This window comes from Kogia breviceps, chromosome 4 (genome assembly GCF_026419965.1).
Source record: "Kogia breviceps isolate mKogBre1 chromosome 4, mKogBre1 haplotype 1, whole genome shotgun sequence".
In the NCBI taxonomy this organism is placed as follows: Eukaryota; Metazoa; Chordata; class Mammalia; order Artiodactyla; family Physeteridae; genus Kogia; species Kogia breviceps.
Window position 1 is genome coordinate 41,376,883 of NC_081313.1, and position 144,179 is coordinate 41,521,061.

General features: G+C 43.0%; 2 protein-coding genes and 2 pseudogenes across 2 annotated transcripts; 3 read left to right on the forward strand and 1 right to left on the reverse strand.

Annotated features, from left to right (window-relative positions):
• Positions 1–23,256: 23,256 nt before the first annotated feature.
• SNX18 (sorting nexin 18) lies at positions 23,257–94,911 on the forward strand. The gene is given in 4 exon segments (XM_067030972.1): positions 23,257–25,033; positions 58,114–58,156; positions 94,068–94,381; positions 94,384–94,911. Coding segments are annotated over 4 exon segments (2,190 nt in total). The 5' UTR covers positions 23,257–23,406; the 3' UTR covers positions 94,590–94,911.
• On the reverse strand, positions 64,702–64,832 carry LOC131756533 (U4 spliceosomal RNA; annotated as a pseudogene).
• On the forward strand, positions 92,864–93,462 carry LOC131756084 (elongation factor 1-alpha 1 pseudogene; annotated as a pseudogene).
• Positions 94,912–111,561: 16,650 nt separating the features above from the next.
• Positions 111,562–114,562, forward strand: LOC136793995 (uncharacterized). Its single transcript, XM_067030973.1, has 3 exons — positions 111,562–112,084; positions 112,290–112,373; positions 114,289–114,562. Exons 1-3 carry the CDS (start codon positions 111,609–111,611, stop codon positions 114,413–114,415), a joined length of 687 nt encoding a protein of 228 aa, XP_066887074.1. The 5' UTR covers positions 111,562–111,608; the 3' UTR covers positions 114,416–114,562.
• The last annotated feature ends 29,617 nt before the right edge of the window (positions 114,563–144,179 follow it).

The following is a 144,179-nucleotide window of genomic DNA, read 5'->3' on the forward strand; positions in this document are numbered from 1 at the left end:
TCTGCTATTTTGGGGGATCCAGTCCGGCTAGCTAGCATGGCTTCCACCACTGTTGTCTCCTGAAGTTTGCTGCCTCCTTTCAATCAGCTGTGCTTGTTTTCAATTATGTCCTTTTGCATACTCTGCTGGTTTTGAAAGCAGCGTGCACAGTTGCATGGTTGCTGATCTTGGCATCAAGAAAGCTGGGTTTAGGTCCAAGCTCTACCATTCACCAAACAAGAGACCAACAAGCCCATCAGGCAATTCAAAGTTGGGCTAACATAGTACCTTCCCTTTGTTTACTGAAGTACACTTCAAGATCATCATTTTGCAAGTCACACTTCTGCTCCTCCCAAAACGTGTTCCTCTGCCTCCTGCATTCTTGATCGCACGTAGGGACACCACCTACCTGTCCAGATTCTTGTCCTCCATGCCTCTGCCTCAGGCTTGCCAGCTTTACCTTCTAAGTAGTATTGTTCTTATCATCCTCTACTCACTCTCCTCCCAGACATTGTTCATCTTTATCATGTTCCACCTGGAATCATTCAATAGTTCCCTCAGGAGCTTCTAGCATCAGGCTCACCACCCTTCAGTGGAACCGTCTTACTGCCTGGTCTTTTCATTTCCCTCATTTCAACTACCTCTCATCCTCGTCCAGCCCAGTCTCCTTACAGCATGTTTTTTCCTTAAGTCCTTCTACACCTCACATTGTATTATTATTACTTACTTCTTGTGTTTCTCAGCTCCCACCATGGTGTTTTACATCTTTGGGTCTTTGATGTTCTTCCTACCTGGAATGCCAATCCTCTCTATGACTAAGCCCTACTCCTTTAAAAACTCAGGTCTGGGGCTTCCCTGGTGGCGCAGTGGTTGAGAATCCGCCTGCCGATGCAGGGGACACGGGTTCGTGCCCCAGTCCGGGAAGATCCCACATGCCGCGGAGCGGCTAGGCCCGTGAGCCATGGCTGCTGAGCCTGCGCGTCTGGAGCCTGTGCTCCGCAACGGGAGAGGCCACAACAGTGAGAGGCCCGCCTACCACAAAAAAAATAAAATAAAATAAAAAATAAAAACTCAGGTCTGGTAATAGCCAATGATGCAATACAAGAAAAGGAAATTAGGAGTATAAAATTGAAAATGATATTATACTCCAGGAAAACCCAAAACAATCCATAGAAAAATTAATATAAGTAATAAGAGAATTCAGTAAGGTAGTCTGATCAAAATAGTACCTAGAAACATCCATCAAATAGGGAACGGAATGTTTCAGTACATTATGGTACGTCCATATAGTGTGATGTTATGGTATAGTAAAAGAGAATGAGGACACTCTCCATATCCTGACATGAAAATATGTCTAAGATATGTTGTTTAAAAACGTTGCTTTACAATGTACATAATAGGCCACCTTTGTGTAAAGGAGGAGGAGGGATAAATATATTTGTGTAAGGAAACTCTTGAATGATAACAAGAAATTATAAAAGATTTTGCTTTTGAACAGGGATAGTGGAGAGGGTTGGAAGTAGAGAGGACAGTATATGGGCAAGACTTTCCACTGTATATTTTATGTTGTTGAGTTTTGAATTAGATGAGTTATTCAAAAGACTTAAAACAAAAACAAAATAAAAACCAAAACCTCAAGCAGCACCTCTGTTCCTTTATGTCTCCTCCATATGAGAGGAAGTCCAGTGTGGTGGCTAGGAGCAGAGGCGTGGCATCCCGCAAACCTGGATTTAATACCATGCCTCCACTTACCAGCTTTTTGACCTTAGCAAAGTCATGTATTCTCTGAGTCTCAATTTTCTCCTTTATATTGAGAATAACAACCCTTTTAGATGAATATTAAGTGCGATAATGTTCGTAATGTAATTTACACAATGCTTTATACAAAATCAGCACTTGACATTTTATACGTACATATTTACATATACCTACATATGTGTTTATGTATATTCATGTATACACACACACACACACACACACACACACACACACACAGTTGACCCTTGAATAACATGGGGGTTAGGGGCGCTGAAACCCCATGCAGTCATAAATCCAAGTACTGCTATCTCTGCCTCAAAAACAAAAGAATTGATAAATGTCTCACCCAGGGGCAGAAAGTTGAAACAGTTTGCATAGAGTCAGGACTCAAACCCTAGTTCCGTTGATTCCAGATGCTGTGATCTCTAACTGAAAACAAACTTGTCCCCATACTTCAGTTAGAGATCTGTAAAATGGCCATAAAAAACAAACTTATGGTGACCAAAGAGGGAAGGGGGTGGTGGAGGGGTAAATTAGGAGTTTGGTATTAGTGGACAAAAACTACTATGTCATGGAGGCTAAACAATACACTACTTAATAACAAAGTGATCACTGAAGAAATCAAAGACGAAATAAAAAAATATTTAGAAACAAATGACAATGGAGACACGACGACCCAAAACCTATGGGATGCAGCAAAAGCAGTTCTAAGAGGGAAGTTTATAGCAATACAATCATACCTTAAGAAACATCTCGAATAAACAACCTAACTTTGCACCTAAAGCAATTAGAGAAAGAAGAACAAAAAACCCCCAAATTTAGCAGAAGGAAAGAAATCATAAAGATCAGATCAGAAATAAATGAAAAAGAAATGAAGGAAATGATAGCAAAGATCAATAAAACTAAAAGCTGGTTCTTTGAGAAGATAAACAAAATTGATAAACCATTAGCCAGACTCATCAAGAAAAAAAGGGAGAAGACTCAAATCAATAGAATTAGAAATGAAAAAGGAGATGTAACAACTGACTCTGCAGAAATACAAAAGATTATGAGAGATTACTACAAGCAACTCTATGCCAATAAAATGGACAACCTGGAAGAAATGGACAAATTCTTAGAAATGCGCAATCTGCTGAGACTGAACCAGGAAGAAATAGAAAATATGAACAAGCACTGATATTGAAACTGTGATTAAAAATCTTCCAACAAACAAAAGCCCAGGACCAGATGGCTTCACAGGCAAATTCTATCAAACATTTAGAGAAGAGCTAACAGCTATCCTTCTCAAACTCTTCCAAAACATAGCAGAGGGAGGAATACTCCCAAACTCGTTCTATGAGGCCACCATCACCCTGATACCAAAACCAGACAAAGACGTCACAAAGAAAGAAAACTACAGGCCAATATCACTGATGAACATAGATGCAAAAATCCTCAACAAAATACTAGCAAACAGAATCCAACAGCACATTAAAAATATCATACACCATGATCAAATGTGGTTTATTCCAGGAATGCAAGGATTCTTCAATATATGCAAATCAATCCACGTGATACACCATATCAACAAACTGAAGAAAAACCATATGATCATCTCAATAGATGCAGAGAAAGCTTTTGACAAAATTCAACACCCATTTATGATAAAAACCCTGCAGAAAGTAGGCATAGAGGGAACTTTCCTCAACATAATAAAGGCCATATATGACAAACCCACAGCCAGCATTGTTCTCAATGGTGAAAAACTGAAACCATTTCCACTAAGATCAGGAATAAGACAAGGTTGCCCACTCTCACCACTCTTATTCAACATAGTTTTGGAAGTTCTAGCCACAGCAATCAGAGAAAAAAAAGAAATAAAAGGAATCCAAATCGGAAAAGAAGAAGTAAAGCTGTCACTGTTTGCAGATGACATGATACTATATACAGAGAATCCTAAGGATGCTACCAGAAAACTACTAGAGCTAAACAATGAATTTGGTAAAGTAGCAGGATACAAAATTAATGCACAGAAATCTCTGGCATTCTTATACACTAATGATGAAAAATCTGAGAATGAAATTAAGAAAACACTCCCATTTACCATGGCAACAAAAAGAATAAAATATCTAGGAATAAACCTACCTAAGGAGACAAAAGACTTGTATGCAGAAAACTATAAGACATTGATGAAAGAAATTTAAATGATACAAATAGGTGGAGAAATATACCATATTGTTGGATTGGAAGAATCAACATTGTGAAAATGACTCTAGTACCCAAAGCAATCTACAGATTCAATGTAATCCCTATCAAGCTACCAGTGGCATTTTTTACAGAACTAGAACAAAAAATTTCACAATTTGTATGGAAACACAAAAGACCCCGAATAGCCAAAGCAATCTTGAGAACGAAAGACGGAGCTGGAGGAATCAGGCTCCCTGACTTCAGACTATACTACAAGGCTACAGTAATCAAGACAGTATGGTACTGGCACAAAAACAGAAATATAGATCAATGGAACAGGATAGAAAGCCCAGAGATAAACCCACATACATATGGTCACCTTATCTTTGATAAAGGAGGGAAGGATATACAGTGGAGAAAAGACAGCCTCTTCAATAAGTGGTGCTGGGAAAACTGGACAGCTAGATGTAAAAGTATGAAATTAGAACACTCCCTAACACCACACACAAAAATAAACTCAAAATGGGTTAAAGACCTAAATGTAAGGCCAGACACTATCAAACTCTTAGAGGAAAACATAGGCAGAACACTCTATGACATAAACCACAGCAAGATCCTTTTTGACCCATCTCCTAGAGAAATGGAAATAAAAACAAAAATAAACAAATGGGACCTAATGAAACTTAAAAGCTTTTGTACAGCAAAGGATACCATAAACAAGACCAAAAGACAACCCTCAGAATGGGAGAAAATATTTGCAAATGAAGCCACTGACAAAGGATTAATCTCCAAAATTTATAAGGAACTCATGCAGCTCAATACCAAAAAAACAACCCAATCCAAAAATGGGCAGAAGAACTAAATAGACATTTCTCCAAAGAAGATATACAGATTGCCAACAAACACATGAAAGAATGCTCAACATCATTAATCATTAGAGAAATGCAAATCAAACCTACAATGAGATATCATCTCACACCGGTCAGATTGGCCATCATCAAAAATTCTAGAAACAATAAATGCTGGAGAGGGTGTGGAGAAAAGAGAACCCTCTTGCACTGCTGGTGGGAATGTAAATTGATATAGCCACTATGGAGAACAGTATGGAGGTTCCTTAAAAAACTACGAATAGAACTACCATTCGACCCAGCAATCCCACTACTGGGCATATACCCTGAGAAAACCATAATTCAAAAAGAGTCATGTACCACAATGTTCATTGCAGCTCTATTTACGATAGCAAGGACATGGAAGCAACCTAAGTGTCCATCAACAGATGAATGGATAAAGAAGATGTGGCACATATATACAATGGAATATTACTCAGCCATAAAAAGAAATGAAACTGAGTTATTTGTAATGAGGTGGATAGACCTGGAGTCTGTCATACAGAGTGAAGTAAGTCAGAAGGAGGAAAACAAATACCGTATGCTAACACATACATATGGACTCTAAGAAAAAAAAATGTCATGAAGAGATTAGTGGTAGGATGGGAAAAAAAGAGAGACCTACTAGAGCATGGACTTGAGGATATGGCGAGGGGGAAGGGTAAGCTGTGACGAAGTGAGAGAGTGGCAGGGACATATATACACTACCAAATGTAAATTAGATAGCTAGTGGGAAGCTGCCGCATAGCACAGGTAGATCAGCTCTGTGCTTTGTGACCACCTAGAGGGGTGGGATAGGGAGAGTGGAAGAGAGGGTGACACAAGAGGGAAGAGATATGGGAACATATGTATATGTATAACTGATTCACTTTGTTGTAAAGGAGAAACTAACACACTATTGTAAAACAGTTATACTCCAATAAAGATGTTAAAAAAAAATTTTAAAAAACTACTATGTCTAAAATAGATAAACAACAAGGTCCTATTGTATAATACAGGGAACTATATTCAACGTCCTATAATAAACCATAATGGAAAAGAATATGAAAAAATATATATATAACTAAATCACTTTGCTGTACATTAGAAACTATCACAACATTGTAAATTAACTATACTTCAATATAAAATTTAAAAAATAAAGATTTTTAAAATGAAAATACAGCTACTATATTTATTGGAAAAAAATCCATGTATAAATGGACCCTTGCAGTTAAAACCTGTGCTATTTAAGAGTCAACTGTATACATACACACACACACACACACACACACACACGGATACAGATATAAATACATACCTGTATGTTCCAGGAGAAGTATAGTTCATGCTACAGCTTTGCTTCACAGGGCTCAGATGTTCTTTCTCCCTCCAGGATTCAGACAGGTAAGAAGTAACTTAGACTTTCGAAACAGGTGCTGCAAACTGGAAGCCAATAGAGCAAATGTTGCCCTGGAAACATGTTATCAGACTCACATAGTGTTTTCAGAGTCAGGACATTTTACATACAAATCAGGGTTTCTGGCTTCTTAGAAAAATTAAGGTATATGGCAATACAGGGCCCATATTCCGGCTTGTCCCCAGGGGACAGTGCTGAGTGTCAATGTCCCCTTTAGATGGGGCGAACTCTCCTCATTTCACCACAGGCCCCCAACTTCCTACCACTCACCACCCCCCCCCATCCCCACCAGTCCCATTTATGTTACTTCTCTTTCCCACATGGGCATTTGAATTGATGACTTCTTACTTAAAATGTTATTTTTCTCTCATATTTAAGCATCTATCTTTCACATTTAAATAATAGGTCTGCTCTGAACCCACCTCACAAAAATCAGATTACTGGATTAGCACATAGTTTTACCCTTAGATTGTATTGTAAATGGCAATGCTCTCCTAGAATGCTATATTAAGTTCTCAGGGTGATGAATGTTCTGTCTGTTGCATGCATATTCATTTCCCTTCCAACTCATTTCCTTGACTTAGAGACATTTGTTAGTGTGTTTTGATAGGTGTCTTGGTGGAGTTATTAAGATATTGTGAAAACCGATCCTGAATAAATTTTCACTTAAGTTTTGTTTGGCAGTTTCTTCTTTTAGGTTTGCTTGTTGGTTTACTTCTCTGAATTTTAGATTCTCCTGCAATTTCTGACCTCCAGGCAAAGGTGGATGAATGCAGTTTTGAAATGGTAATGAGATAAAGGCTTCATCAGAATTAATAGGCGAGAGAGAAGGACACTGCTGCTCCAGGGAGAGCCACCCTCGTCTGAGGAAATCAAGGGCTTCTCTCAACAGGATGCGTTTTTTTCTTTTTTCTGTTCCTCTTCTCTTCTTGATCTCGTATAGTCTAACTTTAGAAATGACTTTTTTCTTTTATGAGCTAAAGGATGAAAATGCAAGACTCTTCCTACTTCCATATCCAAGAACTGAAGGTCACCGTATTTATCCCAAACATCTTTGATTCTTCTCCCAACGTTGGCTAATGTCCACTTTGTAACATGCTTATATTTCCTATAGCTGCTACATATTTGTTGGCTTCCAACACGAACTACTTCAGTATCTCCTGTATTCCTGCCATTAGGATAGCCACAGAGAATATAGGTGTGAACCAAGGATAATGTCAATCTGTAAGAACCATCACCTCAAACTCTTGGAATTTTCACTCTGAAATCCATGTAAAGGGGGCAGATTGGTAACAAATCCACAACACAATGGGACAGATGCCATGAAACAGATATGAACAGAATGCTGTGAGGACACAAGGGAAGGAATAAATTATTCTGCCAGGTTTGCCAAGAGAAGCTTCTTGGGGGAAGGTTAACAGGATTTCAAAGTGTGACTAACAGTTTTGCCAAACAGAATAAGAGAGGTGGGTACTCCAGGCAGAGGAAAGAGCCCGTGAAAAAGTCCCAAGTCTTGACAGGCACATAGCCTGTTGAAGAAATAGTGGGAAAGCTAGTATGGCTAAAGTGGAAAGTAAATAATACCAGGGCATTTGCAACAGTCCATTATTGTAAGAAATGAGCCTAAACTCAGGTGGTGGTAGAATGGATGGAGGAGAGGGGCTAACCTCAGGATACAGGTGAGAGAGGAAGGAGCAACAGACGTTAAGGGTAACTGAAGTTTCCATCTTGGGAGTATCTCTGTACTCTAACACCATTACCAGAGGAGGAAAACCCAGGAGGAGGCAGGTCTGGGGTCAGCCAGCAGGATTTGGATCCCGTGACCCCGTTGAATGACCTCTGTGGCTAAATCCAAATGGATATTCTTCATTTTCGTTTGCCAGTGTAACTTATTCCCTCTTTTCTGTGAATTTTTTTCTATTTCCTAAGACATCACTCTCCTAAATTTCCTCTTACCTATCTGATCCCTCCTTCTCAGGCATGCAGAAGAAAAGGGGTGTTTGAAGGAGTTTATCTGTGGTTAGCTACAGTTCCTATCTCTTGTCTACACTCTCTCACTATGGTAATTTCCCATTTCACAGCTCCTCAATTACTACCTATAAATCACCTAACTGGTGACTTCTAACTCCAAGTCTGCATCCTTCATCTCTCTCTGGGTTCCAGACCTTTCGGTGCAACTGCCTACTGAACATTTCCACCTGGGTGTCCTGTAGGCACCTCAAACTCAGTGTCTGAAACTACACTCTCATCTTCCCAAGCCAAACCTGCTCTCATGTATGTCTCATCTCAACAAATGACCCCTCTATCCACTTGGTTACCCAGGCTCCTCTCAATTCTAAGTTCCACTGGACCATGTCCGTCTTGGTTACCACTAACACAGTGAGTGGCCCACACATAGCAGACATATATTGGTATAACAGATGAAGGAGGCAGATTGGCTCCTTAGGTTTCTGAGTTCTGTCAATCCTCCTGGAATAAAAGTCATTTTCTACCCTCTTCCCAACCCACTTTGGTCTGAATTAATCAAAGCAAGCACCATTTGCTTCAGAAAGACTTCCCTAACCACAACCCCACATCCCTCCAAGATCTGCTAAATTCCATAATTTCCTGCATACATCCTAACCATAGCTCATAGCATATGAACATAGCATGGCTTCCATGCCAAGTTCATCCACCAGCTCCCTGAAGGATGAAGCAGGTATCTTCTTTATATCCTAGTGCCTACTTGCTTGATGGAAGGAAGCAAAGAAGGAAAGACAAACTGACAGGAATTCTGTGAGAGACATCCAAAACGTATTTTAAAATGAGTGTGGGGCTTGGAAGAAGTCTGTGACAGACAGAGATGTGAATTATCTATGGTGATGCCACTGGGGTGATTGCTTTTGCCCTGGAAGATGTGTGAGGGATGAACTCTCCTATGTCTATAGGAGCTGAGATGGAAGTTGGTCTCTGGTATAAGGTACCAAAGAGTAACAAGGACTCATAAGAACGTCCTTATCTAAAGGGGAAAAGCTAATAATTGCTATGTGGAAGTGCTGGCCCAGTGTAGTCAGATCTTCTGATTTTTTTCCCAAAGAGGTCAGAAATCTGTATTTTTGGATGAATGAAAAATCTCCTACATTTTAAATGTTGGTCAAACTAAACATTAGGCCAGATTCAGGCCTTGGCTTGACAAACTGTGACCTCTGGTACAAAACATTGAGGAATGTTGACTTCTAAACTATCAAACTGTATATCTATTGACAATGAAACAGAGGCCACAATTCGAAAGGGGACAGTAAAAGAGCAAATGAGGAAATGTATCTATAAGAACACCCTCATCAATCAATAGCTGAGTTAACTTAGGAAACACATGTTTAAGAAAGTGGAAATTTTATAAAGGGAGGCATCAGGTAAAGAATATTGAATCAGGTTCTTGATTTGATTTTAGAGTAGGAATCAGCTGTGTGTGAAAGGAGCCCAGTACTAAAAAACAAGGGCTTTGTCCAATACTGGCAGACAGTTTTTTAGGTCCTTGTGGTATATTCTCAGCTATAAATACCACTGCAGAAGAAGCAAACATCATAGAAGCCAAATATGAAAATGTGTCTAAGTCGATGAGCTCTCTGCACACTTCAGGGATGAAATGCACAATTTGGGAAATTGATTTTAATTAGGAATTGGACTGGATTTTGTTCAAGATGGCAGAGTAGAAGGAGGTGCTTTCACTCCCTCTTGTGAGAACACCAGAATCACAACTAACTGCTGAACAATCATCAACAGGAAGACACTGGAACTCACCAATAAAGATACCCCACATCCAAAGACAAAGGACAATGAGACAGTAGGAGGGGCACAATCACAATAAAATCAAATCCCATAACTGCTGGGTGGGTGACTCACAAACTGGAGAACACTTATACCACAGAAGTCCACCCACTGGAATGAAGGTTCTGAGCCCCATGTCAGGCTTCCAAACCTGGGGGTCCGGCAATGGGAGGAGGAATTCCTAGAGAATCAGACTTCGAAGGCTAGTGGGATTTGATTGCAGGACTTCGACAGGACTGGAGGAAATAGAGACTCCACTCTTGGAGGGCAACACAAAGTAGTGTGTGCATTGGGACCCAGGGGAAGGAGCAGGACCCCATAGAGACAGAACCAGACCTACCTGCTAGTGTTGGAGGGTCTCCCGCAGAGGCGGGGGTGGCTCTGTCTCACTGTGAGGACAAGGACGCTGGCAGCAGAAGTTCTGGGAAGTACTCCTTGGCATGAGCCCTCCCAGAGTCTGCCATTAGCACCACCAAAGAGCCCGGGTAGGCTCCAGTGTTGGGTCACCTCAGGCCAAACAACCAACAGGGAGGGGACCCAGTCCCACCCATCAGCAGACAAGCAGATTAAAGTTTTAGTGAGCTCTGCCCACCAGAACAACAGCCAGCTTTACCCCCCACCAGTCCCTCCCATCAGGAAACTTCCATAAGCCTCTTAGATAGCCTCATCCACCAGAGGGCAGACAGCAGAAGCAAAAAGAATTACAATCCTGCAGCCTGTGGAAGAAAAACCACATTCACAGAAAGACAGACAAGATGAAAAGGTAGAGGGCTATGTACCAGATGAAGGAACAAGATAAAAACCCCAGAAAAACAACTAAATGAAGTGGAGATAGGCAACCTTCCAGAAAAAGAATTCGGAATAATGATAGTGAAGATGATCCAGGACCTTGGGAAATGAATGGAGGCAAAGATTGAGAAGACACAAGAAATGTTTAACAAAGACCTAGAAGAATTAAAGAACAAACAGAGATGAACAATACAATAACTGAAATGAAAAATACACTAGAAGGAATCAATGGCAGGATAACTGAGGCAGAAGAATGGATAAGTGATCTGGAAGACAGAATGGTGGAATTCACTGCTGTGGAACAGAATAAAGAAAAAAGAATGAAAAGAAATGAAGACAGCCTAAGAGACCTCTGGGACAACATTAAATGCAACAACATTCGCATTATAGGGGTCTCAGAGGGAGAAGAGAGAGAGAAAGGACCCGAGAAAATATTTGAAGAGATTATAGTCAAAAACTTCCCTAACATGGGAAAGGAAATAGCCACCCAAATCCACGAAGCACAGGGAGTCCCATACAGGATAAACCCAAGGAGAAACACGCCGGGACACATAGTAAAAATTGACAAAAATTAAAGACAAAGAAAAATTATTGAAAGCAGCAAGGGAAAAATGACAAATAACATACAAGGGAACTCCCATAAGGTTAACAGCTGATTTCTCAGCAGAAACTGTACAAGCCAGAAGGGAGTGGCATGATATACTTAAAGTGATGAAAGGGAAGAAACTACAACCAAAATTACTCTACCCTGCAAGGATCTCATTCAGATTCAATGGAGAAATCAAAAGTTTTACAGACAAGCAGAAGCTAAGAGGATTCAGTACCACCAAACCAGGTCGACAACAAATGCTAAAGGAACTTCTGTAAGTGGGAAACACAAGAGAAGAAAAGGACCTACAAAAACAAACCTAAAACAATTAAGAAAATGATAATAGGAACATACATACTGATAATTACCTTAAACATGAATGGATTAAATGCTCCAACCAAAATACACAGGCTTGCTGAATGGATACAAAAAACAAGACCCATATATATGCTGTCTACAAGAGACCCACTTCAGACCTAGGGACACATACAGACTGAAAGTGAGGGGATGGAAGAAGATATTCCATGCAAATGGAAATGAAAAGAAAGCTGGAGTAGCAATACTCATATCAGATGAAATAGAATTTAAAATAAAGAATGTTATAAGAGACAAGGAAGGACACTATGTAATGATCAAGGGATAAATCCAAGAAGATATAACAATTATAAATATATATGCACCCAACATAGGAGCACCTCAATACATAAGGCAAATGCTAACATCTATAAAAGAAGAAATTGACAGTAACACAATAATAGTGGGGGATTTTAACACCTCACTTACACCAACAGACAGATCATCCAAACAGAAAATTAATAAGGAAACACAAGCTTTAAATGATACAATAGACCAGACAGATTTAATTGATATTTACAGGATATTCCATCCAAAAACAGCAGATTACACTTTCTTCTCAAGTGCACATGGAACATTCTCCAGGATAAATCACATCTTGGGTCACAAATCAAGCCTCAGTAAATTTAAGAAAATTGAAATCATATCAAGCATCTTTTCTGACCACAACGCTATGAGATTAGAAATCAACTACAGGGAAAGAAACGTAAAAAGCACAAACACATGGAGGCTAAATAATACGTTACTAAATAACCAAGAGATCACGGAAGAAATCAAAGAGGAAATCAAAAAATACCTAGAGACACATGACAATGAAAACACGACAATCCAAAACCTATGGGATGTGGCAAAAGCAGTTCTAAGAGGAAGGTTTATAGCTATACAAGCCTACTTCAAGAAACAAGAAAAATCTCAAATAAACAATCTAACCTTACATCTAAAGGAACTAGAGAAAGAAGAACAAACAAACCCCAAAGTTAGCAGAAGGAAAGAAATCATAAAGATCAGAGCAGAAATAAGTGAAATAGAAACAAAAAACAATGGCAAAGATCAATAAATCTAAAAGCTGGTTCGTTGGGCTTCCCTGGTGGCGCAGTGGTTGAAAATCCACCTGCCGGTGCAGGGAACATGGGTTCATGTCCCGGTCCGGGAAGATCCCACATGCCGTGGAGCGGCTGGGCCCGTGAGCCATGGCCGCTGAGCCTGCGCATCTGGAGCCTGTGCTCCGCAACGGGAGAGGCCACAACAGTGAGAGGCCTGCGTACTGCAAAAAAAAAAAAAAAAAAAAGCTGGTTCTTTGAGAAGATAAACAAAATTGATAAACCATTAGCCAGACTCATCAAGAAAAAGAGGGAGAGCACTCAAATCAATAAAATTAGAAATGAAAAAGGAGAAGTTACAACAGACACTGCAGAAATACAAAGCATCCTAAGAGACTACTACAAGCAACTCTATGCCAATAAAATGGACAACCTGGAAAAAATGGACAAATTCTTAGAAAGGTATAACCTTCCAAGACTGAACCAGGAAGAAATAGAAAATATGAACAGACCAATCACAAGTAATGAAATTGAAACTGTGATTAAAAATCTTCCAACAAACAAAAGCCCAGGACCAGATGGCCTCACAGGTGAATTCTAGCAAACATTTAGAGAAGAGTTAACACCCATCCTTCTCAAACTCTTCCAAAAAATTGCAGAGGAAGGAACACTCCCAAACTCATTCTATGAGGCCACCATCACAGATACAAAAACCAGAAAAAGATACTACAAAAAACGAAAATTACAGACCAAGATCACTGATGAATACAGATGCAAAAATCCTCAACAAAATACTAGCAAACAGAATCCAACAACACATTAAAAGGATCATACACCATGATCAGGTGGGATTTATCCCAGGGATGCAAGGATTCTTCAATATATGTAAATCAATCAATGTGATACACCATATTAACAAACTGAATAAAAACCATATGATCATCTCAATAGATGCAGAAAAAGCTTTTGACAAAATTCAACACCAATTTATGATAAAAACTCTCCAGAAAGTGGGTATAGAGGGATCCTACCTCAACATAATAAAGGCCATATATGACAAACCCACAGCAAACATCATTCTCAATGGTGAAAAACTGAAAGCATTTCCTCTAAGATCAGGAACAAGACAAGGATGTCCACTCTCACCACTATTATCCAACATAGCTTTGGAAGTCCTAGACACAGCAATCAGAGAAGAAAAGGAAAAAAAAAAAGGAATACAAATTGGAAAAGAAGAAGCAAAACTGTCACTGTTTGCAGATGACATGATATTATACATAGAGAATCCTAAAGATGCCACCAGAAAACTACTATAGCTAATCAATGAATTTGCTAAAGTTGTAGGATACAAAATTAATGCACAAAAATTTCTTGCATTCCTATACACTAATAATGAAAAATCTGAAAGAGAAATTCAGGAAACACTCCCATTTACCATTGGAACAAAAAGAATAAAATACCTAGGAATAAACCTACCTAGGGAGACAAAAGACCTGTATGCAGAAAACTATAAGACACCGATGAAAGAAATTAAATATGATACCAACAGATGGAGAGATATACCATGTTCTTGGATTGGAAGAATCAATATTGTGAAAATGACTATACTACCCAAAGCAATCTACAGCTTCAATGCAATCCCTATCAAATTGCCAATGGCATTTTTTATGGAACTAGAACAAAAAATCTTAAAATTTATATGGAGACACAAAAGACCCCATATAGCCAAAGCAATCTTTTTTTTTTTTTTAAAACATCTTTATTGGAGTATAATTGCTTTACAATGGTGTGTTAGTTTCTGCTTTACAACAAAGTGAATCAGTTATACATATACATATGTTCCCATATCTCTTCCCTCTTGCATCTCCCTCCCTCCCACCCTCCCTATCCCACCCCTCTAGGTGGTCACAAACCACCTAGCTGATCTCCCTGTGCCAAAGCAGTCTTGAGGGGAAAAAAACTGAGCTGGAGGAATCAGACTCCCTGACTTCAGACTATACTACAAAGCTACAGTCATCAAGACAACATGGTACTGGCACAAAAACAGAAACATAGATCAATGGAACAAGATAGAAAGCCCAGAGATAAACCCACGCACCTATGGTCAACTAATCTATGACAAAGGAGGCAAAGATATACAATGGAGAAAAGACTGTCTCTTCAATAAGTGGTGCTGGGAAAACTGGACAGCTACATGTAAAAGAATGAAATTAGAACACTCCCTAACACCATACACAAAAATAAACTCAAAATGAGTTAGAGACCTAAATGTAAGACTGGACACTATAAAACTCTCAGAGGAAAACTTAGGAAGGACACTCTTTGACATAAATCACAGCAAGATCTTTTTTGATCCATCTCCTTGAATAATGGAAATAAAAACAAAAATAAACAAATGGGACCTAATGAAACTTCAAAGTTTTAACACAACAAAGAAAACCATAAACAAGATGAAAAGACAACCCTCAGAATGGGAGAAAATATTTGCAAATGAATCAATGGAACAAAGATTAATCTCCAAAATATATAAACAGCTCATAAAGCTCAATATTAAAAAAACAAACAACCCAATCCAAAAATGGGCAGAAGATCTAAATAGACATTTCTCCAAAGAAGACATACAGATGGCCAAGAAGCACATAAAAAGCTGCTCAGCATCACTAATTATTAGAGAAATGCAAATCAAAACCATAATGAGGTATCACCTCACACAAGTTAGAATGGGCATCATCAGAAAATCTACAGACAACAAATGCTGGAGAGGGTGTGGAGAAAAGGGAACCGTCTTGCACTGTTGCTGGGAATGTAAACTGATACAGGCACTATGGAGAACAGTATGGAGGTTCCTTAAAAAACGAAAAATAGAATTACCATATGACCCAGCAATCCCACTACTGGGCATATACCCAGAGAAAACCATAATTCAAAAAGACACATGCACCCCAATGTTCATTGCAGCACTATTTACAATAGCCAGGTCATGGAAGCAACCTAAATGCCCATTGACAGACGAATGGATAAAGAAGATGTGGTATACATATACAATGGAATATTACTCAGCCATAAAAAGGAATGAAATTAGGTCATTTGTAGAGACATGGATGGATCTAAAGACTGTCATACAGAGTGAAGTAAGTCAGAAAGAGAAAAATAAATATCGTATATTAACACATATATGTGGTATTTAGAAAAGTGGTACAGATGAACCAGTTTGCAGGGCAGAAATAGAGACACAAATGTAGAGAACAAACGTATGGACACCAAGGGGGGAAAGCGGTGGGGGTGGTGGTGTTGGTGTGATGAATTGGGAGATTGGGATTGACAGATATACACTGATGTGTATATAATGGATGACTAATAACAACCTGCTGTATACAAAAATAAATAAAATTAAATTAAAAAATTTTTTTAAAAATTGGACTATGTTTTAAATTATATTAAAATTACTTTTACACTTTGAGCATTATAAAATACTACACAAACTCAGTACTTCATTAAATACTATTGTAAACCCATGAAGTGAGTTATTTTTATTTCCATTTTGCAGACTAAGAAACTAGTGTTCAGAAAGCTTCATTCATTCATTCATTCATTCATTTGACAAATATTTATTTGATTTAATATGCTGGGCATACAGTGGTGAACAAAGCAAACAAAAATCCCTGCCCTCATGGAGCTACTAGTCCTGGTGAAACCAGGTAGACACAGAGACATAGTAAATAGCCTTCCTTTCAGACACAAAGCTGCCCTTGAACCCAGGCCTCCTATTAAATCTCAGCTACAAAACTTCTAGCAAGTGGTCACTATTCTTTCATAACAGCAGTTTTGAGGAGCCAGCAGGGGGCAGACCTGCACCCCAGACAGTGGAAATTCTCAAGACAACTGAGTAGCCGCTGGCCCTCTCCCCAGCCTCGTGACCTCAGCAGAGAACCCTCTCTGCTGTCTGTGACACTGCTCTGTCCATGGAAGAGCTGCTGTGAAAATACAGCAGCAAATAAGATTTTAAAAGATGGAAGTGCTTGTAAAATCCTATGTATATATATTTGTGTAATTCTTGATACAGTAAACAAAGAGCTTTCAAGTAAATTGTAAATATGGTGCTATTTATAATAGTATACAAATAGCCAAATATAAATTAGCCAACTGTGAAATTTCCAGCAATCTCAGAAAATATGGAGTGGTGTTCCGGGTGGTTGAGTTAGCTCTAAGGTTGTTGCTTTAAAGAGAAGTATCATTTAGCTGTCCTTAGAAATATTTAGTTATAGCTGGCAGCCGAGGGGCTGAGGCAAATAGAGCCAGACACAGCAAGAGCTACTGAGAAGAGCTGACCTCCAGGGAGATAATAAGTGGGCATTCCCTCATTCATGCACAGAACAAATATTTGTGGGTTTCCTGCCATGTCTGTTTTGTTCATTGCTGTATTCTCACTCCCCCAGGCTTGCTGCCCTGAAAAAGGTTTACATTCTAATAGGGAGAGACAGTGAATATATCGATGTGTTTATATTAGGTAGTAAGTGCTATGAAGGAAAGTGGCACTGGATGTTGGAAGGAGATGGGGAAAAGGGAGATGGTATTTATTAGAGTAATTAAAGCCCGCTGCCTCAGTAAACAAACCATGTAATCTCACTGGCTTATCCAACAAAGGCTTTTTCTCCCACAAAATCCAACTGGGGTTGGTGACTCAGGGGCCCAGGCTCCCTCCATCTTACTTCCGGGTTCTCCAAGGCAGGAGAAGAAAGGAGGGATGGAGGAGCCACAGTGACTCTGAATGAAGTGAAGGTGCAGCATGGTGGATCTCTAGGGGAAGAGGAATCCAGAAAGAGAAAACAGCAAAGACAGCAAAGCTGGACAACGTGGAAAATCAACAACTCTTCTTAGATCCATAAAAGAAGTGAGGTCACAGGACAAACCCCCCCAAAACTGGAGAGACCCACAGGAGAATATAGAGAATCACAACTTACAAGAGGAGAAACCTCCACAGGAACCAGTTCCAGGGGAGGAAAACCTGAACTGTAATTCAGGAATTGCTGGAGGCTTAGTGTGGACAACTCCGAGAGTTACAAACTCCAGGGAGACCCAGTCGTCAAGGGGTCCCACACTTGTGTGCGTTTTACCTCATTTAAAACCTGCGTTTTACCAGGTTCTCACAGTGAATACTGGAGAAATATTCTGGCAGGGAAAAAGGAACCATTTTGAAATATGCCAGAGTATTCTGTTCTTCTTAACAAGGCCCACCCTCGGGAGAAACTATTTAACCAGAGCCTAACCTGCTTGGGGTTTAACAGAGCCCAGCTGACCTAGGGGAAGGGAACTGGCTCAACTCCAGCCGCCTCTAGCCATCCAGTCCCACCTAAGAGAAGAACATGTGAAGTTCACAATCCAGAGGCACAAGCTCATTAAACCTAATCATAGACCTAATCATAGCCTATATTAAAGCTTCCCAGCCTCCTACACCTTACCATCTATTGCTAAAGGCCTAATTACAGCAGTTCCTTTTACCCAGTACATCATGCCTGGCTATCAAGAAAATATTACAAGGCATACTGAAAGGCAAAAAACATAGTTGGAAGAGAGAAAGAGCAAGCAACAGAACCAGATTCATATATGGCCAGGATGCTGGAATGATCAGATCAGGAATTTAAAACAACTATGATTAATATGCTAAGGGCTGTAATGGATAAAGGAGACAACATGCAAGTACTGACGGGCAGTGTAGGCAGAGAGGAGGAAATTCTAAGAAAGAACCAAACGAAATGCTAGAGATCAAAAACACTGTAAGAGAAATGAAGAATGCCAGGCATGGTGCCCACACACCTATAAATTCATCAGAATGAATTTATAGTAGATTGCACGTGACTGAGGAAAGGGTGGGTGGGCACCAGCTTATAGGAGATGTAGCTCTTCATGCCCTTGAACTTGGTCTGCTTGGTGGGGTCATCTATGGTACACTGGAAAAAGGGCTTTTCCTTCCACTTATGGCTGTAGAGCCCCAGTACCACACAGCTTGTCCCTGTCCTTCCCCCTCTTATGACTGCTTTGCAGCATCATATACTGGAAGTCCTAGCTAAGGCAATGAAGAATAGGGTATAAAAGTTATACAGATTGGGAAGGAAGAAATAAAACTGTCTTTGTTTGCAGATGATATAATTGTTTATGCAGAAAATCCAGAAGAGTCAACAACAACTCCTTCCCGAAATTCATAATACATTATAGCAAGGTTGCAGGATGCAAGGTTAATATACAAAAGCCAACTGTTTTCCAGAAGCAATGAACAAGTGGAACTGAAATTAAAAACACAACACCACTTACATTAGCACCCCCCAAAATGAAATACTTAGGCATAAATCTAACAAAATATGTATAAGATCTACATTAGGAAACAACAAAACTGAGGAAAGAAATTAAAGAACAACTACACAAATAGAGAGATATTCCATGTTCATGAATAGGAATACTCAATATTGTTAAGATGTCAATTCTTCCCAACTTGATCTATAGATTCAATGCACTTCCAATCAAAATCCCAGCAAGTTGTTTTATAGATATCGACAAACTGATTCTCAAGTTTATACAGAGAGGTAAAAAACAAGAATAGTCAACACAATATTGACGAAGAAGAACAAAGTTAGAGGACTGACAGTACTCAACTTCAAGCGCTACTCTAAAGCTGCAGTAATCAAGACAGTGTGGTATTGGTGAAAAAGAGACAGATAAATCAATGGAACAGAATAGAGAGCCCAGTAACAGACTCATAAATAGAGTCACCTGATCTTTGACAAAAGAGCAAAGATAGGTTTTTCAACAAATGGTGCTGGAACAACTGGACATCCACATGAAAAAAAAATGAATCTAGTCACAGACTCTACACCCTTCACAAAAATTAACTCAAAATGGATCAGAGACCTAAAGGTAAAAAGGCAAAACTATAAAACTCCTAGAAGATAACATAGGAGAAAAACCTAGATGACCTTGGGTATGCAATGACTTTTTGGATATAACTTCAAAGGCACTATCCATGAAAGAAATAATTGGTAAGCTGGACTTCATTAAAATAAAAAACTTCTGCTCTGTGAAAGATGATATCAAGAGAATGAGAAGACAAGCCACAGACTGGGAGCAATATTTGCAAAGGACACATTTGATAAAGGACTCTTACCCCAAATATACAAAAAAGTTCTTAAAAATCAAAAATAAGAAAACAAACAACCCAATTTAAAAATGGGTCAAAGACCTTAATAGACGCCTCACTGAAGAAGATACACAGATGGCAAATAAGCACATGAAAAGATGTTCTACATCATATGTCATCAGGGAAATGCAAATTAAAACAACAGTGACATACCACTACACACTTATTAGAATGGCCCAAGTCTGGAACACTGACAACACCAAATGATGGTGAGGATGTGGAACAAGAGGGGCTCACATTCATTGCTGGTGGGGGTGCAAAGTTGTGCAGTCACCGCAGAAGACCACAGGCATTTTCTTACAAAACTAAAAATACTCTTACTATACAATCCAGTAATCGTGCTGCTTGATATTCACCCAAAGGAGTGGCTAACTTATAGCCACACAAAAACCCACACAGGGATGTTTACAGCAGCTTTATTCATAATCGGCAAAACTTGGAAGCAACCAAGATGTCCTTCAGTAGGTAAGTGGATAAACTGTGGCATACCCAGGCAATGAAATATTATTCAGCGCTAGAAAGAAGTGAGCTATCAGGCCATGAAAAGACATGGAGGAGTCTTAAATGCCTACTACTGAATGAAAGAAGCCAATATGAAAAGGCTACATAGTATGCTTCCAACTACATGACATTCTGGAAAAGGCAAAACTTTGGAGATAGAAAAGATATCAGTGTTTGCCAGGGGTTAGGAGGGAGGGAGGGAGGGATTAATAGAGGAGTTTTAGGGCAGTGAAACTATTCTGTATGATAATATAATGGTAGATACATGTCATTATACATTCGTCCAAACCCATAGAATGTACAACAGTGAGTGAATCCTAACATAAGCTGTGGACTTCAGGTGATAATGATGTGTCCATGGGGAGGCTGTGTTTGTGGAGCATATGAAAAATCTCTGTACTTTCTCCTCAGTTTTCTATGAACCTAACACTGCTCTAAAAAAAAAACCAAAGTCTACTAAAAAAAGAAGAAAAAAAAAATGAAAGGCATGCTTGGCTTGTCCCAGAAATAGCAAAGAAACCACTGTGGTTTCTCTCTAGCGGAAGAGAGGGATGGAAAGAGAGGCAGGGGACTGGCCACCTCTCAGGCCAAGGGAAGAAGTGTGAAAATGCAGTTGTTTGGAGCCATTTAGTGTCCCCTAATGACTTGTCTTTATAAAAGCGTAATGAAATAGAAATAGTTGATGGCTATACTGATGATTCTGTAAATTGAATTATGAATAATATGCTCCATTTTCTAGAGAAATCTTTTAAAAATGTTATTACTGTATCTATTTCCCTGAGTGAACAGTTTTAAGTTTCTAATACTGGAGTATATTTTCTAGGTATCCAAGACCCTTAAGTGGTAGGGTCTTTCCTGCCATTAGGGTGCCACAGGGCCAGGTACCATGTCCCTGTTCTTCATAAACCCCAAGCATTTGCTCATGCAGTGGTGCTGCAAACAACCTCCGAATCCCAACGGTTCCTCAACCACTGCTCTACAGAGCAGCCCAACCTGTCTGTAAATGCCATACTCTCAAACTCCTGGAAGTTTCACACCCAAAATAGATTTTCAGTCTCCCTCTCTATTTGAAAGCCTGAAGCGTTGCAAGTTTCCTGCTACTTTAACTCTTTAACCTAAGGAGTAACTACCAGATAAATAGTAAGAATGAAACTAAATGTATTTATCTTAAATATTCTAGATTAGCTTCTCAGAAGTTTACTAAGTAAAATAAATTGTATTCTAGATGTTTCATAAATGTTGACTTCATGTTTCTGACCACATAAATTGTTGATGCCGAAATTCAACGACTTCTGTTACTTACTGTGAGAATTGTCCTAACCCAGAATTTTCAGCTATAAATGGTGTAATTCAGAAATTGCTTACTGCATTGAATTAAGGTTTTGCATTAGGGATAAACACTTATGGGAGTGATTCTGGTATACTGGGTTGGTGGTTTTGTGCAGAATGCTTAGAATACCACAGCTCTTACGATAATTGTATACTCTTCTGGCTTGTTTCCCAGATTTGCTTGAAAAGGGTCAGAGGACAGGATGAAACTAATGACATATGAATGCTAACACCCAATCAGAGGTGTCTTCAAAAGAATAATTAGGCTAGACAATAAGAGGGGATTCTGAGAAGAAAAAGCTTTAGGCAAACTATACACTGAAGGAAAAGAAGATGTGAAACAAGGCAACTCTAGGAGACTGGAGTTGATTAATATTTCAGGAAGTGATTTTTAATCTATGTATCTTAAAAATAATATAAATATAGTGAGACAGAGATGAATGGAGAGGGATGGTCACTGATCTCAGACTAGGAGCAGGGGTGTGAACACTGGTACCCTTCCTGGGGCAAATACCCCAAGATCGTAATTTAGGATGCCCATTATCTTTATGAAGGAGGACAGAGGTTTGCTTTCCAAAATAACAATAACAGCAGCAACAGCAGCAGCAAACACTTAAACTGTGCTTACCACGAATAATGCTAGTCATATATTAAGCTCTGTTTCATTTTCCTCATACATAAATAGGGATTACATGATTATCAAATCCCCACAGCAAACCTAGGAGTCCAGTAAGTAACTTGCTCAAGGTCTTACAGGTAGGTATTATCAGGAGGCCGACTGAACCCAGCAGCCTGGCGCGGAAGCTTAAGGTCTCATTCATGTGTCTTAGGGAGGGGGAAGGGACACATGCACACTTCTTTTAGTGTAAACTCTCCAGTGCCTCCTTCCCCACACCACCCCTAGCCTCTTAATTGGTCAAACACAGCGCCTTTCCTTACTTTGCTCTTGTCATTCTCCTTTTTTTGACCAAAAGCCTCCAGTGGGGAGAAGATGAAAGGGAGCTTCTCCGTCCGTCTACAGTCCCGACACAGGCATCCTGTCTCTCTTCTTAGCGCAACGCTAATATTCATTGAAAATGCTTTAACAGACGCATGGGTTAAGTCATTGTAGGAGTATTCAGTGAGCGCTCAGAGTGAGAACGCTTATCAGCAATGCAGACATTTACTTACTTTCTAGGATACGTTTTTTAACTTAAAAGCCTAAAAAAGTCTCAGACAATTCACTTCTGAATAGAAACCTTCACCCGCAGCTCTCACCCCTGAGCCTCACTGCGCGTCACTGGCCACAAGGCGGCAGTGGCAGCTACGGAGTCGGACCCGGGGGCGGGCGCGGCGGCTCGGCCATCGCTTGCTCTCGCCTGGCGCGCGGCTCTCGGCCGTGGATTAGCGTAGCTGGGGACGTGGGAGGCCGCGGGCCCCGCCCCCAACCGGCCGCGGCGGCCGCCCAGCGCGGCAGTCGGCGCTACGAGCCGAGCGGCGCGGAGGGCGCGGAGGGCGCGGCCGGCGGGCAGGGGCGCAGGAGTGTGCGCCGCCTTCGGGGCTCCTCTCCGCGCGCCAGGGCGCGGGCACCAGGCTCGGGGCGCCAGGAGTCGGGGGCAGCCCTCCGGGGCGCCGGGACCATGGCGCTGCGCGCCCGGGCGCTGTACGACTTCAGGTCGGAGAACCCGGGCGAGATCTCGCTGCGGGAGCACGAGGTGCTGAGCCTGTGCAGCGAGCAGGACATCGAGGGCTGGCTCGAGGGGATCAACAGCCGCGGGGACCGCGGCCTCTTCCCGGCCTCGTACGTGCAGGTGATCCGAGCCCCCGAGCCCGGCCCGGCGGGCGACGGCGGCCCGGGCGCGCCGGCCCGCTACGCCAACGTGCCACCCGGCGGTTTCGAGCCCTTGCCCGCCGCGCCGCCCGCCTCCTTCAAGCCGCCGCCCGACGCCTTCCAGCCGCTGCTGCAACCGCAGCAGGCGCCGCCGCCGAGCACCTTCCAGCCGCCGGGCGCCGGCTTCTCGTATGGCGGGGGTGCCCTGCAGCCGTCGCCGCAGCAGCTCTACGGCGGCGGCTACCAGGCCAGCCAGGGCAGCGACGATGACTGGGACGACGAGTGGGACGACAGCTCCACGGTGGCTGACGAGCCGGGCGTTCTGGGCAGCGGCGCGTACCCGGACCTCGACGGCTCGTCGTCGGCGGGGGGCGTCGGCGCTGCGGGCCGCTACCGCCTGTCCACGCGCTCCGACTTGTCGCTGGGCTCCCGCGGCGGCTCGGCGCCCCCGCAGCACCACCCGTCGGGGGCCAAGAGCTCGGCCACCGTGAGCCGCAACCTCAACCGCTTCTCCACCTTCGTCAAGTCGGGCGGGGAGGCCTTCGTGCTGGGCGAGGCGTCGGGCTTCGTGAAGGACGGGGACAAGCTGTGCGTGGTGCTGGGGCCCTACGGCCCCGAGTGGCAGGAGAACCCCTACCCCTTCCAGTGCACCATCGACGACCCCACCAAGCAGACCAAGTTCAAAGGCATGAAGAGCTACATTTCCTACAAGCTGGTGCCCACGCACACGCAGGTGCCAGTGCACCGGCGCTACAAGCACTTCGACTGGCTGTATGCGCGCCTGGCCGAGAAGTTCCCCGTCATCTCGGTGCCCCACCTGCCCGAGAAGCAGGCCACCGGCCGCTTCGAGGAGGACTTCATCTCCAAGCGCAGGAAGGGCCTGATCTGGTGGATGAACCACATGGCCAGCCACCCGGTGCTGGCTCAGTGTGATGTCTTCCAGCACTTCCTGACCTGCCCCAGCAGCACCGACGAGAAGGCCTGGAAACAGGGCAAGAGGAAGGCCGAGAAGGATGAGATGGTGGGCGCCAACTTCTTCCTGACCCTGAGCACACCCCCCGCCGCCGCCCTCGACCTGCAGGAGGTGGAGAGCAAGATCGACGGCTTCAAGTGCTTCACCAAGAAGATGGACGACAGCGCGCTGCAGCTCAACCACACGGCCAATGAATTCGCGCGCAAGCAGGTGACGGGCTTCAAGAAGGAGTATCAGAAGGTGGGCCAGTCCTTCCGCGGCCTCAGCCAGGCCTTTGAGCTGGACCAGCAGGCCTTCTCGGCCGGCCTGAACCAGGCCATCGCCTTCACCGGAGATGCCTACGACGCCATCGGCGAGCTCTTCGCCGAGCAGCCCAGGCAGGACCTGGACCCCGTCATGGACCTGTTAGCGCTGTATCAGGGGCACCTGGCCAACTTCCCCGACATCATCCACGTTCAGAAAGGTAAAGCCTGGCCTTTAGAGCAGGTGGTGTGGAATGTGTTGTTCAGGCTGAAAGGGTGACTTTGACAGAACTACCATCGTCTGTTTCAGGTTAATATCCCACAAGTTGGGAATGCAGCAGGGATGTGGACAGCCAAGCGGTGCCTTGAGCATAGGGCGGATTGTGGGCCGGTAGCTCCCTCCTTAAAATATTTGCAGACAGGGCGCCGGTACTCTTCAGAGGACTTTCTGAGAGTACTTATGATGACAGTGTTGTCATTTTAGAGTTTGAATAGTTGGGTAATGAGCTTCCGGGATCTGTAGTCTTGTGTCTAGGGTAGAATTAGAAGGGGACCCAAACCATGTTAGGCATACATTTGGACACTGGCAGTGTCACTTAGTCGTGGGTTTCCGGAAGTGCGGAAATAAGGGGGGGAGAATGGATATTTGCGAATAAAGGTAAGTTCTGCTTTCCCCCTGCACACCACTCAGTCACTGCGTTGGTAGACATTAGGGTCAGTTCTCTGAGGTACTAGCTGGGGCAGCTTAGGAATTTCCTGCACAGGCTTCTTGCTTGCAATCTTTGTAAAATGAGGTAGAAGACTCACTCTAATTTCAGGAAGTTTTAAGAAAATTAATCTCTTTAGGTTCGGTCATTTTGAGTTTGGAGTCTATTAACAGACTGAAATTAAGAATATTATTTAGGAAAATGTTGCAGGGAAGCTATGTAGAATGTATAGAATCTCTGAGTATTGTGTCTGAGAGCAGTGTTTCTGGTATCCCAGTGAGTTAGCTGCCTAGCTGCCTGTCAGAGCTTGTTTTGTTAGTAGTGGTTAGAGTCCCTAACTATTGTTAAAGCACTGAAGTTTGCAGATTGTTTTTTTACAATCTGCAATAAATAAATTAGTAATTCCTGTCTTAACGTTGGTCACTGACTTCTGATAGCATGCCTCGAGTGAGGGAGAACGGGGAGGGGGTGGAGTTAGGGAGGCAGCCTTGCCTGTGTCTTCTGTTCAGTGTGGAGAGGGAAGAGGGGGGTCACCTAGCTCCCTTCCTGAGGTGGTGGAAAACTTGGGCCACCAGGTCTGGCCTTCAGTAAGAGATGCTCGCTGCTCTAACGTGTGGGCCAGTCCCTTTATGAACAGCCCTGATCTTTGACCTGTTCTTCTGGTATTGAACTAAAACTTGCCTCTCTTGATTCTCTTTCCGTTCCCTGGAACCACACAAAATAAGTCTATTCCTCACCAACTGCCAGCCCTTCAGACCTTAGGGGACAGCAGCTTCCTTCTCCTCTGCTGCAGTCCTTCCCCTTCCAAGTACGTGACAGTCTTCTAACTTACCAAAGGGGGGTTCCTTCAGACACGTTGATCTTGGCGTTGCCCCTGATAAAATGCACCCCAAACGTCTGCAGTACTAGTTTTAGAGAACTGTAACTTTCTTGGCAGTTTACATTTTGTAAGTGCAGTGTAAGGTTGAATTAGCTATTTGAGCAGCCATATCGCTTTTGACCTGCATTGAACCTGCATCTACATTCCTTATGCTTTTTTGCATAAATTGCTGTGAATCCTTGAGGTTTTGGATGGTGCTGGTGCAACTGGCTCTTTGAGCCTTTCATGCAGGACCTTAACATTTAAATTCCATTGTGTTACATCAGTGCTGGCCGCCTTTTTTAACTGTTTCTTTAAGTTTGTACAAATTGTTGGTAAATAGTTGAAAGGGTGGAGCCAGGACGGACTCCTGCAGCCACACACGGGTGACTGGCTACTACAGGGATCCATCCATCCGTTCACTGGTTTTACTGTCATCAGACCACACAGTCTTGTCAGGTTCTCTGCCGTTGAAATTATTTATTAGAAAAGGTGTGATGTTTGCTCTAAGGTCTTTTTTGACTTTATATGTAGCCTGTTAAACCATGTACATAGTTTATTTTTTTAACCCTAGAACTAAAATTGTTCATTGCTGGGATTTGAGAGACTTCCTTCATTAAAACCGGTACCATTTTTACGTTGTTTAAACAATTCAAGGGCACTAGACATAATCTTTAGGAACTTCGGAAAGAACACCAGTTGATATTCAACGTAGTTTGTTTCTGGTGTAGCCTTGGTGTGTGTAAGGTACAAGGAACCTGTGTCCCCAGATGACGTGTCTTTAGGATGTCCTGCCATTTAAAGCTGTAGTGTGCAGTACATGAGGCTAAAAGCATTTGTTTACAGCCAGCATTTATCAAGGATGCTGGTGCTGGCCATTTTTAGGAATGCAGATGAGCTTTAGTCAGGCTAAAGCTTTTTGAACAAGTTCTGGATGTTCACGTGGTTGTATAGAGCGGCTCAAACACCTCCCCCCCCACACACCCCCTGTACACAGTTGCTGTTGGAATGAATCGTTCTTAGTCTGAGCACTTGGGGATTTTGTTTGCAAGTTGATTTTTCCTCCAAGGCCTCGAAGTGTAATCATATCAGAGGCCTTACTGTGACTTTTGAGAGGAGAGCCAAAAAAAAAAAAAGCGAAAATCTTTGTAGTGTATACAATCTTTTGTTGTAAGTGTTTTGTCCAAAGTTTATATTTCAACTTGGGAGAAATTTAAAAATTCAAGATAGCTATTTCAAGTCTTAAGTCTTCATTGTTTACAGTAAGAGGAAAGCAGTTTCACCACTTTTACAATTTTACATGTTCTCATCATATATTAAGAGACCCACATTCAGTTGAGTCAGAAAATGATTAGAAAGTGTTTTTCAATTACTAAAGCAGTTAAGGGGAGTCAGTTCGTTTTTCCCCCCTTAATTCTGGGGTAAAGGACAGGAACATTAGGCTCCTCTGAGCCTCCTTATCCAGGAGACTGCTGCCATCAGCCAGCTTTCCTAGCGTTCTGAACCTGTGCTGTTCCATGCTGGGTCTGCAAGCCACGTGGGACTATTTAAGTTAGTTAAAGTACAGTTCCTTAGTCACACTAGCTATATTCCAAGTGTTTTATAGCTAGCGGCTCCCATATTGGACAACAGAGGTGAGGAATATTTCCGTCCCCGCTGCAGGTTCTAATTGGAGAGTGCAGGGCTGGACCGTTGGCCATAGTTTAACTGTCAGTCCTGTCATAAGTTTCCCCGGCAAATTGATGATCTTTTCACATACTTTCCAGATAGTTTGCTTTTTTCTTGGTCATCGCCTGGCATCTCCTCTCCATATAGGCTTAGGCGATAAAAAGTGGGAGGGGAAACAGGTTCTGCTAGATCCCTCTCTACAGAACTTCCCAGGCACTCAACCAGTGAGTAATAGTTCTGCAGTGTGAGGACGTCCACCTGCTTTGCAGCCTACCTTCACGTCCCATTAAGAAAATGCAACTGGTCTCAGGATGGACATCTGAGGCTGGTGAGGAACCAGCTCCAGAAAGAGGGTGGAAAACTGAAATACTCTCAAATATGGAGGACTGGGATTTTCTGACTCTACTTAGTACTGAAACCATCGCTTAAACTTAATAATGGTTTTAGTATAAGTACTTTCTGCAAAAGTGAAGAGAGCCTTGTGTTTCCTTCAGCGAAAAGGGAATGGTTAGAATTCTGATTTTTTTGGTCAACTGATGAAGTCTTAGATAAACAGACCTCTTTCAGTTAATGGAGTTGAGTGTGGGAAGAAGGCGGTTTGCTGTAGTTTGAGGTACACTGGGTGGAATTCAGAACCTGTTTGAATTTTCTTCATATTTTGCTTTGTCTTCACAGGAGTCCCTTAAATTCATTGTTCATGGGTAGTTCATTGATCGCTGACTAACTAGTCTACACAGGTCTGTCAGTGAGCTTTGTAACCCTGTGGTCTTGTTTGTCTTTTCTTGAAATGGTAGCCTTTTATCCTTTCCCTCTTTATCGCCCCTGCCTGCAGTATGCCTTTATGATGCCGACCTTGCTGAGTTTGGGGTGGTACATAGAATATATTTTACTATCAGTTTTCTAGCGTATTCAGTTCTGTTTCCAAAGATTCGATTAACCTCTACTATTTAATGAAGCTTAATCTGAATGGCAGCGAGTTGTGGTTTAAAAGCTTTAGGCTTATCTCTTGGGGAATGTTGCGAAAGGGAAAGGGCTGTATGTAACGTTAGATGATGAGAAATGTTGGTTTCATCTTTGTTTATGAATCTGGACTAGATAGCCAGAGGGAGTCACTTGAAGGGAAATTGTATTCCGGAGAAAAGGTATAAAATCATGGAAAAGTGATTGGTTGGTAAAATGTAGACTTCCTGTGTGAAGCGAGGATGCAGAAGTAGATAAGTAAACAAGGCAGTCCTGTTTTCTGTACTTGTAAATTAAACATGCAGGCAGGGTCTACTTCACTGCCCTCTGTAAACGTTCCAGATGGAGCCTTCTTTTGAACAGAAAACAGCCCCGGGACCTCAGGAATGGTACACCAGTAGTGGGCCTATCAGTCTTGTGGGGTAGAATTTCACCATTGTGCTTCCTTTCAGCACAGGGAGGGTCGGTCTTATGTCCCTCAGACATTAATTAAAGATAGCCGGAGTCCCGGCAGAGCACGCGAGGTGAGGCTGGGCCACCGCGAGCCCTTCCCTCTCTGCTCCCCTTTCTCCTGTAGCTAAAAATAGCCCTGAGAGGGTGGTGCCAGGAATACGGAGAAAAGGTCTAATACGCGGGCTGTTTACAAGCTCATCCTTATTTTGAAACCTCGGCTAGAAACCGAGGTCATTCATGTTTTTTGCTTTAGCCCCGTCTTAACTGCACCCATTTCTCCTCTCCCCTCCTTCCATCCCCAGCCATTTTTTAAGGAAACGTCAGTTCCAGGCCTTAATCTTTGGCCCAGCTGTATTTTCTTAGTGAAGACGAGGTTACCTTTGGGGCTTTTGTTATAGGTGACCGAATTCCTTGGTTAAAACACCAGCATGACTGGCCACCGACAGTCTTGGTCACGATCTAGGTGGGGATACTGCTCACATCACCGTGTCGTTGGTTTCTCTGGCTTCTTTTTTGAGGCCGGAAGCCCTCGTGAGAATCACACCGGGAAGCCCAGTCTGTTAGGCCGGTCACCGCAGAGCCCAAGGAGGCGGGGACCCACACTTCCACTCACGGTCTTCTGAGGACTCTTGGGCTCAGCTGGACTTTGCTCTTTATTCAGAAGTATCCTCCTCACAGGCTCCTGTCGGGTCATCTTCGGATTTCCAAAGACTGTATGGAACCCAAACAACCGATACAAACATGACACTTTTCTTATGCTACATTCCCTCTTTTCAGGCTGAAGTCTGCTGTATTGTCTCTCAGAGTGTTTTAAAACCAAAGTGTAATATCAAGTTAGATTCGATTTGCCATCAATTTATGATGATCATACACACACACACACACACACACACACACACACACACCACAATAATGCTTAGCTCTGTTTAGAGAGACTGCACCCGGAAGACCTGTACTGTCTGTCATCCCGCGTTTACAGAGCACAGACTCGATTCGTGTCTGCAGGAGGGACAGACAGGACTCTGATCCTCATGAAGTTTGTTTGTTTGTTTGTTTTAAATTTTATTTCTTGGCCGTGCCAAGGGGCATGCGGGAGCTTAGTTCCCTGACCATGGACCGAACCCGTGTCCCCTGCAGTGGAAGCGCAGAGTCTTAACCACTGGACCACCAGGAAGTCCCCTCATGGAGTTTTTTGACTAGTGGCAGGGAAGCTGTGTGCCAGGTTGCTGAGAGCCCCCGGGGCTACACAGAGGAGACGGGGCTGGCCCAGGTCTGAGAGGGAGCTGAGTCGGCTCTAGAGCCCCACAGGCAGAGTCTCACCACTGTGGGCCAGCCTGGCATCTGGGCGACCAGTGTGTGATGTGAGGGGAGCTTTGGGCAAACTGTTCTAACCTCTGTAAGCCTTGTTTTCGCATTGACAAAGTGGGAACACTTCCTCATAAGGTCATCGTGAGGATCAAATGTTATGGTTCTTAGTAGCTGCTCACTTAAACGCTTGATTTTTGCGAAGTGAAACAGTACCTTTAAAATGGGAGGTACTGTCCCTTAAAAGGCAATTCCAGGGATCTTATCATCCCTCCTGGTGGCCTTTTACCACCAGAATTGCAGGCCAAAGTATGAAAGGGCAAGGGGGCATCGGTATAGCAATTGAGCATTGTATTTTAACTCAGCTGTCCTGTATTGCACACCAGAAGAAATGGTAACAGAGGAATAAACGTCAGTGTTAGTGGGGTCACCAGTTTGCTGTCGCCAGTCCCTCTCCTCCTCCAAATTACTTGTGGCCTTGCACAAAGCACTGGCATTTCTGAGCTTCAGTTCCCCCATCAGTAAATGTGAGGTTCATGACTTCCTAGGTATCATTTTGTCGGTTGACTTGAATAGGCTCGTTCCTGCATTGAAAATAAAATACTCCTAAGTATACGATGAACATTTCGACTTTGTTTCAGGCTAGTTTCAGTAGCGTTCTCTTTGCTTACGTGACTGTGTAATCTAGGAGTGTGAAAATCCTTTATCAGTTGACGTGAAAGAAGAGTCATGCATGTTTAGTTTGGATCAGCAAACATGCATTCAGGGCTTGTCCTGCTAGGTGCTGCGGAGGTGAAAGTGATGACTACCTGGCCTCTTGCCTGCGGGCGAGGGCTCCCAGGTGTTCCGAAGCTGAGGCGAGCTGGGTGCTCTGGAGCAGCTTCCCTCCGACCCCAATGAGGTTGTAATTAATAGGGCCACCAAAGAGAGAAGGTGTGACGGGCTTTTTCCCTCCTACAAACTGTACTTTGCTTTGAGTTCTAGTACTGTCTCCTGTCCGGAAGTAGAACCAGTCTTGCATTGTTGCTCTTGGATTTGTAGCTTGGTTAAACTTCAGCGTGGACGAGTTTTATAGTCCACGTCATTTCTGCTCCTTTTCTTAGAACTTTACATCTCTTACTGTGATGTGACTTTTCTCTCCTGATAAAGAAATTTTATATGTTATTTAGCAGGTAGGGAGACAGTGCTTACAGAGGGGAGCTTAACATCATTCGATTTATTCATGGGATCCTCTGAAAGATAAACCTGATTTTATTCAACAGATATTTAAGTGCCCATCATAGATCAGGCACTATAAAGATGCTAGGGTTGCATCAGTAGTCAAAACAAAGATCACCGCCCTTGTGGCGTTTACATTCTAGCAGGGTGGAGCCACAAGGGAAAACACACAGTAAGTAATTGTAATGTACGTCAAAGGATGATATGTGTTAGGGGAAAAAATTAAAGTGGAACGGTTCAAGTGGGGAAGGGGAGGCAGGAGGCAGAATGAAAAGGGTGGTCGTTGAGGCCTCCCTGAGAAGGTGAGATTTCAGCTGAGGCCTGGAGGAGGTGAGGGAGTTAGCCAAGCAGGTATGGGGCAGAGCTTCTCAGGCAGAAGATACAGCTAGAGCAAAGGCGTTGGCATGGGTGTGTGCTGGCCAGGCAGGAGGAGGCCCAGGTACTTGGAGCTAAGAGGGTCTGAGTAGGAGATGAGGTCCCAGAAGGTTCGGCTTATAGGGCTTTAGAGGTCATTGTCAGGATTTGGAGTAAAAGCTCAAGTGAGAAGGGAGCCATTGCAGGTTTTGAGCGAAGGAATGATGTACATATAGACCTTGGAAGGGACCTAGTCCAGTCGGTGTGTTGTGAATAGAATGGGGAGGGGGGAGGGGGTCAAAGGTAGGAGCGGGGAGCCAATAATCTTAATAATTCAGGTGAGAGATGATGAGACAGTGAGGAGGGATCCCACTCTAGGTATGATTTGGAGATAGAATCTGCAGGTTTTCCTAAGGGAGCGGATGTGGCACCTGAGAGGAAGAGGAGTCATCAAGGGTGACTCTGGGTTTTGGCTTCACCAACACGAAGGATGGAGTTTCCGTCAGCTGAGGTGAGGAAGGCTGTGAGTGGCACGGGGGTGGGCACGGGCCATCAGGACCTGAGTGTAACGCTTTGAGACCGACAGGCTCCTGCGTTCTGTCCACATCTCCGCCACCCAACACATGCGCAGTCAGGCCTCAGGTCGAGTGCTCTTCTTGGAGTATCCCAGCCCTTTTCCAAGTCCCCATCGCTGATGGAATGCTGACTGGTGTGCCAGAGACTATACATTGCTTGGTTAGTATGTGGGGATCAGAGTTTTTACGTTCCTCTAGTATGAGGTTCCACCATTTTGTGCATGCATAGTAGATATTTAATGAATGCTTGTTGAATTCATGAAGTAGGCACTCCCGTAAGTATTTTTTGGTTGATTCTGAAATAGATTTCTTCTGTGATTCATAGAATGTTTTTGTTTTTCAAATGATATGATGATGGATAACAGGGTTTAAATGTGTACAGGAAATAAAGATAGGATCTGGATATGGTTTATGGGTGAAGTCATTAACATGTGAGCGATTTAAAAGTCTTAGACTTAAGTGTCTATGAAATGACTTTCTAAAATTCATCGGGGCGGCGGGGAGGAAGTTTGAAAATGCTTTATGTGCCAGAAAAATTAATATTATGTACCTCAGGTTTCACTTTGTATTGATTCCTGGTGTTTAAACTTGTATATCGTACACTTCTTTCCTCTTCAGTAAGCTTTCATGATAATACTTTTACTGGGGTCCCTTTTGCTTCATTCAAAGCATATGATCCAGAGTGAGTGCATTCACCTTGCTGAGTGACTTGGATACCCAAAGCATTGAGCGTAGGTGTTGAACAGGAGGTGCTTGCCCTCAGGGAAGATGTAGTTCCATGAGGGAGGGGAGGATGTGTGTGCAGAAAATTGAAATCGGAGGTAGATCTGACTTAGTGCCTGTATAATAAGAGTGTGTGGGAGTCCAGAGGATGGAGAGTTGCTGTCGTTTGTGTTAGAGATTTGGGTGGTAGCACTTGTTTTCCCTTTGAAAGATAATTGTATTTTGACTTTTGGAGGAACATTGATGGAAGGTGCGTGGCTGATCTTGGGAATGCTTTAGGATAGCTTTTTGTTGTTGTTGGTACGCGGGCCCCCCACTGCTGTGGCCCCTCCCGTTGCGAGCACGGGCTCCGGACGCGCAGGCTCAGCGGCCATGGCTCACGGGCCCAGCCGCTCCGCGCGGCATGTGGGATCCTCCCGGACCGGGGCACGAACCCGTGTCCCCTGCATCGGCAGGCGGACTCTCAACCACTGCGCCACCAGGGAAGCCCCGCTTTAGCATAGCTTTGATAAGCATATGAAAGCTGATATGCTGTAAGCCCAGGGCTCAGGTCGGTGAGGGAGGCTGACAGGGTGAGTTAGCTGTCACTGTACAGCGTGACTCATGCAGTCGTGGGCACGTGCCATGGTGTGAAGTAGGACAGAGGAGGCATGATTAACTACGCGGAGTGAACGGGAGAGTTCAGGGGTGGCTTCTCCCCGTCTCAGTCTAAGAAGAGTTTTGCAAAGCAGTTGGAAATTTGCCTGGAGGCAGAGCAGGGAAGGGCGTTCTGGGCGGAGGGAACCATATGTCCAAGAATCAGGGATTAAATTCTGGTGCCTGGAACAGTCAGCCTTGGAGTGGTTGCAGCTGTATGTGGGCCCCACCCTGGATCTGTTGAATCTGAATGTCAGGAATGTGTGGCCTAGACATTGATGTCCTTAAGAAAGGTCCTCACGTGATTTTGATGTGCTGCTGGAGGTGATGGGGAGAGCATCATGGAAGATCTGACAAGGGTATTGATGTGGTCGGGCCTGCCCTTTAGATGCGCAGGTCCTGGAGACAGGTGTGAAGGGTGGCTCAGGGTGGGGCAAGATGGGGAGTTCTTGCAGTGATTCAGGCAAGACTTGGTGCAATCCTAAACTGAGGCAGTGTCTGTGGGAGTGGGGAGGAGGAGACAGAAGGGGCTGTTTGCCAACAGGAGTGGGGCAAGGGACAGGAAGGAGTGTAAAATGACCTGCACACTAGGGCCTGTGGAGCCACCAGTGGAGATGCTTGGAGATGGAGCAGGGGCCTGCAGACTGTAGCCTGCAAGTCCAACCCACCCGGGTGCCTGTTTGTTTATAGCACTTGAGCGAAGGATGCTTTTTACATTTTTTAAAGGTTCCATTTTTAATGGTTAAATAGGCCTCAATTTTGCCTTGTCTTGCAAAGCATCAAATGTTTACTATCTGACCCTTAAAGAACATGTTTGCTGACCCTTGACTTGGAGGTCCAGCAGGTTAGGGAGCTGGTGTATGTGTAGCTATGGCCACCAGTTTCGACTGCTATGTGAGCAGCAGTATTGCGCGCAGTCACATCCATTGTGTCTAATTCTGTTCAGGAGTGGGTATAGCAGCAGGGTGGTAGTGAGCCTGGACGCACAACTACGTGGGGCTGAGTTCCCACCAGCAGCTCCTCTCAGCCTCAGTCTCTTTGGGTGGACCACGGAATAACCACTTTCTATGGCAAATGTCTTTAAACATTAACTATTAGCTACTGTATTCGTTTGCCAGGACTTCTGAAACAAGTTACCACAAACCGGGTGGCTTAAAAAAAGTAGAGATTTATTCTCTCACACACAGTTCTGGAGTCTAGAAGTCCAAGATAAAGGTGTCGGCAGGGCCACACCCCCTCCAAAGGCTCTCGGGGAGGCTCCTTCCAGCTTCTGGTGGTGGTTGCCGGCACTCCTTGCTGTTCTTGGCTCCAGTCTGCCTCCGTCTTCACCTGGCGTTCCCCCTGTGTGTCCCTTGGTCTCCTTTTCTTTTAAGGATGCTGACTAATCACGTTGGATTTAGGGCTCATCCTAACGCGGTACAACCTCACCTAAACTAATTACATGTGCAAAGACCCTGTTTCCAAATAAGGTCACAGTCACAGTTTCCAGGTGGATGTGAATTTTGTTGTGGGGGGGAGATACTACTGAACCCAGCACAGCTGTTAACTCCCCCACTAGGGTACCTGTGGGAGCTCGGGGGTGTAAAGTGATTTCCAGGATCACACAGCTAATAAGGAGACAGCGTTTGAGTTCACTTTTTGCCTTGACCCGAGTCAGTACTCTTTATGCTACAGTAAGTAGTACGTCTGCTAGAAAAATGAGTTTTATCCTGTAGGCAGTCAACAGCCACTAAAGGTTGGAAACTGAAGAGTGACAATCGGAATTGTGATAAAAGTAGGGAACATGCTTTGGGGGCTTTCTGTGTGCCAGGCATGATGCTTCACGTTTTATATGCATTATATCCATTTAAACCTCATGGGAGATTTTGAGGTATATTCTCTCTTGATCCCCACTTGGCAGACAGAAAGTGAGCCACAGAAACCTAACTGTGAGCTCTTGCAGGCATCCCTCACCGAGTGCAGCCTGGTCCCCACGAAGCTGCCCCTGTGGGCTGAGTACAGGCAGGCAGAGGCTTATTAGTAGACCAGGCTCGAAGCGGGCTTTGAAGTTTTCTGTTTGGGTGACAGAAAGTAGTGATGCCAGGAATAGAAATAGGCAGGTTAAGAAAAGGAGAAGGATTAGAGGGAAAGAGAAGGAATGGGGCTGAAGGGAGTCTTAGAAATCCTATTTTCTGGGCTTTTAAAATTATACTTAGTTATATTGACATCTGTGATTTTCACAAAAGCCCAACCTATTGCCTGCAGTGAGACATCTTTAAAAACTAGTAAATGTCAACATGGGTAATCTATAAGTTTTCATGTTTTTTGAGTTGTATTTCATGTCTATCTTAAAATGATATATTTCTAGCTGCTTTGTTTTGGCTTCAGCTGGTTATTTACGACTAGTTCAGGAAGTCCAGATGCGGCCAGAGTAAAGACTCAGAGCCAGTGGAAACCTGGTCCCTGCCAGTGTCAGGAAGCAGGAAAACCCCAGGGTCAAGAGTGTTCCTAAGTTTACAACAGCTGATTTAGAAATGGTCTCCAAAGCTTAGTGATTATAAAGCCATGTGAAGTTCCAGTCATAAGGGCCGCAGCAGATGGCACTAAGGAAAGCGATTAATGCTGGGCTGCCTGCTCACCACTAGTACCACCGTAGCTTAAATAGCAGTTGGTTAACACCGGGGTTTACAATTACAGTTCTAAAGTTAAAAACTAGGCATCATTTGAGAAGAATACTTGAAAGAAAGATTTTTTGAAAATACTACTCTAACTGCAGTACGAACTGCAGCCCTCTCAGAAGCAGTCATGGCAATCAAGGATCCTGGCTTTGGGCGGGTAGCTCGCATCTCCCCGGTTTCCATTCTAAGGGGCCGGTGCCACCTCCCTCTCTTCCTGCACCATATAGAGAGGCCTGTCTGTTTAGCAGCTTCTATTAGATTTATTTTAGCTTGGGCCTCCCTTTATCTTCCTGGAAAAAAAGAAACTAAGGTTTACCTTTGGTTAAAGGTAGTTTCCAAAGTTCACTTTTCTCTGAGGTACAGGTATGTTTTGTTGTATGTCAAAGGTCGTTTCAATTCATAGTGCTGGCAGCTTGCGAACATATCTAATCCCGCTTTATTTGTACAGACCAATATTCATGCATGTATATCAGGAAACAAGAGAATTAGGAAATTAGGAACTATGAACAATGGATCTCAGACATCAGTTGTAGTCTCTGAATTTAAACCATTATGTGGATTATTCCGTTTTACAACATCAGTTGTTTTTTCAAGTTTTATTGTATGTTCATGATTATCAAGGATATTCTTTCTACCTTATTTTATTATGATTTTGTGGGTATAAAATCTTTAAGAAAAATAATGATACATGCTTTTCCTACGCTCAGATTTTAAAGTCTTGATCTATATTTGCTTGGCCATAGGCAAATCAACATTTTCACCATTGTATCCAGACGCTGCTGAAATAAAGACACTGTTTTACAGAATTCTCTTGAATCTATTACCCTAGTATCTTTATCACAGATTTAATATTCAATATCAGCTGAAACATAAGAATGTTTATTATATGTAAAATTTCCTAGCGATGAACAGCCTATTTTACCAAATGAGCCACAAGAGATATAATCATGTGATTTCCCTCTTCATTTGTGGAACAAGGTGAGCTGTGTGAATGTGTGTACAGAGTGAGTAAAAGTAATCAAGTGTTTTAAGATGCGGTACACTCAAGTGAATGCTTTCATTCATACTAAATGTCATTCTGCCCTTATACTTCTGGTGATTGCTGAATGAAGCTGTAAGGACTGCTTAATTAGGATATAATAGGGCTTTTACCTAGAACAAACGACTTCTTCTTGTACCTTCAGGACCAAACCAAGCTTAGAGGCTTGAGTTCTTTAAATGATTAATTTTTTCATTGTAAAGCAGCCAGGTTTTTGTTGTTATTGCTTTTTGCAATTTATTATCCTTGTCCGGAGACCCTCTTCCCTCCTTTTAAAATGACTCAATAGTTCTCTTTGTGAATTGAAAGTGAATTTTAAATTAATTGTGTATCTTTGCATTTTGATAGTTCTTGGCTCTAAGGACACTTATCCCTTCAAAAAATTGCTGTCACTGACTTGAGTTCAGTAGTACTATTCATGCCCTCCAGAGTTTATTAATGTGGTCCAAATCTGGAGCCCACTTAGTAGGATGTGATTCAGGAATAGAATTTTGAGGGCCTGGAGGCAGGTCAGGGGTTGCTTATCCCTGAGATGAGGCTTCTTGAGGGCTTGGCGTGGCGTGCTGTGTACCGGGGCTGGTCCATGGCATGGGGCTTTGAGATCTCAGGGAGGAGGCATCCCCCGTCCGGCAGGTACAGGGAACTGCTTGGGCTGGGAAGTCGGGCAGCCCAGGTTCATGTGCAGCTGACACCTCATAAAGTTGCTTACCTTGTCTAAGTTTCCTGGCCACCTCTGAGAGAAGAAAAGGAGACCCCGCGAGGTGCAGACCACAGCTTTTGCATAGAGCAGGTGCTCACGTGGACTGTTTTGCCTGGATGGACAGCCGTTCTGTCTCTGTTACGTGATGTCAGCCTTTGTTTTTTGAGCCGTTTTACTAAAAAAAAAAAAAATCAAAAAGTAAATATTGGAGCAGAGAGGGGAAGGAGGAATCAACAAGTGGGTGGGTGGAGACCAAAAGGAGGAAGGAAAGGGGAGGGGAAAGAGTTAATGGGAAGTTAGCAGGGACCCAGAGGGGTGGGTACCAGTGGTGAGAGGATAAGAGCAAAGTAGGCCACGTTGACCAAATTAGCATTCTCTTTCAACATTTTACGCATACGAGGGAATGAAGAAAAACAGGTCTAGTCCAGTCTTGGGCAACTTCTGCGCAGCTGACCCTGTGCCCTTCAGCCTGTCTTCTGTTCTGTCCCTCACACCAAGGTCTGGGTTTTCTGGGGCAGGGCCCTGGGAAGACAGAAAATCTAGTTGATGTTTCTGGCACATTCATGATTTCAAAACTAAATAAAATGCTTGCTTTTTTTTTTTTTTAAGGGAGAAAATGTAGCCTTTGGATCCCTGTTGCTTAGTGACTGGGCCTTTTGTATAATTGGTCTGTGGAGGGACAAAAGCATACTGAGAATAAGAGATTTGGTTGAAGAAAGGAAGGCAAAGTTCAGGTGCAGGAACTGGTGGGTTGGGAGCATTTGGAGCAGCCAGCAAGCCCTGGGGGGCCCGAGGGAGGTGGAGGAGAGGCCTCAACCAGGGAAACTGAAAGGAAGCTGGACAACTTCTTCAGCTGAATTTAGGGCCTCCCTGGTTAAAACGCCTGAGGCACTGCAGTGGTTTTTTTTTTTTTTGCCCCCATCTAGTTTTGCTGGGTCAGAAGTTGCCAGGAAAGTGCATTCTCTCTGCAAATCAGAAGCAAAGGATACAGCAGAGTTTAATGTAGTGTGACTGTATTTGCTAATGTGCTTTAGTTCAGCTGGTAGTGGGTTCTTAAAATGTGCTAATTGACTAGATGACACCAGAGCTTCACTGCGCTCATTTTAGAAAAACCAAAATGGCAATAAAATGCTTCCTAAACAGTTTTACTGATGTACTTGGTTTAATGGCATGCTGTGTAAATAACACGATGCTTTTGAAAATGGTGCTGGGACTTCCCTGGTGGTGCAGTGGTGGTTAAGAATCCGCCTGCCAATGCAGGGGAGGCGGGTTCGAGCCCTGGCCCGGGAAGATCCCACATGCCGCGGAGCAACTAAGCCCGTGCACCACAACTACTGAGCCTGTGCTCTAGAGCCCCCGAGCCATAACTGCTGAAGCCTGTGCGCCTAAAGCCCACGCTCCACAACAAGAGAGGCCACTGCAATGAGAAGCCCACACACCACAATGAAGAGTAGCGCCCACTCGCTGCAACTAGAGAAAGCCTGTACGCAGCAACGAAGACCCAACACAGCCAATAAATAAATAAATTTTTTTAAAAAAAAAGAAAGAAAAAATGGTGCTGACTTCCTGGATTGTAATTAATCTATAAGATGAGTTTGTTTGAGTTTGAGCCCTTTAAGGTTATAATATTAATGAACTTTGTCATATGATTGATTTCTTTATGTTTTTATGTTCACCACAAACGTGTAATATTCCTCTGAAATTGAGTGCATGCGGATTATGAAGCAGGATGCTCGTTCCAACCTGAGCATGCTTTAAAATTGTGCTCACATTGTAAGATACCAAGCAGATGGTAGGTGAGGGCTGGGAGTGAATTTAGGACATGAGTTCTGCTGGGTTTGGTGATGGTGAAGCAGGCAAAGTACCTTTCTCTGAGACTGGGCAATTGTGATAAGTATAAAGATGAACCTGTTAGGAATTTTGCATGTACAGAGTCAGCTAAGAATGCCAAAGGAGTCTGGGAGATTTTGTAAATAGCAGGTCTTAAAGCAAAGTTGAAATACTGGTTTAGTTTTCCTTTTACCACTCCAAACGTGGAAAAGGAAGGACCCTTTACAACAGAGTGGAGCAGAGGCCCTGCCTGGTATGTTAAGTGGGAAGTGGCAGGGCTGGCAGGCAGGTAGGAAGGGTGGGTTCTTGGCCAGGAATTAGCTGTGGGACTTTGGACAAGTCACTTAGCCTCTTGTTAGAGAGACTGAGAAAACTGTACCAAAAACTCATCGAAAGTCCTTATGGTGCATTTAAAAAAAAAATCTGGGACCCAGCTCTGCCCTTCTCACTGAGGAATCAGCTCTCCCAGCTTCCCCAGTGGGTGCCTTGCCAGGACGGAGTGATGGATGAGAAGGAAATCTCAGGGTTCCTGCTCCACTCTTTGGAATAAAGGCTTAGGGTGATCAGTTCCTGGGTGAACCTTCTGTCCTGTGGAGAAATTGAAATAATTTGTCCAGCTGATTTAATAATTAGATAGAGTGCTCAGCTGAAGGTTCCCTCTCAGCCTGTAAGCCTTTTTAGGAGGGGCTGTCTCTGTGTTCCTTTCTGCCACCCTCTGAGGAAGAAACACCTGAAATGTGTCCAGCTCAGCCTGGTGTCCTGAACGGGAGCTGGGTTGCTTTTGCCTGTTTGGGAGCACGGTCATGGGTGTGGTGGAAATATATTGCCCCACTTTCGTTAATACTTTTTCCTGCACTTCAAATACACTTTAAGAGTTTATTTTCAGTTGTGTAACTTGGGGAGGCTGCACCATTTTTCATTTGTTACCTTCTTGTTATTTTGTCTTGTTATTGTTTTTTTTTTTTAAATGAAAAATACTGCTCTGTGTTGTCAGCCCCTTCTTATTTAATGTCAGAAATTAATACTTTCCTCCACCATTTTCTTTTCATAGTAAAATCTTATTTTGCCCATATATTATTCCATATAATGTCTGTCTTTTAGCCCGAGAGATAGTTTTACAGTTATGTACTTAGGTTCCCATTCTAAAATGTGTTTCCCTCTGATCTCTCCTATTTTTAATTTTCTTTCATTTTTTTTAACATCTTTATTGGAGTATAATTGCTTTACAATGGTTTGTTAGTTTCTACTATATAACAGAGTGAATCAGCTATACATATACATATATCCCCATATCTCCTCCCTCTTGCGTCTCCCTCCCACCCTCCCTATCCTACCCCTCTAGGTGGTCCCAGAGCACCGAGCTGATCTCCCTGTGCTGTGTGGCTCCTTCTCACTAGCTATGTGTTTGACATTAATTTTCTTTCATTTTAAAACCACTGCCCTACCCGTGAGTGTTATGGGGTCCTCTGTTTAATACAACAGCAGCTACTTTTCACCTTAGGCTTTATTTTATCATTTCTCTCTCTTAATTATTTGATTTTCCTTTTCTGTTACAAAAGCAAGATAGCAATGTGATGTTTATGAGAGGAGAGGCCTGGCAGGGGATAGATACCTTCTAAATTAGCCACATAAAAAGTACAGGTTTTGAAAACCCTTGCCTGTTTTTTTATTGATTGCATGATAAAAATGTGTGTTCCCTTTGTTCTTTAGATTCTGGGCCATGGTTTTAGCTTTTATTTACACTCCTCTTGGGTTTGGTAAAAAATGCAGTACGGCTGAGAGAATACTTAAAAATATGCTGTAATGCTTTGTTACAACTCTACAGCTGGTTACAATTGTACCTCTGCAGTTGCTTCTTAAGCTACAAATTAATTTTTTAAGCTATCCGAGAAGTAGCAAGTCTGTAGTGATCTAACTCTGCTCCAGTAGTTTTCTTTCTCCAACTCTCACTCCTTAGAAGCTAAACCTGATTGAAAATGTGGCTATCTCTGCCTTCCTTGTGATACTTAATATTTTAAGTATGAAAATATGTGAAGCGTAGAAGTGTGTACAGATAATTCCCAGTTTGAGAATCAGCAAACTGCGAGAATATGCCATTTGTGACAAAACCCAAGTGCTAGTTCTATTACTTAAACTATTTTTCTTACATCTAACCAATGTTTGTAATATAATTTCTATTGGAAAAGTATGTACCCACTTTGATCTTGAGAGAACCCAGAATTTAGAAATGCAGTGGGTAGAAGAGGGGTAAGAGGGAAGCTTCAGGGAAACTCCAGAAAGTACTGGATTGGCCAAAAAGTTCATTTCAGTTTTTCCTTAAGATGTTCCAGAAAACCCGAGTGAACTTTTTGCCCAACCCATTAGTTCTGTTTGTTAATCCCCAAGTGTTTAAACACCCATGCTATTTGTGCAGATGGATAGCTTGAGCTGTTTAAAGGATGCCACTTTTTTTTTCCTATTCACTCTCAGTAAACCAGTTAATTAACTTCCATAATTAGCTTACTGAATGACTTGACTTTATCTTTCTCATAAGAAAGCGAACATACCCTTAGTGTTTGTTAAAATGTATAGGAGGAACTAACCAGAGGATTGTAAGATGAATATTTAAAAGCAAAATGATTTTCTTCTAAAGGAAATAATTTTTTAAACTTTGAATAATATTTTACAAAAGGTAACTTTCTTTTTGGGGGGTTTGGTGTTGAGGGTCCTTGGGGTTGTCATCCTGAACTTTAACAGCCAGCTGCCTAGAGAAGAACTGGACTGCTGTCTCAACTCAGGAACTCTTACAGTTTTTCAAAAAGTCTATTGCTGGTACTTCCCCGGTGGTGCAGTGGTTAAGAATCCACCTGCCAATGCAGGGCACACGGGTTCGAGCCCTGGTCCAGGAAGATCCCACATGCCATGGAGCAACTAAGCCCGTGCGCCACAACTACTGAGCCTGCACTCTAGAGACCGCGAGCCACAGCTACTGAAGCCTGCGCGCCTAGAGCCCGTGCTTGGCAACCAGAGAAGCCACCGCAATGAGAAGTCCACACACCACAATGAAGAGTAGCCCCTACTCACCACAACTAGAGAAGGCCCCGGCGCAGCAACAAAGACCCAGTGCAGCCCCTGCCCCCCCAAAAGTATACTGCTATCAACCTGTATCAGCCTGTTTTAGTGTTAATCATTTTTCTTCTGAAGGTGGATCTGGGGGAAAATCAGTTTAGCTACATTTTAGTTAAAAGAGGTTGTTGCTGTTGTTTTAAAACTTACTCTAAATTGGTGGTTCCTGTTTTGTGGAGACATGATCTTCCTTGATTACACCTAGAACTCACTCTTCTGCCAGAGTTTGTACATTCATAGAATGCTGTTTGATACATATGCTGCCTTGTATAGATTTTCAGTGGTTTCAGGCATGTAAACATAGTCCCTAAAATAGGAAGTATGTCTCTTTTTACAAAACATCTTATATCTCCTCCTAGTTCCTTGCTACTTGCAATCCTGATGCACTATGCTCATGGATTTGAATTGCATTAAGTGCTTTAAACCAAAATTCCAAGTGAAATTGGCCTTTGGGTGCTTACTCTCCTGTTTTTTTTTCTGTCCTTCCTAGTTTGCAAAATAAAGTAATTTTTTGCTGGGATGTCCAACTGCACTAGAGCAAACAAAGGCAAAGCCCATCCAAGGGTTGTATGTTACTATTTTTGGTGGTAGTTCTTAATTTATATAATTTTCCAGTAGGATCTAAGTTGGGGTGGGGGGGCGGCAGGGGAAGAGAGGCCCCCCTCTCCCATGTAAATCTGAGCTTACATTTTCAAAATAATGAAGTATGTGCTGCTTTTTTGATTTTGTGGCATCCTGATCATATGCTACAGAGATAAGAAAGTCAGACATCTTATAAATATTAAAAGGCTTTGCAGGTACAATTAGTGAATTGAATGAGGTTCGTAAGATTCCAGAGGGAAATTTTCAAAACCTATATGGTTTATTTTACATACTCACAAGGTCTTCTGACTTGCACGTCAGAATAAAAGTCCGGGACCTGCAAGGAAGGTGGGAAAGGAGAAGGGCAGTGCGGGAGCCCCAGCTTTGGGGCAGGGGGTGGGGAGGCCTGGGGTCAAGGGGAGGAGAGGGGATAGCTGATCCTCAGTGGCCCAGCCCTTATCCCCTGCACCCTGCTCACCAGCGCCCACCTTGCTTTTTTGCCTCTTCAGGATCCAGTTTCTTTTCTGAATATTTGTAGTGTTTGCTTTGAAGTCATTGTGCACTCAGATCCCATCTCCTCCGCCTCTTACTGGGTTACCGCTGACTTTGAGGCTCAAAGAGGTTGGGTGGCTTTCTCAGTTCCCTTGTCGTAAAATAGCAGGAATGTCTGTTGCAAAGGAGCGGCAGGGTTAGAGTTGGTACACGGAAAGTGCCTTGCCTATATTGTGACTATTTTCGGCCTCTACCATTTACTGTTATCTACGCCTGTTCCCTGCCTCTCCCCCCTCCTCCCCGCTTTGTCCTCAGCACTGCCTGGCACGTAGCCGGCCCTCCGAACATTTTCCCTTGTGACATGATCACGTTTTCTTGGAGAAAGCCATATCCAGCTCCTGTGCAGAATTCTGTGCATTGTAATCCTGTCTCACTTCATGTCATGGTTGTGTGCCTGTCCTCAGTGTGCTTTGCGAGGTGATTTCCTCGAGAGCTTCCGGAGGGTGGGGACTTGAACGTTTCTTTTGAGTCCCCCGTGCGCCAGCTCTGTGCACTACACGTTAGACCCTCCATAAATGTTGGTAAACAAGCTGAGATTCTAGCCCCAGAGCCCAACTGTTTGGGGCTCTGTGTTATTTAGTAAATAAATTTATAGCTGGGAGAAAAGTGAGTCTTAAATTCTCGGCTCCTTTAGTATGTATACTCAAAGTTTAAAGGTGTCAAATGCCAAAAGGTCTTCAGACCTTACAGAGATTTAATACTTGTACTGTGTCCAGGAGTTTTGAAAATGTATGCCTATGTGATTCAAGTTGTGAAAACTTCAGTCTTGTTCATTTGTAAGTCGGTTTTATGGATGCACGTCTGCAGTCTGCAGTTCTGTGTAACAGAATGTCATTTCTGAGAGTATGGCGATCTCATCTGGAGTCTGACAAGCTGCAGTTTCGTTGACATTGGCACAGCTCAGGGCCAGGTTTCCGAGCTCCTCTGTGCTGGACTCTAGTAACTAGAACAAGTAATACCTGCAGCGTATTCGCAGGACAGGCCACAACTGCTGCACAGCTGCCCCGGGGGTCTGCGGGGGCAGGGCACCGGCGCCTGTCCTCTGTGTTCACACGGCGGGCCCGGCACCTCAGCCCCGAATCACATGAACAGTCAGATTTCCTGAGACTTGGCTCTCTTGACTTCTTGTTCTTGCTCTCAACCATTTGAAACATAAATTTCATATTCTCAGCCATCTTTTTGAAATAGTTTTCTTTTCTTTTTTAGTTTTCTGTCTCATGCTTTCCTGGTCTCTTCAACTTCAATTTTTACATGTAAACTGCTACAGGACACTTGTACAAATATAATGAACATAAGTTTGCTACAAAAAATTATTTTCCCTCTCTGAGGGGGAGCGCTCTTTCTCTATTTAGTATGAGACCACAAGCAGGCAGGTTTCACTGCCTTCCGAGTCCCGTCTGCTATGGGGAAAATGTTATTTAACAGGGTTGTATTTTCAGGGCGATGGCTTCTTAGGGGAATGGGTCAGGGGTCTTCCTGTAGCTCTCCTAACACGAACGGCATCTCCACTGTGCGGTCACAGGGGAAGCAGGATATTCTCTCGGCTCCAAGGCTCTCCTGCTTTTCAGGTAAAGATCTTCTTTAGAATAAATAAATAAAAATATACATACATACATAGCTATAACATTTGTTGTTGGTGGGTTTTAATTTCTCGGGTCTTTGAGCTGTGCCAAAAAAAAAAAAAAAAAAGGATGCTGGTTAACTTCTAAGTGTTGTACTTAATACTAGGTTTACTCTATATTATTTTGTAGATTTGAAGAAATTTAGATATAGGGCTTTTCCCCTGTATATTTCACCATCAGCTAAGACTGAACATTTCCACAGCAAAGTTGCTCAGCTTCCCCACTGCCTTCTGAACAGGCTACCTTCCTCCCCTGTAGCATCACCGTATCTGCAGACCACCAAGCCAGGTGTCCTCCTAGACATTTCTCTCTTTCATCATGGTTTAGTAGAATGGGTGCCACGTGGAGTCAGGTATTCTGGATTCTTGAGCTGGCTGTGCTCAAGTGATCTGAGCTTTATCATTTTTTCAAACTCATGTCTTAATTTTTCCTACCCCCTAAGCATCCTCAGCCTTCTGTGTTTTCATATGACCCTGCTTCTAGGGGAGGGTCTGCCCTCATATGGCACCTGCCACAGAGACCGTCCTCTTCCCTCCTCCTTGCACACAACTTCTGGTGACATTTTTTGACTGGAGGCTATGACACCCTCTGGCTTCATTCCCAGATCATCACTAGGGCAGACTCAAAACTCACTGATCTTTACAGCTCCTAAAGAAAAGGAGGCGAGGGATTTCCCTGGCGGTCCAGTGGTTAGGACTCTGTGCTTCCACTGCAGGGAGCACGGGTTTGATCGCTGGTTGGAGAACTAAGATCCCGCATGCCACATGGCCAAAAAAAAAGGAAAGAAAAAGAGGCAGATTTTTACTTCACAGGGCCATTATGCTGCAGGTATGGGTCTCCTGATAGAATGTGGAGTCAGAACCAGGCATGCATGCAGTATACTCCACTTTATAAATGTCTCTCTTAATATATGTGTATATAATGGTGTCACACCTTTTAAGAATGTTAAAACTGCAGAGTTGCTTAGTTTGTCTTTTTAGGGACAATTCCTTGCAGTTTGTTATCTGTCGTTTATAGTATCTCTGCCTGCAAGAGATGAAACATGCTATAGCTACTAGGTCAATGGCAAAAGCTGGTTTTGATAAGTGAAGTTGCAGCAATGGAGGTGTTTTCAGAAACTTTACCAGATTTCTTCTTTTTTAATAAGTGATTATAGTCAACCGTTTAAATGCCAAAGGACTTTAAAATAGTTCAGGCAAGTATTTATAACGCCCAGCATTCTGTTTACTATGTAGCTGTACCACTGGGATACATATATATTTTTAATTAATTTTTATTTTAACTACAGGAGCTCTTACCAAAGTAAAGGAGAGTAGGCGACACGTGGAAGAAGGGAAGATGGAGGTCCAAAAGGCTGATGGCATTCAGGATCGCTGTAACACTATTTCTTTTGCCACTTTGGCAGAAATTCACCACTTCCATCAAATTCGAGTAAGAGACTTTAAATCACAGATGCAGCATTTCTTACAACAACAAATAATATTTTTCCAAAAAGTGACGCAGAAGTTGGAAGAGGCTCTTCACAAATATGATAGTGTTTAATGACTGGAGGTTGGATTATGGACTTTTTTTCAGTTCAAGGATAATTTCTACAGCAGAATAATAACTGCTATCAAAGAGCTATTGCCAACTGTCAGCAGTGGTACAAGGATGGTTTTGTGTTCAACTGAAACTCGGCTGAATATATAATTATGTAGGAAAGAAGCAGTTAATATGGTTATATAATAGAAACAGTACCACACATTGTAACTAAATTATACTATGTATGCCTACACTACCATTGTAACTTTTGGAATAATGATTATACTATTTGCCTTATTGCTTTTTGAAGTATGGGTATTTTAGTGCATACTTTGTAGACCTCAAAACCCATGAAGGGTCTCAAAGAAGCTGGCTGGATAAAAGCCTGCTGTGGATGCCTTTTTACTCTCACAGATTGGGATTACCTAAATTCAACTTATTCTCTGTTTACAAACTCCAACTAGAGCAGCTATGCGACTTTGTGCCTTTAGACTCTTGGTTTTTTCATTTCTCCACCCCCCACCCCCTTTTTAAAGTAACCACAACTTTTCTGACTGAAAGAGTGAAAGGCCAGTGCACATAATGACAAACTGCTGGGAACCTCCTGTTGATGCTGGGGGCAGGGTGGGAGGGTCAGCTGTCATCAGTTTGCCCAGCAAGTTTTGTCTTCTGATACATGCTGGTGAGCACAGTGGAGGGACACGCATGCCCATCTTTGGATGTGGTGTCTGTTAGGGAAGAAAACGGTGCCACTCTGTTCCCTTAGATGCTACAGTAGCATAGCCTCTTCACTCAAGTGTCCTGGAAACTTGGTGTGGAGATTTCGTCGAACATGTCTTACAACCCAGAGGAGGAGTCTAATCAATTGGAGACACGAGCACAGAATCAGTGACAACACACACTCGGTTTTAATTCTTAGGAGGGTTTTCTTTTCTTTTCTTTTTTTTTAGCTTGAAGATTTTCTTTTAACATTCAGTGTGATTTTTGTTTTGTTTTGTTTTGTTACTGGATCTACACTGTTAACTGATGGAGACTCCACTGTGATTCACTCGTTTACTTAATCAAAAACTTTTCAGGGATGTCTATAAAATTCAGTGTTATACGTGATGAAAAGTAGTGTTGGTTGATCTAAGGAGGGACCAGAAATAATTTCTACTATTCCAAATGCTGGCGGAAAAAAGTATTTGTTTTTGTTTCTGTTTTTAAGTATTGATAAGCCCCCAGAACATTTAACCTTAAAAATTACTTTATATTCTTTTATTATTATAAGGGAAATACAATGGCTGATAAATACCAAAACGATTCAAAAGCAGCTTAATTTAAAAAGCACAAAGAGATTCTGGTTAGAAATGCCAGAATCTCAATGTTCTTATAGTTGCTGAGCTCAATAATGTGATTCTTGAGTTTACAGATTTAAAAACTGTCACTGAAAGGTTAAAGTATTTACTGTTTTTAATGAAATCAAACTTACGCTGCCTCAGAAATCCCTGGGTATTAAAATGGTTAACATAGAAGTAAAGAGGTCAGTTTGAAATGCTTGTGAGTCACATTGATTAAAGAAAAGGGTCAATTTGCAGATAGTCATACAAAGAGAAGGTTATTGAAATGATTATTCAACAGCAAATTTACTCTTAAAAGTAATCTCACATGGGTTGAATTTTTAAGATCAGAGTATCATAATTTTGATCAAAATTTTATACCTTAGGGAACTTCGAGCCAGATTTAACATCATGTGGCTTTGTCTCTACTACCAACATGTGGAACTGTAACCAAATATATTGTTCTTTAAAAAATAACTTTCTCTTGTTGATTGCAAAATACAGTTCTATAAACAAAACCCATATATATATATATATATATATATGTGTGTGTATATATATATATATGTGTGTGTGTGTATATATATATATATGTGTGTATATATATATATATATATATATAAATGTTAATTTTATTGCAGAAGTTTGGAGATTATAATGATAGCATTTAATTTAAGTTTGAGTTTGTATTGGACAAATAAGCACTATGCTTTCCAAATGATTGGAAAATCAGTTTTACTTGCCTCCTTTTTTGGCAGTGGTTTGATTTTTTTTGTTTGTTTAAGTAAAAAAAATCACTAAACTTTGCAATGGTAGCACTGAAATTATCTGAGGCGTCTTGTATGATTGTGCTTTGGCCAGGGCGGACATAGCTTAAATTATAAAAACTGAAGATTAAAGAGAAAGGAAGTATAAGTTCATGCTGCCTATTTAGAAGAGAACTTTCATTCTTCATAACTATATAACATTATAATGCCACTGATTCATAAGGGGTTTAAATTAATTCTGTGGGGTAGGACACCGGAATTATTAGTGTTCATTTTCATCTAAGATCTTTATATCTCTAACGTTCTTGGTCCTATTGAAACATTTCAGTATACAAAAATACTGCAATGTTAATACCCAAGAGAAAAGCCATCGTAATGTGTATGCTGGTCATTATGATCAGTGTGGTACAGTTTTTAAAAATAAACTATCATGTCCTTCATGCCATTATTTGTCTTTATTTCTATAATTTATACTTCAGATATATGATATATTTAGAACAGGAAGGCATGCACTTGAGCTTGGCTGTGCTATTTTAACTAGAGACAGAGTCGTTCATATGCTGTAAGTATAATGCAGCGAGCGAGACTGGTTCTACAGCCATGCATTGGAACCCTGTTTCTCTTCTAGGCTTTTGTATCTGAAGGTACAGTTTAAATCTGGAATAAGGGAACACATTTGAAAATGAAACGGAAAGTCAGTGCTCCTTGGCTTGAATAGTCATAATTGGGATTTTCTTAGGCTTCACTGATACAGTTGTCTTAGATTTATTCATAACAATACAGCAGATTCTTAAATGCCGATTTTTAATTGTCTTGAATTTTGCTGCTGTTCTCATCATTAAGGACTTGAAAAAATGTTTTAGTCTCTCAAGTCAAGCGTGTAAAGTTTATTGTATAAACTTTTAAATGTCATTCTTTCCTAAGTTCATTTTTTCTATTCATTTACTAAGCCATTTTTTCCATTTATGCTTTTATTTCCTCAGAATCGAATACCATCTCTGATACTTTTAAATCCATAATCCAGTTTTCTCATTTCCAACCTTACTTTGGCTAACAGAATAAGTGAAACAGGATACTATTTATTTACAGGCTAAAAATGTTGAATATTGTTTTTTTCCTTCAAAATGTTATGATTAGTGCAGATCAGCCATGTTTATCTTTTAAAAATAAACAAAGGTTGCTTTATTTCTCAGCTTCAATGGAATATTATAATTATTTTTTCTCCAGTAGTCAAGGAGGCATTTATTTAATGTGAAAGACTTATACAGAAACATAGAAGAGTGAGTTCACTGTCTTAAGCTTCCACCTGCAGTTGCCATATAAATTGTTCATGAAATTATGTAGTAAATTTGATTAATTTAAATCCATAAGCCATTTGGGTGGTCCTACTGCGTATCTGCTTATGTTAGTAACTTCAGTAACTATTAAGCTTATAGCAATAAATTGTGAGTGAGATGTTTTGGAATAATAGCTGTTGTGAGCCCCGCACCTGATGCAGAGTAGGTACTTAAGGAAAGCACTTCACACGCTATCTCTGTTGGAAACTGACGCTGTTGGCCGCCAGCTCAAACCAGCCTGATCCAAAATGTAAAGGGTCACGGGTGGGTACCAGAACCTGGCGAACCCCACACGGGGCCAAAAGTCCCATCTTTTGGGACTAAGAACTAAGAACAAGAACTAAGCTTGCCCTCTACGTGGGGCTTTTTAATTTGTCAATTTCTTTTCTTTATGGGTCTATTTTATTCTTTTCCTGTGGCTAGGCTTTCTCAGCACCTTCTAATATATCTAAAATGGCCAAGCCATCTCGCAGTTCATAAGTTTCTTGGGCCAGTGGTGGACACCTGACCCAAGCTGGACAAATCAGCTGTGGCCTGGGATTAGGGGGTGGGGCATGAGAAGGAGAGGTTCCCTTAGAGGGTGTTTGAGGGAAGAAAGGAAACCACAGGAGCTAATGTCAAGTCAGAGGTTTAATTCCACTTGGTCAGGGTCAGAATCAGCCATGACAAGTTCCCCTTGGTCACAGGTAGAAGCAACCAACAATTCTCCACGTGGTAGGCTCTGGTGAGTCTGAGGTGGGTGGTGTAGACTTCTAGGCAGAGTACAGAAGGGCGCTATGCTGGGGGTCTGGGGGCAGGAACATGGAAAAACCCAGCTGAGGATTCACTTCTATCCCAGGCCTCTGAATTGGTGGGCAGTTAATCTAGGATTGGATCATAGCTAAAGCCTTTCTAGGGGTCATCAGTTCCTCCTACTTGGTCCTGACCCTAGGATGTCCCAATCCCATCATTCCTGTGGCAGAGATGGAGCTTCCAAAAGTGGCTTGTTTTATTAAAGGCAGTTCAACTTCCTTGGGTGAAAAGAGGCTTAGAAACACACAAGGTGTGTGTATGGTATTCCTTTGCTGTGGGTCCCATCAGCCTATCTGGAAATGATTTCTAAGTTTGAAATGGTCAGATGCATCAGATCTTATTTTTCTAGTGGTTTAAATTTTCAGTCACTCGAGGAAATGGCTTTCAGGACTTAACTAACTGCTGAGTTGCTGGACTTCTCTGTGAACGTAGTGTGGAAGCTGACCCAGCATATCAGTGAGAAAGGCAACACATTGGAGCCAGGGGTCATATTCTAGCTTGTCTACTCTCTGAATGACCTCAGGCAACTCACCAACCCATCTCTGAGCCTCAGTTTTCTCAGTTGTATGATAGACCTACTTAGATTTTATTAGAGAGTATTAGATTAACTAGTATGTACAGTCCGTAACTCTTTGGCAGTACTCCCTCTCTGAATAACCATAGGAAGTGATAAAAATTCCAGAAGTAGGTACTTAATAAATGATAGCAATGTGTTCCCAGAGGTTGTGTGATCTTGAGCTAGTCACTTAATCTCTCTGAGCCAGTTTTCTATCCATAGTGGGATAGAGTATCCGCTTCTCAGAAATACTGCAAGAATTGAATGACATATGAAATGCCCTGAGCCCAATGCATGGCAAGAGTAAGAATAATAAAGATCCCCTGTGATTACGTGAGAAGGGATGAGATGAAGGGTTTAAATAATAAGAACTTCACATCAGCTGTAAGGAATCCACACTCTGGTCCCTGTCAGGTGGGAGGTCCCACTGTCAGCCACGGTGTTCTCACCTTGGCACCTGTCTTGGCCAGCTCTCCCCATCCAGCCCGGCCTCAGGTCCAAACCCCCCTGCTGGTTCCAGAACCCTGGCACAGCATCCTTGCATATTCTGACTAGAAGCCTAATTCACTGCTGCTCAAGACTCTCCAAGTTTCTCCTGCTGGGGTGGGCAGGGGCTCAGCTCTCCAGAGACCAGCCCTTTTCCATAAGGCTCCCCACTGGCTCTTAAAAGAGTTTAAATACCAGTATGTTCAGGAAGTTGTTCTCTACCAGAATATCTGAAGACAGCTTGGAATTCTGTTTTTGCTTACCAAATTAATAATGATTTTATTGATGTCTGCTGTCCTGTATTTGAACAAAAATACCTACTGGGAAAGCGAAACCTGTAATCCTGGGAAAAAAGGCAGTTTTCTTAACATGTGGTGCTTTTTAATAGCTCCTATTCTAGAATCCATGGGAAGAAAATTTGACTTTTTAGGTACCTATGCTGACAGGTGATCCCATGATAAATTGCACAGTTATCTGAAGGATTAAAAACTGTAGGTGTCAATCATCTAAAAAAAAACCAAAGATCTTCAGATACCAATATAGAATTTTCCCAAGAAAAATTACATGACAAAAAGAAAAGGGCAGAACAATATTTTATATGCTACCCTTTGAATAAAAGAAATCAATTATGTGTGCTTATATATGCCTGGATTATTTCTAAAAGTAGAGACAAACAATTAGTAACAAGGTAACGTTTGCTTTGGGTTCTGGGAACTGGGCAGCAGGGGGATAGGGGTGGGAGGGAGATTTTTATTTACATGTAAGCCTTTGTATATGTTTGAATTTGAATGATTGAATGTATTTTTTGTTTTAAAAATAAAAATAAGGATAAATTTTAAAATTGACAGAGGGACTAGCCAAAAAAAAAAAGCTATACAAAGGAGGATAGAGCCATAGCTCTGTGCCAACGTCTCTGAGACCCAGAAGCAGGTTGTCCAAACGTATAAGGAACAATCTCGTGTGAACAGTGGACTCACAGTAGTGAGCAAATCAGTCTTCATTGTGTTATTCCTTGTTGAAATCCAGCAGCATTATTAGGAAGCGTACTGTTACCAGAATGGGTAAAGTAGACTGTCGAGAAATGTATGACCAAACCATCGTCTTGTCTTCTGTGGTACAGGTTACTCTTTTGTCTTCCTCCCTGCCCTGTGAAACCTTCCACAATGCTCTGATCCCTGTGTCCGGTCCCTTCTCTGCACCCCTGTCACTTCTGTGATGACATTTAGCAACTAAGTACGCATGGATCCTGGGCTGAGATGGATTTCTTTTTCCTACCACTTAGATTTCAAGTGTGTATTCTGCTCTAGGTATGGTACTGTAACTGGCCATCACGTACATTATTTTATCTACAGAACTCACTTACAAAACCGTTTTACAAACAAGGAAACTGAGGCTTCCAGACATTCCGTGATGGTCGCAACAGCCAGAAAGAGGCAGAGTTGGTATTTGAACCCAGGTCAACTGACCCCACAGCTGGGGTTACTCCTATTTGAGAACAGAGGCACAAGTGCTTGAGTCGAGGAGGAGGTGGCGGTGGTATTCCCCCTGTCCTCACCACCCCGGGACCCGGCCGTGATCGAGGCCTAGGCAGTAAGTGCAAGAGGACTGTGCTTGGAGAACAGAGGACCTCTGGGACTCACCAGGTTTGTGAATCACACTAAATTGCATCTTATGAAAGAAAGGAAATGCCAAAACTCTGCGTTCGCACCACCAGCGCAAGCAGTGGGCCTTCTTGTGAGGCCTGTTTTCCACAAAGACAGACCTGTGTTCTGGTTCCAGGAGAACAGAGGTGTCGGCCGCAGGAGGACCGGCTCTGCTCATCCGCGGGCCTGCTTCCGCGCAGCCCGCCCAGTTCGAATCAGCACCTGGGCAGCAGGACCCACGGTCGCACGTCACTCCCTACCCAGCCCTTTGTGATCAGCCATCGTTTTGACTGTCATATCCGCATATGCCAGGTTGCTGCTGTGTGTTCTCCCTAAACACAACTGGTAGAGTTTGAAAGGCACAAGCTGAGCTCCAGGAATCAAGAGGAAAGCTGGACTCCGAGTGGGTGGCCAAGGGGGTCTCACAGGTCAAGACCAGGAACTCACCATCATGGAAGCTGTTGGGAGTCTGAAGCCCTAAATAAGATGACAAAGTCACCAGTTGCCATGCTGCTTCTTTCATTCCTTCCGTACGAAAACTTGGAATGGAACCAGACCCCATGCCTTCTGACCAGCACATCCTCTCGCCTTTACTCTGTGGGAAACCAAATCATCATCAAAAGGTTGCTGTGAAAAAGGTAGTTACCCCAACATCAACACACCTTTGAGTCACTTACCTTTGAAAACTTGATGAAGCCATTGCTACTGTAGAGATGTCCTGGATGCCTGTTCATTTGTTTGAACCAATATTTACTGAATGCCTATTTTCCAGGCATTGTTCTAGGTACTGGGAATACAGCAGTTAATAAAAAACCAACCCAAATCCCTGCCCTCATGAATTTACATTCTAGTGGGGGAGACATAATAATCAAATGTGTGAGTGAAATATAGGATATTTAGATCATTATAAGTGGCATGGAGAAAAGTAAAGTGGGGTTGGGAATGAGTAGTGAGAGGTGGGAGAATTTGTTATTTTAAATACGGGGGGGTCAGGACAGGCCTCCCAACCTGAAGTAAAGACCTGAAGGACTTGAGAGTGAGCCCTGTGGATACGCGGAGGAAGAACATTCCAGAGCATCAAGAGCAAATGCAAAGGCCCCAAGGCCAGAGCACAGCCAGCTGTTTGAAGCACAGCAGGAAGGCAGTATGGGATGGGAGTGAGGAGTCAGGGGTAGGGGTAGAGGTGGGGCAGGGCTGAGTAGGGGGAGAAGAAGCCCAGAGGTGGGACTCCAGGTCATAGAAAGCTACAGGCTGTTGGAAGGACTTCGGCTTTTACTCTGAGTAAGATGGAAGCCAATGAAGGGTTTGAGGGGACAAGAGCATGATCCGCCTCATGTTTTGACAGGTTAACTTAGCTGCTCGCTGGGGCCAGCAAAGGCAGAAGCAGAGAGGCCAGTTAGGAGGCTTTGTGATAATCCAGACACAGGGGGGGCCACAGTAAAATGGAGGCAGCGGAGGCTGAGGACAGTTGGGTTGAGTCCCCTGACCAGGGCGCCACATCCCCCATATGGAGCTTAGCAAGCCCAGGAACAGTGCCTTCCTTGTTTCCTGTGCCCCCATATGGCTGATGACCACCCCTTCTGATTAGACAACTGCTTACTCTATAATTTCACCAACTGTCTTGCTCTGATTTCAGGGCCGTTCATTCTCCTTAGCATGGCTCTTCTATTAAGCATTGATTTTGTAACTCAGCTCTCGGAGAACACTCTTATTTAAGTCCCTAGGGGCCCCTCCATCACTGTCCCCAGGTATATGAGCCTGACTAGAGGTCTGACACAGAAAATTGACTTCCATGGTTCTGGGTGCATGCATCTGTGTTAGAGCAGTAGATAGGCTATCCTGGTCACGGCCTGAGAATCTTGTCTCTCTCTTGGTACCGTGATGTCTGCCTGGGCACCCTGGTGGCTACCTCTGACCAGTGCTGGTGTCTCCAACATAGGGGTTGAGGAGCCAGCGCTTGCCTCTCCATCCACCCTGGGGACCTCCTAACTGCCCGGTCAGGATGCTGTCACGTGATATTTGCAAACTGAACTGACAGACTTTAAGAGACTGTTCACAATTCTTTTGGATTCCTTCCCACTATGCAACCGTGTGCAAACACTAGATGCATTGCTCTTCATGGTTGGGCCTGCACCGTGCTCTGTGCTCTGCCCGCTGGGTGCCCAGGGTGCCCCTGCAGTACCACCGTCTGTCCTTGGTGAGCCTTTTTTACTGAAGCTTCCTTTGGCTCCCATTTGCTTCTTTGTCTTTTGTTTTTTTTTTTTTTTTTTTTTTTTTTTTTTTTTTTTTTTTTGCGGTATGCGGGCCTCTCACTGCTGTGGTCTCTCCCGTTGCGGAGCACAGGCTCCGGACGCACAGGCTCAGCAGCCATGGCTCACGGGCTTAGTTGCTCCGCGGCATGTGGGATCTTCCCGGACCAGGGCACGAACCCGTGTCTCCTGCATCGGCAGGCGGATTCTCAACCACTGCGCCACCAGGGAAGCCCTTGTTTTTGTTTTTTACCATGGTTTGTCTTTCAATAAGTATCTGTAAATGAGTTGATAAAACTTTAAGGGATTCCTGTCTCAGTCTCTCCTACTTTCATTTATGGTATTTTTTGACCCTGGTTTTACATTAGCATCACTTGAGGAACTTTAAAAAGTGTTAAGATGCCTGGACCCCACTCTAGACCAAATGAATCAGAATCTAGAGAGTGGGGTACAGGCTTCAGCCTGTTTTAAAAGCTCCCCAGATGATTTTGATGCACAACTTGGCTTGCTTTCTTCCAGTCAACATAAACAGGGCCTGGCACCGGCAGGCTGTTGCAGCTTCTCATTCACCAAGGCACTCAAAGTTTCCCTCTACATGAGGTCTTACAGAGTCATAACCAGGGAAGGGATTGAAAGAAGAAAACGTTCATTATATAAATTCAAATCTCTGTTCCAGTCCCAGAACACATGCTCTGTCCTGAACTTTGAATGAATACGTAATTTTATTTCATTGTATTTTGTATGTGTTAAAAGGAACGATCTGTTAAATATAAATGATTAAAATATACCACAAAGTGGTTTTCCTTCTTTAATGCATCAGGGCTTTAAAGAACCAAAAGTGGCTCCAGCCTCCCTGGGGCCCTGGGGCCGAAGGACTTCGGCCTGGAGGGGAGAGTACAGGGCAGGAACTTCCCAGGACCAGGTCTTCCTTTTCTGGCCCTGAGACTCTGATACCTTCATTCTCTCCTGAAAGGAAGATGTTATGATTCTATTATGAAGGTGGGGAAACTGAGGTTCAGAGAATGTAAAAAAGCTAATTATGTAAAAGTCCTTGTGTAGGGTTTTAAAGTTTTCTGTTTTTTTCAGATACTACCCCACCCACATTGGACATCATACCACCTAGCCTTGGGTAAGCTGTTTCCTCCCCTGGGACGGCCTTCCAAGTCTTCCTTCTCTGGCTGAATCCCGCTCCTCCTCTGAGACTGGGTTCAGGCATTTCCTCCTGGAAGCTGTCCTGTCCTCCCTTCCCACCCTGACTTCCCGCATGAGAAGCTCCCTGTGCGAGGTACCCATGCTTTCCTCTGCTTTGCCATGTCTTGCACTTGGTATACTTCTCTTGCTTCTTCCTTCTCTAGTCAGTGAGCTTCTTTTCTCTATATTTTCCAATGTTTAGCACAGTGCTTGGCATATTTATAGGTTGATGGTGAGAAGGAAATAAGACTGGGTGACCCCAAAGTACTATAATCTCAGTGTTGTGTTCTATTTGCTATGCATTTATAATTTATTGACTGGAATCTCTTTGCTATATTTTCCCTCCCTTCTATTTTAAATTGATTGGCAAGCCCTCACGAAAGCAGAAAGAGAGGTTATCTCCCACAGCTCTGTCTTTGATGAAAGCCTAAAATCTTCAACATCCGTGGTAATGATGCAATATTTTGTCAGGCTTTTATTAATGGGTGTTTAGGTTGTTTACAATTTTGGGGGGGGTAGTCACAAATGATGTGGCAGTGAGCTGCTTTAGTCATTGCATTAGTTTCCTATTGTTGCTGTGACAAATTATCACAAACTTGGTGGCTTGAAACATAAATATATTACCTTATAGTTGTGGAGATCAGAAACCCAAAACAGATTTCATTGAGCTAAAATTAAGGTATCAGCAGGGCTGCATTTTTCTAGGGAGACTCTAGGGGAGAATCCTTTTTCTTGCCTTTTCCAGCTTCTAAAAGTTGCTTTGTTCCTTGGCTCCTGGCTCCCTTCCATCTTCAAAACCAGCAAATGTTGACTGAGTCTTTCCCACACCAGCATAGAATCACTCCTACACTGTCTCTGCATCCACATTTAAATGACCTTTGGGATTTCATTGGGCCCGTCTGGTATCATCCAGGAAAATCTTTTTTTTTTTTTTTTTTTGCGGTACGCGGGCCTCTCACTGTTGTGGCCTCTCCCGTTGCAGAGCACAGGCCCAGCGGCCATGGCTCACGGGCCCAGCCGCTCCGCGGCACGTGGGATCTTCCCGGACCGGGGCACGAACCCATGTCCCCTGCATCGGCAGGCGGACTCTCAACCACTGCGCCACCAGGGAAGCCCCAGGAGCATCTTATATTAAGGTCAGCTGATTAGCAACATTCATTCCATGTGCAGCCTTTATCACTTCCTGCCATGAACATGAGATATTCACAGGTACTCAGGTTCTGGGGATTAAATTTTAGGCATCTTTGGGTGACCATTGTTTACCTTACTACAGCTACATATCTTTGAACATTTGTATGAATGTCTTTATGGAGTAAATTAACTAGAAATGAACTTGCAGGGCTGGGGGGAGCAGGGTAGGGGGAGAATGCACAAAAAATTTTAATTGCCCTCTTAAATGTTTAGATTTCCCCTGGCACGCCCCTATTTCCCTCACCCTAACCAGTACTGAATTTTTTTTGGGGGGGGGGCTGTGTGCCATGTGGCTTGTGGGATCTTAGTTCCCTGACCAGGGATTGAACCTGGGCTCTTCGTAGTGAAAGCCTGGAGTCCTAACCACTGGACTGCCAGGGAATTCCCAAGGCCTGACTATTTCAATGTTTTAAATATTTTCAAATCCTACTGTTAAAAATCAATTAGTACTCCAGAATTTGAAAACTGAGCAAATCTGGCATGTGCATTGATTGACATTAAGAAGCTGATGGGGAGTTGCCTGGTGGCGCAGTGGTTAAGAATCCACCTGCCAATGCAGGGGACATGGGTTCGAGCCCTGGTCTGGGAAGATCCCACATACCAAGGAGCAACTAAGCCCATGCGCCACAACTACTGAGCCTGTGCTCTAGAGCCCACGAGCCACAACTACTGAGCCCGTATGCCACAACTACTGAAGCCCGCACACCTAGAGCCTGTGCTCTGCAACAAGAGAAGCCACTGCAGTGAGAAGCCTGTGTACTGCAGTGAACAGTAGCCCCTGCTCGCTGCAGCTAGAGAAAGCCTGTGCGCAGCAATGAAGACCCAGCACAGCCAAATAATTTTTAAAAAAATTTTTAATGAAAAGAAGCTGATGGGATACAAAAGCGTTTGTGATCCAAAAGTTGATTGAGTGTGCATTTCAAAGGACTAATGCAAGTGTTTTTCATCTACTTCATCTTTGAAGCTGTGTTTTGCTTAGGTTAATATTTAAATAATTTTGCATTCTCTAAGTACCATCAATTAATGAGTAAAGATGTAGCACAGAATCAATGGGAAGGGAAATACCCTATGATGGACATTTTCTTGCTAGCAATTCATAAAATAGGATCTGAAGCCATTGCTTTATTAATTTATTAATTAGTCCATTAGTATTTAATATACTCTTAATGCATGCCAGGTACTACCTGACTTCCAAGAATTTCCAAAACAGTAAAAAGGATAAGACACAGTGCCAGTACATGGTAGGCGATTTGAGAATTGACTCTACTTGTGTAAAATTCATCCACTGCAATTTATATGATTTAACATTATAATAGATCACCTTTATTTTTGGAAAACTTTACGATTTTTACCTAAATAGTTAGATATTCGGGCAATATATCAATATAACATGCAGTTGCCAAATCCTTGGTTTCTTAAAAATTTGTTTTCTCAAAAAATAATCTAAAAAAATTGATTTTCTGATATAAGCCGGTCACAAAAAGACAAATTCCACTTATAGGAGGTACCTAGAGTAGTCAGATTCATAGAGACAGAAAGTAGAATGGTGGTTGCTGGGCTGGGGAGAGGGGGAAATGGGGAGTTGTTGTTTAATGGTTATAGAGTTGCAGTTTTGCTGAATGAATAGAGTTCTGGAGAACTTTTGTAGGACAAGGGGAAGGTACTAAATACTACTAAACTGTACACTCAAAAATTACTGAGACAGGGCTTCCCTTGTGGCGCAGTGGTTGGGGGTCCGCCTGCCGATGCAGGGGACGCGGGTTCGTGCCCCGGTCCGGGAAGATCCCACGTGCCGCGGAGCGGCTGGGCCCGTGAGCCATGGCCGCTGAGCCTGCGCGTCCGGAGCCTGTGCTCCGCAATGGGAGAGGCCACAACAGTGAGAGGCCCGCATACCGCAAAAAAAAAAAAAAAATAAAATAAATAAAATAAAAATTACTGAGACAGTAAATTTTATGTTATGTGTATTTTACCACAACTTAAAAAAATCGAAAAAATGGTTATCTACTAAGCAGTCATAGGAGAAAATTACTGCAAACATTTATTGAGTGCCAACTCTATTGGGCACTTCCATGCATCACCTTGTTTAATCCCCCCAACAACCCTCTGTGGTAGGTATTAATTGATCTATTTCGTAGATGAAAAGACTAAGTAACTTGCCCAAAGTCATACAAACTGGGATTTGAACCAGATTTATCTTTCTCCTGCGCCCTCATGCCCAATAATTAAAGATGCGTGAGTAAGATGAAAGTGTTTTGCTCTGTGAACACCATCCCAAATATTCTCTAAGGTAGACATGCCCATATTAAAAGTGACACAAGGACACAATTACTTAACTGGAATATAAAATTCCTAGAAACATTCACTGGCTTCCCCAGCTGAGGTTTATCTTTCTAAACAATTAGGATTTTAATTCCCTTCCTTTCTTCCCTCCCTCCTTCCCTCTTTTCATTCTTTTTTTGTTTCAATATTAGAGTAATGTCTACATCACGGTCACACAGAGCAGTACGCCTATGTTGAGGTAACTTATCATTAAAGTTGCCCCTGCCCGTACCATTCTTTCATTCAGAGAGAGCTGGAAAGATCTGTAAGGGACAAAGGGCTCGCCCTGCCCATTCCTCCTCTAATGTGGGCCCTGGATGACATCACATAAAAAGTCATTTCCTGCTTGCTCCTTATCTCTAATGCTGACTAAATTATTAGCCTTACTTCCTTTACTTGTGTGTAATGGAATTTAGGAATAAAAGTAAAATCACTTCCTATTGGAGTTTATACTGAGGTCCCTTAAAGTTCATGTACTTGGACGCTTTTTTGTCTCTGGGGACCATGAGATTGTTTGATATAGAAAGAGAACAAGCCATTAAACATGTCATGCTGAAATTCAGTGAGAATCATGGATTATTTACTCATGTTCTAGTGAATGTCTTTCAGACCCACAAACTTGCTGAAGATTGGGAAGGAGTAAAACCTGACTCATACAGCCATGGAGGTTTTAAAATTAATTTAAAAGGATGGCTGTCGTTATAAGCTAAAGCACCCCATGTGGCTTTGAGACAGGCTGGGACCTGGGCCCCTTTGCTGCAGGGCTGCAATACTTGCACATGGACACACCTCTCCGCGGGCAACAAAATACGAAGAAACTGTATGGGACTAAAAATAACTGCATGCATGTGCAGTTAGGGCAAATTCTGGACAAAAGATGCAAAAGACCAAAAAACCCAACTGCCACTTTTGAAGAGCCTGGAGTGAAAACAGGGTGCTGGGAGCAAAAGCAGGGTACTGAGCATGCCCCCTGTACTCAACACCACCAGAGGGGTGGGCAAAACACCTAAGTGACCCCTCCGGCCCGACCCCTGGACACACCTCTACCCTCACCCCATGTAAGAAGCAAGCTCCTCCTCTCTCAGGGAATGAGCAAGCAAGGGAAACTTGTTTGTTCTTGTTCCTCCCTGCTGCAGCAGGGGCCCCGGTAAAGCCTTGCCTGAATTTCTTGCCTGGCCTCTAGTTAATTTCTATTGATTGCAGTAGGCCAAGAACCCTGGTCGGTATCAGCTCTTTGATGGTGTCCTATGCAGCGTGGGGCAATGAAAAGAGCTCTGGACTTATGTTCTCATTTTGGCAAGAGAATCTGGAGCTGCCTATCCCAAAGGGAGGCTGTGGCACCGAGTGACAAATCTCTGTGAAAGTGTAAACCATCAAGCATATTCCTTCAGGGTCCCTGTCCCATAAGGAGGGATAGTGGTGCCCGAATTTGTGCTCTTCATTAGGAGACCAGGCTGGTTATTCAGTAGCCACTACCAAGAGGGTGGCCTCTAAGAAGTTTACATTTAATCAGTTATAAATGTCCATATTTAGATGGCTCTATGATCAAGAGTCAAACTAGTAAATCAACCTTCACTGAAAACCGATCATCTCCTTTACCGCCTTTGATTATCAGAAATTTTCCCTTTGTCCCCCAAAACTTATTCATTCATTGTCAAATGCTGAAATAGGGTGCTTTTAATGCAACAAATAGTGACATTTGTTGGATAGAATTAATGGCCTTGAGAATGAAAATACTCAGGGTCTTCTGACTCTGGACTTTTAAATAGACCTTGTGTGTCTGTATTTTTCCCCTTATCAACAGGAAGCAGATATACAAAGGACAGAACCTGATACAAGGCAACAAGTTAAAATTTATATATTTTTTTTCATCAGACCATGATTATTTGGGGAAGCTTAACATCCAGCTTGGATTTTTCTGAAATGAGGCTTTTGTTTTTCTGATGATAAAATTAATACCTGATAAGTATAAGTATTATAAAGACAATCGCTCCCATTTATTAAGCAGTTTTTCTTTATGGACGAAGCTCCCTAAGTGCTTGGCAACGATGAGCTCATTCCATCCTGAAGGCCCTGTGGCGTCGGCACTAATATTACTCCATTTACTGGCAAAGGTGCTCAGGCACCATGAGTGAGGAAACTGGCCAGGGGGATTTAAATCCAGGTCATCTAACTCCAGAACCTGTGTTCTTAATGATAATAGAGTCTCTGGTGTTTCTTTCTGGCTTGTCTTCTAAAAATATTATAAAGGCAGAAAAATTTTGCGTTAGATTTAAATATTCTTTATACCATTTGAGTAGAATGTAGTGGTCATGAGAAAGGGAGAGATAAGGAAAGGGACCATCTCCTCTCCCCTGCCTTTTCAAAAAATATTTATTTATTTATTTATTTTTGGCTGTGTCAGGTCTTAGTTGTGGCACGTGGGATCTTTCGTTGCGGTGCGTGGGCTCCTCTCTAGTTGTGGCGTGTGGGCTCCTCTCTAGTTGTGGCACGTGGGCCTAGTTGCCCCGCGGCATGTGGGATCCTAGTTCCCCGACCAGGGATTGAACTCATGTCTCCTGCATTGGAAGGCAGATTCTTAACCCCTGGACCCCCAGGGAAGTCCCTCCCCTGCCTTTTGGAGGCATGATCTCAGGCTAGGACTCCACCTGATGCTCCCCCTTTGCGATCCATGTCGAGGTAGCTCTAGCCCTGGCGGGGCTGGTTTGACCTTTTAGGAGACCCCTTGAGAGCCCACTCCTACAGTTTCCCCCATGATTTTGTACGGGTCTGATTCTTTATATTTCCCTTTCTGTTTGAAATAGCTTGAATAATTTCTGTTTTCTGCAGCTGAACCCTGGACTTATGTGACATATCATATGCATATATAATTTTAATAATTGAAAGCAGATACAGGTTTACAAATTGCTTTTTTCAACTTAATGTTTTCTCATAACTTTAAACAAATTTTACAATTAAGTGTTTACTAGTTGTATGATATTCCTTCATATAAATGTAGGATCATTTATCTTCTATTCCTATATTAATGGACATTTAGATTCAATTAGCAATAATCGCGCCTCGGATAAACCTCATTGGCTACGATACTGCCACTGCGCAAAGCTGGACATTTAGATTCTTTTCAGATTTTTACCCTTATAAATGAGTACTTTTTTGGACATAGTGCATTAGTTTTCTATTGCTGGTGTAACAGATTGCTATAGCCCTGATGGCTTAACACAACACAAACTTACCTTGACGTTTGGGAAGACAGAAGTCCAAAATGACCCTCACTGGGCTGAATTCTAGGAGTTGGCAGGACTGCATTCATGCTGGAGGTTCTAGGGGAGGATCTATTTCCTTGCCTTTTCCAGCTTCTTGAGGCTGCCCGCATTCCTTGGCTCCTGGACCCTTCCATCTTCAAAGAAAACAATGGCTGGTTGAACCCTTCTTACACTGCATAACTCTGACACTGACTCTCCTGTCCCCTTCTTTCACTTATAAGACCCTAGTGATTACACTGGGTCTACCTAGGTAATCGATGATAATCTCTCTGCCTCAAAGTCATCTGATCAGCAACCTCAGTTCCACCTGCAGCCTGACTCCTCCCTGCCATGCAACATAACATATTCACAGGTTCTAGGAATTAGGATGTGCGGGGACCATTACTGCCTACCACACGCAGTAATTCTGCTGTGAGGAGTCCATCCAGCAGAAAGAAGCAGAGATGCAGATAAAGGAAAATTTTAAAGCTTCTGACATGTCGAATATAATTGTACCAACTTATATGCCATTTACAAATTAAAAATTACCCATCTCACTCTCACCACAGTATTGCTAGCATGGAGTATTACTGTTCCTCAATGTCTTTCCAACATCAGAGATTAATAAATACAACACCCGCATGTGATAGAAAATTCAAACGGTACCAAAGAGTACACAGTGCAAAGTAAGTCTCCTGCTTACCTGTATCCTCCAGAGGCAACCACTGATGCCAGTTTTTTATATATCATTGTAGAGATATTCTATACATTTATAAGCACATGTGTAGATGTGTCCCTCCTTTTTACATGAATGGTAGTATACTATGCACGTTCTTCTGATCTCCTCATAGGTTTTTGAAATAGGATTGGTGTGGGTAAATCAATACACTGTCTCTGATCTAGAAGTTCTATATGTTCTAAAATAGCCACAATTAAGATTTATTTTATTTTAGTGAATGATGGACCATACAGAGACCCTCTCGTTTTTTACTTACAAGCATGAGTGCATTAGGATTTCATTTTTTGTAGGTGCAAAGGCATATTGAAAGAAGTTCAATCTCTGAAGAGATATGCAACTCCATCATTAGATCTTAATGTTGTGTTTACACTATGAAAATGGATGGTGTGTTCTGTAATAAGAAAACAGTAGCTGTTTCAAGCTCAGAGAAACTTATAGTGTAATGTGTCAAAATGTGAAATAAAGCAGATTTTTCTACTATGAATTCATAATTTTATAAAGAATTATACTGTCACCACATCTAATAATCTCTTTCTGAAATTCTCTGTAGCATTCCCCAACTGTGGTTTGCAAGATAACAGTTGTAATGGAAAAAAAAATCTATTATCAAAGAAATTCAACCCAGCTTCCTTATATTCAAATAATAATCAGTTATAAAACAAAGAGAAAAAATATAGCATTCACAATAGTAGCAAAAATTGAACACATAGGAAAAAACATTAAACACATAAAAATAAGCTATGAAGTTTTATGAAACTATTAAAGAGGGTGAATAAATGGAGAGATAGAATTTTTTTTAAAGTATAGACTTAAAATAATACAACTTTCCTCTGGTCTCTACATTTAATATAAACACAATCAAAACTCCAGTAAATTTTTGAAGAAAATTATTAAAATGATGCTAAACTTTATCTAGTAATTAAAGTGTGCTATCCTAGAGAAGAAGAGTACAAAAGAAATTTCTTCATCTTCCAGATATTGAGCCTTATTATAAAGTTACACTAATTATAATAGTATGATACAGAGACAGAACTAAACAGATCAATGGAACAGAGTGTGAAGTCTAGAAATGGATTTTAATTTTAAAGGAAACATGTAGATGCAAAAGAAGGTCCTCAAATCATTGCAGAAAAGATATCATTATTCATAAATAAATTGGGACCAATTTGCTTCCTGTTTGAAAAGAAAACAAATTATAATCCTTACAAAATTATAAATCCTTACGATCAGATTTATTTACAAAACATAAACCATAAACATTTAAGATGAACATTTACTGGAATGTTGTTATACTCTTCGGAAAAGAAATAATTTTGCTTCTCTAGTTTTCTTCTCCAGGATTTGACAAAACATTCCATTCCACCCCACACTTTTTCTTTAGATTTGTCAAACTTGTGCAAGTGCAGTCAAATTTTGCAGACTTGGGAACAAAGGTGACTTAGCCTTATTTAAACAGAAGCATAGATTTTGTGTGTGTGTGTGTGTGTGTGTGTGTGTGTGTGTGTGTGTGTGTGTGTGTGTATGGTGTGCTTTGGTCCTCAGGAATTGTGTGTGAGGACAAAGGTCACTGGGAAATCAACTAGAGTGAGATTTTTCTGGCCCAGGAAAGGTTGGGGAAGGGTAGAGTGTGAAGGATCCTGTCGGAGCTGTATGTACAGTGAAGGCCAATCAGAGGGAGACCTGAAACAGGCAGAGAGTATCATATAAAGTTTGAAGTAGGCAGGTTTAGGGCTTTCCCCAGCCCTAAACTGCCTTGGCTGGGAGTTGAGGATGTTTCACTTTGTTCTTATGAAAACATCAGGGCAACGTGAAGAACAAAAGGAAGGCGCTGGAAGGATGTGTTTCGCTTTGCACTGCATGTCCTACTCTCTTTATAGAAACCAGAGCCATTTAAGTAGTTCACTCTAAACCACCAGAGTATCTGCTAATAGGCAAGTGAGTACAGACAAGATCACAGATTTAGCAGAAGCGGCTATTGGCTGTAAACAGAGTGATGGAGCCCTGGAGGATACTCAGGAAGTATCCCATGCTGGCCCAGCCTCTCAGAGCACCTTGGCACCCACTTCTTGCCTGGTGTCTTGGGGCTCCCTCCACCTCTGTGGAGGCCGCTGGGTGCCAGTTGTGCCTGGGATCTCTGCGTGGAATATTCTGTGGAAGTGGGGAGTTGCTGCTGGAAGGGAATGTTGGTCCTTGGGTTTGGGAACTTCTCCTGTGTGTAATGAGTGCCTTCCTCCCTAATGTACTATTTGCTTTTAAAGTTTCCTTAGAAACCATGCATATAATACTTAACTCACCCTTGGCTCCATCCTGACACATTTTTTGTGGAAGTCACAAGAACTGTTGTCTTTAATTGTGGCCTTTTGCTTCTCCCCGCGTTCCCTCGGTCTCCAAAGTGTGACCATTCAAGAGGGCCAAGGCCTCACTTGTCAAGCCAAGATTTGTGTCTGTGCTCTTGGCAGGACTTGCTGTTAACCTTTAAATACTACATCTCTGAAGGAAATTGATGTGCTCTAGTGACACACTTTATGTTAGAGACTTTGTTGGCGGTGGTAGAAATAACATCGGCAGTACACAGGCCCAGTTCCGTGGCATGTGTGGGCAACCCCATGCGGAGCCATGGAGATGCATAAGCTGTGCCCTTGCCACATCACCTGGTCTCCATCGTCAGGCCCTCAGTGGACACTCCCACTTCTCTTGTTGTCCTTTCCACCTTCTCTCCACCCCAAACTTCTGCACAACCACTGCCCTCCCTGTTCCCAAAGAAGGGGGAGCTCTGAGTCTGAAGGAGGACAGTGCCCAAGAAAGTGCCCAAACCTCTTTTTTATTTAGTTCCTGCTACTTCCATGTAACCCAGCCCTGAAGAGACTAGACTTAGCCGTGGGAGTACCAGGTGACTTAGCTAAAACGAGCTTTGGTTGCAAAATAATTTGGGTGTTGATTATGGTCGTGGTACAGAGAGGCCTCAACCTTCATTACTTGTGGCTGGAAACACAACCCCCATATTTAAGTGGTACATTTTTTCTAAACAAAAAGTGTCTTCCTCTTTCCTGATTGTCTAAGTAATATGAACTCATTGTAAAAAGAATTGAGAAAATACAGAAAGGTGTAAAGAAGAGGGTATCCATCCCCACCCCTGCCCTCAAATAATCTTGGTTAACAGTTTGGGGTCAAACTTTCTAGGCTTTTCCTATGCGTGCACATACATTCATGCTTAAAAAAAAAATGTGACTGTACCATTCATGATGTTTTGTAAACCATCTGATCTATCGCCACACAAAGCCAACCTAAACCTTAGAGGTATAAAAGAGCAACCATTTTATTATAGCTCATGAATTCTCTAGGTGAGGAGTTTGGAGAGGACGTAGCTGGGATATGTTGCCTCTGCTCCAGGAAGTCCAGGGCGTCAGCTGGGAAAACTCAAGTGGCTGGGGGTAACTGGAACACTGGGGTCTGGAAGTACCTAGAGGCTTCTTTCTTCGCTCACAGAGCTAGCACCTGGTTTGGGCTCAGTGAGATTTTGAACTCAGCTGCAATTGTTGACAAAAGTACCCGCATGTGACTTTTCCATGTGGCTTGAGCTTCCTCACAACATGATAGATGCAGGGTAGTTGAAGCTAATGACTATCTAATGATTGATGTCCCTATAAAAAGAGAGAAATTTGGACCCAGGCACACAGCCACAGGGGGAGTATGCCATGTTAAGATGGAGGCAAAGGTGGGGGTGATATATCTATAAGCCAAGGATTATCAAGGATTGACAGCAACCACCAAAAGCTGGGAAGAGCCAAGGAAGGACCGTCCCCTAGAACCTTCCGAGAGAACAAGTTCCTGCTGACACCTTGATTTTGGATTTCTGTCCTCTAGAGCTGTAAGAGAATAAATGTCTGTTGTTTTAAGCCACCAAAGTTTATGACAAGTACTTTGTTACAACAGCCCTAGGAAGAAAACGCAGTTACCCATATTGACATAAATCTGCAGCATAATCTCATAGTTGCACAGTAACCATAGAACGCTTAATCATCATTTACTTAATCAATCTTAGATAGGTCTAAAAAATTTCGTTCAATAATGGGATTATAGTCTATGCAATTAAGTGGGTGATATCATCTCTCTCACAGACTTACTTTGTTTCCTCCACAGAGGCCTAGCATTCAATACCTATCAGTTAATTTGTAATCACCAACAAGAGAGCACCAGAAAATACAAAGTTTGATCACCTACAAGTATTACATTAAAGGATTCCAAATATTAAGGATCTTAAGGATTTCAAGAAAGTCCTGTCGGGCTTCCCTGGTGCTCCGCGATGGGAGAGGCCAGAACAGTGAGAGGCCCGTGTACCGCAAAAAAAAAGAAAAAGAAAGTCCTGTCACTTCTGGAAAACTGCTTGGTTAGCTGACTGGAGGAACAGGTTAAAGCTTCAACCTAACAGAGCACTCCTATAAAACATCAAATATTTTAAAGTGAAAGTGATTGTAGTACAGAAAGGTTAAATCCGGTTGATCTTTACTGATGTGATACTTCCAGATCCCCAGCCACAAAAGGAGTTTTAAACATCTAAGCCTCTTTGCCAAGTGTTAAGAAATGACTCAAATGTAATCCTGGCAGACGACTAAAGAAACGTACCCTGTGCATTCTAGACCTTTTCTGCTGCTTCTTTATGACTTCTGGGTTGGATGAGGCCTCCTGTGTTTCCCTTCTCAAGTTCCGTTCTCTGTTTGTTTCTTGGCTCCATTTGTGACTTCCTCTACGCAGAAGGGCGGGCATGGGGCAGACCTGGAAAGGAACCACGGTACCTCTCCTTGTCCCTCATGGTGTCAAGTCAGAGCAGCAGGTGAAGTGCTTATTTCTATAAATTATGAGGCTGCACGCCCTTCCAAGCTCCTCTTTTCTTTTCTTCCGTAGACCACGAGTCTTCTCCAAAAGTGCTCGTAGGAAAAATAATAAAGCCTGTTTTAACTCTAAGATGCTTGGCAGTGCTTTTGCTATTTTCAAAAAGTCTTTAGCTTCTCTGAACACAACGGTCTGTACAACTGTTTGGAGCACAACCAAAACTGCTCTGAATCCTTAGTTCAGTATGAAAAATCCAAAGAAAATCATGCTGCACACGTAGGTGCTCATTGAGGGATACCTGATTGGAATGGGTTGAAATTTTCACATTTTCTGAATATCTGGGAGGTGGTGTCCTTGGGAAATGCCCCCGGAGAGACCTCCCCATTTGCCTCGGGGCAAATGGAAATGTATCTGCTACCTGGATGGAGAGTTCTTTTTGCTACTCCCGGAGGCTGAGTTCTGTGTCTGGATGGGTGGAGGGGGGCCTCACCTGTGGCTTCACCACTGTGCTGGCTCCCAGCAGGCTGGAAGTCCCTCCTTGTGAGGCTGCGTTTGGGTGGGGTGGGAGGGTGAGGAGAGAGACTGCATGCTACACACTTGCCCTTTCTACACCCCTGCAAACGATAGCTGAGTGTTTGTGGGGCCCCTACTCTGTATCACACCCTAGGGTCAACCAAATAACCTAGCCGGCTGGAGGGAAGTCACTAAGTGCCTCCCCAAGATCTAGTTTCCTTTCTTTGCTAATAGAGCCCTAATTTGTGTGTGTGTGGACGGATGGAGGAGATGACAGCCTGTTGAGCCCTAGGTGATTGATTGATTCATGTTGCTAGCCTCCTGTAGAGGTGACCATGTAACTGTTCAGAAGAATCTTGATCTTAAGGATAGCAGATTGTAGTTTATAAGACTGGTCACCGCAGTACTTTCAGCCCTATCTGCTCCTCCAGCGCCGCACCACCCCCGCCCCTCCAACTTTGTCACTGCTCGATGAACTGAATGTGGTGGGCGTGATCCCGTGTGACTCCTGGAGCAGGGTCATGAAAGGTGCTCTGGCTGCCACCTGGCTCTGGCTCTCCTGGGACACACGCCTTTGGAGTCCCGGGGTGTCCTGTGAGCAGTCCAGCTACCCTGCAGCCACTGTGCTGGAGGGAAGGAGAGGGATGCCCAGTGAACCCAGCTGTTTGAGTCTTCCTAGTCCTGGTGCTGAATATCTGAATGGACGAGTCCTAGGATGATTCCAGCCACCACCCCGCTGCTTCGAGTCTGCCAGTTGAGGCTGTAGACAAGGTGCGTCAGAGACAAGCCACCTCCCCACGTGTATAGTCCTGACCCATGGAATCCATGGGCATCATGAGTGGTTGGTCCATGCCACTAAGTGGGGATGTGTTATGTAACCATAGTGACTGGAACACAACGCAATATGCGTTGCAGGTATCCCTGAGGCTTGGAGTCCTTGGGATGTAGTGGTTTGGACTCCTCTCAGCAACGTGGCCAGTGGGAATGAAGTCCCTGGAGAGTTTCACAGCCTCCGATTCCCCATCTGAACTAGGTGGCTGGGTTCGACCAGAATAGACCTCAGCCCGCTGGGATCATTAGCCTTTGCCCTGATGGTACCGGTGAGGACCGAGGACAGAACAGTTTGTTGACGTCTTTTGGCTGCTTCAGCACCATCCTCCCTCTCTGATCCTCAGAGTAGCATCTAACTCATCAGAGGAACAGTATGAACTTCAAACCATGGCTGAACGATGCAAGGATCATTCCCCTTCCTCCTAATGGGGCCACAGCAGCCCTGGAGCCTGGTGTTTATTTGGTGTGGAGCACATAGCTGTGTTGTTCTACATGAGGATTCGATTCTGAGCTTGATTTTAAACCTCAGTCCTCTAACTCCATCAAGGCTAAGCCAGGACACCTTGGCAAGTCCTTCATCTTCTCAGAAAGTGTTTCCCATCTGTAAGAAGGGAGACGAGAAAACCCATGCACAGAATTAGTATGAGGATGAGGAACACTTAGATGTTTCGTGAATCCATATTAAAATGGCACTCTGCCCCTCTCCCACCCACTACTGCTCTAGCAATGGCAGGAGAAAACTTAAGAGGCAATGTATTCTGGAAAGCGCAAATCGAAGCTAGCTCAGGGGAGACAGAGCAGAATCCTAGGTCTAGGACTTTGCTTTTGGTAGGGCCTCATTTTTATGGAGAAGAAAATTGGAGCCCAGAGAGATTAAGCAACTTGCCCATAGTCACACAGCTAATTTATGGGAGGGCTAGGATTTGTATTTAAGTCCTTGTTGTTCTTTCAGCCACGTTAAGCTGAACAAAGTAACTCAGGAGAAGGGATGCAAGAGTTAAGTTAAAGCAGATGTAGGGATGAAGTGGGATCCAGTAAGAGCTGAGGGCTTGGCCTTCCTGAAGGCAAGTGAAAAACTGAGACAGGGTGGCTGAACTTCTGGAAAGGCCAGGAGGAATTACACATAGTTGTTTCCTTCCGTCTCCTTCTGGGTTTTGTGTGCAGGAACTGAGCAAACGGCTACAACACCATGTGTGCTTGTTGAAACTCCCATGAATTTTGAGAGCCCACGGCGTGAAGTAAAGTAGGTCAGATCCAAGCCTGACACAAAGCAGAAAGAATGCCACAGATTTGCAAGTTGTTACACAAAATGCCTTGTTTGCTCCCAGGCTTGCTGGGTCCCACCTCCTTCCCATCTGTAATTAAAGCTCTTCAGGAGGGACTGGGTCTATGGCTATGGAAAATCAGTGCGGTATTTCTGGATGTCAGGTGAGCTCCATGCCTCTCAACTCTTCAACCTAAGCCCATTAATCAAGTCTGATGACTTAATTTACTTTAGAAACAAACACATCCATTGCAAAGTGATATATCACAAACATTTCCACTTCCCAAGCGCCAGGGGAGTTAGCCCAGAGAAGAAAGGCGAATTAAGCCTTTCTCTAAACAGAAACATTCTCCCTTGTAAAACCGGAGACCGAAGATAGGATCTGAGAGGGTTGACTGGCTTCTGTGCTGGAGATGCCAATCATTTCTTCTTTGCTCCCAGGACCCACAGCAGAGGCCCCAGGGCCCTGACCACCCTGCCTCCAAAGCAGCAGCTGGTCAGCCCTTGGGGAGCCCAGCCAGCCAATTCTCCAGCTGTGTGTGTACTTGGGAATAGGAAGCAATAGGCAGTGAGCTGAAAGCCATGTAGACCAAGGAGCTGAAGCTGCATTTTTGACTGTTCTCCGGAGAGACCAGAATTAATCAGTTGTACAGCAGCAGCAAGAGGTCCTACTGCCCCAGGGAGAGAGACGGTGATGGAGAGAAGTTACCGGGTTGCAGATGCTTCCCTGCTGTCTGCGTGAGGCTTGCTCTACTTCCTGCTCTGGTCCTGCAAGATGTCCCTGAACGCTTAGGATAATTTCCTCCTCATTTCTACGAGCTTGAGAGGTTTCTATATCCTGCAACCAAATGCTTTTCTTTACTAAGATACCTACTGTGTGCAATTCTAGGTTCTCTGGAGAGAGTCAAGAATGATCAATATAAGGTAGCTAATTGATCCCTTTGAAATAACCTCCATGTCTTTTGTTCCTTCATAAGTACACCCACACTTATCTACCATCCTGTTTCACTTACCATATCATTTAACCAGTTTATTATTTACTAATTATTCAAAGTTTGTTCATCTTTACTCTCTAACTGGACTGAAAATGGCCTGATGTCAAAAACCATGTCATATATAATTTTTGCACCCCCTAATGGTGACTGGGACAGTATCAGACATATTTTAGCCAATAATTATAATAATTTTTGTTGGTTTTTTTTTCGCTATACGCGGGCCTCTCACTGTTGTGGCCTCTCCCTTTGCAGAGCACAGGCTCCAGACGCGCAGGCGCAGCGGCCATAGCTCACGGGCCCAGGCGCTCCGCGGCATGTGGGATCTTCCCGGACCGGGGCACGAGCCCGTGTCCCCTGCATCGGCAGGCGGACTCTCAACCACTGCACCACCAGGGAAGCCCTATAATAATTTTTAACTTTTTTTTTTTTTTTGCTTAAATAGCAAAGAAAGTGATTACAGAATCAAGAGCCAATCCAGTTATTTAATAAATGCAAATTTCACTTATTCCCTCCTTCATCCATCCATTTATCAGTCACTGGTTCACTTAATCCATCTGGTTTGAGTGGCTTGGAGTTAGAGAGCTTGGGAGAAGCTAAAATGATTCAAGCTTCCTGCAACTCCCCAAATGGAAGGTGATATAAGGGTCTAGTTAGTAGGATGCAGAGGAAGGTACCCACGTGAGGATTTTAGGAGTGAAATGAATGATACTGAGAAACTAGAAGGACTGTGGATTAGAAAGGGAAATTAATCAAAGATGGGGAACAATCTTAGATTGTTCCCAAGAGAACTGACTGGCAAGGTCCTGGGTGTGGCTAGGGGGTGTGTGTGTGGCTGGCCTTAGGAGTATTGCAAAGTGCATTTTCCTCCCTTTCAAGAAATAATTTTTCTTGAAAAACAAACAAACAGTAGTTTCTAACTATAGGAGTTGAACAAAAGAAATATGTTGTCTTTCTGAACAAGATATGATTTTGCATTTGCCAAATGGACTCAATAATCATCTGTCAATAATGCATTTGTTTGTCCACATGTAGACACATTTAATTATTTAACAAGTTCATACAGTCTGGCTCAGGTTACACTGGCTAGAACACACATACACACATACACACGACACACACACACACACATACCACACACACACACAGAGTTCCAAGGTAGGCATTTGCCTGATGGGGATTATAAAACTGGTCAATAAAATAAAAAGCATTTACAGAACAGCTCTGCAAAGTAGAGCTTTAACAAATACTAGCCTCTATCATTTCCCCTTCTTAAGCTTGGATTTACATTTGAATTTTATATTCATTTTTGAAGGATTGCCACATTTAGCAGAAGCTCTCAAAAGGGTTTTTCTTGATGGTACTTATAAAAAATGTCTAAATTTACAGATGAAGAAAGTGATGGGCTAATTGGCTTTTCAGCAGGACTGCACTTTCTCTCTTGCTCTCTCATTTTTCTTAGGAGCTTACTTTTATAATTTATGATTCATGTTCATGATTTTAAAGCTCCTAAGAGCCAAGCACTTCTGACTGCAGGGAACTCATGAGCAGGGCATTCTGACAAGGTAGAAGTATGACATGGTTCTTGGGGACATTAAAAAACCAGTTTCCCATGACACAGTAGAAGATAGCTTAGAACTTTTGACTTTTGCTTTGGGGGAAACTTTGCTCAAAACTGAGTACTGGGGGCTTCCCTGGTGGCGCAGTGGTTGAGAATCCGCCTGCCGATGCAGGGGACACGGGTTCGTGCCCCGGTCTGGGAAGATCCCACATGCCGCGGAGCGGCTGGGCCCGTGAGCCATGGCCGCTGAGCCTGCACATCTGGAGCCTTGCGCTCCGCAAAGGGAGAGGCCACAACAGTGAGAGGCCCGCATATAGAAAAAAAAAAAAAACAAAAAAAACAAAAAACTGAGTACTGACTATCTTAAGCGGTGTGAAGCTGGGGCCAGCGGTCCACCAGGAAAGGGCCATGCAGGGGGCTTAATGGAGGAGGTGGAACTCAGAAAGGATGCTGAGGAAGCATTGGAGCTAGAAAAGCAGAGAGAAAGGGTAAAGGCCTATCAAAAAAGCTGACCCCTAGTCCCAAGGAAGCAGAGGGTTGTTTAAAGAGTATTGTGGGAGACCAGATTAAACTGTTCGGCCAGTGAAGGTTGTGGTGTATCTTTGTATTCCATGGCCTACAGTCCACTTCAGCTCTCTTCTCTATCCTCTCTGTGCCAGGGTGTGATGTGAATAAACCCTGAATAAGTAGAGTTATATTTGGGAAGCCGAATCTGGTTCCACTGTGTAAGGAAGATCAGAATGAGAAAGACACTAGAGGTGGGCGGTGGGGACCAGTTAGGAGCAATTGTCTAGGAAAGGAATGAGTGTTTTAGGAATTTGGCTGGGATTGCTTTCTCACTCTGGGGTTATAGATTCCAAAACAACATCATGCTGAAAGGGAGACTTCAAGAATATAGCCTGGCCTGGGTCCACTTGGGTGTAAATGAGGACGAATGTCTCATCTGCTTCTTCCCAGGCTCTCCTCTGCACTGTGGGCTTACCCCCTGCTCCCAGGGCTCCCTTCTCCCTCCCTTGTACAGGGGACTGGGGTGCATGGGCAGCTTCCTGCTCACACCACTCAACAATCAACAAAAAAAGATCCCCAGTCTGGTAAAGGCTAGCAAGACTTGTGGGCAGCTGGCCATTTGGGGATCTTTTGTCCAGACAGATCTCTTGTCCATGTTCCCTATCAAAGTCCTCCATGCGGGTGGTGGTGGTTTTATTTATTTATTTTTAAAATACTCATTTATTTATTTATGTTCCACCAGGTCTTAGTTGCGGCATGTGGGCTTCTTAGTTGTGGCATGCAAATTCTTAGCTACAGCACGCATGTGGGATCTAGTTCCCCGACCAGGGATCGAACCCGGGCCCCCTGCATTGGGAGCGTGGAGTGTTACCCACTGCACCACCAGGGAAGGCCCGGGTGGTGGTGGTTTTATTTAACCCAATCTCTGTTCAGTTACTATCGCCAACATAGCAAAACATCCAACTGTCCATGCCTGTTTGGATCTAAAGATGCAGAGCATGCTGTGTTAAGAGGCAAACCCAGAGACACCACCACAATCACCTCCAGCCAGCACTTACTCACCAGACTGAGCTCAGGGCCATTGCCAAGGCAGTGGCATTTCCGGCTCTTTGTAGGGCATCATTCAGGGATCTGAGAGCCAAGAAAGCCAACACATTGTTCAGGTTGCCTGTGAGAGTTTGCCGAGACCTGGGCACAGGGCCTCCATAGAAATGGGATGTAAAGAGCTTTGTGGAGTAAAACTCAGGTCGTGGCTAAAACTCTGCTTTCAAAGCTTTAAAAGCTTCTGGTCTTCCTGTTAAAAATTAGGAAAGTGAACAGGCCCCTGGAACTAGACACTTTAATCCTGTATCATTTATTATGTTTTAAAAAATCTCTTAGAAGGCAGCAGTTGCCTGTGTCTTAAATTGAAATTATTTGTGACTGGGTCAGAAATCACAAGACATCCCATGAGCATTAACTAGAAAAGTTCAGGACACAAAGTTATGTGGTTTCAATGGTAACGTGTTTTTTTAAAAATTTTGTGTTTATATCATTTTGTTCTAAATGTAGAATCGATTTAGAAGTTGAAAAAAATAAAAGCAAAATACATAACTTACTATCACTGTCTTTAAAAGAAAAAAACCAGCCATGATATCTGGTTGTAGGGGAGAGGGTTAGTAATGGTGCTTATGTTTCCAATCCTTCCAAATCTCATCTGTCCTTGAGAGTTTGGTTCAAGTCTCTTCTTTATAAAGCCTTTTCTAAAACAGCCCAAATTCACCTCTTTCTTTTCTGAACAGCTATAAAAATTATAGTCAGTACCATACGATTTAGTCCTTCCTTGTAAACTGTATCATTTACCATTATATGTGCTGCTCCTGTTTCCCCCAACCAGATGGCAAGGTATTTTAGAAAGCATGGATCCTGTTAGGCTTCTTGTTAATTCCTAAAAGCTGAGCGTGTTCCTGAGCGCATCAGCACTCAGTGTATTTGATCAGCACTTATTGAAAGAAAATACTATTGAGCATCTAAGTGGGGCTCATTTCAGGAGCCAGGTCCGGCTCTGGGTCTTCCCTTTACTGCAGGGGGAAGCTCGGGCTCATGTGGTCCAGCTGGACATGCGGAGGAAGGTCGTGATGATGTCAATCACTCCTTGTTGACAGCCATGACCGGCAGGGGGGCATACTGGTTAAGAACAGTCATCAACCTAGGCTCAGATCTAATTTTGCTCACTTATTGGCCATGTGGTATTGGACAAGCTACTTTACTAAATTGTGCTTTCCTTGTATATAAAATGGGAATAAAAATAGTACCACCTCGTAACATTTTTTTCAGAAACAAAGTAAGTTATGTAGAACCATATGTCCCGCTTCACCAGTTGGTATGTAGGTAATGCAATTCCACCCACTGCCTCTGACTATGCCACTTGAGGGCCCACATGTCCAGATTAGGAAGGTTCATACTTCTATTCCTTCCCTGTGGACCCACTTTCAATGACCAGCCTGGAGATACAGGAGTGCCTACTTTGTCTCAAGGGCTAGCCCTGGATCTTCTCACCTTGCTGGGGTTCCAGGCTTCAGATGACCTCAGCTGTAGCCATGCTGCTGCCAAAGCATGATGATGGCAACCCATTGTAGCCTGGGTGATCCAGGGCAGCTGTCCTCCCTTCTCAACTAGCAAGGAGGCTGTTTCTGGTTTCCTGATGTTACAATTTTTTAATAGAACTTCCCCTAATTGCTGGAGTTTACTCTGGATCAAGGGGAATAATCAATCCATACATAACTCCCAATGGCTTATGGAGCTAAGAGAGGAGGATACCTCACCTAAAAGTTTCATCTGGTCTAAGGTAAAAAAAAAGCCATGATTTCAGTTTCAATCAAGTCTTTGTGTAGCTGGAGCCAGGCCATAGGGGTTTGTGACCTTGTTATTTGAAAGGATTAATAATGGGCCAGCCACCATGTTCTTGGATTGGAAGAATCAATATTGTGAAAATGACTATACTACCCAAAGCAATCTACAGCTTCAATGCAATCCCTATCACTCTGTGTCTTTTAGAAGGACACCTCTCATTGGACTTGGGACCAACTCCTGGTTGAAATTCAGTGACAAAGACAGGAACTGTTGGTCACCTTTATCCCTGTCTCATATGTGTTGGCAGCAGGTAGTACTAAAATCATGGAGAGTTTAATAGCAAATCTCGTGAGGCAGTTTGAAGAAAGAGCAAACAGCAGGCAGCGAGGGACCTGTCAGGCTGGCCTCTCTTGCATGAGGAACTGACACCGTCGCGGGGGCTGGGGGGGAGTGGGGGGGTGGGCAGGTAGCAGGGGCCGGGGGGGAGGAGCCCATCCCCGGGGCAGGGCTTTGTCCTAGGTCCAAAGAGGGGCTTTTCTCAGCAGTATGCATTCCACCCAGCTTTGGTCAGGAGTCAAGAATTGTGCAAAGCAAGCACTGTCTCTGGATGCAGGGAGAAGAGATAAGACACAAGCAGACAGCCTCCAGAAAACTGAAGGCGAAGAGGGGTGAGAGAGAGAACCTGTGACTCCTCAGTCCTTTTTTTTTTTTTTTTTTTTCCTCTTAACTGAATGTTGTCAGCTTCAGTTTTGATTTCAGAAAGCAAGATAGATCCTCGGACTTCTCTCAAAGTGTTTTTGCTCCTCTCCACCTACCTCCCACCCCAACCAGGATGCATGTCAGAGAGATTATGAAGGTGACACTCCCCAGTGCCCTGCTTCTATCAGTGGGAGCCCTCTTCCCCTCCTCCTTCCCAAAGCTTTTGGCTGCTAGACTGGCCTTGTGGTTGGAGTAGGTGGCAATCACTAGCTGGAAAGACCTCTGACCTCTACTTCTGACCTCTGTCCCTTCTCTTTCCTGGGTCATGCCAATAGCACTGCTATTGGAGAAGGCCATTCCAGAATCTTGGTCTTCTCCTTTTAAAATGCAAATGCCTGTGAAAAAGCGGATACAGTCATTTACCCAGTTTAAGACTTCTCTTAGGATGTTGCCCTACTTTAAAAAGAAACTGTGTAGCAACATGAATGAGTTTATTAGAGGCATCTGCACTGCCTGAGGGCCAGTGCTCTCTCTTTCCTCCACTATCTCTACCAAAAAGACTCTTCAGGAATTAAGAGAGCATTCCTGATGGAGATAAAGGGGCCTGGGACAGGCTGAAAGCAAGCAGGCAAGCAAACAAAGGCCTTCACTTTGGAAGTTTGTTCAGGGCTGGCCCTGTTTGGCTAATTTGGTTGTTGTTTGCCTTTCTTAGGACAACAACAGTGAGAGACAGTGGAGGCTGGATGATTAATAAGTGAAGTCAAGTTCACATTCACTGCTCACTCTGTCCCATGGCAGTGGAGGCCCTCTGTAGGAGAGTGTTCCAGCTTAGGGGACAGATGTCCTGGGTTCTAAGACCTTCTGCAGCCACCGACTGCCTGTTCTGTGGTCACAGTCTACTACTTTCTTTTTTTTATTCTTTTTTTTTTTGTGGTACGCGGGCCTCTCACTGTTGTGGCCTCTCCCGTGGCGGAGCACAGGCTCTGGACGCGCAGGCTCAGCGGCCACGGCTCACGGGCCCAGCCGCTCTGCGGCATGTGGGATCTTCCCGGACCGGGGCACGAACCCGTGTCCCCTGCATCAGCAGGCGGATTCTCAACCACTGCGCCACCAGGGAAGCCCTACTACTTTCTATGTCTCACTTTTATCTGCAGTTGGGGCAGATAACACCTACCCTATCCTCTGTACAGATTTTTATGGGAGTGCAGCCATCACAGTGAGGAGCTTCTAATAGGAATGGCGGTGCCCCTTCCCCTCCCATTCCTGCAGTGGTGACCTGAGCCGTGTGTACTTGGGTATGAATGAATAGCTGGAACTGGTGACTGGAAACAGCCCTAGATCAGACTCAGCTGAGTAGGTCAAAAAGGGATGAACTATGGAAACTTCCTATTATCCATCCATCACCTCTGTATCTATCTGTATGTATGTATGTATGTACACATGTATGTATGTATGTATGTATGTATGTACTGGGTTGGCCAAAAAGTTCGTTCGGGTTTTTCCGCTCTTACAATGCTATGGAAAAGCCGGAACAAACTTTTTGGCCAACTCAATATGGATGTCTCTCTCAATGCATTCATTTGACACATATGACGTGGGTACCCAGGATACCGCAGGCACTCTGAGACCCTTTGTATCTCTCCTCTGGGCCTGAGTACTTGCTAGGCTCTAGCAGTGAGAGAGCCTGAGGACAGTCTTTGTTTTAGCCCTTCCTTTGGGACATCCTGGCAGGCATTTCTGTCCTTATAATTTGATCAGAACGTACATGTGGCCTGGGGGCAGGGAGCAGCCTGGCCTGACAGGAGAGTTCTGACCACCCTTCTGTCCTGTTCCTATTAGATAGCCTTTGCTCCAGGACACTTAGTAACCAGTAACTGGCAGCAGCACCAGAAAGGGGAGGGGGTGTTTAGGACAGACAGGGGAGGAGAGATGGCCGATGAAGTTCACCTGGGGTCATCCTCCCACCTGGTTTCCACCTCTGCCCTCTGCTCCTTTTGACCTTGACCTTCTCACTCTGCTCACTTCCTTCTCACTCATCTGTCAGCTGAGACCTGGTCCACTTCCCTCTTCCCTCATCTGCCTGCTCCAGCAGGAGGTAATAAAGATGACACATGATTGGGAAAAATTTGCACACTCTTTTTTATTTTTTTGGCTGCACCACTGGCTTGCAGGATCTCAGTTCCCCAACCAGGGATCGAACCTGGGTCCTGGCAGTGAAAGCCCCCAATCCCTAACCACTGGGCCACCAGGGAATTCCCTACAAACTATTTTTTTTTAAAAACTTTATTGGCGTATAATTGCTTTACGATGGTGTGTTAGTTTCTGCTTTATAACAAAATGAATCAGTTCTACGTATACATATATCCCCATATCTCCTCCCTCTTGCGTCTCCCTGCCACCCACCATCCCACCCTCTAGGTGGTCACAAAGCACTGAGCTGATCTCCCTGTGCTATGCGGCTGTTTCCCACTAGCTATCTATTTTACATTTGGTAGTGTATATATGTCCATGTCACTCTCTCACTTTGTCCCAGCTTCCCCTTCCCCCTTCCCGTGTCCTCAAGTCCATTCTCTATGCCTGCGTCTTTATTGCTGTACTGCCCTTACCTTTTTTATTTTAGATTCTATATATATGTGTTAGCATATGGTATTTGTTTTTCTCTTTGACTTACTTCACTCTGTATGACAGACCCTAGGTCCATCCACATCACTGCAAATAACTCAATTTCGTTTCTTTTTATGGCTGAGTAATATTCCATTGTATATATGTGCCACATCTTCTTTATCCTCAAACTATTTTTTTAAAGTAAAAAGAGCACATTGGAAACTAGGGATTTGGAGACAGATTTTGGGTGTGGTCTTAATGCATGGCTGGAGTTTTATAAAACTCTCTCTTCTCTGTTTAACTGTTAGCCAAGTTTCTGAATCCAGCATTTCCTTTGGATAGACAGTAATCTTACTCACCCTCCTCACACTCAAAGACTTAGTGGTCCTGGGGCTTCCCTGGTGGTGCAGTGGTTGAGAGTCCACCTGCCGATGCAGGGGACACGGGTTCGTGCCCCGGTCTGGGAAGATCCCACATGCCGCCGGAGCGGCTGGGCCCCTGAGCCATGGCCGCTGAGCCTGCGCGTCTGGAGCCTGTGCTCTGCAATGGGAGAGGCCACAACAGTGAGAGGCCCGCGTACCACAAAAAAAAAAAAAAAAAAAAAGACTTAGTGCTCCTCAAGTGAGCAAAGCCCCCCAAGAATCACGGCCCCACTAGAATGGCCTTCACCTGAGGCAGAACCCAGGCAGTGATAAAGCCTTAAGAAGTTTTTAAATGTGGGGAGATGCAGAAATGGAGGGGCGATTGAGGATCTATAATTGAAGGTTGACCTGAGGCTGCCTGTCTGGGAATCACGCAGACAGCAGACTATGGAGGCAGGACCTGGGTGAAGGCCAGTGGCCCCGATACAGAGGGCACGAGAGAGCTGGGAGGGTTGGTGGAGCCACTGAGAAAGTAGCTGTAGTATGGCAGCCTTTTGGAGCCTACTGATGTTGAGATTTTAGGAGGTTTCCCTTATCCTCCTTTGTTTCAAAAACTGCTGGCTGAAACAAAGAGTGTTCCTAATAGTAAAGGAGGCTGACAGGATTTGGGGAGAAAATCCATGGAAATGGTTCCAGGTACCAGGGACATTTTTACTTGGGTTTTGCCATCCCCATTTAGTGACCCATTATTATACATAAAGTGCAATATGCAGTGTGTGTATAATTTATTATATATAATACAGAGTGGTAAAATATATTATTTACCTGTATATGGCATATATAATCAGAATTACCAGGCTCAGAACTACTTGAAAGTCATTAAAATTTTTATTCCGAAGAACGTTACTTGAAATTTTAGGAAGTCTTGGGATATCAGAACTTGTATTTTATCTGAACCAAAGACTCAGCCAGCATGCCTCAGTTCTCAGAGGCAGATGATGTAATTTAATGGATTTTTCAGTTGATCCTGCTTCTTTTAGTTCTGGCTCTGGCAAGTGCTAGAATCCAGAAATCAAAGGGAAAAGGATGAGCGAAAAAGTGAGGCAGAGATACCTAGGAGGCACCAGCATGTGGGCCTCAGTGGGCCTTTTCTTTTGCTCCCTAAAAAGCCAGGGCAAAGCCTCTGTTCTTCCTAATCCCTAATCATCAGCCTGAATCTAGAGAACTCAACTGAGAAAACCAAACTGTAAGCAAATAATAGGGATTTATTGATACTTCAGCTCTACAAGTATTTAATGGGTGTCTTCAATGTGTTAAGTGCTGAGGTTACACAGATGATGAGACCTGGCCCTGCCCTCAGGTAGTTTGCGATTGATTTAAGAGGAATAGAGTATAAAGGAGAAAGAACACTAACAATTGCTGAGGACCTACTTCATTCATTCACTTAACAAAAACTTCTGAGTGTCTGTTGTGTGCCAGAATTGTTTTAGGTGCTGGGGCTGCAGGGAGGGAAAAGACAGATGATGTCCCTGCTCTCATGAAGGTTTCCTTTCAGTGGAGCAGACAAACAAATGCATTTTAAATATGCCAGGCTGACAGTGTGGTGGTTTCTCAAGAAGTTAAACATAAAATTACCATGTGATCCAGCGATTTCACTTCTAGGTATAAACCCCCAAAGAATTAAAAGCAGAGATTTAAACAGATATATATGCACCCATCTTCATAGCGGCATTATTCACAATAGGCAAAAGGTGGAAACAGCACAGTGTCTTTTGATGCATGAATGGATAAATATGGTATATACATACAATGCAATATTATTCAGTCTTAAAAAGGAATGAAGTTCTGACACATGCTACAATGTGGGTGAACCTTAAAAACATTATGCTAAGTGAAATAAGCCAAACACAAAAGAACAAATATTGTATGATCCCACTTTATATGAGGTGACCTAGAGTAGGCAAATTTGTAGAGACAGAGTGCATAATAGAGGGGCGGGGGAGAGGGGTAATGGGAAGCTACTGTTTAATGAGTACAGCGATTCTGTTTGGGAAGATGAAAAAATCTTGGAAATGGATAGTGGTGATCCTTGTGAAACACTGTGAATGTGCCTAATGCCACTGAATTGTATACTTAAAAATAGTTGAGGGCTTCCCTGGGGGCGCAGTGGTTAAGAATCTGCCTGCTAATGCAGGGGACATGGGTTCAAGCCCTGGTCTGGGAAGATACCACATGCTGTGGAGCAACTAAACCCATGTGCCACAACTATTGAGCCTGCTCTCTAGAGCCTGTGAGCCACAACTACTGAGCCCATGTACCACAACTACTGAAGCCCGCATGCCTAGAGCCTGTGCTCTGTAGCAAGAGAAGCCACTGCCATGAGAAGCCCGCGCACCGCAACAAAGAGTAGCCCCCGCTCACCACAACTAGAGAAAGCCTGAGCGCAGCAATGAAGTCCCTACGCAGCCAAAAATAAAATAAATAAAAATTTTTTTAAATGGTTGAAATGATAAATTTTTTACTATGTATATTTTACCACAATAAATAAACTAACAAAAACAAAGAAACAAAAAAAATGCCATACTGATAATTTAAAGAGGGCAAGAGGGTGACTGGATATTGACTTTAGATTGGGTGGCCAGAGATGGCCTTTCTGAGGAGGTGCCATCTAAGCTAGGACTTGAACATCAAGAGTAAGAAGCAAGCCATGGGCAATCAGAAGAAAAAGCATACCTGGAAGATGGAAACAACCATCGTGTTTCTAAACTATTAGGCATGTACACACATTCCTTCTGAGAGCTACTTGTGTACCTAAGTGAGAGGACAACAACTAAAATAGAGGTAGGTTTAAGAATATAGAGAAGGAGGGCTTCCCTGGTGGCGCAGTGGTTGCGAGTCCTCCTGCCAATGCAGGGGACACGGGTTCGTGCCCCGGTCCGGGAAGATCCCACATGCCGCGGAGCGGCTGGGCCCGTGAGCCATGGCCGCTGAGCCTGCGCGTCCGGAGCCTGTGCTCTGCTACGGGAGAGGCCACAACAGTGAGAGGCCCGCGTACCGCAAAAAAAAAAAAAAAAAAGAAAAAAGAAAAAAGAAAGAATATAGAGAAGGAGGAAATACATTCTGACTCAGAAATTTTGAGATGCATTTATGGAGGTAGCGTTTTACTTGGGACTTAAGCCATAGATAGAGATAGAGATTAGAGCCATAGATAGAGATTCATGGGGAGAAAGGCTGAGGAAAGTGTTCTGGATGGAAGGATAAGGATGAGCAAAGACTCAAAGTTGGAGTTTAGACATTTTTTTTTAAAGATTTCATTTGAAGGTCTTAGAAAAATGTAGCTGTACTTTTCACAGAGAACCAGTGATGTATGTATGTATGAGTCATATAGCCATCATCATCCAAGAAGTCAATTTTGTGTGTGTGTGTGTGTTTGGCTTGTCACACGGCTTGCGAGATCTTAGTTCCCAGGCCCTCAGCAGTGAGAGCGCTGAGCCGTAACCACTAGACACCTTGGTGTTGTCACTATTTTTTTAAAAAATAAATTTGTTTATTTATTTTTGGCTGCATTGGGTCTTTGTTACTGCGCATGGGCTTTCTTTAGTCGCAGTGAGCGGGGGCTGTCCTTCGTGTGGTGCACGGGCTTCTCATTGCGGTGGCTTCTCTTGTTGCAGAGCACAGGCTCTAGACGCACGGGCTTCAGTAGTTGTGGCACACTGGCTCAGTAGTTGTGGCTCGTGGGCTCTACAGCGCAGGCTCAGTAGTTGTGGCTCACGGGCTTAGTTGCTCCGTGGCACTTGGGATCTTCCCAGACCAGGGCTCAAACCCGTGAGCCCTGCATTGGCAGGTGGATTCTTAACCACTCTGCCACCAGGGAAGTCCGTTGTCACTATTTTTCATTTTAGTCATTCTGATAGGTGTGTGGTGATATCACACAACCTCTGTGTGATGGTATTAATTTTCAAAAAAGACAGAAAGAGACACAAATCTGTTCTGTCTGCCCCAACCTGCAAAAGAATCAAACTCAAGACACTTGCCTGTGGATTGTTACAACGCTGGGGGTGAGGCAGCATCTCTGGAGCAGCCCATCATGAAATGTGGATTCTAAGCTTTGATTATCAGAGACAGTTATCACCAGGAGCCACTATGAACAAGGAGTCTGCTTGTACTTATTCTTTAGTCATTACTTAATATTGTGATTATTACTATTATTGTCAGTAATGAGACACGTCTAATAAGGACAGTCCAGGTTACTGTCTTGGTGGAAGAGCAATTGATGAGAGGATTCTTTTCTAATTTCTCCTCTTGGAAGCTGGGATTTTAAATTTGGGCCTTAATGGCAAATGCCCTGGGGTTTATGTTTGTCATAAATACCAGAAAACAAAACAATGTCCTCTTAATTTCAAGGGTGCAAGGAGTGGTGAAGCACGTTTCTGTTTTTCCCAGAGCCCTGTGCCATGGTACCTCTTCCTTCTCCTGTCCCTGAACACTGGCTGTGACAAAGGCTTGTCTTTGTTACAGTTTTCACCAGGGCAAGCCCTGCCTCTGGGGAAGGTGATGGAAGCAATCTGTCACCATTTTGCTCAGTCAGTGACATTCCACACACCAGCTTACTCGGGCCCCAGCCACTGGTTTCCCTACCCGAGGGCTCCTAATCCAGGCCTACAGTCAGAGAATTTTGCTCTTCCCCTCATCATCTCACCCCACAACAAAACTTCCATTATGGGATGAACATTCCTGGCCTTGACAACTAACTAGTTGATGGGGTGAGGTGCCTGTAATGTGGCAATGGTTATAATGACTAGAACTTGGGATGGGGGTTGATCCGATGCCTTCAAGGGCAGGTGGGTAACTGCGTGCTGCAGGGCTGTACCAGAATTGGGAGGGCTGAGGAGAGCCAAAGGCAAACTGAGAAGCAGCCAAAGCCCTAAGAATTTAAATTTTTTTTTTTTTTTTTTTTTTTTTTTTTTTTTGTGGTATGCGGGCCTCTCACTGTTGTGGCCTCTCCCGTTGCGGGGCACAGGCTCCGGATGCGCAGGCCCAGCGGCCATGGCTCACGGGCCCAGCCGCTCCGCGGCATGTGGGATCTTCCCGGACCGGGGCACGAACCCGTATCCCCTGCATTGGCAGGCGGATTCTCAACCACTGCGCCACCAGGGAAGCCCCAAGAATTTAAATTTGATTCAAAATGCTTGTGGTTGCAGCTTGCTGCCCTGGATTAAAGTGTTAATCTCTTTAAGGAAAGCAGAAAAGCGGCTCTTTAAAATCCTGCTCAGAATCAGATCAGTAAGAGAAAAGGACATAACCCTGTTTTACTAATCCAAGTTTGTTTTTTTGAGGGGAGGGGCTGTAAGTGATGATGAGACTGTGGGTGGGGGAAATTTCTGGCCTTCTTTTGAAAGTCCTGTTAGGGCTAATGAGGTGTCCTTAGAAAAAGAGACGCTCCTCCTGCAGGAAAAATTGCCAAGGGCATTGAGGTTAAACTTTAAGATAGTGGAAGGCGGCCCTGCCAGCCCACTCGCCATCAGGATTCTCAAAGTTTAGAGCTGTTATATATATGAATAGACACAAAAACAGGAAGGAAAAAGAGCTTGAGAGCTGGTATCTGTGATCTTCTTGTTGCATCTGGGACTAGAAATAGAAAATAGTTCTTGTGGTTTTCTCTGGAAGCAACAAGAGAGCCTCACCCTGATAAGACCAATAGACAGATAAGAGAGGTTTATGGAATTTAGTAGGGTCGGGAGCCTTAGGACTAAACTTCTAGATTTTAAAGGATTTAGAGTAAGATTTATGGCACAAGGTCAGTGAATGGTAATCTGCAGTTATATTGAGATAAAATACTACTTGCATAACATAGATCTTATTCCTTCTAAGAATTCATAAACAAGGAAAAATAATGATAAAGATTTAAAAGACATAGACACTAAAAATAAAATTACTTGAGCATATCCCCTCTATCAGGCTCTGTCCTGATCTTCATAACAAGCCTAGGAAGTAGGTATAATTACCCCCATTTTACAGATGAGGACACTAAGGGTCAGAGAGATAAAGAAACTTGTTCAAGTCACCCTTTCAACCAACCAGTAAATGACTCTAGGGACCCTGGTCTTTCTACTTGGATTTTTATGGAAAAAAAAAACAGTATGGATGGAGTAGATATTCAGGGCTCTGGGACTTCAGTTAGAAAGGCTTGGGAAGAAGCCTGACCCATGTTGGATCTATGCTGGTCTCAAGCAACCAGGTTGATTCTATGTTCTGAACCAAAGGTGGAGTAGGTAAGGGGACTTCCCCCGCAGTCCAGTGGTTAAGACTCTGCCTTCCAATGCAGGGGGTGTGGGTTCTATCCCTGGTCGGGGAACTAAGATCCCACATGCCGTGCCGTGCAGTGCAGCCAAAAATTTTAAAAAAACACCAAAAAAAAACAAAGTTGGAGTAGATAAGAGATTGCTGTCTCACTTCTGGATGCCCACTAGGTAAAGAGCAAACCCTGGAGCAGGATCTAGAAGGTTCTTTGTTGTCTAGTTTCTGGCTACAGTTCTAGCCCATCTTCCCCATCAGGTGCCCAATGTGAGCTGTGTAAAGTTCTCAAGACTCTGTGCTAGGCCTGCGCTGTTTCCCTTTGCTGGGTGTACCCTGAATCTGCCTGATTGATACATTCCTACCCATTTAAACAAACTCAGCTTCAGCCATCTCTTCTGTTTATTTATTTATTTATTTTTTGTTTTTGTGGTAACGCGGGCCTCTCACTGTTGTGGTCTCTCCCGTTGCGGAGCACAGGCTCCGGACGCGCAGGCTCAGCGGCCATGGCTCACGGGCCCAGCTCCTCCGTGACATGTGGGATCTTCCCAGACGGGGGCACGAACCCGCGTCCCCCGCATCGGCAGGCGGACTCTCAACCACCGCGCCACCAGGGAAGCCCCAGCCATCTCTTCTGTGAGGATATTCTGTCCTTACCCCCTCACTTCCCATCTGCCAGATAGAATTAGTCACTCTCTTGTTTGTGTCCTCAGAGCTCCGTTACATACTTCTCCCAGAGGCGTTGTTGTTTTGTACCACAATGTGTGTGTGAGTCTGATGCAGTCTTAAGAGATCTGTTATTAAATACTTCTGAATATACAGTGCTGTCTTATGTGTGTGCCACCTAGTTTAGGTTCTAACCAAATGTTTCTGGACTCTAATCAAGAATGTATAATCCAGGGCTTCCCTGGTGGCGCAGTGGTTGAGAGCCCGCCTGCCAATGCAGGGGACGCGGGTTCGTGCCCCGGTCTGGGAGGATCCCACATGCCGCGGAGTGGCTGGACCCCTGAGCCATGCCCGCTGGGCCTGCGCGTCCGGAGCCTGTGCTCCGCAACGGGAGGGGCCACAACAGTGAGAGGCCCGCGTACCGCAAAAAAAAAAAAAAAAAAAAATGTATAATCCAGAGGCAAAGAACTTCTGTTATTCACATCTCCATCAATATGGGTACTTTACCAGTTAGCATAGTTTGTGTCAGAATTATTTTTTTATTGGTGAAATGGGTGGCATTTGATTAACATGATGAAAGTTAGAAATGGGATCTCCTTGATGGATATAAAGATATTCAAGATAAGTGCATAAGTTAAAATAGTTTAGAAACCTTCCACTCGTGCATGAATAGGATATACACATTCAGCTAGACTTATAACCTGTACCCTTAGAATGATGCCTGAGGTAAGACTTTACTTGGTTTTGGGTCCAGCCATGAACTTTGGAGGATTCTAGTTGCCCCATGGTGGCTATACTGGTGACAGGATCCTGCCTCTGGAATACTGGCAATTGTTTTGAGAGAAGCTTGCGTGCGATGTTGTATAATCTTTTTATTAGTAAGTGTCTGTAGGTGCAGCAGAATTTTGCCGGTGGCTTGCTTTGATCATAATCAGGTAACACAGCTGTAGAGGAGAGTAGCTGACCCTTGATTTAACAATTCCTGGATGGCTCCCATTTTAGCACCAGTAATCCTGCTCAGGTCAGTTTGCAAGACCCACTCACTAGAGTGTGAGTTTCTCAAGGCCATAAACTTACCTAATTTATGGAAGTATCTGTGAAATGTTTGAAAGTGAAAGGCATCTGGGAGATGGGGTTTAGATGTCAAAATATGAGCATTTCAGGGAAAAAATGGCAGAGCATAGCGGAACTGAGAAAATGCAGGACGCGTGATTGCCATGCTTAAAGGGCGGCTCTCTCCCCAGTGCCTGGTTCTGAATTGCACACCCAGTGACTGAGGACCCAAGCATCCTCCATAGGACACACCTTACAAACTAACTACTAAGATCCATAAAGATCATATTCTTTGAACTAAGGACATAACTAGGGACGCTTGAAGCAGGGCTGCCTGCTCAGAGTCACCTGGGGCGCCTGTTGCAAATGCAAATTCCTCATCACTTTCCTGACCTCCTGAATTGGCACCTGTTCCTGTGGGTCCCAGGTCTCAAGTTTTAGCAAGTTTTCTAGAGGTTCTTATATATTTAATAGCAATGAACTTAACAATTCAGGGGGAATAAAGAAGCACTACTACATTACAGAGTCACAGTGATTGTAAAAACGCATCTCCATTCAGAAACATTAAAATGTGGGTGAAATGTGCATCATGGAATAAAAGCAAAACAGTATCACGTTTTCCTAGATAACACATTTGTAGTTTAACCAGGCCCTCACTGCCTGAATGAAGATGAGGTAAATGTGAGGCTTCATTATCTGTCCTGGAGCAAGCCAACGGGAGATATTTGCAGGCTGGGAAATCTCTCCAGGGCCCTTCCAATCACATTAAGCAGGCTGTATCTTTGAGTAGCAGACTCCCTTTGCCCTGCACCCCATGTCCTCAGACAAGAAAGAGCTCTCTTCATTTCGAGATTTAAATATTGAGGCATAGAATGAGAGTAAACAACCCTGCCAAAGTCCCCTTCTAAGAAAATCAGTGGTCAGGCGAAACACACGAGCAGCGTTCTGACTCTTGATGAAGCCACAGGGCCTCTCCTTCCCGTAGGCTCTAGCACGAAGCCTTTCAACAGGTGAATTCCCGACCTAAAGGTTTCCGTTCCTTTCCTTTAAAATTCATAAAGCACAACAAGACAGACAGAACAGGGCACTGAGTGCAAATAAATCTCTCCACCGGCAGTTCTGACAGATCCTGTTTAGTTCCTCAGGGAAATCACAAGGGAAAATATCACAAGGAAAAATACAGTATTCTTCAGAAAATATTTCTTTAAAAAGCAGGGGAGGAATGGTGTACTTCCCCTTCACAAGCAAGACTTTTCGAAATTTCCAGTGTTTTAATTCTCCGGTCAGTCAGTGGCATCTGTTGAGGATGTCCTGTGTGCAGAGGACTGAAATAGATTGTGGGGAGGGTGAGGTGGAGGTGCCCAAGAAACAGAAGTTCTAGCTTAGGAGACAAAAATACCCCACAAACAAGATGATTATATCTCTGAGTGAATTCTGGAAAGCATTTGTTCGTATCTCTGTGTCTTAATCCGCTAATAGCCGTGCCCCACCGTTAGGTAAAGTCAGCCATGGAGGAAATGCTGGAGGTGAGGTCTAAATCAGGGGAGGGGAGGATCACGGTGGGAACAGCATTCCAGGTGAAATATTACAGATTCAGGTGAAGGTACACGGTGGGAGGAGTGAGCGGGTCAAAGGGCAGCAGGCAGCAGCCGAATCCCAGGTGGCGTGGATCATGCTCTCAGCGATCACTTAGACCTGGTGCCTTCCCATCCTTTGCCTCTCACAGGTTGGGTCATATTGAAGGGATCACCTTCCTAAGCTTGTCTCCTTGGTTATAAAAATGGGATGATTAGATGTGCCTCATAGGGTTGGTTGCTCTGAAAAGGAAAATCATGTGCAATGCCTCGTAGATAGTAGACATGAAACAAATGGGCAATTTGCCTTTGAAGTACAGAATGATTAAACGTGAAGCTGGTGAAATGAGAGAAGGAGTTGAGGTCACTGGCAAAAGGAAAGGGAACCCCAGGAATCACACATTTTTAAACTTTGTAGTGCTTCCGCAGGAGATTAAATCCTCCCCACTGTAGAGAAGACTTTTTTACTTTTCAGATGTTAAACTCTGAAAAAACAAAAATAAAAGCATGACACATTGCTGACCACGTCACAGATGGAAATCCTGAGCAGTCAAAATTACGGACAGCTTTTTCGCAACGGGTTTGCCGCCAGGACACACGTGTCGTGAAAACCACCGCTAAACCTAAGCAAAAATGGGAAAGGAGAAGACCCACATCAACGTCGTTGTTGTTGGACATGTAGATTCGGGGAAGTCCACCACTACTGGCCATCTGATCTGCAAATGTGGTGGGATCGACGAGAGACCCATTGAAAAGTTCGAGAAGGAGGCTGCCGAGATGGGGAAGGGCTCCTTCAAGTATGCCTGGGTCTTGGACAAACTGAAAGCTGAACGCGAGCGTGGTATCACCGTTGATATCTCCCTATGGAAATTCGAGGCCAGCAAGTACTATGTGACCATCATTGATGCCCCAGGACACAGAGGCTTCATCCAAAACATGATTACAGGCACATCCCGGGCTGACTGTGCTGTCCTGATTGTTGCTGCTGGTGTTGGTGAATCTGAAGCAGGTATTTCCAAGAATGGGCAGACCCGTGAGTATGCCCTTCTGGCCTGCACTCTGGGTGCGAAACAACTCATTGCTGGAGTTAACAAAATGGATTCCACCGAGCCACCCTACAGCCAGAAGAGATACTAGGAAATTGTAAAGGAAGTCAGCACGTACATTAAGAAAGTTGGCTACAACCACAACACAGCAGCATTTGTGCCAATTTCTGGCTGGAATGGGGACCACATTCTGGAGCCAAGGGCTAACATGCCACGGTTCAAGGGATGGAGAGTCACCCGTAAAGATGGCAATGCCACTGGAACCAACCACACTGCTTGAAGCTCTGGATTGCATCCTGCCACCAACTCGCCCAACTGACAAGCCCTTGTGTTTGCCCCTCCAGGATGTCTACAAAACAGGTGGTATTGGCACTGTCCCTGTGGGTCGAGTGGAGACTGGTGTTCTCAAACCTGGCATGGTGGTCACCTTTGCTCCAGTCAACGTGACAACTGAAGTGAAGTTTGTTGAAATGCACCATGAAGCTTTTTTTTTTTTTAATTTTAGGATTTTATTAAAAAATAAGTCCTCTAAGAATGTAACGTGCATATCATTCACTGATCTTTTTAAAAAAAATTTTTTTAACATCTTTATTGGAGTATAACTGTTTTACAATGGTGTGTTAGTTTCTCCTTTACAACAAAGTGAATCAGTTATACATATACATATGTTCCCATATCTCTTCCCTCTTGCATCACCCTCCCTCCCACCCTCCCTATCCCACCCCTCTAGGTGGTCACAAAGCACACACCATGAAGCTTTGAGTGAAGCCCTTCCTGGGGACGATGTGGGCTTCAATGTCAAGAACGTGTCTGTCAAAGATGTTCGTCGTGGCGATGTGGCTGGTGACAGCAAAAATGACCCACCGATGGAAGCAGATGGCTTCACAGCTCAGGTGATTATCTTGAACCATCCAGGCCAAAGCAGTGCTGGCTATGCACCTGTGCTGGATTGTCACACAGCTCACATTGCCTGCAGGTTTGCTGAGCTGAAGGAGAAGATTGATCGTCGTTCTGGGAAAAAGCTGGAAGATGGCCCCAAATTCTTGAATCTGGTGATGTTGCCATCGTTGACATGGTTCCTGGAAAACCCATGTGTGTTGAGAGCTTCTCTGACTATCCTGCTCTGGGCTGCTTTGCTGTTCATGTCATGAGACAGACAGTCGCTGTGGGTGTCACCAAAGCAATGGACAAGAAGACAGCTGGAGCTGGCAAGGTCACCAAGTCTACCCAGAAAGCTCAGAAGGCTAAATGAATATTATCCTCAATACCTGCCACCCCAGTCTTAATCAGTGGTGGAAGAAGGGTCTCAGAACTGTTTGTCTCAATTGGCCATTTCAGTTTAATAACAAAAGACTGGTTAATGATAACAATGTATCGTAAAACCTTCAGAAGGAAAGGAGAATGTGTTGTGGACCATTTGTTTTGTGTGTGGCAGTTTTAAGTTATTAGCTTTCAAAATCAGTACTTTTTAATGGAAACAACTTGACCACAAATCTGTCATAGAATTTGAGACCCATTAAAAAAGTTTAATGAGAAGCCTGTGTTTTCTTTTGGTCAACACTGTAACTTCCTATAGTACTTACTACTTAGGTAAGAGTTGCCCACAATCTGTTTTTGGTATTAAGTCTGCTGAAACAAAAGAATTTTATATTTCTGGGTTGGAGCTTCAGGCTTCTTACCCTTATGTAAGGAGAATTCCCCTGTTTTAAGTACATCATAGAAAAGCATTGGTACAACACTTCACAGGTTAGGACAGATAAGCAAAGTAACTGTTATGTAAGCTGGTTTGTAAGAAGGTCAAATTCTATAATATGAAAGCTCATGTTGCATATAAAATTTTGTATGGTTACATAAGTATTGAGTAAATGAGTTAGGTCAAACTTTAGTTTCCCAGTTATGGGAAAGTGCATTCATATTTACAATATTCAAGTAATTAACCTAAAATATGAAGCCTAAATAGTATTGAGCACTGCCCTGCTAGAGTTTTGTATCCAGATTCTAGGAAAAATAAAAGATGCTGGAAGCTAAAAAAAAAAAAAAAATTATGGACAAAGATGGGTTCCAGTTAATGAGCTGACCTCAATACTGTGGCCACAGATTCTAAGATATAAGTGTAATTCGAAAACAAAGGTGAAAAAGACCCCCCCAAAGCAATTAAAATGCCTACATTATTATTTAAGCAAGTGATTTCTGATGACAGATGGCACGTTAAAAAAATTTTCTCATCTGACATGAACTTCATGTATTAGGGCCCACTGTCCTGTGGACACTATCTGTGATCCTTTTCTGGGTGGAGGGGAAAAGAAGATTTTGTCCTTCAGTTTTTCCACCTCTGTTTTATAGAGAGCTCTATCAGTCTGAGAAGCAGATGTCACACTCAAATTAGGATGATTTGGAAAGGGTTTATTTGCAGAAGTGTGGTCATAGAAGAAGCAGAAGAGATAGTACAGTGTCCCAGGGCTGCTACCAGCAGAGCTGTTTCCATCCTAAGCCTGTGGCTTTGAGGGGAGGAGAGAGTCATGTAGGAGCAAACTGCCTTGAGAGAAGATGTAATCTTTGAGGGGCACAGTCAGCCTAAGGTGACCTTGCAGGAAAAGAGTTAGGGGAATAAATATTGAAGGGTAGCAGAATATGCCTCTTTGGCATAAGGATTATTTTGAGCTGATTATTTTGAGAAACGGCAGGCACAGAAGTAGAAGTTACCCTTTTGTAAGGAATATTTGCATTTATAAAGGAACTCTCCATTGTAAGGGCATCTCCCTCTCTGTATTAGGAAGAGAAGGATGACTGAATCACAAGGGAACCTTATGGATGGAGAAGATATCTGCTTACATCTGTATAAAAAACTATTTCCTGTTGACCTTGCTTTTCCGGATAACTTCCCAGAACTGGCCTCCTCCCACATCTTTCTTTCTTTTGTCTTTAGATGAAGATGGAATTTGAGCTGGAGTTCTAAGCCACCTTGGAGAGTTACTCCTTTTTCTCTGGGTATCTCCCACATATACATGATGTATACAAGTCAATAAACTTCTGTTTGTTTCTTCTGTTGTTAATCTTTTATTACAGGGGTCTCAGCCAAGAACTCAGAAGGATAGAGAAAGTTAAAGCTTCAACATATGAACTTTGTGATGGGGTGTGGGGCATGATTCAATCCATAACAGTTGGCAATATGCTTTATACCAACTTTAAAAAATATATATTTATTTATTTATTTGGCTGCACTGGGTCTTAGTCGTGGCAAGCCGGATCTTTGTTGCCACGTGGGGGATCGTTTTAGTTGGGGCATGCGGGATCTTAGTTGGGGCATGTGGGATCTAGTTCCCTGACAAGGGATTGGACCAGGGATTGAACCTGGGCCCCCTGCACTGGGAGCTTGGAGTCTTAACCACTGGACCACCAGGGAAGTCCCCTATACCAACTTTTTTTTTTTTTTTTTTTGGTGGTACGCGGGCCTCTCTCTGTTGTGGCCTCTCGCGTTGCGGAGCACAGGCTCCGGACGCACAGGCTCAGCGGCCATGGCTCACGGGCCCAGCCGCTCCGCAGCATGTGGGATCTTCCCGGACCGGGGCACGAACCCGTGTGCCCTGCATCGGCAGGCAGACTGCCAACCACTGCGCCACCAGGGATGCCCCCCTATATCAACTTTAAATGGCTTCTATGAACATGTAGGTAATTGGAATAGCTCACAGAATATCCAGAACCTCTCATTTTGATTTGATTGCTCATCACATTATTCTTCCAAACACCTTTTTCTGGCATTGAATGTCCATCTCTGCCCCTCTGACCACAGGCCTTGAGACATGGAGACTCTGACCTGGGTCATTGATTTCCAGGTATCAGATCCAGTGAACTTCTTTTTTTTTTTTTTTAAAGTAAACTCATTCCATATCAGTGAACTTCATTCTAATCTAGACACTCATTCAGTCCTTTGAGTAACTTTCTATTCTTATAAGTAGTACATGTCAACAAGTTCCCTTTTTACTGAATTTAATTTGAGTTGGGTTTCTGCCATTTGTGTCCCCAACTTCTGACTGGTCCTGGCTAGGGTTATAGGGCATTTATTTGTGAGAATTTTGTTCTAGTTACTTAGGAGCAGGAGAAAATTAGAAGTCTCCCCCCTTTTTTTTGGGTCACGCCATGCAACTTGCAGGATCTTAGTTCCCCGACCAGGGATTGAACCTGGTCCCCAGCAGTGAAAGTGCTGAGTCCTAACCACTGGACTGTCAGGGAATTCCCAGAAATGTCACTCTTAATCAAGATTTGAGGCTAGTTTTATGAAACAGCAACCAGCCTACCTCTGTCCCCAGCAGATGTGTCTACCCCTTGAAGGGATCGACAGAGCCAGGGAGGGACACAGGGCCCTTGTTTAGTGACCACTGCAGCCAGTCATGATGCTTCTCAACACTGACCTTTAGAAAAACATCATGTATAGCATCACTGTTCACATTCGGCCTTCACAGTATCTCTCAGGTATCAGAGAAGGGTTAATCCTAGATCCCCCAGGCTTGCTTGTTTCCCCGACTCTCTTTGTTCTTCATGAAATCGGTGGGTTGCAGCCAGGAGGCTCTGGAGACAACAGTGGCTTCCTCTAATAAAATGCCTTGAATGTGTTACCTCAGAGGCTGCAGACAGCTACTGTGCTAAATTATTCACACTGACTTTTATTGGGTACCTTCCTCCCATTTCGATTACTTGGGATTTTTATAGAAAATTGGCTGTGGGAATTTGACCACTCCAACTGCCTGGTAATAATCTGGTCTGAATAGTAAACTCAGCAGGTATTGATTCTGGGACAAGCCAGAGCATTCTCAAAAGAATTTGTGAGGAGCTGCCCTCCACTGCAGAGAAAGCTAGGAATGTTTATACAAAATGAGGCTATTTATTTGTGAGAATTTTGTACTGTTCGCATACCAGCAGGAAAAATTAGAAATGTCACTCTTCATCAAGAATTGAGGTCTGTCTTCTAAAATAGCAACCAGCCTTTTCATAAATGCTTTGACCTTGTGGGACTATGAAAATGCTTTTAAACGTCTGTATTATAATATAAAGAAATTTCGATGTCCACACACAAGCCATACACGTAACGGCTGAAAGCTTGGCTGGGTGCTTACTCTATGCCATGTACTGTGCTCTGTTTATGTTCATTAGCTCATATAATCCTGCTAATAATACGATGGGATAATGGCTGTGTTATCCCCATTCTTCAAATTAGGAAACTGAGCCTCTGGGAGATTATGTGACAAGGTGAATTTACATAGCTTCCAAGTGGTGGTTTGATTTCAGAGCCTGGTTCTTCGTGACAAGCTAAAATACTTTAAAGTTAGGCCATGTCTGTAGCAGAGAAAAATAAGTATTAAATTCTTTAATTAATTTGCTTATACTTCATAGTCAATGCTAATTGTTTCTTGAGTTTTCTGTCATTAAGATCAATACAAGAAATATAAGAAAATGGTTTTGGATCCCCCCAAACACACTGTGTTATATTTCACACGTGGGCTCAGTCTTACTTAACTCATATCTACAGTGCTTACCACCTGGTGTGAAAACTTGGGGAGTCTAAGCTTGTATCTTAGGTTTGCAGACAAGTCTGGATGGCCAGTGGGGTGGCAAGACTCACCCTTTAGGGCAGAGAGAGTCCTCTACACAAAGTTGGCTCAAGGATGAGAAGCCAGCTTCAGGAGAAAGCTCAGTTACAACTTTTGGGATTTGCTCATTTTCCAGATGCCCCATAACATGTGCCAGAGTCCTAGGGAGATGAAGTAGTAAAACTAAAAGAGCCAGGGGCCTTTTTGCTCATCTCTGTAGGAGCTTAAAAGCAGAAGGCACTGCTGTACTTCACTGAGGGAACCTCTGGAGTATATGACACAGAGGCCAGCATGTCTCTGGAACAGGGCAGGTGGGATCTGTGCTATCTGACACTGAGGCAGCAGTCTTCAAAACAGGAGAGAATGAACCAGCAGGTTACATGCTGCAACTACAAGAACTTGCAGGGTTAACCAACAAGGACCTATATAGCTCAGGGAACTGTACTCAGTATTTTGTAATAACCTATAAGGGAAACGACTCTGAAAAGGAATGTATCTATCTCTATCTATCTATCATCTACAATCTATCTACCTATCTATCTATTATCTCTCTATTTATCTATCTACCTGAATCACTGTGCTGTACACCTGAAACTAACATGATATTTTAAATCAACTATACGTCAATAAAAATAAATAATTAATTAATTTTTAAAAAGAACTTGCAGGAGGGAATGGTGCTTTCTATTCCTAATCAAATCATCTCCAGTCCTACATTCACTTAATACACCCAGGAACTTCCTCAGCTACTTGGGAGAATTCAGAGGGAACTAGACTCCCCAAAAATGTGTGAGTAGGTTGGAGCTAGAGAAATACTGTCCTGCTGCCATTACTGAGATTATGATGGTCTTGGGAAATGCAGATCAGTGCAAATTAAGAAAATGCACTTAAAAAAAAAGTTTTTGAGGTTTTTTTTTTTTTTTTTTTTTTTGAGAAAGACAAATAAGACTCTTTCTTACCTGGGCCTTGGATGGAAATCTTGACACTTCAAAGATCTCATCTGATACACCTTTCTTCTCCATGATTTTTAGCGTCTGGAACTTTCACTAAAGTTATGTCATAGGAACAGAACAGAAAAATTTTTTTTTAACCTCATCTATGAGTAAGCAGATCTTTAAAAGTATGCTCAGTTCATGGGACTTCCCTGGTGGTGCAGTGGTTAAGAATCCGCCTGCCAACGCAGGAGACACGGGTTCAATCCCTGGTCCGGGAAGATCCCACATGCTGCAGGGCAACTAAGCCTGTGCGCTACAACTACTGAGCCTGCGCTCTAGAGCCCACGAGCCACAACTACTGAGCTCTCATGCCTAGAGCCCGTGCTCCACAACAAGAGAAGCCACTGCAATGAGAAACCTGCGCACTGCAAAGAAGAGTAGTCCCCGCTTGCAGCAACTAGAGAGAGCCCACGTGCAGTAATGAAGATCCAACACAGCCAAAAAAAAAAAAAATGTGCTCACTTCATTATAAAGAAATGTGGTTAGTAAAAATCTCAATTTTAATGGAAGGATTATAGACATCCAGTAGCCCATTGAGCAGCTATTAATCTGAAAACACACATTGGCTAAATCCATCAATGTTATGCTCAGCATTTTACTAGATCAAACTATCTAAAAATAAATTAATCATGCAATATCGTATCAATCAAATACCACACTCTGTAGAAGCTACATGAAATAATATACTTCAAATGGTCCTAACAGTACTCAACATTGAGTTCTCCCAGTATTCAAGTCACTTCCTAAGCTCTCTCCACTATGTGACTTTTCATCGTGGGCAATTTAGAGAGTCTTGGGCTCCAGTGGGTTATCATTAGCCAGTCATTGTCTCCTTAGTACTTTATTTAACTTTCACTCTTACTGTGATCAAATGCTGGACAGGGGGTTTATTTTTTCCAATGTATTTACCATGAGCCAGGCATGGTAAACTAGGACATAGAAGTGAGAAAAGAAGAATTCTGTTCCACATATCATGTTTGCTGGAGAACCTGAAGCAATTCAGAGCCTTACAAGTAACTTATTTTAGTGCTTCCAGGACACTTTGGAAGAAAAATTTCAATCAAGACCTCAATGCCACTATTTCAAAATTGAACTACAAATGTATGATACTGTGGCAAACAATTCATCGATATGTCAGCTTCTTCTTAGGCTGTTCAATTTCCTGTTTAATGGGAACAAAAACTGTCTTGGTCAACAGGCAGACTTCAGGTATTATGTAATAATGGAAACTAAAAATCCAGAGCAGACAGGTCTAAAACAATAGAAAAATTCCACTTAAACTTCTTCTCCAGCAGTTTCCATCTCCAGGGTTAATGGAGGAAAAAACAGCTGTCAACACTGGGCTCCCCCTCCTGCCCCCAGGACATGTGGCTTTGCAAAGTCTCTTGTAAGCCAGGTCAGGACAAATTGATTCCTGATAGTCATGTGAAAGCCTACCAGTTTTCCCTCTAAGGCTAGGGTGTTAGAAGAGTGCTTTCTTTTTCTATTTTGAAGCTTATATGTTCAATCAACACAGTCTATGTTGGATGTTATAATGAATATGTATTTTTGAGCACCAGAATTCCTTTGGAGCCATGTCTCACCCAATCTCAGGCCACGGTGTTTGGTGAAAAGGTCCCCATCGTGTATTCCTAGGGGTGTGTATGTGTGTATTAGTTATCTATTGCTATGTAACAAATAACCCAACTTAATGGCTTAGAACAAAAAACACTATCTCATAGCCTCTAAGGGTCAGGAATTTGAGTGTAGCTTTTTCTGTCTCTCTTTGCCTCAAGATCTCTCTCAAGACAGTAAGATGTTAATCAGTGTTAAAAACAGCTTAAGGGGCTTCCCTGGTGGCGCAGTGGTTGAGAGTCCGCCTGCTGGTTCAGGGGACACGGGTTGGTGCCCCGGTCCGGGAGGATCCCACATGCCGCAGAGCGGCTGGGCCCGTGAGCCATGGCCGCTGAGCCTGCGCGTCCAGAGCCTTGCTCCGCAACAGGAGAGGCCACAACAGTGAGAGGCCCGCGTACCGCAAAAACAAACAAACAAACAAAAAAAACAGCTTAAGGCTCAAATGGGGGGAGATCTGCTTCTAAGCTCACCCACATGGTTGCTAGCAGGTGTTGAGTCCTTGATGACTCTTACAGCCATCAATTTCTTGCCACTTCAGCCTCTTCAGAGTGCAGTTCACAATATGCCAGGGTGAGTGAGACAGAAGTCAGTCTTTTTGTAACAATCCTGGAAGTGACATCTTATCACTTTTGCTGAATTCTATTCATTAGAAGTGAGTCCAGCATACACTCAAGAAGGGGAGAAAAACCCGTCAGGAAAACCAGGAGACAGGAACCAGTGGAGGCCGTCTTAGAGGCCGTGTACCACAGTGTGTGCTTACAAGCCTGGGAAATCATGTGGAGTGTTCTATTTCTCCGGCCACAATGATTGGCTCATCGATGGATACCTGATCTAAGTCAGGCCAATGAGACTTAACCCTGGAATTTTGGCCAGAACACTCGGGAAAGAGACCTTCTCTCTCCACTGGCGGTTTCTAAGAGATCAGCCTGGACCTTCAGTGGCTGTCTCTGTCACCATCTTGGGAAAGCATCTTGGAAATAAAGCCAACACGGAGAAAAATAAAACTAAAAGATGAAAGTGAAATATTCTTGGTGTCATTGTTTGAATACCTTGATCCAGATGTGTTTAAAGACAATTCTATCCCTGGATTTTCTGTTACATGACCCAATGAAAAGCTTCTCTTTTTTGCTTAAGCCACTTTGAATTTGGCTTCTGTCACTTGATACTAAGACTACTGATAGACAGATATATTATGAAAAGACACTATAATTGTTTTTAGAAATTTCTACCTGGTAAAAAAGAATCAGCAAGATCTGAGAGTTGGGCAGTGTTGATAGATCAAATCACTTCTTATATTTGTAGTAAACTGTTTGTTCAGTACCTTAAATTTATGGGACCTAGGCCAATAAGAGAGTTTTAACTCACTTATTCTAAGTCCTTGTCATCACAATAGCAAGGAGAGTAGTTCTCTGTTGCTCTTCAGATGCTCATCTGACTCCTTGTGTCTGACTGAACTTGGGTTTGAGAGGTAGTGCTACTCTGAATGTGTTTCTCAACCAGGGGTGATTTGGCAATTCTAGAGACATTTTTGGTTGTCACAACTAAAGGGGCAGATATGCTGCTGTCATCTAATGGGTAGAGGTCAGGGATGATGCTAAACTTTCTACAATGTACAGGACTGCTACCTCCCCCCAACCCCAACAAAGAATTATCTAACCTAAAATTTCTGTAGTGCTGAGGTTGAGAAATCCTGCTCTAAACCATCTGTGGGTAACTTAGCGAATTACACTGAAAGATGGTGTTAGTTTGTTCCTGGTTAAATAATAATACAAGAGCGTTCAAGCTTGAAGATGTCAGAATGTATTGACTTGGAGGACAGTCTATCTTCATCCTGCCTCCCATGGTGGACCCTAAAGCTTGGAAAGTAATACAAAAGAGAATGGGTTCTTAATGTTTTTTTTCAAAAATGTTTAAAAATGGAGTCCTTAGACATATATTTGCATGCTCTGTTCTGTTCTAACAGAAAGATTTCCATTTCAGGATGGGCTGAGATGCTGAGAAAGGAAAGAAAATTATTTAGGATTTCTGGTGGGATCTGGTTCCACATCATGCTTACAGACACAAATCTACATTGAGATCCTGAATTTAAAGATTAAGATCAAGGGTTGGGCTTCCCTGGTGGCGCAGTGGTTGAGAATCCGCCTGCCGATGCAGGGGACACGGGTTCATGCCCCGGTCCGGGAAGATCCCACATGCCGTGGAGCTGCTGGGCCCGTGAGCCATGGCCACTGAACCTGCGCGTCCAGAGCCTGTGCTCCGCAACGGGAGAGGCCACAACAGTGAGAGGTCCCCGTACCACAAAAAAAAAAAAAAAAAAAAAAAAAAAAAAAAAAGATTAAGGGCTTTTTCTTCCAGCTGGAAAATGGGGCAATTAGTACTTTAATCTATGACATTAGGATTTGAAGGGAAAAACCGGGAATAAAAACATAACCCTACTCTTTGTACTAGTAAGAAATTTAGTTTTTGTATGATCAGATGGTATTTAGCTTCTCTGCTTCCATCCCTTCCCAGGGATGTATTTTAAGCCCCATATAGGACTGCCATAAATAGAGACATATTCTTTCATTTGTTTATTCATTAATTCAGTAAATGCTTGCATATTCCCCAAAGTGCCTAGCGCACAGTGAGTATTCAATACCCCTTACACCGTGCTTTGTTATAAGAGATTCTGCAATTGCCAATAATATGTTCTCCTGCTCCCTCTTGCAGGCTGGGGACTGTAGAAGGGTTAAAGACAGTTATCCACGGTTCCAGGGCCGCCTTGCACGGTGGTAGCCAGTTGTATCAAGCATCAGGGTACACATGAGGGGACCAATGGGGCTAGAATCCAGCCCAAGCACTCCATCCCAAGCTGTGTGCTTGACCCAGAGCTATGTTCACCAAAGACACTGACAATTAGCCAAGCCATGCTCCCTGTGGAGCTACATTCCTATAGCAGGAAAGCCCCTGACTTCAACAGAGGTTAGCAGACATCATGAGGTCTCCCACCTAAGCTGCCTTAAGGCTGTCTGATAGACATTTTTCAACCTGCATGCAGATGTCCCTGAACTCCTGGAGCCCAGGCCTTATTGCAGGTTTCCATTATCTACACCTACAGTCTGTGTTCACAGGCAGTATAATTTTCATCTCAGCATGGTCCTATTAAATCCTACTACCCAACCATAAAAATATAGCAGATGCTTATTAGGCCTTGACATGTACTGAAATACAAAGTACGTGGACACTTTGCTAAGAGCATGCACCTATGTCTTCCACTTGAAGTTCATGTTGGCTTTGGTTTTACTGCAGGTTAATCATTTGGGAAATAGAGCTGAGATGTTGTGTTTCCCCTCTTGCAGTTAATTATTACTTACAATCCCGGCAAGGTGAGTGAAAGAAAACTACCCTGAATCAAAAGATGAGTTCTGAGAATTCATCCCTCATGTCTCAGTTCTAAGAAAGGTACCTGAGGATATTATTGAGCCAACTGTGTTATGATTTTCCCCTCCTGGGATTTCCTTCTTAGTGAATGACACCACTAGTCACCCGTCTTCAAGCTGGAAACCTGGATGTCATCCTTGACCCCCATTTCTCTCTCCCCTCCAAGCTTGAAGAGTGACCAAATTCTGTCAACTCTACCTCTTTAACACCCTCTTTTACCATCTTTGCCTCCTCACCCTGAAGACCTCACCACCTCAGTCCAGTAGTCACCATCTGTTGGATGGTATATTACAGTGAAGTGTAGCCCTGCTTTCAATCCCTTCTCTAGGCAGCTGCCCCAAAGAATATGAAACCATAAGTCTGATTATGCTGTTCCCCAGCCCATGCCACTCCTTTGCTCTGATGCTCTTTTCCTTCCACTTGTCCTTCTGATGAACATCTAGCTATTCATCTTTATGAGTCAGCTTGTGTGAGGGTTTTCCTTGAGAAAACCCTCTACTTTCACCTTCTAGAAGTGGCCACTCCCACCTTTGCACCCTGCGGTGTCCTGAACACACTTCTTCAGTCCACCTGTGTCCTCTACACTGGAAACTTTTTCAAGGCCAGGATGTCTTCAACCTACAGTGTCCAAATGGCCACTAGGGCAGAGTAGCTGCTTATTAAATGCCTGTGGTTTACAAGATGCTGTTTTGTACTTTGCTGCTCAAAAAGTACTTTCAAAAACATTGCCTCACTTAAAACACTTTTTTCTGAGACTTGCATCCTGTTTCTTGAGAAAGTCCCTCCATATCTTTGAACCTAGTGTCCCGATATATCAGGGTATAATCATACTTATTTGTGAATTAAAGTCCATGTTCTTCTTCCTGTCTTGAAACTGCTTCTCTAACAGAGAGAGAGAAAAAGGAGCATTTACATAAGTAACAAGTGCAAGTGCTATATGGCAAAACTGAAAACTTTATATCACCATTAACCAAATTAAAATTTCAGTTTCCACTTTTCCATTCACTCAGATCCAGGTGTTGTCTGTGTAGAATGTACATCACTGTACTGTTTGAAATGAACTTGAATATATCACACTTATACAGTTTAACAATGCCAAAGGACAACTGGATTCTTGTCACTGTGTTAGAATCTTTCACATAGATAAAGCCATCTATGATGTGATTATTATAACCACTGTGCCCAGGGTGCTACATTTACCTTTGGTGAGTCTCCCTCTTGTTGAAACTAGGAGATAATTTAATTAAAACATTGATTAAATGCTTATTGTGTGTTTTCCACAGCAACTAACACAGTGGTTTGTGTTATCCAAGTTGTATAAGGCTTGGCTCTCCCTGGAATAGTTTGTGAACATCTAACCCCCCTATTATAGTAGGACTAAAATACTAGTCTGTATTACTAAAAGAGACGACCAGAAACTAGGAGCATAGAAAGGCAAGATCACTCTCAGTTGAGAGATCAATCCATCCTTGCATTATGGAGGAAAATTAGACCTTCCTTTAAGACCAAGTAAGAAATAACATAATTCAACATTTATTAAGCTCTTTCCATGTTAAGCACTTTACAAGGAATACTTCATTTAATCCTTTAGAGAGTCCCATGAGGTTAGGATTTGTAATCACATTTTATGAAGGAAGAAACTAAAGCACAAAAATGCAGAATCAGAGAAGTGGCAGCAGCAGGATTTGAATTCAGAGAGTTGGCTTCCTATTCCACTCAGTTAACCCATTCTGTAAACCAGGCAGTGTCTGATGATAGCATCATCAAGTCTTACTTTGGCAGATGAATGATTTGCCAAATCTGCCCCAGCTCTGCTGTGCTTTGAGACCCGCAGTCCCTGTTCTGTGAACGTGGGTGGGAGAATTGACGTGATAATCTGGATGAGCTCTCCTTCTAAAGTTAGAATCCCCAGATTGCTTACACAAGATGGATTTGGGTTTTGGAGAGAGGTGGAGTAGACCTATGTGTATGTGTTGGAGGGTGATGGGTGGGAAAGGAGACAATTTTGGGGGACCCTGCACCCTCACTACTCTTCTTAGAGTTTCTTCTCATTTTGAAAGCAGACCTACCATTTCTTTAGTCAGTAGAAATACTGAGTTCTGTGGTCTGGATCCATTGACTCTGCTGAGAACCGAGTGCCACCTCTGATTTACCACACTTGAATCCAGAACCTCATTGCCTTTTGAAAGACATACCAGTCAAGATATGGTACAGGAAGCAGGGCTCAGACTGCAAATCTATTGCTTCACAGTCACTGCTGAGCACTCTTTCCAGGCACCCAGAGGAGTACAGGTTTCCAAGCCTCTCTTCATGGAACTTGGAGTCCATTGGACAATTCTACCACCTACAGAGGTAAAAATGAATTTTAGAAAGCCGTAGTAATTCAAAACAAAACAAAACAACCCATCTCCCTGAGGGTATTTGAATTTAGCTTCTGATGAAAATAAGGCCATTTCAGTGACATCATACAGCCATGTTTACCTTTTCCTGCCATCTCCGATTGGAGCCAGCTCAGTGCTTGTCCCCGACCAAAACTAACAGCTGGACGTCTTTTGCAACTTTAAGAAGGCACTCTTTTATTTAGTGCTGAGAAATCTCTCTAAGGATTGTTTCACGGAACTGTGCTCAGCGTCCAGCTCTTCTGTAGGGAAACAAATCCAGGATGGTTTTAAGGATAATCAGTTATCACAGAGTCAAAGTTCATTATCATTAAACCAGGTTACTGTTTCAGTGGATGTTTCACTTAGTATATGTTTAGAAGGGCTCCAAGTTAAACAATCTGACCAATTCCTTTTTCACTTGTCTCTCTGCCAGTAAATAAATGCTGAATATTATAGTCCACATGACTGAGTCTCTTCTCCTCTACACAAGGCTGTTATTAATGTAACTTTTATTGAGTCCCTACTGCATGTAAGGCTCAATTTTGGATGCCATGGTGAATGGAAAGGTGAAAAAGACACTCCTTCTCTTCTCTAGAAGATATTGGGAAGGTACCACCACATATAAAATATCTGAACAAGCCATGTGATAATCACTGCTAGCTGAAGGAACCTCTAGGGGTCAGAGGAGGTATCTGAGAGGAGAGAGATTTGTACTGGACTTAAAATGATGTGCAGGACTTTCCTGAGTAGATGTGACATCTGCAGAGTCGCAGGTGATTGATTATGCTGTACAAGCACTTGGGGGAGGGGCCATATTCACCGTAGCTATTCATTGTCAATGAAGGCTGTAAGTTTCAGCTTCCACTGCAGAACCCAAACAGAGTCAGTGCAGACTGCACTATACATTGACCCTCTTTAACAGAGACAAGAAGACCCCTCACTCCTACCTCTCTCCTGTTGCACAGGGAGAAGTTAAACAGAGATCCTGAGAAGGCTGGCATGTCCTTGCTCTGGCCAGCAGTCCGGTCTCTGAAAAGGTTGAGGGAGGCTCGCGGTAATCTTGGGAAGATGCTGGTCATTGGTCCAATGAGCACCTGGTCCCTGGAGCACATTTCCCTTGTAGGGTCCTGCATTCAAGCAGACAGAAACCCCCCTCTCTCCTTTTACCTCCTGGGTCATGTTTCTCTTAGCTCAGCTTCCCAGAGACATGCAGAGGCCAGGGGAGTGGATCCAGCCAAAACATGTCCTTGGCGGAGATGCCAAGATAGAGCCTTGAAGAACAAAGGAAGTGTAGCAGATAAGTGGCTTCCTCTGAAGGAATCCAGAGGGTTATGACTACAGTGAGCTGTTGGCACCAGCGGGGGATGGAAACCGGGCCTTGCAAACTGAATCCCAGCTTGTCTGGGATGTAGTCAAACCTGGCACGTGTGTAGCATGAATGAGGGCCGGATGCAGGATGCTGTGGGGGCTCCCTCTCAGTGGTGTGGCCTTTCCCAGGAGCCCAGCCAAACGATGGAGAAGGGGACTGAGTCACAGGGGGAGCTGAGCTGTGTGCTCTGACCACCAGAGCGGCTGCTTCAGGCCAGGGAGGAATAAGGAGATTTGTCCTGGTTTCTTTAAAAAGAAAACACACAAGTTCTTTCTATTTAGTCAAGCCTTAGGCAGGTAAGAAGTATCCCTTCCAAATTCAGGGCAGTGTCTTTCTGATACTGGAATCACTTGGTTTGCTAGCTAAAAAAGCTAAAAACTTCAGGCCTGGTGAACTTGAATCTGAGATAATTTGGGAAATTTGCAAAGTTTAACGCGTGCCCCATGTGAGTCCTTTGCCCTAGATAAGTAAAATCCTGCCTCTAGTTAAAAATAGAAGGACTGTGAAGCTTGCGTTTTGTATACCAAGCAGTGATGGTGGCTTCCGGAAGACCTAAATGAAATTCAAGACATTCATTCACTTCCCCAAACATATTTAGATCCTGAAGCTGAGACCCTGTGATACTTTAGATACTAAATAGTTCAGTGACTGCAGTGGTACCAGCCTACCTCAGCTAGTTGCCTGACAAATTGTTGCAAGACAATTTATACATCTGAGCTTCTGTTTTTGCATTTTCAAAAGGGTAGAGTTGACTGGTTGAATGCAGTTGGAACCAAGAGTTCTTCCGGTTTTGTCTGGGTTGAACAGAGGACCCCCATCAAGGGAAATGGGCTCCAGGAGCCAGTGACCAGCATCTGCTTTTATTCTGCTGAGGTTTAGTGGTTGAGAAACTAGGCCTTGATGCAAGACCTTCCTGTTTGAAACCAAACTCTGACACCCATTAGCTGTATGACTTTGGGCAAGTAACTTAACATCTCTATGTCTCAATTTTCTCATCTAAAAGGGAATATAATAATAAGATATTCCTCCCAGGTGTTACAAGCATGTAAAGCACTTAGAATCTCACCTGCTTGGTAGAAACACTCAACAAATGTTGACTTTAGTATGCATTTTGCGTTTTATAGATGATCCTTTGGAAGAACTTCCAGCTTAATCACTGAGAGCTTCCCTGGGGCTTGAAAGTACATTTTACTACATGTGCTGGGATAGTACGCTATGTTCTTTTAGAGTCAACAAATATTTACTAAGGCTTTACCTGGTAACAAAGGTGCAGAGAAAAGGCATATACTTTGCCTTCACGCAGCTATTAGTCTTGTCGGGAGATAGGGGAGATAGGCATTTTATTGTCGGTTTACTTGCCTGTAATTGTACAAAGAACTATGAACAAAGGAAGAATCTGTTAGTCCTTCGAATCCTTTTTTCTTTGCTTTCATGGCAGAATCTCATTTTGATCCTGACAAGAGTCCTGTGCAAAAAGCATGCAGTATTTAGGAGAGTGGTTTTGAATACTCAGTGACTTGTGGGGTTCTTTGGAGGCCCTTAAAAGCCAAGAGGGGAAGTGAAATGAACATTAAGCGTCTCCCTGTCCCTCCTCCAAGTACACATGAACACACTTCCTCCAATCAGAATATGTCTATTCTAACTATTTGAACTTCCTCAGGAGGCTGTCATTAAATCAGATTCTGCTGGGTGTGGAGGAAGAAATCCGAGATCTGGCTCTTTCCTGCAAATAAGGACTTCTAAGAGGATGGCCTTGGCATAGAACTGAGGCTCAAGAAGGAGAGGAAGAGCCTCGGGGCTCTTTCTTGCTGAGGTATTTGTTTCCCTTTGTTTGTTTGTTTCTAGTAGATTAGAGCCTGTAAACAATTTAGGCCACAGTCCCATAGGGTAAAACCATTTCTGAGCACCTACTTCACTCAGAAACTTCACTCAGAATTAAACACGTAAAACCTGCAAACATTGAGATGAAAAAAAGGGAATCAAACTTCAGACTGGAATAAAATGCACTGCAATTCTGAAAGACATACATTTTAACCCATTTTATAAATACACTCCATTTAGGAATATTAAAAAAATTATTGACTCATTCATAAAATAAGCCTTTCTAGAATAATTAATGCTTATCAGCATATTTGTTTCAGTGCACTGGAAATTTACTAATTGAATTTACTTTAAAATTTAAAATTTTTGCTACAAATAGAATCACAAGCTATTCAACTTTAAATTTTGCAGTTTTTAAGTAGTCAGAAAATAATTTCATAGTGATGATTTTCTGAACTTTGTGTCCAGATCATCTTTTTCTTCTTTATTGGTAGTCATAAAAACATTTTGTGTTTTTGACAGTCTCAAAAAACATTTGTTTTGATTTGGGCCATTTGGTGGAGAGTGTTCCCAAAGAGGGGCTTATCATATTCAGAAGGCTTAATTATTATTATTAACATAATAGTGGATAAGGCTTTTTTTTTTTTTTTTTTTTTTGCGGTACGCGGGCCTCTCACCGCCGTGGCCTCTCCCGTTGCGGAGCACAGGCTCCGGACGCGCAGGCTCAGCGGCCATGGCTCACGGGCCCAGCCGCTCCGCGGCACGTGGGATCTTCCCGGACCGGGGCACGAACCTGCGTCCCCTGCATCGGCAGGCGGACTCTCAACCACTGCGCCACCAGGGAAGCCCCTGGATAAGGCTTTTATACCCATCCTCTCAGAAGTCTTGGCACTGGAATCTAAACTAGACACTTTAGGCCTGAGGAGACTCCTTAATGTAAACAAGACACAGTAGCCTCCACGGTGTGAGTAAATGAGATCTCCAGGCCTGAGCGCAAGGGTCCCCGCTCCTTTCTGAATGTCCACCTGGCCCTGGGGGTTCTAACATTTCCATTCTATCCGCCACTTCCCTGCGGGCTTGGAAGACATGCTGTCCGCCATGGAGCCAGCCCAGCAAGGACAAAAATTGGCCCTTTGGTTTCCCTCTTGTTCTTTAAGAGACGTCATTTTGAAAATGTTAGCATCTGTTCAACGTGAAAAGGGAAAATTTAAGAAAATAAATACAGATGATAAAAACAACAGGAAAGCTGCCAAGTTTCTAAAGCACCTGTTTCGGTTCCCAAGCCTCCCTGTGAAATCGGTGCTGTGGTCTTCTGCCCCCGACGTGGAGGGCTTTTCCTGGTATTCTCTTTTCTTGCTGCTTGCCTTGTTTTATGTTATTGAAATGACCTCGTCACGCCGGTCTCAGAAGATCATCAACTGCAACACCTATTTCAGGAATGGAGAATATCTGCTATCGATTGATGTGGCTGGCATACGCGGTGGGATGCTGTGGTGCTCAGCCCGGACCCCCTCTCAGGAGGAGGCGCTGCTGAGAGCGCTGGAGGCTGAGGCCCTGGGAGGGTGAGTCCCTCAGGGAGTTCCCCTGTGCCAGTGCCAGCCGCCGTGCCCGAGGCCGCGCCCCTTCCCTAGGTGTAGGGTTCAGGCCCCTTGCCTCTTTGGGGGCAACCTCAGCTCCAGGGCTCCTCCGGGATCCCCCGAGGCCTCTGCCCGCAGAGCATCAGAGTTCCGTTTCTCCCCTTGCCCTGTCCTCTTTCTTTACCTGTAGAGGGGTTTCTAAGAGCTCTCCGCAGAAGGCCGCCAGCGGACCACGACCAACCCATCTATGGCAGACACGGCTGACTTCATGGGTGTAAGATCACAGCCTTGGGCTCGGAAGGGCCTCGCCCTGGGTTTAATGCTCTGCTGTTGTCATCTTAGTAAGTTTGGAACGCTGGGCCCCGCATTTTCATTTTGCACTGGGTCCGGCAAATTATGCAGCCCGTCCCAATGACAGCGCTCAAGGGAAAAATCTACCCGAAGCGTCATGCTGAGAGGGAACCTGCAGTGTCCCTGGGCTCCGTGGGAGGGGACGCTGTTGTGGATGCACTGTGTCACCCTGGAGGTCGGGAGAGGCAGGGGTTGTGTCGGCAGGAACTGCTTTCTATCCCTGATTCAGGAGCAAATGCTGGCTTAAGAGAGAGCCTTAGCTGGGTGTTTCAATCCTTCTTGGACCTCTCCCTTAGTTCTCTTCTCTGGTCTAAGGGAAGCCTGTTTTTAGACTTTCTAGGTCTTGGAGCTTTTGCTGATGGTTCAGTCGGGGACATGCTCTGCCCCCAGCCCTTTTTCACCAGCATGCACACTCACACGTGGGCCTGCACTAGGATGTGGGTTTCTGAGTCTACCCGTTTCAACTTCACACTTTCACACTATAACAGTACCTCGCCCGTTAAAGAATGAGGCACGTGACATTTTGATGAGGTCTTCTTGGTGCAGCCCTTTTGACTCTGGGACATTTTGACCTGGGGAAAGAAAATCAAATAATTAAACTTTCAGGGAAAAAATTCTGAGTAATGTGCACGACAGAAAGATCAACTCATGTCTCGTTTTCTCTCCTAGTAGCGCTTTGACAAAACTACCAAATAAACGTGTGCATCGTTCATACCTCAAACCCCGCACCTTTCCCCACCTCTACTCTGCGGCTCATCCCAAACCTGCCTCTGTTCCCAATCACAATCCCTGTTCTTAGGGTTACAGAAAAAATAAAGACAGAAAAGATAAAACAACAGTTTATTATTACTAAGTGAGGTTCCATCTAAGCAGTGCACTAAACAGACAATTTTAAATTGACAAAAATGAGGGCATATGTATGTATCTCACTTGAGAGAATACCTGACACATGTAATAAACATGTGTAGTGTATTTGTATTTGTTATATATAATGTGTAATATATTTACGTATATTAACTCACTTAATCCTCACAACATACTGAGGCCCAAAGAGGTTAAACAGTTTGCCCAATATTACTTTGCAATGCAAGTGGGTTGGGGCTATGCTTCAGACCCAGCCAGACTGTGTTCCTAACCACTGTGTCAACTGCACATGTGTCCTCAAATCAGATGGTGAGGACGTCACCAAATGCATTATTTTTTACCTTAAGTATAGAGTGTAAGATGGATTAATGAAAGGCAATGTCCAAATATACAACTTGATTAAATCTACTCACTGATAGATGCAAGTGGAATTCATTGTGGAGCAGCTGACATGGGGCAATTAATAGATGAACTTTATTTGTCCAATCTGAAAAACACCAAGAATATGAGCAGAACATCTGTGGAGAAGAAACACCATAGAGAGTGCTTAAATGTACGAGGACTGAGAGAAGAAATCTGAGACTTTTGAGCCTGGAAATGGAATACAAAGGCAGAACTATCAGAGAGGAATCTCTTCATAATTTTCTTATGAATTCATCATGAATAAAATGTTTGATATCAGAATTTGTAACCAAGTGGGACCCTATGGTGCCTTCCCACAACTGACCTCCCCCCAGGCCCTCCTCCGCCTGCCTTTTGTCTGTAGAAAAACTTTAGTCAAAGAATATATTTAAACAGAGAAGTGAGAAAATGCAGAAAGAAAGGAAAACAGTCAGAATACAAAATAATAATCGTTTAGCCATTAAACAAAGTCAAGGACCTTTCGTTCCTCCTCGAGGGCTATAGAGAATATTCTGAGGCATGTCCTTTGAGCTGTCTGATAGATACTGAACCTCACCCTCTGCCCCCACCAGGTGGAAGAAGTTAACTGTATGCTGCCCACAAGCATGTAGACCCTGGACTGGTTGGAACCGGAAGGTGGATGATGCTGACTCCCGATTACCTCACCACCAACCAATCAGAAGAGTGTCCACGAGCTGACCGCACATTTCACAACCTCCCTTCCTCACCCTGTCTTTAAAAGTCTTTCCCTGAAAGCCTTCAGGGAGTTTGGGTCTTTTAAACACTAGCTGCCTGGACTCCTTGCCTGGCGCTCTGCAATAAACACTGCCCTTTCCTTCACTACAACCTGGGGTCAGTAGATTGGCTTTACTGCACGTGGGCAAGCAGACCCAAGTTTGGTTTGGTAAGAAACCCACTTTAATCAAATGGCCCTGTGGTTCAGAAGAGTGGGTTTTCAGATAATTTACTGAAAGAAGTTTCCTAATACATTTAGATTTTTCTGGTTGACACCAGCAATGAGGAATGAGTGGGGTAGGGGGAGGTGGGCTAGGTTCAGGGATAGGGAATGGAAGAAGGGGAGATGAAAACTATCATACAAACAGCACATACTAGGCCCCAGGTTTCAACAAAAATGACAAACGAGGACATATGCAGGGGTAGAGTGAGGGTCAGGATAGGACAGTTGACATTACCTGGTAATCTTTTTAAAAAAGTAAAGATTTCCTTTTAGGAGGAAATCTGTATCTACAAGACTGGCTCATGGGGAAGAATTATTGATCAGTGGCTGGCATTGACAGCTAATATTTATTACACATTTACTGACATTTTAGATAGATGTATTACTTCATTTCAGCCTCATAACAATCTTGCAGGGTAGGTATTTTTATTGCCCACCTGTATAGATCAGGAAAACAGGAGCATAGAGTCAGCAACTTGCCTAAGGTCATCTGGGAAGAATGGCAGAAGCTGGGATTTGAACCCCTTTCACATCCCTCTAGGGACTGACTTCATAATCGTGAGAGTCCCTTGAAGGCCAGGAGTGGAGACTCCCTCCTCCCCCCAGACCAGCTGCCAGAGGAGTAAATCTGTCCAGACATAATGTCTGTTTTTAAAATATCTTTTTACCTTTTATTATTATTTTTTTTTATTTTTAAAATTTATTTATTTATGGCTGTGTTGGGTCTTCGTTTCTATGCGAGGGCTTTCTCTAGTTGCGGCAAGTGGGGGCCACTCTTAATCGCGGTGCACGGGCCTCTCACTATCGCGGCCTCTCTTGCTGTGGAACACAGGCTCCAGACACGCAGGCTCAGCAATTGTGGCTCATGGGTCCAGTTGTTTCACGGCATGTGGCATCCTCCCAGACCAGGGCTCTAACCCGTGTCCCCTGCACTGGCAGGCAGACTCTGAACCATTGCGCCACCAGGGAAGCCCTACCTTTTATTTTTATATGTCTCATTTTAGACAGTACTCATCTCAATAGAGGGGAATATAAATGTGGACAAAAATCATGTCTACATTTTGAAAAATCTAATTTGGAAACAAAATTTTAAAAGTCCTGCCATGAATTTCCTAACTCGGTCCTCTTGAGGCTGACAGTGAAAATTTGCTCTCAGAAGTCATGGTGGGTTGGCTACCAGAGGCTTTCCTAACCAGGGAAATAAAACTTTAAAACCAGGAAACTGAGAGGTGAGCATTTTAAAACTCCAGGTTTTTGCAGGCCTTATCATGTTAAAAAAAAAAAAAAACCTTCAGAAAAACTAACACGTTAGAATCTGTATATGTATTTATAATTTATGTAAAATGGCTGTCCTTAATTTTTGGCTGATCGTAACAGCTGGCTTGTCATAGGTGCTCAATAAAGATATTTTTTTGGTTTTGTTTTTTGGCCATGCGACGCGGCTTGTGGGATTTTAGTTGCCCAACCAGGGATCGAACCTGGGGCCCCCTGCAGTGGAAGTGCCGAGTCCTAACCACTGGACCTCCAGGGAATTCCCTAAATACATTTAAAATAAGCAGATGGATGAATGAGTTTGGCAAAGCCAATGTCAATACCGCACCGGTCAAGAGAGCAATATCTGATATTTATTGATGACTTGTTATGTGGCAGGTATAGCTTAAATATATAGCACACCCTCACCTATTCAAACCCTCAAGCAACCCTTGGAAGTAAGGACTATTTTAAATCTTTATTTTGTAGGTAAGAATACAGGGACCAAAGATATTTCACACTTACTCAAAGTAAGTTGTATACCCACGATTTAAACTTGGGCCCTATAGCCTGGGGCTTATCCTGGGATCCTCCGGGACAAGCCCCCTCTAAGAAACAAAGCTCATCTGGGCCTGATTAAGCTCTGCTTAGTCACTCCCAGAAAAAAAGTGTTCTGCAGGCATTCTGGAGGGGCCTCGTGGAGTCTAGTGATGAGGCTGACCAATGAGGTTATGCAAGGGCAAAATGACGTGGGGCCATGAGTGAGAATGGGCTGTGGCCAGGCTGGGGACTAAGGGAGCTGTCACTTCCTGTGGCTGATGGAGGTGGTGCTCCTTTGGCAGAGTTCTGTAGGGAATCCAATTGGAAATAATGCTTTTAAAAGTGGATGAGGGGAGGGGAAAAGAAAAGTGAATGAAACTGGGAATATGGTGATTATGGGCCTCAGTGGTCAGTATCTAAATTCAATATGGTGTCCAATATGTACCCCGGCAGAGTGAGAAGGTAAGAGAAGCCCAACCTCAAACACCTCCTTGAGTTATAAGGCCCAGCCTTGGAAGAAGAAGGATCACCACTGTCAGTAGAAGTAGGGTGTCCTATCTTAGGTACTGACCTCTAGGAGGTCCTGGATTGTCCAGAACAATCCAGACATGGCAAAAGTACCTCCCAGAAGGAAACCATCTGGATGGACTTTAAAAAAGATTCATAAAGTCTCCCAGCTTCTCTTTGGCTGTCATAATGACAGAAAGGAACTTGTGATGGCAACCCAAGAGAGGGTTCTCCCAAAGCCCTCCAGGGGTGGGGTGGGGATGTGTAATTAAAACCTGGAAATCTGTCCATTCAAATCAGGTTGATTAAAAAGAAATCAGGCAAAAATAAAAAGCAGTTCCAGAGCCCAGTGTGCATCCACCACTGTGCTTCTTGTCATGAGACTTCATTCAGGGGTTCAACACCACCTTGCTCCTCACCAGTGTCAGGCCAGGGCAGTGCAGGTGGGCCCTTCCACAGGTGTGGCCTGCACAGTGTCCACTTTGGCTCAGAATTACTGTTATGTCCTGATATATTATATAAATAACACTATTGTTAAATATTACATACAATATTATTTATATATTATATATGATATTATATAGAATATATGAATAATACTATTATTTATATATTATATTATCTATGAAAACATTATGTGTGTATATATATCCCTCAAATCCAAGGGTTATAAAAAAGACCAGAGGCTTTCAATGACATATTTTTTTAAGAGACATTTCACATGATCTTTTTTTTTTTTTTTAACAGTTTAAAAAATTTTTATTTATTTATTTTTATTTTTGGCTGTGTTGGGTCTTTGTTGCTGCACGTGGGCTTTCTCTAGTTGCGGCGAGCAGGGGCTACTCTTCATTGCGGTGCGCAGGCGTCTCATTGCGGTGGCTCCTCTTGTTGTGGAGTGTGGGCTCTAGGCACGCGGGCTTCAGTAGTTGTGGCATGTGGGCTCAGTAGTTGTGGCTCGCAGGCTCTAGAGCTCAGGCTCAATTGTTGTGGTGCACAGGCTTAGTTGCTCCATGGCATGTGGGATCTTCCCGGACTAGGGCTTGAACCCGTGCCCCCTGTATTGGCAGATGGATTCTTAACCACTGCACCACCAGGGAAGTCCCTCAATAATATTATTTAAAAAGCAGAACTTTTTTTTTCCCCTGAATGAAATCATGTCTGAAACCTCAGCACAGAAAGTAAAGGGGAGCTCTCTAGATGCGAGGGTGGGGTGGGGGGCAGGGGAGGTGGGGGGAAAGGTAGTGATAGGCAGGGCTGGAACTGGGGACATCCCAGGAGGGTCATCCCTGAAGAGACAGCAGGGAATGAAAATTCTCTGAAGGAAGACCCATCCTTTGTTTTGGGCTCCTGTATCCCCAGGCCTAGCCCAAGACCTGGCCTATTCAGCACTTGTTGAATGAAGTGGGGAAGAAGAAAGGAACCGGGCAGCTACATCTGCATTCTTTGGCAACAGGGCAGGGACTTCAGAGTGGGGATGAAGAATGTCTTTAAAACATATATACACTACCAAATGTAAAATAGTTAGTGGGAAGCAGCCACATAGCACAGGGAGATCAGCTCAGTGCTTTGTGACCATCTAGAGGGGTGGGATAGGGAGGGTGGGAGGGAGATGCAAGAGGGAGGAGATATGGGGATATATGTATATGTATAGCTGATTCACTTTGTTATACAGCAGAAACTGACACACCATTGTAGAGCAATTATACTCCAATAAAGATGTTAAAAAATTTTTTTTAAATAAAAATAAAAAAAGAATGTCTTTAAGTATGGGAGAAGATAGTGGGCAGGCAACAAACCTATTTTCTATGAACTGTTTGTCATTCTTCCTTCTGTGGTTGATGACTGATACTGATGTTAATTAATGGGCTGGTGCTAGGCGGGCCTCTCCCATTGCGGAGCACAGGCTCCGGACGTGCAGGCTCAGTGGCCATGGCTCACGGGCCCAGCCGCTCCGCGGCATGTGGGATCTTCCCAGACCGGGGCACGAACCGGCGGCCTCTTCCTCTCTTTCTTTCTTTCCCTCTCTCTCTCCCTTTCTCTCTTTCTTTCTTTCTCTCTCTCTCTCCCTTTCTCTCTTTCTTTCTTTCCCTTCCTTCCTTCCTTTCTTTCTTTCTTTCTTTTTCTTTCTTTCTTTCTTGTTTTCTTTTCTTCCATTCAAGAACCAGCTCTCTGGTTCCTCTATCATCCCCAAATACCTCTTGGAACTCCTGCCAGGAGTTCCCATGGGGTAGAATGTACGGTAGTTGTCCCAAGTCACTGCTCACTCTGAAAGGCTCTCATGGACTTCCTCACAAGACCCTATTGGATATGTTTGAAAGTAAAATGTCTGTAGCAAGTTTCTGAGAATAAAGGTGAACTTTAAAAAAAAAATTAGTGTTGTCTTCAGAAATGAATATTTCATCTGATGATGTCTAACATCATTCTGAAGGGGGGTGATGAGATTTGCAGTGATTCTAGGTGTTCAGAGTTAGTTTTATTATTTTTTGAGGGATAAATGAATAAGATGACAGTAGGCTATCGCATGCCAAGATTTAGCAATGGGTTTTCAGGATCCTTCAGTCATGTGTAAACATTTTCTGGTCCTAAAGTCTTCACCTTACTGCCAAAGCTGGAGAGGTGATTTAGCTGGGAAACATCATATGAAGAGTGCTTGGTTAGCATTTTTTCTCACCTACCAAGTCATAAAAAGGACTTTATCCTCCAGGAATGTAGGCATTTTTGTCTCTTTTATTCCCTGTTGTATTCTAGGCACCTAGAACAATGCTTTGTAAGTGGTACATGCTCAATAACTAGTTTACGAATGTATGAAGTATGCTTGTCTGCAAATCCTTTGTGAAATTCAGGCCCATGGGCCAAAAGGAATCAAGTATCAACTTCGTTGACTTTCCAAACTTTAAACATTTTTTTTCTCAACTGTAGGTACCTTTCCTAGGGTCCACCAATCTACTCCACATTCTTTGAGATGAATGGGACAGAAAGACCACCTTTTAGATCCAACTCAATACACACACACACACACACAAATCCCTAAAATGTGTAGAGATGTTAATTCCCTGATAGTATAGAATAGAGGGTCCCAACATGTCCAAGTATAAGGATGTCTGTTTAATATTCTAAGTTTGGCATATTGTCACATAATGGTTGTTGTATGTTTAGTATCCAGTCATTGCTTTTGGCCATAATATATTTCCTCAATTAAAAATTCAGTCACATTAAAAAATAAATTTGCATTTTATTAATCAAAACTACATCTATAGCACTTGAAAAATAGTAATAAGTATATATGAAAAACATTTGATTTATAACAATGCTTGACACATATATAGATTCATGGACTACTCTCTTCCCCTCTCCCATTTCCCCACCCAAATCTGATGGTGGAACTAATACAGATAGATCATATTACATTGATAAATAAAAGATACTTTTGGTAAATTTGCATAAATTATTTTTAAGGAATGAAGTCCTAGTAACACTAGTAGTAATAGATGAACACTATGGCTATTCACTATCCCAAGACTGAAATTTTGGAGGAGTTAACTCCTTGAGATGGTCATCTCAGAGAGCATCCCATCTGTGTCCTCTATTATTGCCTTGAGCCATCAATAGGTGCCATCATTTTATTCACACAAGAAACCCCCCTTTCAAGAATGTATATTGCTTCTTGGCCCCTGCCTTCTCCCTGGAGGTCCTGGGCAAAAAGCCAGGAAAAGAATGTGATTGCTCAGGTGAAAATCAATGACCTGGCATTTCTTCTCCTTGGGTGACTCTACTCAAGGAATGAACTGAATTGGCACTGAGTAGGGAAGACAGCACATCCCCTTTGGATTCACTCCTTGATTTATAAGCCATAACCTCAGGGACAATAGCTGGAGGGCCTGACAGTATCCTTGAGCCAGCATCTCGGCTGATGTCACAGTAACAGTGCTTCCCTAGCATCTGAGAACCAATGTAAAAAAAGCCGGAACCAAATGAAACATCGAATATTAATGTTATTCCAAAGGTGAAGCAGCAGAAGTATGAAGAACTGATTCCCCCCAACTTTCTTTGAGTTTTAGAGCCAAGCATGATGATGGCTTCAGTCAAGAAGTGAAGTCAGGGAGCATATAAAGCAGAACTTGCCACAGAGATAGCTGACTTTTCATGTGCACCTGAACAGGGTAACAGCGGAGGTTAAAGCTATGGGTGACTAACAGGGGATCCATGATAATCTCATTGGACTTTAGTAGAGGCTGCTGCTGTCTGCCTGGCATCCACTTCCCCTTCTTCCTTACTAAGAGAACCTCAATTCAGTGTTATCAGCAGTGTATGCAGCTGAAAAACCACATTTTTCAATCTTTCCTCTACACAGGTGGCTACACTGTTTTGGCCACTGACATGTAGGTGAATGTGATGTTGTGATTTATATTAAGAAATATATATTTGGTTTTCATCCCCATTTCTGGCACAGAGCTCCTAAAACCCTTGAAATTTCCTAAGTGATAAGAGTGATAAAGGTGTCTTGATATTCATAAGAAACCCCCTTCAACCACAGCTGAGTTTATATGAATGAGGTGACTTTTGGACCACACCTAAGGATGGGGGCTGGTTACAGGGGAAACAACCCTGTGATTAGAGGGTTGGAACTTTCAGTCCCACCCCTGACCTCAGGGGAGGAGACAGGGGCTGGGAGATTGAATCCATCACCGATAACCAATGATTTAATCAATCATGCCTATGTAATGAAGCCTCCATGAAAACCCAAAAGGTAGGGGTTTGGAAAGCTTCCGGTGTGGTGAACCCTAGGAGGTACTAGGAGAGTGGTGCAACCAGAGAAGGCATGCAAGCTCCGAGTCCCTTTCCCTACACCTTGCCCTATGTATCTCTTCCATCTGGCCGTTTCTGAGTAATGTCCCTTGTAATAAACTCATAATCTAGTAAGTAAATTGTGTGAGCCATTCTAGAAAATTAACTGAACCTGAGGAGGGGGTCATGGGAACGTCTAATTTGTAGTCAGTTGGTCAGAAGCACAGGTGACAACCTGGACTTGTGATTGGGGTCTGAACTGGGGGGAGTCAGGGGGTGAGATGTCTTGTAGGACTGAGCCCTTGGCCTCTGAAATCTGATGCTATCTCCGGGTAGATAGTGTCGGAACCAAGTTAAAGTGTAGGACACCCAGCTGGTATCACAGAATTGCTTGGTGTGGGGGAGAAAACATCACACATCTGGTGTCAGAAGTGTTGTGATTGTGGTAGTAGTGTAGGAGTGAAGGAGAAACAAGGGAGAAGTGAGTTTTTCCTACATAGTGAAGGTTATTGATTGGAGCTCTTCCTGAAAACTCCAATAGTGGGACTGACCCAGCCATACCCCTGTTTGTCTTTGGTGCTTCCTCTTCTGTCCTGGTTATAGTATTAATGTGATGGCCAGAGTGGCAGCTGCCATCTTAGGACAAGAGGAGACCTTGGGGTTGTAAAGTATACCGGGGATAGTAAAGGAGATAGAAGGAACTTGGGTCCCTGATAACATAGCAGAACCTCCAAAGCAGCGTAAGCGGCTCATCTCTGGACTTAACTTTCAGGAGAGAACAGTAAATTCCATCTGGCTCAACTCGCTCACTGTTACCTTGCGGACCAAGAGCTTTGGCATCACCTGGGAGCTTGTTAGAAAGGCAGGATCTCAGGCCCCTCCCCAGTCCAACTCCATCAGAATCTGCATTGAACAAAATCCCCACGTGCTTTGCATACCTACTGAAGTTGGAGAAACACCGATCCAGATGTAGTTGGTATATGTACCCCAGTTTCTCTGTTCATAAGAGACATAAGAATAATGCATCCTACTTGCTAGTCCTAAAACATAGTAAGAATTACATAATCATAGGGTAGAACAACTAAAGAGACTTGAGTTCTTTGTATACAAAGAAACGAAGCTTTTGTGTACATTAGTTAATTCATGTTCCAGCCACTACTCTTGGCACCAGAGATATCTAACAACGGCTACATGTAAACATTGCATTACAATAACTGTTTACATGCAACAAGAGAGATATGCCCAGGTGTTTGGGGAAAACAGATGAGGAGTCTAAGCCTTCCCTCCTGGGCTATGGAGCATATTAGAGGAAACTTCTTGGAAGAGAAGTCACCCAAGGAGTTATGGGTGATCTTGCTTCTTCCCCCAGCTTCAGGGATGCAGAGGCCATCCTTTGTGGACTTCAGGCAGCCTACCAGCCTCCCCAGAGGAAGAGCTGATGCTTAGGGAACACAGATTCCAACACTAATGTCTTCAACTTACGCCACCTTTAGTTTCTCGGTTGGTTCATAATATGGACTCCTTGACTCCATTTTACAGTTGAGGAAAATGCAGACACTGAATAGTGAGTGTATTTCAAGAAACTCAGAGTAGGTGACGGGTTAAGCCCGTATGAAGTTTTAGTGTTCATTGACCACTGATATGGTCTCAATTTGGTCAACCCTGGGTTTTGATTTCCATTGTTGATTAGCTATTTCTCTTCATCTGTATTTCTGTATAATCTGAAGTTGGAAATCCTTTGGACAGATATTTAGAATACATTTTCCCCTTTTCTTTATATTTCTATTTGATATTCTTCAGTTCATTATATTATTTAAAATGAAATCACATTTTTGGATATTTGTGGTTTGGCTGGCTAGCTGGGAAGCTGTTTTCTGGCATTCATTAATGCTTTTTTTCTTTCCATTTAAAGAACATTTACTGGATTTGGTACTTGAAGAAACAAAATGCCAAATTAAGAAATGAGAGGGAGAATAAATGCCCTGTGCATGCAAAAACCCAGAAAGATTTTTTTTCCTCCCAATTTTTATGGATTTGACAGTATTGGGAAAGGGAACATTGTTTCTAACAAAACCCCAATTTTTATTTCTCTCTCCAAGAGATGTGGCTTTAATCCTTTTTTTTTTTTTCTTTTTTCTGGTTGCTTTTCTGAAATGATTTTCTAGGGTCTGATTTTCTTCTTCCTTAAAGTAGACTAAAATCGCTTTGTTGGTGAATACCATCATGGAAGTGAAACAGACAAGGACTCAGCTTGCCTCATACTCAAGGTCTGTCTACTTCTCTAGACAGTGCCTGGGTCCACAGCTCACTGCTTCCACTGCCCTAAGTTAACTGCAACAAGGGGAAAACAAGAAGAGCCTTGGGATATTTTTATATTCTCCTCTCTTCTGAAGAATTCACAAGTTAGCAAGTATTCAACCAGCCCTAACTAGAGGGTATTGCCAAGCATAACAGACTATACACAAATCAACGAGGCCTCCCTCATATTGCAATCCCAGCAGAAAATGGTGTAGCAAAAGCAATCCCCGATCCTTGGTTGCCTGCCACACAAGTTCTTGTTCCAAACTACGTATTCAGCCAGTTCTAGGATGGTGCCACCTTTTCCTATGTCCAACACTAGGTTTACACCCAGTCCTTTCTACCCAGAATGTGTTATTTGGCTCTAACAAATGCAAGAGGAAGTGCCCTTCCCTGCATAGAAATCCAAACACAGGGTGAAACCACAGCTTGTTTTCAACAGGCCTCCTGTTATGAGCCCTCCCGGCTGTGCTGCCTTTCCGAAAATGAGCTGGGGACTGGTGGTTCGAAGCCGTGGCCTCTGCCTCTTCCTGAGGATGCCTCTAACGAGGATCTTGAGATCATTAGTCATGAGCTGGAGATTTCCCAGCATGGCTCACTGAACCAGGTCATGCTTTGTCAGATGTAAAATTCTAATGTTCTAATACATTGCTTGTTTGCAAATTGTGCCTTAAATAAATATGCTCATAAAATATAAAACAATACAGTGCTCTGAACAAGCACATTATTTATGGCTTCATTTACTCAATAATCGTTTATTAAGGGTCTAATATGGGCCAGGCTCTGTGCTAGGTGCAGCAGTTACAAGTCAGAAAAGAGATGGCATTGCCCTAATTGGGCTAAGGATTCAAATCTCTGTCTCACCTCCCTCCACTAAACTACAAGTTCAGTAAGTGACAGCTGGTATGTAGGGAGTATAGTAGGAATGCAGAAAAGGGAGTAGTAGATTCCACTTATGCAGGAGGGTTGCAGCTAGTACATACAGTACTTTTTTGTAAATCAGAGCCACATCCTCTGGGCTCAGGTATTTTCTACCCCAGAACATGGGATTTGGTGAGTGGAATATGGGCTGGGTTGATGCCACACTCACCTCTGCGGCAGGTCCTGATCAGGAGAGTTTTCTTCAGGGGTGGTGCTTGAACTCAATCTTGAAAGATATGGAGGTGTCTGCTGAGAGCACAGGTATAAACAGAGCATGGCAGGAGGAGGGGACCGTGGAGCAAAGGTAAATAGATATGACACCACCTGGAACAGTCCTGGTACTACAAGCAGTTGCACTCGGTGGGACAGTGCATAAAAGGAAGGAGAGGTAGGCAGAGGCCTGGTTGTAATCGACCCTGTGTTCCAAACTAAGAAGCAAATCCTTCATTCTGAAGGTTGTAGGGCAACATTGAGGGGGTTCCCAGAAAACAAGTGAGACGATCACTTTACGCATCTTCATGGCAGCATCTGAATGGGTTGCGGGTGTTGAAAACAGCAATAGGAGACCATGAAATAGTCCAGATGATGGAGGGTGTGTTTGAACTTTCAACGGGCAACAGGGCTGAAGAGGTGAGAATAGATTTGAGAGAAGAGAAGGTGGTAGGATCTGCAGAAGATGGTAGATTCTGGGGATTGGTTGGATTCTAGAAGATGAAGAGATTTGGGTGTTAAGGATGAATGGCTCCAGGGCATCTTGTTTGGGATCCTGGATGGCTGCCGGTACTTTTCACTTAAGAGGGATGCAGGAGGAGGAGGAGCTTAATGGGGGTACTCTCAGGGGAAGAATGCTGGGCACTGTCTTACCAATGGCTACCGTCTGTTTCTGGTACTGTTTTGGCAGCAGTGAGAGGTGTGGCAGGCAAAGGGCAGAGGAGCTTATCAGTCCCCACTTCATGTCACAGATGACTAAAGATTTTTTACCCAGATTATACCCAGAACTTGAGCTGCCTACTCTGTCATCACACAGAGAAAGATATCCTTCCAAAACTATGGCTCCGTTGGCTCTGACCCAGTCGGGAGAAGGCAGTGTCTGCCATTGCTCGTAGAGGGCAGTGGGGTGGTGGGTCAGCCTAACATAATGCATCCCCCTGAAAGGAAAGCCTCTGAAGCGCATGCTGTGACACACGTCAATACCATTGACTTACCCTACATAATGGGAAGACCACACTCTTTAGCACGAATATAGTATGCTAGCCTTCAACTGCAAGTTCTGCATACGCCCACAGAGTAAAAAGAGAGGCCAGGACTACAGTTTATATACCTTATAATTCCTCTAAGTTCTCAATTTAATGAGTGTATATATTTTTTTGAGTTTTAGAATTTTATTTATTTATTTATACAGCAGGTTCTTGTTAGTTATCCATTTTATACATATTAGTGTATACATGTCAGTCCCAATCTCCCAGTTCATCCCACCCAGCCCCCCCCTTCCCCCCCTTGGTGTCCATACGTTTGTTCTCTACATCTGTGTCTCTATTTCTGCCCTGCAAACCAGTCATGAGTGTATATATTTTTGAACTTTTTATTATGGAGGATTTTAAGCATATATGAAAGTAGAGTAGAAGGGATAATATAATATATCCATCACCCCATTCCAACAATTATTAAGTTATAGCCAATCTTATTTCCTCTATACTGCCGCCAATATCCCCCTGTCCCTCAGATTATAGATTATTTTGAAACAAACCTATTGAAGATTAAATATACTACATATGTAGTGTATAAAATATTACATAATTATATATATAAAATATATTTTTCATTTTTATTTTATTTTATGTTTTTGGCTGCACTGCATGGCTTGTGGGATCTTAGGTTCCCGACCAGGGATTGAACTTGGGCCCTTGGCACTGAGAGCACAGAGTCCTGACCACTGGGCCGTCAGGGAATTCCCTAAAATATATTTTTTTACATCAACTTTTTATTTTGAAAGTTTTAAATCTAAAGAATTTAGGTTTCTTTAAAATCTAAATTCCCAGTTTCCCCTGTCATTAACATTTTACACTAGTAATTCCATTTGTGATAATTAACGAACCAACATTGATACCTTATTAACTATACAGTCCATATTTTATTCAGATTTTCTTGGCTTTTCCCTAATGTCCCTTTTCTGTTCCATGAGCCTATTGGAGGTATATTTTACTCTACATTTAAAAACCTTTGTGGACTTGGGGATGTAACGCTCCATCTCATCCCTTACGTGTAAGTTTTTCAGGTCTAAGAAGCCTGCGTCACATCGCATTCACTTCATCCCTTTTTCTCCCTCCTCTCTCCCTTTCTCTCACGCTCTAACGGGAAGTGGATGTCTAGCACACAGGCCCACGGCAGCTTAGGGGCACTGATACCTTTGCTACCCTAGAGGCATGTTGGGCACGTGCCACTATGGAATTAATGCTGGGAACAACCACTGAATGGACTTTAGGGCAGTGGGGAAGCAGACAATTCAGAAAAGGGCAATGTACCTTTAAAAATACATTTGTGAGTTCACCACATTAACTAAATGAAATGGAACTAAAGTCACAGGCTGTTTGGGTCAATGTCCATGTTGGCTGTTCACAGCATAGAGGGTTCTGTGACTCAGAGGCCCTGTGGAGACCTGGGGAGGGGCTGCTGGCTGTTCACCCCTCCTCAGCACTAGGGTACCTGGGCACAGGCCATTTGCTCTCTGCTGGCATCACAGGAAGTCAGTTCTCTTTGGAGGTGTTTGTTTTGAATCAGTGGTGTGTGTGGTCCACATTTCTGATGCAATGCCTGCCCTCTAGCCAGCCTGTTGAACAAATCTAAGTGCGTGAGCCGGCTGGCTCAGGGCCAGAATGGCGTCACTGCCCATTAATAGAAGTTGACAGAGCTCAGAAAAAATGCTTTAGGTCTGGCAACAACCCAACTCCTCCTATACTGTGTCTGCCTCTGGGCAAATAAATGGAAAAATCAGTTTAAGGATGCTTATTTTCACAAGTTTGTGCTAATTTAAGCATTGATTTGCCTACTTACTGTTGGATTAAACAAAATGTTTTGTGACACATCTTGTTTTTACCCAATTTATATATTCTTTTATAGGCTCTGCTTCCTTCCAAAAAAAGATTTGAGGATTTGAGATGATTTATTACAAAGGACATTTATTATTAGCATGTAAGCTTCCTCTGCTTTTCCTTGAGGATGTTCAACTTATATAAATACAGCTGATGAAGTAAGAGCTTATTTATCTATCAAACATATGGAATACCATTATGGATACATTCAGAGTATACAGAGACTCACATCACATAACAAGATAACACAAATTATAAATAGATGAGAAAGAGAAAAGGAAACACAAGTTAAGAACATAAAACATATGTTTTGTGGAAATTAGGACTAAAAAGAAATTGATACTGTGAAGTACTCCAAATGGGTCACTTATCAGTCAACAAGCATCAGAAAAGCCATGAAGAAAGAGAAAACATAACCATTTGGTAAACCAAATGGCAATAATCTAAACATAAGGCACACAATTTTTCTGATACCCAGAGCAGAAAGAAAATACTATGTAATGAACAGCCTCAAAAATATTCTTATTAGAAATTATTATGGGCTGAGTTGTGTGCCCCTTAAATTTATATGTTGAAGTCCTAACCTCCAAGTGTCTCAAAATGTGACTGTATTTGGAGACAGGGTCTTTTAAAAAGTAAGTAAGTTAAAATGAGACCATTAGGGTGGAGCCTAATTCAGTATAACTGGTGTCCTTATAGGAAGAGGAGATTGGGACATATGCTCAGAGGGAAAAACACGTGAAGACAAGATGCAGTCAAGGAGAGAGGCCTCAGAAGAAACCAGCCCTGGTGTTGGACTTCTGGCCTCCAGAAATGTGAGGAAATAAATTTCTCATGTGTAAGCCACCCAGTCTGCAGCACTTTGTCATGGCAGCCTTACCAAAATAATACAGAGACACAGTTATGAGTTTCCTAAGAGATATATCTAATGGCATTCCTCTTTGCAGGCAGATTACATCACCCTAAGGTACACAATTCCTCCTTTCCTACCTTCCACCTGAATTCACATGACTATTGTGGGAACTTTGATATTCTTATGTGACCTTGCCATGCTGACCACAGCTAATCAGTCTGGAAGCAGGCATCTGACCCAATCAGCCCAATCAGAATGCTTTTCTGGAATTTTTCCACATGAAACCAAGAGAGCTTGCTATTAGTCCTCTCTGGTAGCGGAAACCATAAGACGGAAGCCTCGTTATCTGTCAATGGCCATATTTTCTCCCAGGCTAGGAGATGTCAGGCAGAATCTTAGCATTATTCCAATTTCTAGTTTATTCTTTCATTCAGTAAATATTTATTGAATGTTACTATGTTCCAGGTGCTAGTTCAGTTGTTCCTGAAGTTCATTAGCATCCCTGCTTTCTTGGCAACTTAGTTGTTGCTACCCTTTTATTGATTTTATCACCAATAAAACCCCCCTTTTTGCCTAAGCCAGAGCAAGTGGATTTCTGTCACTTACAACCAAAGTAATACATCACAATTCCCCACATTCTCCTTTCCCTCCAGTCACACTGAATTTCCAGTAGCTCCTTGAACAAGTCCTGTTGTCTCAGGATAACAAGAGTCAGTCAAAAGATAATCATGCTTCTTTCTCAACATAAAAATAAGCAAAGTTCAAATATTAACTGTACTGGTTTCCTTGTTCTGCCTGTAAAAATCTATCGTTTTCTCCCAAATATCTGAGCGGACCTGGATATTCTCCTCCTCTTTCAGATTTGAGGGGTTCATTACAGAGGCTTTTACTCACAACGAGGTGACTGTGTCAAAGAGTCAGAAGTACCTAACCTCTTTTATAACCTCTCCTAAGGCAGAAATGATTGGTAGTAACAGCATTCAATGATGGACTCAACATTATATGTATTAATGGAATTTCCTCCATCTAGTAAATCACTCTCTTTTCTTTAGTGGGTACATTATCTTCCACTTCATGTGGAATTTATCTTTTAGGAAAGATGCATGCAATTTTTTGTGTAACTTGTTTATGTTCTCAGTTTATAGATTTTATATTTTTCCCAAGACAAAGGTGAAAAATCATTAACTCTACGGTGAGGCTTTCAGCCATAGATAGGAAATGGGCACTCAATCAGGGATTCTTAAAACATATTCAGATAATTTAATAGATGTTTTCTATTCTGACAAATAACACCAAAGCCAAAGACCTAATACTTAGAAAAGAATGGTCTTTTGTTTTCATTCAGGAATGTCAATATTATCTCTATTTCTGTTGTGGAAACACATGATCTTTAGCAGCCCAAGTCTGGATGCCAGCACTGCTTGGTAGGTGGGAGCATTGTACCAAGTAGGTCATTAGGCTCCAGGGCCTTAGTTTTCCTCCTTTATAGAATGGGAATTAAAATTCCTACTTTGCAGTATAGTTGTGATGTCAATGATAGTAAGTTACTGTCACAAGTGTCTGGCATTTTATGGGCATTCAAGAAATTGTATTATCATCCAATTCACTATATAATTGCTTATCTCTAATTTTCAATTGCCTTGTACACTTACTATTTTTTCTTTCATGATTTTCTTTTTATCATTTGATACGTATAATTTCTGGGCTTTTGGTGACATAAAACTGTTACCATGGCATTTTTTGGCTTTCATAAGGAGGCACAAGTGAGGAAAAAGCAGAAAAGAAATACTAATTCTACATCAAATCATTCATTTATTCATAGAAAGTATTTATTCAAAGCAAGTAACCAGTATAAATAGTCCATACCACTAGAACAGCATGAGGTGTTCAAACCAAATTATGCACGTCAATGCCTTTCAGCTAAAGATCAGCAGGAACACATCTGTTGGGTTTATTACTTGTTGCAGGGAAGCAGACCATGCAGCAGTTAAGAGGGGGTTCGAAAGGAGTTGGAGGACTTTGGCTTGTGTTAGCTGACATGGGGAAGGCAAAGGAAACAGGGCTTGTGTTTAGATTGAAAGCTGTCAGGAAGAGGAGCAAATCTATGATTGGGTATCTTAATAAATCCTAGCCAGGAAGAGGAAGTGCTAAGGTTATAATTGGTAAAGAGCAGCAGTCACTCAGATGAGCAAGGATAGGGGCGTGTTTGGTCATTTTTGTGATATGGACAATGTTCATAATTTGTCCACGTTCAGACATGACACAGAGTGGTCTTTACGTTGATCCATCAAAGTCAACAGAGGGACCTTGTCTGAAGCTGATGTTCTGAGAAATTGTTTACATTCAACAGGAGAACACATGGCTTATCTGTAAATGCCAGGTCAGTTTCTAACAACCTTGAAATGTAGCTGTAAGTGTCAGCTCAGTTTCCATATGTCAGGCTGCTTTTTTCATTCTTATGTATTAATATGCTCTATAATAGAATTTAGGTGCAGATAACAGGCACTGATCCATTTTAAGAGAACGAGAATTAATACAGGGAACTGGGTGCTTACAAAATTGCTGGATGAACTGAAGTAATGGTTCTGGGCTTAGAATCCAGGAACAACTTCAAGAATCACCCCACTGGACTGTTTCTCCAGGGGAGCTGTTAACCACTTAATTCCCCACCTTCCTCCTGGTTGTAGCAATCGCCGCTGAAGTTGTTCACTCTGAGAATATGTTAGCTTATGTACTCTTCAGAGATCGGGAAGCCATTGCTGCAACTTTCAGGCTTTGAAACCATGTCACATCTGCTCGGTGCATTCTAACTCATTTAAGCCCTGCCTCTTGGCTCTTACCATGCTGGTGACCAGAGCATGGGTACCTCTGCTACCCCAGCCATGGGACAATGCAACTCTTCTGCAGCCACCTTTGCCAACAGAAGCAGCACACGTTGCAAACAGCCCATTCTCTCTATCACTTCCAATTTCCAGATCTCAAATCAGCAATCTGATTGCCTGAATCGAATCATATCCAGAACTCTAGCTGCAAGGGAGTTTGGGTTAGTGTTTAGGTTTTCCAGTTTCTGCAGTAGGAAGGCATATTGGAAGGAGGTTGGAATGGATATTGATTTCCAGGCCAGGTTATTCACCATAAGCCCTAACAGTAAAGAGACCTGCATCTAACCCTGATTCAGTCACTCATTTGCTATGTGAAATTAGAAAAGCATTATTGCCTTTCTGGGTCTCAGTCTCCATGACCAAGTTAGAGTGGTTGATATCCAAGTTTCTTTCTGATTCTAAAATTCTATGGCTCTATTATAAATTATTATACATTATAAATATTTAAAATATTTTCTTAAATAGGCTCATTTTGAAAAGAATTTTCTGTACTTTTTTTTACAAAGATTTTATTTTCCTCATTAATACTAGTAGTAAAATAGGAAGTTCTCTAAGATGATTGGAGGGCCCAAGTGATTTTTACCTCCCAGTATTTTTACCCTCCCACATTGAATAGGGTTGGCCCATGTAACAGGATATTGTGGAAATAACAGTGTGTAACCCAGGGTTAGATCATAAAACAAATTGCAGCTTCTACCTTGCTCTCTCTTGGATGACTCACTCTGGGGGAAGCCAGCTGTTATGTCATGAGGACACGTAACCAGAACTGTGAGGAGATCAGGTGTTGAGGACTGAGGCCTCCTGACTACAGCCAGCATCAATTTGCCAGCCATATGAGTAGTCCCCGCTGGGAAAGTGAATGTTCCAGCCCCAGTCAAGCCTTCAGATGACTGTAACCCTGGCTGACATCTTGACTGAAACCTCATGCAAAACTTTGAGCCAGAACTACCCATTTAAGTCACACTCAAATGTCTAACCCACAGAAAATGTGTGAGATAATAAATATTTAATGCCATTTTAAGTCACTAAGTTCTGGAGTAAACTGTTATGCAGCAACAGAAAACTAATATATTCCCCAATCAGTATGCAAAGTAGCATAAGAATTACTGAATTTATTTCTTAATTTCCAACATCAAATTTCATTTTCTTATCCTTTTCTCACATAAAGCTGGTAGCCTTTGAGATTATATCTCTAGGACACAGAAGTCATTAAGTGTGTAAATCAGGATGAAAACTAAATAATTTTTTTTCTGAGATTTTATTAAATGTAGTAATGGGTAGACAGGAAAAGAGCTTATTGTTAATACATTAAGCAGCAAATATTTTCTCAGGCAAAATGCCAGGCACTTGAAACTTATCACAGGGCTAATATATTCTTTGGAAAATAAAGCTAATGAAAACATAATAAATAGTTAAAATGACTCTTTCACAGCCATCCCAGTCAGCTCTGCAAAATGACTTTTAATTAATGAAGGAACTATGCTGTGTCTGTCGGTTAACAAACACTCCAATATGATAATGAAAGATAAGAGTTGCCTGTTACTGAAATATTTTTTGTTTTAATCTAAAAGGTAAAGAAATTAATCTAATTTCTTGCTGTTTATAATGGCTTAAAGTTTCATTGAACAAAGAATGTTCCAACAAAACTTACCCTATACTTTTATCACTGAGTTTATTTTTAATTAAGGCTCCTTTCTGAATTGTGCACCCATGTCTGGTAAGAACATAGTTTCTTGCTTAGAGCAGTAATCTTCCACTTATTATTAAAAATAAGAGTGCATGAGTTTTGGAGGATATATTAACTCGAAGTCTGAGTAACAAGTGCCACAAACCTTATATAAATCAGCTTGAGCAAAAAGAGGAGTTTACCAGACAGTCACTGCATTCTCCTGGAATTCAAGTCACAGCCAGGTCCCGAGAGAGCTGGAGCCTAGGGCACCGACAGAGCCAGGACTGGAAAGCCTCCAGTTCTTCCAGCTCCATCTCTGCTTCTCTGGGTGCCAGCTTTGTCCTGTGGCAGACTGGCTTTCTCTTTTTTGTGGAAAACACAGTTTTTGGCCATTGCCAAGTTTTATATTTTTTCAGCTTCAGTCACGGGATACTTGTTGCCTGGTCTCAAATGCAAGTTCCCAGTGAATTCCAGGCAGGACTGGGATCATATTGTTCAACATGGCTGCTCTTGTGGTAGGTGGGGAGGGAGGGAGATTTCCCAGAACAACGGCAGGCTGGAAAGAAAACGCAATACAATATGTCCCATGTATCAGGTTCCTAGAGCTGCTGCAACAAAGCACCACAAACTAGGAGGCTTAAACATGAGAAGTTTATTGTCTTGCAGTTCTGGAGGCTAAAAGTCCGAGATCATGGTGTCGACAGAGGTTTTTTTTTTTTTTTTTTTTTTTTTTTTTTTTTTATTTTGGCCAAGCCGAGGGGCTTGTGGGATCTTAGTTTTCTGACCAGGGATTGAACCTGGGTCTTAGCAGTGAAAGTGCTGAGTCCTAACCACTGTACCTCCAGGGAATTCCCCAGAGTTGGTTTTTTTCTAAGGGCTATGAGAGAGAATCTGTTCCAGGCCTCTCTCCAACTTCAGGTAGTTTGCTGACAGTCTTTGGCATTCCTTGGCTTGTACCAGTATCACCCTAATCTTGCCTTTATCTCCTTGTGTGTTCTGTGTCCAAATTTCCCCTTTTAATAAGGACACCAGTCATACTGGATTAGGGGCCACCCTAATGGAATGACTTCATCTTAACTAATTCCATCTGCAATGCCTCTTTTCTCAAGTAAGGTCACATTCTGAGGTACTGGGGGCTAGGACTTCCACATGTAAATTTTGGGGAGGAGGGAAAATTATTTAACCTATAACATTCCCCTTAGGGCAGCATTTCATGTACAAGGTATCAGAGACCAAAGAATGGAAGCAAGAAGCAAGGACATAGAGAAGTAAACCTAGAATTATGAAACCCTTCAGATTTCATCTTTCAGGAGAAAGAAGTAAATAACAAACCCGCAACCAGAGAAGGAAGTGGAGGATGTTTTGGTGGTGATGAGGTAAGGTTAGACTGGGAGGGATATAGATTAATACGGAATACCTCATGCCTATAGTGACTCATTGGACACACTGACCTGCACGGATGGTCCTATTTTCTTTCTCAGGCTCACCATCCCTTCAGACCTCCAGTTGCCCAGGGTTGACGCGGGGATTGATATAGGATGCCAGTGGAAGCAAGCAGAACGAAGAGCCCAGCTTCTTCTCTGTCCAGTGAACCTGAACCGGATTGGACAGTAGAGAGAGTTTGGAAAGAGGAAGAAAGTCAGGCGCAGCACCCCGATTTCCTCTCCTACCTCCACGGGGTGCAGTGAGGGGCTCGCAGTTTGGAGTTGAATGGTGGCAATGAGCCTTTGCCCCACTTCCTCTCTTGGTCTCCTGAGATCTGAGGCCCTGCAGATGCCCCATCTCCACTAAACACTTGGAGGGCAGCAGAAGTAGCAGCAAGTGGCTTCTGGGCCCAGGATGGCAGAGGAGGCCATCAAGGTCCCTTGCAGCCATCCATCTCTTTGCACTGCCATCCCAAGAGAAGAGAGGCGCGTCTCCACGGCAGCAGTACTAGTGGGTGCAGACCAGCCACGATGTCATAAGGGCCCCTGGTGAACCTAGCTCTATCCCAAAACAGGGGAGGAGAACAGTCTTTCATTGACGGCATTTCTAGTCAGAAGAGGCGATTAAGGTACTGAATTGAGCTAAATTCAGTACCTGAAATTACTATAAATGAACAGGATTAAGGTTTCCCTGTCAAAGTAGGAAATCAGAATCAGAGACATGATTGATTATAAAAATCAATGACAAAGTTGAGTGTGCAAAAATGAACCTTCTTATTCTATTATGATTTCATTATTTAGCACTTACTATGTGCCATGAAATAGCCTGAGTACATTAATTTGCACCACAAATCAGTGGGTCTTACTATTATTATTCCCATATTACAGATAAAAAGACTAAGGCCTAGTGAACTTGAGAAACTTGAATGAAAAACTAAGTGTGGGGGAATTGTATGGTATGTGAATTTTATCTCAATAAAGCTGTTACAAAATAAAATAAAATGAAAGAAGTCTGCTTGATAATAAAGCCTACATACCATATATCATAGGAAATATCTTGCTTAGCCGGGGCTGTTGCTGGTAGCAAGAAAGTGGATTGTTCTCATTTACATTTTTCTTGTTTAGGAGAGTGTACGTATATTATCAATTTATTTATAAAAAGTTCCAAGGCCAGGGTCTGAAACAAAGTGATGTCAGTTCTGCCTTCCTGTATTCTGGGTGATGTGTCTCCCATGGAGGGTCATATTATCTCCTCAGAGCACAAAGTCCAGACCAAAGTCTGCTTTGCTTAAAGGGGAAATGGGAAAATTCACTATCTTGTTGGACATTATTTAGATCCATCACTTTTTGAAACCATGCTTTATGCAATTTTGATGAAATCTTAATTTAATCCCTTAGTTGAAGTCACGGGTACTTCTCTGAAGAGGGAATCGTAGAATACACTAGGAGAACTCACTCTGTTTTCATATGCCACTAAAAGCAAATAAATTATCACCTTATAAGATTTATGAAAAAATATTCATACCGATTTTTTTCTAAGTCTTTTGTAAATTGACAAGCATGGTGACCCCTTTGTTTCATAATTTATGGTAATGGATTCAAGTTGTATCTCATTTTATTACATATTCTCTTAGAGAAATTACTTGATGTGGGCCTTCAAAATGGATACTTGTCGAAATGACAAATTTGAAAGCCTTGTGAGAGTTTTGTTCACAAGCCTTAAGAGGAAGGAAGGCGATATTTCAAAGTCCTTTAATTATCTCAGATGATGTGATAAGGAAAATAATATGCTAACTGCCAAAGCAAAATCATACATTGAGATGAAGTCAGTTGTTACATATACAATGGATTCTTTTCTCTTGAAAACCGTGGTCTGGACACATTTCAGTAACTTTCTTCTTTAGACACAAGCAGTGAACCACAGAGAAACCATGAGGTCTGCGATTCTGCAGGGGGCACTTTCAAAATGCTGACTTGCTACCGCGGAAGGTCACCCAGGGTACAGAGCAAAGTGAAAAATGTAAATTCTCCAACAATGTGTACAGTGTACACCATTCACAAGGGGAAAACAGATATGATATGGTATATTATGATTTGATACAATGCTTCATTATAAACATAGAAAGGCAATTCCGAAAAGACCCCAAAGAAGCATTTAATAGTTGTTGCCTTTGGAAAGAATAAATTGGGAATGATGGTATCTTTTTTTTTTTTTTTTTTTTTTTTTTTTGCGGTATGCGGGCCTCTCACTGTTGTGGCCTCTCCTGTTGCGGAGTACAGGCTCCGGACGCGCAGGCCTAGCGGCCATGGCTCACGGGCTTAGGGCACGAACCCGTGTCTCCTGCATCGGCAGGCAGACTCTCAACCACTGCGCCACCAGGGAAGCCCAGTGATGGTATCTTTTACATATTATAGTTTAAAAGATTTTGTGGTAAAGATAAGGAATATTAAAATTAACAAGTAAAATAAAAATAAAACAAAAATAGAGAGTTTCCACTTCATAAAGAATAGCAGGCTGGGCAGGGGTGCTGGGTTTGTCCCTTGGAAGTGGACCCCAGAGCACATCACTCGCTGATGCACCAGCAGTTAGTTGACTGCTCTCTGTCTGAACGTCATCATGTGCTGGTTGATCCCTATTGACCCTTTGTATCATCCGCTGAGCCACCTGGAGATGACAGCACACTGCACCCCTTCCATATCTGTCTACGTTTCTGACATAGTAATAACAGCACATATAAAAGATGATGCTGGTGACTATTGTTAGAATGTGCATCATAGCATTTCAGTAGATATTTAAGTTCACTAAAACTGAAAAAAATCACAGATAAGAACAATTTTTGATTCAAAAGAAAGAATATTGCAGTGTTGCGATAACCAACAAGCAAAAAGCAGATTTTGGAAAAGTTAAGTTTTGACCTTCTCTTGCACCCACCATCCTGCTGATCTGGAATACTGAAAACATGTATTCTAGGAGACTTATAGAATGCTGTTTGATTTATTTTACTTCTCTGTTTAAACTGTATGCTTTTATTTTTTTTAAAAAAACTGCATATTCATGTGGGAAAAGAAACATCTGTTTTCAAGACATTCTAAACTTTCTTATACATGCCATTTCATCCTGGATATTCCACCTCCCTCCAGATGTAGATTTTATATACTGGTTGAGAATAATAAATGGTGGTATATTTTTAAAAATCAATGTTGATGGGTTCCAACATCAAATCAAAAGATGGGTATTTGGTGTTTCCAGTGAAAGATTTCAAACGTACTAAAAATAACACTTGATTTTATGTTTTAAAAAATAAAGTATAAGATTTTGAAAAAATTGGCAAAGAGTCAGGGATAGGCTGCAAAGTAGATATATCTTCAAGCAAATATCTCTTAACTGTGTATCTCCTAGTTGGGATGCTTTGCTCTGCTCTGATTTCTCAGATGTCACAGGTCCAGAGGACAAGCTTCCTTTCCAAACTACAATAGAGAAAACTGGACTCTGGAGATGTGGCCTCATTTCTATATTTCTATCCCTTAAGAATGCTATGTTTATTCCTACCCCAGGGCCTTTACACTTACTCTTCCTTCTGCTTGGAATGCTTTTTCCTAAGATCTGCAGGTAGCTGCCTTTGTTTCAGCATGTAGGTCTGTGATAGGTAGAATAATCATCCCTAGTGATACCCACATCCTAATCCTCAGAACTTTACATGGCATAAGGACTTTGCAGATGTGATTAAGGATCTTGAGATACGAAGATTATCCTGGATTATTTCAGTGGATCCAAGGTAATCACAAGGGTTCTTTATAAGTGTAAGAAGGAGACAGGAGAGTGAGTGTCAAAATCAGAGATTTGAAGATGCTACTCTGCTGTCTGCTGGCTTTGCAGCTGCAGGATGAAGCCACAGTTAAGGAATGCAGGCACCTTCTAAAAGCTGAGAAAGGCAAGGAAACTAGAGCCTTCAGAAGGAATGCTGCTCTGCTGACAACTTGATTTTAGCCCAATGAGATCTGTGTTGGACTTCTGACCTCCAGAATCATGAGATAATAAATTTACGTTGTTGTTTTAAGTCATTAAGTTTCTGGTAATTTATTACAGCAACAATAGGAAACTAATACAAGGTCTTAACTCAAATGTCACCTCTTAGAGGGAACTTCTTCAAACCCTAACTAACTAGTCACTCTCTACCACATTATCCTTGTTTAGCCTCTCCATAGTATTTATCAGTACCTGAAAATATTTTAGACAATAAGCACATTAAAAACACTTTTTCCTTCTATTAGCGTATGAACTCCTTAGGGACAGCACTTGCTCACCACTGTAGCCCCAGCACCTCGAATAACATCTAGCACATTATAGGTGCTTATGAAAATGCGTAATGCTCCTCCCTGTACAGTCTTTCTTCCTTCTCCTCTTCTTTTCTAGAATATACCTGTGGGAAGAGAAAAAAATAGTTTTTCATATTAAATGTTTGTGTTTATTGCCAAACAAACCATACTGAGCCATTTCTAAATTCTGGGTGGGAGTGAGAGTCCTCCTGATCTCCCCCTCTCTCCTGCTGGCCTTTCTTCCCAAGATTGGGAATGAGTCAGGCCAAGCAAGTTACTCCAGAATTCCATCAGATTGTTCAAGCCAAAAAGAGGCTAAAATTTCAAGAGTCAGATCTCTGGTAAATTTCCTGAAGGATATAGCTTGGGCCTGAGCTTGATGTACTTCCTGATATGATATTATCGTTCATTTGTGACTTATTGGAAGCCCTCCGTGGGCGTGTATGGCAGAAGAAGTTGGCGGGTGGGGTGAGTGAGGCATTTGACAAATGCCTGCACTTCGCCCAGAGGGTCCTGCCTTCCTTGGCCACTGTGGACTTGTCCAGCCTCACCTTTACCCGCTCTTCTCCACGTAGGTTATGTTCTTAGGCTCCCTAAAATCCTTGCTGCTTCCTGGAAATACTGTCCTTTCATGCCACATGTCTTCCTCATGCTGTGTCTGAGCCTGGAAGGGCTGTCTCTTTGTCCACACAGCAAACTCGTGGTCTACCTTCAGAGATAGAGCTCCTCTTCTGTTCCCTGACACATCTATCCTGGATAACCTGCATTGACTAACAGCTGCAACAGAGGTACGTAGGCATGGTTGCTGTCTTGTGCAGGAACACTGTCTAGTGCACTCTGGAATCCCTAATGCCTAGCACAGGGACTGACACGGTCATTTGCTGGAGGAAGGAATCTCTGTCCCGTATTAGACTGGACCAGGGCCATTCACCGTTCATCTCTGTATTTCAGAAAAGTGAGTGGCTCAGAGTACACTGAATACATGTTTAATGACTACACTTGAGGTAAATGGTATGGGAAACTATGATTCTTAGCTTGTAAGATTTTTAGTTTGGCACTTAGCTATCTAAAACATTTCTCAGCTTTACAGCTGGTTGTGGCCAAATGACCAAGTTCTGGCCAATGAAATGTGACCAGAAGTGTCATGGGGCAGCTTCTAGGCGCTTTCATCAAGAGAAGGGTGACATATGCCCTTTGACTCCCCTTTGGGTCCTGTCTCCCATTCTCCTGTCTGGAACATGCATGCCTGTAGTCGTGCAGTGTCAAAATCCCAATGTGGTATCCTGGGGCTAGTAATGGTAGGACACTATTGACACCCCCAGCCTGGGACAAAAAAAAATGAGTGGTCATTGGCATCTTGAAAAAGAGTGTTGTGTGGAGAGGGCCATTCATCAAGAGCCATATCAGGGAGAGCATCAGTCAGCCTGCAGGGAGATAGCTAAGGGATTAAATATCTGACCTCACTTTCCTCCATCCTCAATGTTCCCCATAAACTGAACCAACTGGAAATTTTAAGGCCAAGGGAGCCCATTGATGTGGGGACTCCAAGGGCACAGCAGGAGGAGAAGGATGGAGAGAGGATTTGTCTGGGTAAACAGAAGATATTCAGCACACTTGGGTAGACTTGTTTTCTCATTTTATTTATTTATTATTTTAAAAATAATATTTGGAATTTATTTATTTATTTTTGGTTGTGTTGGGTCTTCTTTGCTGTACACAGGCTTTTTCTAGTTGTGGCGAGCGGGGGCTACTCTTCGTTGCGGTGCATGGGCTTCTCATTGCAGTGGCTTCTCTTGTTGCGGAGCATGGGCTCTAGGTGCGTGGGCTTCAGTAGTTGTGGCACAAGGGCTCAGTAGTTGTAGTTGTGGCTCATGGGCCCTAGAGCGCAGGCCCAGTAGTTGTGGCGCATGGGCTTTGTCGCTCTGTGGCATGTGGGATCTTCCTGGACCAGGGCTCGAACCTGTGTCTCCTGCATTGGCAGGTGGATTCTTAACCACTGCACCACCAGGGAAGTCCTTGTTTTCTCATTTTAAAAACAAGGAACTAAGATGAAAAAAAATCTCTACTTTTCTTTCTGGTTGTTATATTCTGAGTGGATTTTCTGCATTAACTGGTTTCACTTTCTCAGATCTTTATGCTGGGCTACAGGGCAACAGCAGTCAATCACTCCAGAGTATCAGATATTACAGACCAATGTTCCAACTCAAAATCATATTAGTTGGTAAATAATATGTTAAATTTAAAAGTCCAGAAACAGATCCACACACATATGAACCATTCATTTTATGACAAAAGTAACACTGCAGAGCAATGGAAAAAGGATAGTCTTTGTAATAAATCATGCTGGATCAGTTGTATAACTTTATGGAAAAAATAAATACCAACCTGTACCCTATACACAATTTCATATGGACTGTTGAGCTACATGTAAAACAAAACAAAACAAAAAATAAAACTTCTAAAGAAAACATCGGAGAGTATCTTCATGATGTTGGTGTAGAGCAAAAGTATGGACAAAAGATTTGAACGGCACTTCCCAAATGGTCCATAAATGTAAGAGAAGGGTTCAGCTTCATCAGTTATTATCAGAATGACTAACATGACAAAGTTATACAATGATAATATCATAGTTGTCATTACATACTGACAATTACAAGGGTTGGTAAGGATGTAGAGCAACTGGAACTCTTATATATTGCTAGGGAGTGTGGAGATTGGTACAATCACTTTGGAAAACTGCTTTCTAGTATCTAGTAAAGTTGATCATACACAGAACCCATGACCCAGAACAGTTAGGAATATCCACAAAAGAAATGCATGCATATGTTCGCTTAAAGACATACATACTCAAGAATATTCATAGCAGCATTCTCTTTAAGAGCCAACAATTTAAAAGAGCCCAAGTGGAAATCAACAGTAGAATGGATATATGACTTGTGGTGTATTTATATAATGAAATATTAGTACAGAGCAATAAAAATGAATAATCGCTACATGCAGCAACAAGCTTGAATCTCATAAAAAATATGCAGAAAAGTATATACAGAATTACTACATTTATACAGACTTTAAAAATAGGCAAAGCAGTAATCAGTGGTGTCAAAAAGCAGAGTTATGCTTTCCTTTTGGAGAGATATAGGGTCTGAGTGGGGCAAGAGGGCAACTAATTGAGGCTGGTAAATTTTTGTTTCTTGATCTTGGTCATGGTTCTGTGGGTGTTTTCATATATGAAAGCTCTTTGAGCCGGACACTAGTTTATGTTTGTTTCTGTAAATAAAGACTTACTGACATCAATAAGTAAGTGTTATCATTTTATTTTTTTATTTTATTTATTTATTTTTTTTTGCGGTACGCGGGCCTCTCACTGTTGTGGCCTCTCCCATTGCGGAGCACAGGCTCCGGACGCACAGGCTCAGCGGCCATGGCTCACGGGCCCAGCCGCTCCGCGGCACGTGGGATCCTCCCGGACCGGGGCACGAACCCGTGTCCCCTGCATTGGCAGGCGGACTCTCAACCACTGCGCCACCAGGGAAGCCCCTGTTATCATTTAATACAGCTTTTTCCTTTTTAAAAATAAAAGCTGGGGCAGGAACCCAAACACCAGCCCTTTGCTTTTCAACACTAATGTAAAGATCAGTATTAGAGCATGTCTGTATCGCCATTGAGGAATTAAAATCAGTGAATGATTTCAAACAGGCTTTCTGTGAACAGGTGTTCAAAACCAGAAAGGTTTCCTAAGTCATTTGTGAAATCAATTTTCACTGCAGTCTAGAGCCCCGGTACTGTGTCAGGAATCACATGCAATGAGATTTTTTTTTTTTTTTTTTGCCCACATTTCTGTCTGCTAAAGAAAATAAATCTATTTGACAGAACAAAAAGTTGTCTCAAATGAAAACATGTCCAACAAAAAGGGCAGCATTATTCTCAACTCTGAGTGCCTCAGAGAAAAAGAATATGAGGTTTAAAATAAAGAGTTCTCTGTCCTGAGAAAGATTAAATTTTTACCTACTCTCTCAGCAAGCTCATTTATTAAGTTCCAGCTATTTCTAACCAGTAATTTAGGTGACTTAACAGAAAGACACGTCAACACAGACTAATGATAAAAATAACAACCATAACCAAAACACCCAAAACAAGAGCCAAGTTGAAGATGAGTGAGAGGCAGTTTTACCATAGTCTATTACACCAAATTTACTCCAGCTTTGTACCACATTTCACTCTTACTGCCCTAGTGGTCAAGGTGAAACAGAAATTTAATAAATTATTTAGCTCTCCTTTAAGAAAAAAGAAAGAAAGAAAATGAAGTGAGGAAGTGTGCTAGTCCAACGTGAGGGACAAACATACCCAGCATATTAAGAGAAATTAATCCGGAGGATTGTTTGTATAAGGTTTTTAAACATTATAATAAAAACTGTCATTGTAGCCAGTTTTATAGTGTATAAATTACCTCTGGCAAAAGGCAAAGACATAACAACATTAAATCATGGTTTCTTGAAGGCACAGGGTAATATATGTGATCCTGATGATTTAACTTGGCATTGAAGTGATTCTGTAGTGTCGAGGGCAAGCGATGGGTCTGTGTAACCCAGGTGCCTTGGCCATACCACTCTGGGGCAAAAGTAGAGCAGTGCAGCATGGTTTGTCTGACTGCTCCCAGCTGACACTGCGGAGTCCCCCCAGGTGTTCATGGGCATCCCCGGGGATGGCCATGTGTGCTCTCCTGCATGGCCCTCTCACCTACCACGTGACTCCTGTACCCAGCTTTCCTCCTCTATGGCTCCCTGTGGTGATGTTTCTGTTTGGGCGTGATGTATTCATTTCCACTGAAGATACCAATGTTACTGAGCTGTGATAGCCGTGCTTCAAAGCACTTATTATGGATTACTGATCTCTCTCTTTTGTGCCTACTGAATGTGTTGTTTCCCTCCCATTTGTCTTCCCAGACTGGGCACAGGTGGTTTTAGCACAA

What these genes read in the sequence shown, in the direction of transcription:
- LOC136793995 (XM_067030973.1), top strand. Translation starts at nt 111,609, where the DNA reads ATGCTGTCCGCCATGGAGCCAGCCCAGCAAGGACAAAAATTGGCCCTT. An exon ending in GAGGCTGAGGCCCTGGGAGG is followed by an intron (nt 112,085 to 112,289) that starts GTGAGTCCCTCA and finishes CTTTACCTGTAG; the next exon opens with AGGGGTTTCTAAGAGCTCTC. An exon ending in ACACGGCTGACTTCATGGGT is followed by an intron (nt 112,374 to 114,288) that starts GTAAGATCACAG and finishes TGCCCCCACCAG; the next exon opens with GTGGAAGAAGTTAACTGTAT.